Genomic DNA, 139,446 nt, shown 5'->3' on the forward strand with positions numbered 1-139,446 from the left:
TAATCGAATATGGTTCGAATATCTGATTATACTGAAAATATTCATCTCCGTAGTTTAGCTTATCAACTGAACCGTAGCCATGCACTCTCTATTGCTGTGTATGTGTTATCATTCACACAAAATATAAAATTGAAGTCAACTTCTTCAGAAGTGAATTCGCGATGTAAATGCAAAAGTTGCTGGACCCGTGAAAGATATAGAGCTCGTCATAGTTGAAACATTTCTAGAACATACAAAGGATAATTTCAGTCATGGATACTCTTAAAACAATTCGTTCATAAAAGGGGCATATTTACCTTAAGTGTTGTTCGAGTTAAAATTTTTCTTAAAGTACTTCGCTGTCCTGGTGACCAACTCTTTTAGCTTGTCACTTAATTGGAAAATTTTAACCGTTCGCCGTATATGAACTACACCAGCTTCTAATATACATCAGGTTGTCAATGTACATAACAACATGCAACTGCTGAAGCCGTAAGATGTAAAAAATATTCTCCCTTGCTGGATATTTTTCGCTCTGCTCGCGAACCTGCTTGCCTGTGTTTTCCTTTTCTCAATTAAGAAGCGCGGAGGCTTTCTCGAACTTTCTCTTCTGCGCTCGTTCGCGCATTTTACAGATTTGAATAGGCGTTTGAAAGCGTCTTTGAGGCGCAACTGCCAGGAGAAAGGGATATTTTTTTGAACGAGCAAAATGGAATTGGTCACCATTAAATCAGCATTTTTCGCATTCACCAAAAACTTAAGTGTATTCATAGCCGGAAATTGAAACGTATGTCGTTATCTAAGTCTTTGTCTTTCCTTTTTTTCTGTGAAGAAGGAAGCCACAGTCCAATATGGCGGTTTAAAAAACTAGTATATTTTTGTTGCAACAAAAAAGTGATCGGTAGTAATCATTTTTGATGAGTAAAAACACAAGAACAATTTATGTGCTTTAAGATTATGAATTTGCAAATTTTCTTGGTATGATCTATGTTTTAAGCCTTAAATTCGCTGATAATTTTTTTCCAAGGTAGGCGTAGAAGCCACGCAACATTACCCATATGTTTTTGTCATTTTTGCAGTTCTGAATTAAAGCGTAGGAAAAGATAATATTTATGATTACAGCTGAACAGTCACTGTACAATCAGTCTAAGAAATCACAACATCGAAAATAAATTTTCCTGTCGAATGAATCAGGAGTTTGAGAGCTTCTAGCAGGGCTCGACCTTGATGTTTTTATTTAGAGTAAGCGCTACGGCAAAGATCTCCGTTTCCTCACGAGTAAATTTTTATCTCAATTAAATGTGAGCCTTAAAAATTTAGCTCGAGTGACACCGCGCTTAAACATTAATGAATGGTTAGTGCCGCATACAGCGATCAAAAAGCCGAAAGCTTGTTTTTGTTCAAGCCTCAAAATGAATGGAAAAGCGCCTATTACTAAGACAAAAAGGCGAATCCATCTAAATAGCAAAACGCCAAGAAAATCGAATGTCCAACTTACCCAAAAAAATAGATTGAAAACGCACAGCATAAACTTTAAACACTTCATGCCACAGTTTAGCTCCGCCATTTTTAGACGGATCTTTTTTGAACCTTGAAGACAAAAAAAATATGATATGAGATAGAGGTAATCTTTCTCTCCCCCAATCGTACTTCAGAAGGCAAATAATTTCTCATATTTTACCTCTCAACTAACTATAAATACCACAAACGCAACCTCTCTGTGTCACTGTTGAACCATACAGGCACCTCCCAGCTAAGATTAAGATTGCATTTAGTAAATGTTTTCTTTCTTTCGCCTCGAACTTGCATAAATTTTCTTCTCCTTATCAGAGTGGAAATCAACAGAAGGTTTGATTGACAATCGCTTGATTTTAATATCGGTTGATCTTTCCACCAATCAAAACACCTCGTGTCTTAAGGCTGTTGACAGTTCTCTCCGCTTACATTACTTTCCATTTGACAGATGGTCGGTTATTAGGCGGCTTGCACAGACAGGTGGTGGAAAAACGAATCCACAACACTCTGCGGGTTTGCTATATTATTCTTCAACAGTAATCTCCATTCAAATTTCTAAATTACACAAAAAAGGCAGGCTATTGAAAACTTTCCCGGCAATTCTCTACCATTTCCGGCTGTAGAAAAGGTTCAAAGAATATTTTCAACTAGCACAAAACTTTTAATTTTCAATGACTTCCAAAAAAAATCTTACGCTTCCAAAATTACATGATTGTCATTTCCATATTGAAAATGATCAGCTGGTCAGTGTTAAGTGAAATTCATGGTTTGAACAGTGGACGACGACCTCAGTCAAAATAAACATCACCTCGACAAGAGAGTTGCTGATTGAAATAAATCGTTCGTTATGGGTCTTAATAGCGTTTGCTCAGCGTGGACAGGGCCAACAAAGATCACGAAAGGACAATGGATTAATCAGTTGCTATTGACATAAACATCCGAGTACCTCGCAAAAACACACAATATTCACAGGGTAGAACATAAATAAAATCGCCTCTCAGATGAACCACGGCTTGATTGTCTTTTGTTTTCATATTCCTTGTTGCAAAGGTACTCCGAGAACCCATTCGAGTGCCTGAATTTCCCTTGTAGATACTTTCTTATAAGAAAGTTCCGTTCCGCAACGTTCTGAAACGCATTTTAGTAATGCACCACTTTGGGCGACGTAGAGTTCTGAAAACACATTTTACCGATGTCTCTGTTTCTTGGTGAATAAATCTGATGACTAGGGCGAAATTCTTGAATCACACTGCCACACACTTACAAAATGCTCCATTTATTAACAGATCCTTCGGTTCTGAGTACATTTAGTTTACAAGAATTCTCCTGAGCATTTTGCACTCATCATGATGAATGAACGTGGATGCGATATTTTATTCATAACTTAGCTTCATTATATTAAGTTAAATTAGATGTATTATTATCAACTTAATTCGCGCAGCTCCCTCACCTTGGCAATACTTACAATAAATAAATAGATATTTTAGTATTTGCTAAAATCCTTGTTATGCTGCTTAAACAATTATAATTGATATTGCTTAGTAATCCCCGGGTACTTAATCTTAGGCAAGAACTTCCACCTTAGAGTAGCTCCTTCCTACCCTCCCCCCTGACCCCCCCTCCCTTAAGCAGCAACTCGGACAGTCAAAGACACATTTTTCTTTGGTAAGTTTCTAAAATTATCAGCTTTGCTTTGCTTTTAAAGGCTTCTTTGGAGGTCCGCAGAACGAGCCAAGATTGCGCAAATGTTGCTTACTTGACAACTGACATTGAGAGAAACATAGTAAGTTCGTTTTCAAAGATTCAATTAATTCAAGAGATTATAACCTGTTTAAAATCTGTTGATTATTTGCAATAATTAAAATTAAGACACTTATTGGAGAGGTCATCACACCCTTCTGAGAAGAGGCTGGAAACACTCGCCATTTGCCTCCGTTAATGTCGTCCTTATCGGATTTTCAAATAAGAGTATTTTTTCCCATTGCGGTATTTAAAATCTGTAAATCCTTGTGAATGGGGGTGGTGTACCTCTCTCAAGGCGTCGAACACTCTAGCAAATAAAACTACCAGCAGATAAAATTACAAATGCTTTGCCAAATGAATTACAAACAACAGAGGTATGGGCAAGATGATAGTCTATCTATCATATTCTACATGCAGACGGTTCACAAATCTCTGGAGAATTTCCGCGAACTTTTTTGTCTTGAAAGTAATGTAAAGGGTTATCTTCGCTGGATTTCTTAGGTATTGAAGGCACTGGGTCGAAACTAGTGTCCAGGCTGTCCTTTGCAATGTTTGATACGCATGCACAACGATGTGACGTGGTTCTTCAGCCAGTGTTGTTTGAGTTACGCGATGCAGCCACATAGGAGAACAGACACAATACGGCGTAACAGATTTGATTACACTGGAACAAATTCAGACAATAGGTTTAGTATTTTTTAATAACCGAGGAATTACGTAAACTTACAGATCTATTAAACAAATGGATTAAATATTGCCGTCCATACCTGCGGCAACATGGAATATATTTGTGTAAAAAAGGAAAAAATATTTAACGAAGACGTCATCTATTTGTCTATCCTTAAATAGATCGTAAGTAAGAACCAGTCGAAATGTAGGCGTAATTCAGCCAAATATACATGGTAAATTAGAAAGAAAAGTAATAGTTAATTACGTACCACTGGGGAACCAAATCTGTGCTGAATTGTTCCTTGAGTTGCCGGCACTATAATACGCAAGGTTAATGTTTTTATTAGAGAAAGTATCTTTCATATACGGTATAACTCTGTATAACTGCCGCGGAGAAGGAAAAGTACTTCGAGATACAGGGGTTAGGGTGGGGTTTCGTGATAATTAACAGTGAACAACATGCAAATTGTTCCTCAAGGGAGACAATTTTGCGTTCGATTCAAGTCAAGGAGATTCTTCTTTACCATAATACATCGGTTTTATTTCTCTACATACTAAAGATCAGTGCAAATTACTGAATTTTACGATTGCGAAAGCAAAGATGTATCCTAAAAAACCTCATCCATCCGGTATATTACATTCTCTCAAACAAAGCTCTCTCTAATTATGTGGACAAACGTGACTTAGCGCATTACTCACCAAACTCCTCCAAAAGGAACACGCTTCTTTGCGTGGAACAATTCCTTATGTGGCACAGATCAATATGTACCTTAAAAAAATCAAGTAATAGAAAATACGCACCAATAAATAAGCAGAGGATCGAATGACAAAAGGAAAACGGAATTGAAGGTTATAAAAGATGCTTGAAACAAGCCAATGCTCAACTTACTCGTCGTTTGACAAATTTTAAACCAATTCCTTCCAACGTGACCTGCAGAAGACCGCTTTCGTTGGTATTAAGATCCTGTAAAATATAACAATGAATAAAACTGTAGTTACTGACTGCACTGGATTGTTGCTGGATCAGCACTCCATCCGTCATAGCTTGTAATGACGGAAGCCCTTGTAAAATATAACGCACGAAAAGTGCTGGTTTTAACCCTTTATACTCGCCTAACGTAAGTATGCATATTCTCCTCACCGTTCTCGGGCTATACATTTTCTATGGTACTGACAAATGAGGATTTGTTTGAAAGTCATTCACTACTTCAGTTGGCGATCATTTCCGTTACTCTCATAACGTTAATGTTTGATTTAAGAGTGATACTGTAAGGAGAAATTAGCTGCTGGTCATTCTGAAGGGTTAAAGGGTTAAGGGTCATTTACAAAACCACGTACCGTTACAGGGAACTCCCCTCCAAGTTGAACTCCTATAAGTTTAACAAAAAAGATAAACAAATTGCTCACGATTAGTCAGCCTCCTTAATTTGAACACAAAGTACACTCACAACAATTGTAAACAGTAACAAAATAGCCAACAAAAACAGTTTTAAACAACAACAAAATGGCAGTGCGATATGATGAGGTACTTGAACAAGGGTTTTACACAATATTGTTGTTAACAACTTGGACATCAGCTGCAGGCGATCACACAAGACAGGAAAAGACAACACGCAAAGACACAAAGTTGGAAGCTTCATGACGAAATCACACACAGAACACCTGTAAACAAACAACAACTAAAACAACGACAAGGGTTAATAAAATAAAACACACGAACGGCAAACAGATATTAACCCAAGCGATTGTACCAAAACACAGATCTGACTGATATTAATTTCAGTATCAATTTTACAGAACACTAGTTACATCTGATTTGCTAGACAAATTTCCTGAAGCAACTACCGAATGGAAAAGGCTTCATTTGTAAACCGTAAATATTGGAAACCACAGCTCAGGCAGGAAATAGTTGTTCACTCTTTAGCTCACTCTGGAAAGCGATACACACAGTACTTTTTAACCAAATCAACCGACCTGTACCCTTGTCACTGAGTCTGTCAGCCGCTCGTTGTAAACTTTCCTTGATACAGTAATACAAAGCTTTACACTGTTGAAAGAAAAGAAGACAAAAAGATGTCTCAAACTGTCATGTGTCACGCTATCTATCCATAAACTGTCATGTGCCACGCTATCTATCCAACTCTTGCTCAGTTACCTCGCCTTTCGTGAGCATCTTATTCAGTTTATTTGTTTTTGCTTTGCCATGAATTTAATTATCAAGTTACGGGCATTAAAAAAAGGGCTAAAGGTGGCGAGGAACCCCATGAGAAACCACTCGGCTTCCTCTGTATGTTAATCATGCTTTTGCGAAGCATTTGAAAGTCATACAAGGATAGTCACGCAAGGATAGTCGCGATACACCTCTTTGACAACAACAAAGCATACCCACCACACGTGACGAAAAAGCTTTACCTTCTTTGTACAAAACTTGTTTAGGATCGTCTCATCTTTTTGTCGACACCACAGGCAAAGCACTTTAGTCTTTGGGGCGTATGTGATGTTCACTAGCTTCTCGTACCACCATCTTTCCACTACAGCACCCGCGCCAGTTCTTAGAAGAATACAGTCGTCGCAAACCTAAATACAAAACAACTTGATTTGAATTCACAACAAGCAGTAACAGCCCTCTAACAAGAACCGACCGTACGCAAACCTTCCTCGTCTTTGTTCAGCCGTTTCTATCCGCGCTCGTCTTAACTAAATGTACACCTGGAAAAGGTTATGGCCACCTTGGCTAGCAGGACGCAGGAAGAACGAGTTTCACTTAAGACCCAGAATATCGCTACATCAGTAACTAAGCAGAAGAATATCTAAAAGGTACTGCAGAAGGTCACCTGTACCCTCCACTTCTGTAATGGAAAACTTCATCACTTTTCTTGTTTTACAACAGAATAATCTGGGCGGCGCATAAATGGCCACGCACAAGTTGTACGGGGAGGAAGAAAAAAGGTCCCTCTTTTCCAGGGTCTCTGCGCGAAGACTCACTCACCGCGCACCCATTGGACCAATCAGTGAAAAGAATGTTTGATTACATTTCTTCACAATTCAATCCAGTAAACAGATGGAAATATTCGATTCCTACCTCCATGAAGAATACATCACCATTCATCGAATCCCCTGAATGAACAACAAATGACTGTTTTAACATCTGACGACTGCCCGCTGGCTTGAGATCGATGTCATTACCGTTCTGATGAAAACAAAGAGAAGTGCAGAGAAAAAGTTGAATATTCATATCACTAGTTTTAATACATGGATGCCAGTTGACTGCTAAGGAGAAGAGGTGTATGACACGTAGGTAGTATACCATTGTTTATGGAAAAAAAGACGCGTGACGATAGATGCGTGTACCAAAAATACCCAGCCCTTCCCCTCCCCTCCTACCCCTGCTCAGAACTCCGCAGTTCACTCATCTGAGTTTCCATAAGCCAGTCAGTACAATTTCAAAAGGATACGTCCCTTTTCTAGACAGTCTCTAAAAATAATTGGAGTTTATTTAAGATCGGGGTTCGGTCGGAGAAAACACCTCTTCTCCTACATCACAAAACTGCAGCTTTTTTTAAGCAAAGTGATCTGACTAGGATTAATGCTATTGAAAAAAACAAAGAGAAACATGAAATAGCAAAAGATCCAAAGTGAAGAAACATGAAGTTGTAAGTCTGAGAAATAACACAATGAAACATAATTTGTTATCCTTAATTTACAAGGAGGATACAAACGTAACAAGATCGTTCCCTAATTAAAATGTGAAAACTTCCATTTTATGAGTTCTGTTGTACGGCGCTTGTGGAAAATGCTTTCATTTTGGCTAAAAAAAAAAGGAAACACTCTGCAAGTTTGGTCTATCCATAGTTGTATCTACAGAACATCTGAAATAAATTAGTTCACAATCTCTTAGCTTGAGCCATTGAACAAAAGACGAACATCGATCAATTCGGCATCGTTCAGGTCACAACAAGTACACCGGAAAGTGATTGAAAACAAGTTAAACATTACAACTCGCATACTACTGGATAAAAAACAGGAACAACTTGCACCCGGAAAAACGCAATGACTTAATATGAAGGCTATTAAACTTCTTTCATAGCCAAGCGAAATCAAGGAAGAGAGAAACAACACCGCTCACCTCAGAGCTGTGAAGAAGGTAAGAACCTCTGTTCAGAATCAAACTCAAACACGACCACATGACTAATCGGCTGAATCAACACCACTGGGTATTGACTTGATTATTTCTGGCCTCTTTGAAGTTAATTCAGACCAAAAACAGCTTACACACAAGATTGCTTATTCTTCACTTAACACTTTCGCTTTATCTGTATTGTCCGAATAACATTAAAAACAATAAGTCACAAACATGCTTCTGAAACAAATCCGTCTCCATAGAGATGTCATCGCTAACAACTACAACAAACGTAACACTTTCCTCAGGAAAAAAAAAGCATTTGGCAAATATTACTGGTAAATGGGTACTCGTTGAATTTCTGCCCAAAACAAATATATTTGTCAAGCTTTTAAATTTCGTGACCATGCTAAAATTGAAGAAGTACCAAAAATTCATACTGATTTAACTCGAATATTTTTTAAGGTTTTGCTGACAAAACCGTTGAACTTAATTGCTATGGCTCCTTCACGATAAGATTACTTTCCGCTTAAAAGCATTTATAGAAGTCTTGACAAAAGAATATATGAAAACTGACATGTCCCTACGAAGTTCAAAGTTCTAATCCTGTTTGGTCTAATTGAATGAGATGTGTTCACTACTTCGTCAAGTTTAGAGAATTATGTACAAAACTGAACATCTACAGAAACATTCCTGCAAGTTAACGCAAACGTTTCTTTCCTATCGTCTCGAAAACGCGATTGCTCAAGTTCTGTTTGCTTTCAGTCTCCAAGATTAAATCAGTGACACTTTTAAAAATTCACGATGTCAAGTGCCAAACACTACCTTACAGTTACTGACATAACGACAAAACTGACCAATCAGCTTCTACGAACCCGAATTTATAACAACTGATCTATTGACTCTGTTAATCACTTCCCCTCAGGTTGTCGTGAGGTCATCCAATGTCACCAGGTCAACGCCACTGATAGTTACTACTCTCAACTGGATAATCAGACTAAACGATAGACAAACTAATCTTGGCAGCATCAATAAGAAACCATCCAATAAAGAAAAAGCACCTAGCAGTTTTGATTGGCATGTCCCAACAACTACAAGACATGGACTAATAAGAGCTCAAAGAAAACTACGTGACTGGTACAAAGCGCAAAGAAAGGGTTGTAACCAAATCAAAGGTGAATTCGGTTTTATACGTTCCCTGAATTTCTTTCACCACTCACACAGTAAGATGAAACAAAACCGAGGCAAATTTTGATTACTTCGACATTCAACAGAGCAATTTTATCCATGAAAATCCAAGATGGCAACGCATTACTTCGCTCTATGATTGGTCCATAAAACTCGCGCCACTCTGTCAACCAATCAGATGCAAAATTTGAAAAAAAAACGAGACTTAGGCGCTCACGTTGTTAGGGATTTAAGTTGTTATTATTTTGAGTGCCCAGTTACTCCTTATGAGTATAATTATTTGGTTTTAAGAACTCCATCGAAATGCGCTTTCATAAAATAATCCAAGGCCAGGACTACTCAAGACTTTAACTTCCTAGTATCCTTGAATGGGCAAAATATTATCTGTACGTAGTTATAATATGATCTTACTAAGTTGTTGATGTTATCCAATAAATCATTGACTTGTTGACTTTGTAGCAACCCAATGTGTGACTTTCCTAACAGTCTACGGACTTTCTTCTTGATGGCATCCTTGTCAACATTCAACGCAATCATAAATGCCACCAAATTATACAACATGGTCGCTAGGAGTCTGTCTTCATCTGCTTCAAGACGTTTCTTCTCTGCAGGGCCTAATGAGTTGTACCTGGTATAGAAAAAGTAGGAGCAAAAAGTAAAACAATTAAATCGATTTAAAAAATCGTCATAACTCTCTCATGTCAGCGGTAGTGCGTTCGAAGTTTTACTGATTTACCTGTCAATCATCTCGACAGGCCCCTGGTCCATTCCAACAGCGTCTCTCTCAGCAGCGACAGCATCAAGAAAAATGTTTTCCCAGAAGTCCATGTTATCCCACAAAGCTGATCTCTCATTCAACAGACCTTCAAACAAGTAACGTCGCCCTGTCGTTTTCTTCCCGTCCTCACCCTCTACGGGAAAAATGTCTCCATTGTGGTAACGATAACCTGGAAACAAGAACAGGAAATATAAATAACAGACGATGTATTATCAAAAGTATGAACACGCGATGCTACTTTCAGTTAGGACTAATGGATTCCAGGAGAAATTTTTGATGAAGTGTCAAAAGTGATCCGGAACTGCAGTGGAATTGCTTCTCTGAGTTCTCTGATAGGTCAAGAAAAATTGTGCCAACCTTTTAATGGTTCACTTTAAAACATAAGCTGGTTTTCCCTTGAACGTCTCCTTTCTTTTAGAATTTTGCTGAAAACATTCGCTTGCAAGTCTGGCACTCTTCCCTAAACCTTCCACATAATGAAACTGTCACTGGTGACTCTATATCCCAGGTCCCTCCTCGTATCCTCTGCTTGGAGTAAACTTGCGATGCAAAAGGACACTAGTCTAGAACGATATCCGATGCTTGTGCCCCATTGTAAGGTCGCCCTACCACCTATGCAAGTTCGTCCCCTGAAAGGTCGCCCTCACCTTACCAGATCGCCCCACCTTTGTCAGTTTACCCCCGAAAGTTCCAACTCGTCTCCTTGCAGAAAAACACATTCCCTTCTAATAGAAAAACCTCAATTTTTTAGGTTTCCCCAAACAGAGTTACTGTACTTTCACAAATATATCAGATCACCGAATGTTTAAATGAGCATGATAACACGAAATGGACCAGGTGAACAAGGAATCATTTGTATCGCAACAGAAGTTACCTTTGTTTAAATTGCTTTTCCTCAGCAAGGGACTCGAGGGTATAGAAGACGAAACCTGACTTAGACGGTCAAAAGAATTGCGGCGTGCTAAACTGTTTTGTAACTTCATGTGAGCTAAAGCTGGGCTCTTGCATCTGTCAGCTTGTCTCAGTCTATCTTCTCTGTTAGCTCTTGCAATATCCTAACAAAATTTCAATGTTAACACAATAATTTAAGGTAACGATTTCTACCCCCCACCCATTCAGCATACTGGGACTATCAGCGTCCATGATAGCATTCAAACCCTTCGGTGTATCCACTCGAATTTTCAATTGTATCACAAGTGATCTGGGATTTAATTGGTTCGCTTTACTTCGCCGTGTGATTGGCCCAGAAAATTTAGCACCAATCTCTTAACCAATCGAGTGCAAAACTAAAAACCAACCTTGTCTGGGTCGCCCGCGTTTTCCCGCGCTTTAGACAGTTTACTTGTTTTTACTTGGAGTTCTCATTGGCTCTTAAGGGCCTTTTCCTTTCTTCGGATTGGCCGAGACTAAATCGAAAAGCGCTCTAGGGGTGTAAAACCTTAGGTACGCGATTTTTCAAATGAAAACCACTGAACAGTGATGTTATGCGTTGATGCTCATTTTCAACATTTCAGACCAAACCCAGGTGCATGATCTTTCATCAAGGCTGTCTTACTGTACCTGTATCTTACTGGGATCAATGGATCTGCTCCTCCAGGCTTTGTCCTTCAACTCCTTTCCTTGTCTATTTACCAGTGCAGCTACGTCACTGTTTGAGCGGATGAGCTCAGGAGGTTCCTTCGATTTTTCCCTGCTGTGTGAACCTGACGACATTATTGTTTCAATCTCGCTGTTTGCATCACTCATTTCACCGTGACCACTGTCTTTGTCGCTTTTGCCATTTAACATGGCATGCCTCTTGCCTACGAACATTGGAAATATCACATTTAAAGCTAACAAGTTGAACCCTGTCGTAAAAGCCGAGAATCTCTCAAAGAACTAGCCTTATAGAGATGTTTCGAGTCACGCAAAACGGCTTTCAACTTTAAGGAGGTTTTGAAATAGAAGTTCAGTAAGATTGGGAAATATGCTTGAGACAAAGCTTATTCACGAGGGTGAAATGATGACTGAAGATAGAAAAGACTAATTGAACAGGGATTATCTGTGACGAAGTGGGAAAATTTAGGCATCCACCGTGAGGTAACTCATTTGAGGGGCAAAGATTAATCATTGGGATAGAAACCCAGGTAGTTTGCTGGTTTTCACTTTGAGATTTGAATGGCTCCTTACTAACCTGTTTCAGCAACCCATGACTGTACAGCGGACATATCCTGTGAATGGTCTGACAGGTTCGAGATACTATCACAATTAGAGATGACTGACAGTTCATCATCATCACGAAGTCTCGCTAATTTCTCTGTTTGTTCCTTGATGTCTCGCCCAAAGTAATGAGTGTGCGCTACTTCAAGATACTGATAGGCAGACGCCAGGCCTCCTATCCCATGGTTCTCGACGCTTACTTCAAAGCCATGCACAGCAGCCCTAAGCACTTCTAACATCCCCTTGTAGACACTGCGAGAAATTCTCTAAAATAAAAGATACTAATTCAGTCAGAGGAATGAATACTTGCTTGCGGGGTTCCTTGCCCAAATAACTACAAGTTGAAGCATACAGAACAGAGCAAACATTCACAGAGATCCCTTCTAAAGGCTTTAGAAGTGAAATGACATGATGGCAAAGGAGCATGCACGATATTTAATGAAGTATTTTAACATCCCCGAGAGTCATTCGTGCTGCACAATATTCCACAGCTTAAATGAATGAGTAAAACTTATCAGTGTTGAATCAAACAAAAAAGTTTCAAATTAAAAGATAAAATATATGATATGTAGTAGAGTTCTTGAAGATCAAAGAATGGTATGACATAAATTCACTGAGAGGGGTTTTAAGGAATGTGGAAAGGATATTTAAGAATGGTTTAAGATTCTAAAAAAAACCTTTGTCTAACAATTTGCCAGCAGTAGATTTATTCAGAATAATGTATGATTCATTTCTTTTTTTACTAGCTTTAGTTTAGCAGTATTGCGATGGTTTTGTGGATTTCAAGAATCTTTAAACTTTAAGTTACCATGGTGACCGAGTAGGGAGAATGGTCACCTACCTTAGCTTCAGGGACTGGGGGCTGGGTCAAGTCAGCCCCAGTTCCCCAAGTGGAAGAAGAAGCAGAGGGTGCAGACCATCCGAAAGAGAGTGAGGACAAGGTATTCCACCAGAGAGGCTGAAGCATATGGTGAAGAGCCAGCTTAGTAAACAACATGCGTACACAGAACAAAGATGGCCACAGTACAGAAACACATGCAAAAGTTATAACTAAGGTGCAGAATGATGAATCTAAAATTTAGATTAATTGTTAGAAGTAAATCTTTTATTTGATGTGTCCACCATTCTACACCAAAAGATGGAAAAAATTGTTTACTTTTTCTGTTTGAATTTAATGTTGTCTTCTTTTTAAAGTAACTTTATGTTATCATCATGTGATGATAAACAACAATTACTTTTGGATTATCTTTCATGAAAATCAAACTTTTATTATATGAAATTTGTTTCCATTTGCTTTGACCAGTTTTTTAATTTGACACAAAACACACAATTTGTTGATATATACTTTAAACAGATACTAATGTACAGACCCCACAAAAATGATAAAACAAACAGAAAACAGCAAAGGCCAAGAAAGATGCCAAACCAAACAAGAGTAGAAAAAAGAACAACAAGGAAGAAGCAAACCAACATAAAAGAACATTGAGTTTCAAGCATTAGTAAAACATGGAAAGAATCCCAAAAGAATGATAACATCATTGCATGTATTAGACAAAAAAAAGATCATAGTTAAAAATTACACTAGTTACAGTTTTACTCTGATATTTTTTAGAGACACTGCAAACTTCCATTTTCATTCAACATCTTTGTCCCAAAAGTAAACAATGAATTATTGAATGCGACTGTGAAAACAAATGTTAGGGAGGTTTTTCCTCAAAGATGATCACAATGTTACTCTCTATAAAGAAAAGAATTAATGTCAAGTATGTGAAATCAGAAAAATGTGTTCAAAGTTGGTTGAATGATTTATTTAAGTCAATGAGCTTGGCGCACAAAGGAAATTGTCCATCAATGTCTGGATTTTAAAGCAACTAAACATGCTTTGGTGGAGAGACAGAGGTAATTAATTCCTTTTGTAAATTCTTCCCAAACATCCCTCTCAGATAAAGAAGCTAATCAAGTTTATGATAATTTCATGTTTCACTTTCAAATTCAGTCAGCCATTTGACCACTTATCAACAATAATGGAAGTTCACAGTATTCCATAAGTTACAGAATGCATTAACTTAATGATCTTAACAGGCATGTATTTAACTTTTTAAATTAAACAGATTTAACATGAGACTAAGCATTTAAGCAGAGAGAAGAGTGTTACTAACAACAGCATTAGCATCTTGTTTTGAGTCTAGATCCGTCTTAGAAGAAGTAAGCTCACTATGCCCCTGTGCATACTGCGTCAGGATTGAGGGAGGAATTATATTACTGATGAGCTGTTCAATGAGAAAATGTTACAGTCACACAGAAACAAGCAACATACATTTGTAACATTCAAAATAAAATTGCCATTTATTATAAAACAAACTGTGCAGTCAAAGTTAAAACAATGGACTGCAGCCCCACCAAATCAAAAATAATAATTACAATAAAAAAAAAAGAAAATTTGTTCTGTGAAACCCCTGCAAAGCGAAATTCTTACAGAAAGGAACACTCAGCCATTGTCTTTGTCAAACAGAAAAAATGACTAACAACAGTAAAGCAGCATGTCACTGAAAAAGCTGTCTAAAACCTTAACAAGGTTAGGATCTTATGTGATGGTTAATCCACTAAAAAAAGTTATCACTGGTCTTGCTAAGTCTTATGTGACTCAAGTACCAGAAAGTAAAAAATAATAAAATATTCACACACAAAACTTTAAAATGCTTTTGAAAATACTAACTGTCTGATTTTTATGACATTTTTCAAATTTTGATTTCTCTCTCTTTTTTTTTTTATCTTGAATCAGTGGTGCCTGGGAGTGTGCACCTAGAATGTCTGTTATTGATTTAAGAATTAAATATTGGAGAAAGTCGTTCCTTTTTATCCAATATTCTTTACCCTTAAGCCATGATTCACATCCAGCAACTGCCACTCAAAAGTATACTCCTGTGCTGGAAATAGAATCTTCAGAATAACTGTGCAAACTTACCATGTCATCCACTGCATCTGTAGTCTGGTCAGCAGATGGAGCACTGTAAAGTCGATTAGCAACAACAGTCCTGAGAGATTCATCCATCATCAGCCTGCGAAGTTTCTTGGATGCCAGCCAGCCGACACCATCACCTTTCACTACAACACGCACAACTTCCTTCAAGAACTGTTGATTTTCGCTAAAAGAAACATTTGAGGAAGATGTAGGTTGAGTACTTCCTAAAACTTCATAACAAACGTAAGGTTCACATGATTGTTTTATCTTTTTAAACACTCTCCTTCTCTTTCACTTTCTCAGTTGATCCTTAGTTCTAAGAAGAAGGTTTGCATGTTGATGATGATACATTTAAACATTGCATTCCCCATATTAATATGCGCCAAGGTGCTCAACAATACTTTGATGGGGACTTCGGCCACACTGCATTGAGTATAGTTTACAATTTTGAAAGTAAATTTCACAGGTACCACCAATTGTGGACATTTTGAATACAATGCCACACCAAGAACTACATGGGTTCTTTAATATTACCAGCTAACTAGCACAGAGAAGATGCAGGGGACAAGATCATCAGCTTAAAATCTTTATCCAAGAAGGCTAGAACATCTAACTATTTACAGATGTCATAGCAAAAGCAGCACATTCTCCAGAGTGATTTAAGACTCTGAGTGTTGATTTAGTTTGGGGCTGTAACCCCCAACCTCTTGCATGGCAGTCTGGTGTTCAGCAACCCAAGCTAATCAGGTGGCGGTTTTTGGAACAGCAGTCGATTGTGTATTGTGTGTATATTGTGATCATCAGTTTAGTGATGCTAGTAAAAGGGTTAGTCATTAGGAGAGTAGGTTTCACTCATGTTATCAATAAATTATTAACTCTGATGATGGCTTACACAGACATAAACCAATCACTGACTATCCTCCCCTCAATCAAACCACCCTATCACCTCCCTTCTGAACAAAATTAACACTTTTAATATTTTTCTGGAGAATGAAAATGAACAAAAGAATGATATAAATTCATTAAAACAACAAGGTCACCTCTGCAGTTGCTTTTCTGTAGAAGTTTGCTTTGTCAGATTGGGTCGTCCTTGTAATCTTTCACCAGGTATGGGTGGTTTTGACCTCATTCCTTGTTTGAATATACAATTTGAAATAATTAGCTCATAGACTTGAGGGAGATTGTCTACACAAGAGGTTTGTATAGGTTTGCAGCTTTTAATATCCATGCACTTTTGAGTCATCATCACATCCTATTTGCCCAAAACTTTTAAATCATGCACATTGACTAGACATACGTTGCTATTACCAATTTTCAATGGTTAAAGTTTGAGCTATTTCTCAGTTTCTAGAAGAGAAGGCTGAGCCAAACCACATTGATTTTTGTTTCTGTTTTGATTCTCAGGCCTCAGCTGAGCTTGCTGCAGGTCTACAGTTGTCAAGGAAACATCAATGACATTGAAAATTGTGAGCAATAATTGGTAACAACAGTTGGGAGTGGGAGAGGAAAAATTTCCACCAATTCTTCCCCTCAGGATTCTTGCCCTTGTATACAGCTATCTCCAAACCAATCGATTCAATGCTTTTGGTTCAGTTATGAACAGAAAATATATTCTCTGCAGCATACCTGTGTGTGGCTTATGTCAAAAGTGTAACAAGAACTAGCCCCTCCTTCACCCTATCAAAAATTTACAATTTTCTGCTTGCAATGGGTTGATAGAGTGTCCTAACCCTTCCAGCCCAAAGATCTCATTAGTAATTCTCCTTACTGTCTGCCATACAGCTGTCATGATTTTAGTTTGGAGAACTTGGTATTGAATCCTTTAATAATTCCATAATTTATATTTTTCTTTATTCCCATTGCTAATCTGCTTAATTTTTTTTAAGGATATGGTAAGGAAAAATTATTATGTCATGGTCACTCATGAGAGTTAAAGGCTTATAGAACTTGAAAGTAGTTTTAGTTTGGAGATGTAAAACCAAATTAAAATGAAGTACAGACAGCAATAAGTTAACTTTTCTTGTTAGGCTTTTGGTCATTTGTGCACTGATCACTGAATCAGATCTAAAAACATATATACATACACATATATTTCTAGAGCATCTATGCTGTAATTACAAATTGGAAGAGAGTGAGCAACATTAAATGTACTGGTAAATTCTCCTGATCATGTTTGGAAATTGGTATTAATCAAATATGATGCTAAATTTTTCTTTCCTAGTGATGTGCACAATTCTTTGTGGTTTTTATTTTCATTCTTATCATTTACCTGGGAAAGGAAAGAAAGGTTTTTCTTCTTGTGGAGAGAGCTTGTTGGGCAGCAAAGGATATGGAGGAACTCTCTTAGCAAAGCCATTTACTGCAGGTTTTTCTGAATTCTCCTGTTGAGTTGGTTTGGTCACATTGATTGTGGATTTTTTAAAACTGTTCCACAGACCTGAGAGATTTAAAGGAAAATGTACAGTGGAGGTTCAATAAATGCCTGATGAAATATCAAACATCCATTACAGTAATAACAGTTAATTGGTAATTGTTATTCAACTCTCTAAAGTCATTAGCATGTAACTTCTCCCTGTAGTATCCATACATCATCCAGCAAACAGGTCATGAGAATGCTAACTCTCATCAGCTAGAAGTTGTTATCTTGATCTAACACCAAATTCTTGTCACTAATTTACAAGGACATGCATAGCAGCTAGAGGGGAGAATATACAATCTGATCTTGCTTCACCCCTGAAGCAAACATTAGGGTCATGAGAATGAAGGAAATGTTTACCAACTGCTCTTGATTGATTGATGCTCTTGATTGTTCTACAAATATTCTCCTTTTGAATTTCATAGTAAATTGATAAAAGTATAGTAGTATAGAGAATATGCATGCTAATCCTAGAGTGTAAAGGGTTAAGTTAAATTAATTTATTTATATACATTTGTGTCTTACCCAGTACAGCTTCAGTACTGTTGGTGAACATACTCTGTTTCTCAGTGGGAGACATAGTATTTGTGGATGACCCAGATGGTGAAGACGCTCCAGATACAAAAGTGCTTTCACTTTCTGCATCTGAAGTCAACTTTTTCCTGGTTCCTTTTGGAGTGGGAGGGTTTGACACAGAATACATCAAGTCGTCACTGTCTTCATCTTGCACTGAACATGAATCACCACTGCTCATGGAACAAGCTGCAGAGTCTGTGGCGGTTGAGTCAGACCGATCAGCCTACAAAAGAAACAAAAAAATTTCCGTTGCATGTACACCCAGTTAATTTATAACCAAGGTTTGCCTTCTGGCACCTTGTGGTACAAGCAGGAGAGAATTCAACAAAAACAGTCAAACATCACCCCAAATTTTCTGAAGATGAGTGACAGTTTTCTCCTGGCCTGCAGGTAGCTGATGCTAGTCTAGGCTGGCCATTTGTCAATGAAATCAGTGGGAGGTGTAGATTTCTTTCTTTCTCTCACAATCATAGCAAATTGTTTGACAACATTTTTTTCAGGATATCTTTGCATTTATTTCCACTTAAGTATTTACCTTGTGCTATCCTCTGATACCTTCTTGTGCATAAGCATGGTCTCAACCATAGCTGGAGTGCCTGGCAAAGCAAAAGATGCTTGTAAGTCTGGCACTGGTGACGATGCCCTCATAGGGGCAAAAGGGGGAGCATGAGAACCAGTGGGTGTGGAACCATTAATTTCTCCACTAATCATCCTCTGCACGAGATCTCCGACAGAACTGTGGCAACTGCTGCTGTCATCATCCTCATCGTTGTTTGGTGTGGCTTCTTCTTCATCAAAAATCAAACTAGGTTCATAGTCAACATCAATCCATGGTTCCATGTAGATCTTTGAATCTGAGTCAAACACTTGATAAACAACAGGTTCTAGGTCTCTAGAGAACCATTTGGCTTTGTCTCCAATGATCTGGGGGTCATAGATGCCTGAAAAATGCAATTAAAGATTGGTCAATTGTAATAACATTTTTCTCAATCAGGGATGTATCATTACCTGAGTAGGTCAGTGGGTAAAAAAAAACATGTTTACCTTTTAGAATCTTCAAAAAGACTGTGTTTGATGGATAAACCAGCCACTCTCCATAATACTCTAGAGACTAAAACAAGAAACTATCTCAGATAAATACTTTTGGATACTAACTCAAAAGAATAAGCCAAAAAATTGTTATTATAACTTTTTTAAAGTCAAAATGAAAGCCAAGCAAAGAAATGGTTCTTTTAGATGCACTGCAGTTTAGGCAATTGCAGAATATAAGCATATAATAAAATTTAGGCTAAATACATGGAAACTTCATTTAGCCTGCAAAGAAAAATCAAACAAAGATGGTTCACATCCCATTGAATCACGGTAAATTCCTTGCTTGATTTTTATCTGCAGGTCAAACACTATTTCTTTCACTACAAATTTGTAAAATAGAAGGTATCAGAGAAAGACATTCTCTTACTACAACTTCAAAATTAAACCACAATTGTTTCTTTGAAATACCACTTCCCTCTACTAATCATTTCACCTGAGTTTCAGCAAGTCTTTCCACAAACTCTGACAGTTCTGGTCTTGATCTTAAGAAAGGTCCTCTCTGGAGTGCCACAACAGGTCGTGAAAACAGCCGTAGAGTCCTTGTGTGCTCTTTAATACCCCCAAGAATGTTTGGTGCTGTAAAGAAATTCACCATGGCAACTCTGACAGCAGTGTCTACAGCATCCACATCATTTCCATAGACAAATTGCACTGAGGTGGCTTTGATGCTATCTGGGGAAAGAGGTCCATGATCCTCCAGGTGAGCAGAATGGTTCAGATTTGTAACTGTCTGAGGAGGCATACTGAGGGCTTGAAGAGCCTGATGTAAAAAAGTTAGAATGTGGTAAATAGTGCTGCTAGAGGGGGTATTAAAAACAGGTATTTTAGATGTTTGAATTGAAGTTTATGATGATATTACTTTAACATAACATATATATAAAACATATCTACAAAATGCGCAACAAGGATGTGATTCGTAATAACTGAAAATAAAAGAATCATTAGTACAAATTGTGACACTGACCAACTTCAATCTCTTGATTAGCACTGTGCCTTCAGGTTGTGGCAATGGAGGAAGTTCATCAGCAGTCAAGGGAACTGTTATCTGTTGATACAAAAAATAAAAGTTACTACTCCTAGAACATGAAACTATGATACAATATCCTAACCCTCTGACCCCTAAGAGAGACCAACACCTAAACACCCTCAGTCACACGTTAAGGTCACAAGAATAAAAGAAGAGATTACCAACTAATGTAGCTCCTCACTGTAAAACAAATTCCCTTGCCAGCACCATAGGAAATGTATAGAGAACACTTATGGAGAATATGCGCATGGATTTCAAGGTGTAAAGGGTTAAATAAAGTGTTGAGTGTATCATAAAATATGTGACAACTGCTAGAAAGTAAGACTGTAATGACTGAAAATGTAATTAGCATTTGAAATATAATCACACAGATAAGAGAACGTTGAGAGAGTATTAGCAAGGAGATCCATATTTGTTCAAAATTTGTATGTTATCTATTTTTTCACAAATAATGATATTAGCTGAGTACATTTCCCCCTCCTTTCGAAGAAATTGGGAGGAGAAGACATCTACAAATCAAATTTGGTAAAGGAAACAAAAGTAAAAAAACCAAAGCCTGTCCCATACCTCTCCAGATATAAAAAAGAACCACCTCTTTATCTTAATTTTGCACTTGGAAAGGAGCTGCCATGAGTGACCACGACAGGATTCCTCTAACAATATCATACAATATCAAGGAGACAAGTGACAAGAAAATAGGAAAACATCAATTGGGAGATTACTAGTTGATTCAATATCAGATTCTCAGACCCAACATCATGATAACTTTATGGCTGACTGTAAGGAGAATTACTAATGAGGTATGAGGGAGTGAAAGGGTAAATTTAATGTGATTGTTTGATCAACCAGACAATTATCGATTGAGGTTAAAAATTTAAATAGTGCCTTCCAAAAGTCCATACAACAAAACAGTCTATATTCTCTGGAATTCATTTCACAAACCTTATTTGAATCCAAATCAACCACCCAGACATCACTTGGCATCTGAAATCCTTCTGACTTGTATCGAAAGAAACTTGCTGGTACACCAATCACAAAAGGTGTTGGGGCAAGTAGCAGTTGTTCTGCACTGTTCATGCATGTTGGCAGTAGAGGAATGATGGGGAACATGTACTCCAGTGGATAAAGGAGGGATGTCAGTGCTATGACACTCATGGTCAAAGCATTGTAATCTCTGGATTGGATCACAACCTGAAAATTAATTGAAAAATAAATTTGAAAAAATGCAGGAAAGAAAACAGTGGGTCAAGCTTAAATGCAAAAAGCCTGATCTAAGTTTATAATTAACCCTATGACCAAGACAGAATATCTCCTTACAATATCACTATAATACCAAGCAGACAATTGATGAGAATAAAGAAAAATATCAATTTGGGGATAACAAGTCAATCCAATACCAAATTCTCTGAACTAACATTTTATGAATTATAAAGTAGAAAGTGGAGAGAATAACTAATGAGATCTTGGAAATGAAAGGGTTAAAGAGAAGTGGGACAAGAAAACCTCAATCAAGCTGAATGCTTATGATCAAAATCTGTTAGTGTTTCAAAATTGACTTTTGCAGAAAATCTACTGTTATCAACTTTAATCAGGGAAGGGTAAAGCTTGCCTGTCACAGCATAATAATTTTCTTTAAATATAAACTACTAAGCCAAAATCAATTTTCATAACAAGAAGGACGTTGAAAAATTTCTGCCTCAAGAATAGGATATTAGTATTCAAAACTTTATCACAACTATATCACTAGGTTTTTAATAGTGGGACAGACTTATAATTAGAACTAGATTGAAAGAGACAATACTAGAGAAGAGAAACATCTTATTATAAGAAATCAATACAGTTCAGTGATCTAGTTCAAGGCTTAATATGAAGTAACTATACTGGAATCCAGGTTGTAAACAATATAAAACTACACAATGGATCTCAATGTGAGACATGTAAAATGAATAAATTTGCTTCATATGTTGATTTGATAATGATTTTTGCAGAATTTGAATTTAAATGTATAGGGCTTCTAGAACAGAGCTTTGTGAGCACTGATGTAGGCTGAACCACATAAATGTTGCAAGTCTTAATTTATAAATCAAACCAGATCAAAACAACTAAAAGGAGGAGTTGCGATATCACATACTTCCATTTCCGTGATTAATCATTCCTAATATCAGAAAAGAAAAATTAATTTGAACATCTAGGCAAAAATATATAGATAATTGACAAAAAAAGGGATATCGAAGGTTTCTTCCTTGCACAGACTAAATATAATTTACATTGTGCACCTGTAGTACTAACTAGTAATATTTCTCTGTAAACAGAGGTTTATGTCAAAATGTATTGCACCAAAAAATTTGTCAGGAATTTTTCCTCTGAATAATCAACCTAAAGATATTAATTGTGTAGTATTAATGCATCTTTGACTTAAAACAATTCTATAAAATCTCAAGTGTTATAAAAAATACGATACCACAGTTCAAAATTTTTGGTGCTGTCTGAATAAATGCAATTTCTCTGGAGAGCAGAGCACCCTTAACACATAAAATAATTAGTAAATCATCAAAATGGGCAGTGCAAAGGATTGCAAATTTTATCAATAACACTCTTAAATCCACTCTAGGCAAATTAGACTCTAAAAAAACACGTTTGGTAAAATAATCGCTAACGTGGGCATTTTTGCAGTCACTGAGGTTCTCCGTTTACTTTTTGAAAGCAAACAACGGAGTCACACAAGTCATTTAAGCCAGTAGGATCAATTTATTCAAAATGTAAACAAACACAGCTTATGAACGAGCTTTCACGTATAAAACAAAACTTTCACGAAAAGACAAGTAAAAGTCCTATTTCTGAATGGGAAAATTATCCAAATAATTTTTTTGCAGTAAGTAGTAGATATCGAAAAATAAAATCTCGTAGCGCTGCGATCAAAAGGTGTTAGAAATATTGATACGTGAACCAACGAAGAAAAACAAATTAATTACTGAGACTTACTGAGAGAAAAAGAAAACTGCTTCACAATTTTTCTTTTGAAAAATTTCCTTTGAGAACGAGAAAAATACTTCTAATTAACATTAAGTTGTTTTCTTTGGGTATATACTTCACTTCTATGAAACCATAGAAAGAGAATGAGGATTTTACGCTGGTAAACTTTTCGTTACACCTGCGTCTTAATCCTGATCGATCGACTACTGTTTGTTTTGACTTTGTTCAAGGTTTACGAACTTCAGGGACTTACCTTGTGTTCGAGTAAAATACACGTTAACACTTTCAAACATGTCTCCACTCCAAGAAGTTCCAGGGGAATGTGAATGGGGAAGTCTACGAGCGAAAATCGGTTCGATTCTGGCATTGCAAAGGTCAGAGGAGAATAAATCTCAGGCGAATGAAGTTGAACCTCAACACGAGTTTTCCCGGGAACGGGTGCTTGTGCAAGAAACAGGCGTTGAATCCACGTCTCCACTTCATCCATATCTCGAGCCAAATGACTTGCTTTTTGGTCCTCTGTACAAGTAAAAACAGGCCAGCTATTTAACCCTGGTATGATGTTGTCGTTCTTGTCACATTTGCCGTTAATTCCAGTTCTCGAGTCGATCATTTTTCGAAGGAAAAACAGGCACTCCCTGAATGTTGGGAAGAACGGATAATGTGAAACGATGCACAGAGATGTGAGACTCATGCAAAAATTCCGCCTGTGGTAGGTGCTTCGAGACCTTTTCCGAACTGTAAGCGTAGTCTCTTTGCAATCGCTTCGCTCCTTGTTGTCAAAATTCGAACAAGGACGAAAAACATTGACACAAATCCCATAGCGGACCTTGCCAGAGTCTTTCTCAGTCAATGTAAACGCAAACGAGTTCGCCTCGCGGAGAGAAAATTTCTTCGACACTGTACTGCAACCCTCCGGCTGGCAGAAGAAAACCACGTCTCCAGGTAAGGGAAAATCTTTATGGTCCTTTTGTGGAAAGCGACGTAAAAGTTCCGGCGTTTGTGTTGAGTCGATGGTCGGTTTGCGTACACCGACAACAACAAGATAATCTATCAGTCTTGTCTGCATGGCATGCGAACTTGAGCTCATCGTTGTTGGTTATTTAAGTCTCGAATAAGACTTCATCATGCACAATATCCTCATAATGGAAATTTCCACGGGCAGTTACATCCAAATTCATTCAGACGGATATTTTGAACGCATAAATATCGTGTGTCAAAGCAACCAGGCGTGATCGATAGTATCCTCGATTTGCTCACGCGTGATAACGCGATACTTCGCATGTTGTGACGTCATGATCATCAAGTGAATAAATATTTCATTTTTCATCCGCTTTTTCTTTGCGGATAACGCGCAACACCTTGAAATGACACGAATTTATGCTAGTTTTCTTGTATTCAGTAAAAAATTCTGAGACGCAATTCCCGACAAAATATAGAGGGGAAAGAAATTCAAGTGTGATATTATTCGAAAAAGTGAAATTTTCACTTTTCACCTAGCGATATTAAATAAATTAATGAATATTTTTAATTCAGCCAGGTTGCCGTTGACGCAGACAATTATGATTCATATGTGCTGCCAACAATGCAGATCTATCAATAATTTATTTCGGAGTTATTTCGACGATGTTTTTTGGGCACCAACGATAAGTAAATTGTTTTTCTTTAACCCACTAATTCTTAAGTTAGACTCATCATACCTTAGACTGACGCGAGTCAAAACTAATATATTTATTGGTTTCTACCTTTAATGAAGCCTGTACGAATCAGATAGAACACTTCTCGGAACTGGCTTTGTATCTCCACGATCCACTCTTTTTGACCGTGGGCGGTCTGGAAATGAGACAAACCAAGCCGAACCATGTAACAGCGTAGAGACGTTAAAGAGCAAGTGTTCATCAAAGAACTTTGTTGTTTGAATTTTCAATTGAGCATAAGCTTGAAATAATCCCAGTCCTTAAACGGATTTCTAAACTGTCGCATTCATGTCAGAGATGGGCTGCTTATAAGGCCGAGTCATTAGAGACGTGTAGGATCTGAAGCCAGCTTGTCGTAAGGCTACCCCAAGCATTTCCTCAGACTTCCCTGTCAATTCGCGGGCCGGTACCTATTTATACTCCTGAGTAGCGAGAGTCACTGTGAAAATTAAGTGTTTTGCCCAAAACACAACACACTGACTTAGCCTGGTCTCAAACCCAGACCTCCGGCGCACCGGCTAACATAAGGCCACCGCGCCTCTCACAGGGGGCGCAAAGAGGAATTATAAATTCCAGACCCTCATTGATAATTGATCCAATGAGAGGTTTAATTCGAATTGCTACTAAAGAAATTATCTGATGTATTATTACAATGCTTAAAAACGTCACACAGATAAGACTTAAAATTTGACTCCTATCCTAAGCTCATAGTTATTTAGAACCCACTGTTAGCTCCGCCCTAACACGGCCTATATGGCTACAGTTGTCTGTATTACGAAGTCACTAAGAAAGGGAGTGTTGCTATTTGATTTCTTCGGGGTGGAGTTGGAGTCCAGTTAAACGTTATTGTAGCATTATAACAAATGCTGGGCGTGCCGAGTATGAATATGTAGAACGAACATTAGAGCAGTTAACTATACTTAGGACCAAAAATACGGACCAAAATAAGGAATACTTAAAAACTTTCAGTCAGCTCTTCTCCTAGTCTATCTTCCTTCAAAAAAGTTTCTAGATTTTCTTCAATTATTAATCAAAACACACTAAGCAACCAGTCAGAATTTGTCATGCTCTCCTGTCTCGCCGTTTTATGATAATAACAATAATTCATTAGTAATTTATGAGTCGTCGAGGAGAACTCTGGATATAAACACTAGCCGAGGGTTTCTTGATGTCTCCTTACGACTGATTTTACAGTTGAAAACTATTCCTTGCAAAATTTAAAGTTATGAATTAGCTTGAACTTGAACTTGTATTATCGTATTAAAATCCTTATATGGGCGTTCATTCCTTAATGGGCATGACCGCCGAAGGACAAATTCCAGTTCGACCAGTTTTAAACTCGAAAAAACCTTTAAAAAAACCTAGGACTTCAAAGGAATTCAGACTTGGTCCTTAAGGACTCCTCCACGACTCGATGACTTATTCTTTTATCGCCCAAGGAGCAGGCGGCTAAGAGAAATATTACGGAGACCTATAAGACCTATCGTAAAAGAAACGACGCAGCTTCACCGCTTACCATATGAAAAGCTAGGGCAGTGATCATTAAAACAGAGACAGAAGATGTTGGAGAAGGAGGATCGACTGGCATTATTCCGTTCTATTTGGAGAAACCAGAAAGATCGATGCACAGAGTAAGTGCCGCCGACAATACGTCGCCCATTCACTGCTCGACAATTTTGCCGTCGAGTATAGCATTGTTTTTTAGCAGTTTAATTTAGTAGATTTACAACAGTAAGCTTGACTTAGAAAGCAAATCCAACTTCTCTCATTTATTTTTTTCTCTCTCTTTTTTTTTCAAGATAGATATGTTTCTAGTCAAGTAGTCCTTCGTAATTCAACATGGCCCAACCTAGATTATTTTGTTTTATCAACTGAGTTGGGGATATGGATTGGCCACCATAGAAATATTCTGAAGCTGACGTTACGAGCGTTAGCTCTACGTTTACCGAGTTTAACAGGCTCACCAGGATGGAGCAATTTTTGATTGTAAGGTCGTGAAAGAAAAACTAAACAAAACACAGTCACGAAAGCTAATCTTAAGAAACGTAAGCAACACAAGAAGCTAATTAGATTTCATAGTACACGTGACCGTCCTCAAGCGCGGAGAAATACAATTCAAGAGACCAGGTCGTGACCGGTTTAGTTGAGCGTTCGATTGACTTAGAGTAGGGAAGGGAGGGTGGAGTAGCTTTCCACCCGGATCAAAGACTGGATGACGTATAACCAAAGTACTCTTAGATCATTCATTCGACACTCAGTTGAGTCATACACGAAGTACGGGCTGGCCATAAAAGATTTCTCGTGTAGCATACTAAAGACAACACAGCGGTCAGACGTCTGTGTATGTACAAACGTTGTTGAAATATTGAAATATTTTATTGAAGAAAATCCAGTCGGAATAAGTTACAAACACACCTATAACGCCAAGGTGTTTTGCCAACCCACGACTTAAACTGCAATATAAAATTTGTACTTAAAAAAATTGTTTGAAATTACTTCTTGCTTTATAGTGACATAAGCAGTGTGCGAAGGTGTTAACCGATGAGAGACGAGAATCGGTCGAGTGTTTAAGATTAACAAGAAATTGCATGTTTCAAATAAGAATAAAAATTCTAAATAAGGTGACATAAACATGTCTTGAAAAATACAGTTGCTCAAAATAATGAACGGATCTAAGAAATTTATCATAAGGGAGCACTTTCATCTGATGTGGTCTCGTAATGCACAAAGGAAAGTGACATCTGATACAAATTATCGCAATCTAAAACTATTTCTGGGAACAGAAACCTGGTAAATCAAACCTTTGTTCGGTGTTTCAAGTATCATGCTTCCTGATGGAAACGAAAGTGCCCCCTTAAGTTAAGCCCCATATTACAGAAGTTATAAGAAATAATAAAATGACCGATATCAAGGCTCGAGACAACTTTGCTCCTAGGCTCTTTATCACTCCCCCCCCATACCCAGATAACCTTTTACATGGCAGAGAGGAGCCTAAGTACAAGGTTAAGCTTGGTCGTGATTCGCACACTGCATACCGCAGACCACTAAGAGGCGAACCTGCCGTCTCAGCTGTAATAAAACAACGTGTAAGTTATGAAATTCAATTAGCTGCCACTTTAAATCATTCCTCTACATTCCTTTCTTAGCTTTCTTATAAAAAAGCATACGTATTACGGTCAATTTTTCTGACCAATGCGAATGTGAGAAAGACTTCATGATCGTTTTTATTCCTCTAGCAAAGATACCTTTTTTATCATGCAACTGCAGAAGCCTGTTAATTTTTTTTCTATAACTAGGAAAGAGAGTAACTAAGTGAACTATAAACCAAAGACTGGCGTGTGTAACAAACGACAGTCTGAACAAGAGAGCGACTTATATCGCCACAAAAGATAGAGATTTTCATTTGCTCACATTACGCGAGCCTCTTACTTTCACATGGGAGTAGTTTCATACTGTGTTTGAAATACTATCCTGCAAGATCAAAGACTAGCTGATATTGACAACATCTTCCCACATAAATTCAGTTTAGCTTGTCTTTTTGTCACGCAAGTTTAGCCCACGCATCATTCAGTTGGCGACTCGTTTCCCTCAAGTCAGTTTTAGAGAAGGCCCTTTCTTTTTTTATCCAATGACACAAATAAGCCGCAGAGATTTCCTAGTAACCATCATAACTTCAGTATTATTCATACTGACATATTACAATGTTTTTACCCTTCTCGCCAATATCTGGATGACAAGCCAAGCTTATTCACTGACAATTGTCAACCAATCGTTTAAAAACGAAATTATTAACTAAAAAATTTACCAAAATCAGTTCGAGTTATTCTGTAGTGTTAAAAAATATATCCAAAAAAAAAATCTAAATTTGAATGTGTATTTCATGCTCAATGAGAAACTTTCTTTAAATTTTTATATTAAGTTACTCTACCAAATGCTATAGCTCATTATTGAGCAGCACAAGTATACAATTATGGGCTTTACACCTTTATCATATCGTGTTACTTGAAGCAATATTGCTAAGAAAGCAAAGTTGTAAGGGATTCAGTTGAAATTTACCCCTGAATAAAAGGGATATGTAGCTAAATAAAGATATCAATTGATAATTTAAATGGTACGAGGCTAAAATACCAAAAATTGTGTGCTAATAAAAACACCGATTTTGAAAACATCTCTATTTACTACCTGCTGCATTGGAGACTGTTAATGAGCACATATTGAGCTGCCGCTCTCTCTACAGGAATAAAAAATGTCGAATCATATATTCAAGTTTATAAAATGGGTTAAACAGGTCTTTTGAGACCTGGTTTGAATCGGTTTTATCTTTGATAATTGATCAAAGAAGGACTATTAGCTACGAGATGTTTCTCCTCACCACTTATTAATGTTCCTGAGAGAGGAAGATTGAATTTTCGTTATTTTTCTCAAATTTACCGTCCTCGTCCTTTACCGCCTTAGAACCTAGAATTCTAACTGACGTCTTGTTCCTCAGCTTCAAACTCAGCGTCCCCCGTTCTGTTGTGGGCACTCTTATTATTTCAGCTAATTTCCTTGTTTCCCAAGCATTAGATAGATGTTCATCGATAGATAGGTACACACTTTCACCAAGAATCTCAACTGGCCACATTTCCACTTCTATCAACTTCACCAAGAGTGTCTAAGAGGACTTGTTTCCCCATTAGACCCAGGTGCAGAACCCGAAGACAAACGTTGCTGCGTGTACCTCAAGATTTTAACATGCTAGATGCCTTCAACGAGAAGCTGGACAAAATCGTGTTGCTCTGTTTTTCGAGATTGTGTTCTCAGCACAGTGCTAGTGACTCCTTCGTGTAACGACCTTGCAGTTTCAAAAACTGGTTTTAAGTCCATCTCCACCGAGATCTAGAAAGTTTCTTCTTAGTTAATACCACAGTTTGCCACATTTAACCGGTGGGAACCAGAAGGGTGAATAATGCTAAAGGCATGTTATATCTACTTTACAGTGCACAACTGTAATCGTTTGAAGAATCCTCTAAAACTTGGAACAAATTTATGGATCGGGCCGTTGGTGATAAAAAGTCGAGAGGCTATTCCCAGGCGGCATAAAAGTTTGGGTGTATTTACTAACAGTAGGCGAGTGCTCAGAATGCTAGGTCCAAATTTCCTTTCTTGTGACTGAATTGGTATATTGCGGATACTACAGCCACTATTTGTGCGTTCATATTGTGTTTTCAAGCTTGATTAAGCGGACGACCAAATTTCCTCAGATTTTCCTCGACGCCTATGCCGTATAATCTACTCCCGGTCTACATTTATGCATAATATTGAACTAAGAGCATCGAATATTTGGCGTAATAGCTTTTCCTTATTTGGTTTCTGATTTGCTGTGAATACAGATAATCTTTCCCCTTAGTTTCCTTCCAATTCATATGTTCGACGCCAGCTGTTCCTAAAGGAAACAACCCCCTCTTCAATTTGAGGGATAAAGGTTGAAATCCACTCTTGCTTTGAGCAGTTTATCTTGCAGGTAATAGGATTAATATATCATTGAATAAAAGTCTTTCCATGTTCTCAAATGTGAAATTCAGCGTGACACATTGTGCATTACGTGACATGCATCACGTGATACAGTTCGTCACACAGTCTCAACTGACCTCCGTGTTGGATGAGTCTTATCGGTCGAATTTTCGTCTTTGTTGTTCACGCTACAAACCACTACATCTTTGGGTGACTTGGGAGTCTTACCATCCATGTTTTCGAGTTCCATGGATTGCTTTCTGCTGTTCAGACCGGACTTTTTAGCCTCTCCCTTTTCTCGAGCTTCTTCAGCCTTTTTGAGTTCCTCTTCCTTTCGTCGGTTCATCTCTTTGTTGTAAAAGTTCTCGAAGTTGGACACGATTACAGGTACAGGCAGGGCAATAGTTAGCACCCCTGAGAAGTAAGATAAAATGTAAGGTAAAGCTCTGATTTTTTTGGCTAAAACTGTTCACGTGGGAAATATCCACCACAACAAGCGTTGAATGTAAATCATCCATCAAGAGATTCACATATCATGATAAGGCGCTTTTCGATTGAGCGACGTCAAATCAATCTGAGGACAGGAAGATACATTGAAAAGCCAAATGGTAACTTAAAGTAAACTCACGGGAAAACCCGCAGAAAAACGCGGGCGACCATGTCGTAATTGATGGTAGTTTTGCATCTGTCTGGTTGAAAAGAGCAGCGCGAGTTTTCTGACCGATCACAGAGCGAAGTAAAGCAAAACTACAGCAATCAGGCGTTACTTTCGACACTCGGTTGAAAATTGCTCTATCGAAAAAAAAACACATCAGAAGCTGAACGTAAAATGTAATTCAAATAAGATCCTAAGCTGCAACTAGCGATTACTCATTCCTTACAGTTCCACAACTTTGGGGAACTTTTAGCTAGTTCCTCTTAATTGTGCTCGCAGTTGCAGAGTAGTTCCATTGACGGTCAAAAATATAAACAAAAAACTAATTACGGAAACCAATAAAAACATAGCCACAAGAAGCCAATGAGAACTAGAGTAAAAACAAGCACACTGTACACAGTGTAAGAAAACTCGGTTAAAAGCTCGAATCTGATTGGTTTAAGGGCAAAGCAAGTTATCTTCACCAATCACAGTGCGTAGTGAAGAAAAGCCATTGCATTCCTTGATTACTTTCGATTCTCAGATGTAATTGATTTAATTCCATCTTTATTGACAAGTTGCTGAGTGAAAATTATCAACGAAAGCGGGTGATATTCAAGTACAAAGTACATGGGTGGCCATTTATGTTACTGCATTTTGTGAAAACAAAGCCTTTGACGATAAAATACTGTTGTTTCACTAATCCTCGACTACTCCAGTCTTCAGCTTTTAAGTAAAAAATCAAATCTCACAGCTGCCCTCGCAACTGCTATATTTACAATATTTCTCTCTATTCCCAACAACATTTGCCTCGATAAGTAACTCCTGTGGCAATAAAAGTACCACTTGCATGTCTTTCCGGCTATAGAAGAACATGTACCATGAAAGGCAGACGATAGTTCTTCAAAGACAGTCTGAGTTTTCAAACTGTGAATATTAATTAGTGAGACGAGGAAACGAGAGGATTTCTTTGAAATTCTCGCCTGCAGTGCAAACGTGTACGGATTAAACTAACAGAACTGAGATCTGAAGCACTAAAAGACTGAAGGAACGAAATTTGGCAAAACAGATAAGATTTTAAGGGTTTAGAGTTTTCCTTATGGATAAGCTCTTTCAAATTGCGTATTCCACTAAATTTTCAATGAGTTTCTTTCCTTGTGGAAAATAAACGAAGGTACTCCTTCATCACGACAAAATTTTAATTAAGCTAAACGATAAACTGTAAGAACAACTTTCTTTGCAAATGTATGAAGCACAGAAGCCATAAAAGATTACATGATTTCAAAATGGCGGAGATATGACCGAAGTACAAGTATGAGAGAGAAGATCGGTAAAAGTTTTCAAAAACTACGAAAGAAAGTGGAAAATTACCAAAATTTAAAATACAGAATATTTTGTCCACGCGTTGGCGAAGAAACTATGTGAAATTACCGAACTTAATCCCAATAAATCGCTGAAATATACAGTGACATAACTTAAGCATTACAGAATTTCAACCGGGTAAACGGTGTTCCTGCTTTCATTTTAAAACGAGAATACCACGTTTAAGTATTATAAAGCAAGAAGAAGTGAATTTTTTTTTTACTCAAGCGAATTCAAGATGAACTGACTTTAGACTAAACGCATCTTCAAGAGATTTTAACAGGTTGGACATATCTATTTTTCTTGCTTATTGTAGCAAATTGCAGTTTCGATAGGGTTTGAAGCGCGGCAAGCGTTGTCTTCAATCTATTGAAAATAATTCGATTTTTCGAGAACTGAAAACAGAGCGAAACGAACTAACAGGTGCTTTGAATCCTCACGATACATCAGCTGATTAATAAAACAAACTTAACCTTTCTACTGAGCATTGACAGTAGTTTCGTTGATAGATTTATTTTTGACTAAAATTAAATCTTTTAGTTGCGTGGGAGGTTGTTAAAATTCCCCCGCTTTACCCTGTATTTTAACGAACTAAATTCATAAATTCATTTGCCTGTCTAAATGAGTTTTGCTTTGAATATGAATGCAGTAAACGTTTCCCTGAAAACGAATCTCATTTCAAGTTTTTATTGGTAATACCACGCGCTGTTTTTAGTTCTTCCTTTTCTATCAATAGCACATGCCGGGTGTGTTTTTAAGAAATATGTTTTCTTTAGGTCAATACCCTGCTGAGTTTCAACCTTTTCCAGCTCGTCGACAACATGAAATAAGATTTTTGACATTTGTGCGGTAACCACCGAATGTTTGTCGCTTTAATATACATTCTGTATGATAGCTGTACGCCTCCTGAACAAAATTACGTCGAATCAAGTTTTCCTTTTCACTTCTCGCACCTCGAGTGCGTGTGGCAAGTTTTGAATTTTTAAAACCCTCAGCGGCAGGTCCAACATGTTGTCGTTTGGTTTTTAACTCTATTACTTCGTATGACAATTGTTAATTTTAAGAGGTTCTTGAGTTCTAAGCAAGTCTGAATCCCGTAAATTTTACAGCGCACCCTTAATTCTTTTAAATGAATTTAAAGTATAACTGCCACATATAATCACACGCTTTATTCTCTCGCATCACCCAATAAAAGGATGAGGCATTATGAATACAACTATGTATTTTAGTTTACAATAACTAGAGTGACTTCAGTCCGACAACGATTTTACTCCAAAAATTTTTCGAACGAACTCGATTTTTATTAGGCCCAAAATTTTTCTTACATGCACTGGGTGAAAAAGCCGTAAAGCTCGGGCCTCTATAATTTACAATGCAAGCTTTTTATCTCATTCTCTTTTCGAACTTCAGGTACTTATAAATATTTCAAAGCTGACAAGCTTCTTGCAGCGTCAACTCACAACTCTAATCTAATTTATTTTACTCCGTTAGGAGCACTAGATTTTAAATTCAACTCATTTGCGCTGCTATCTCTGAATTATCGTGATTTCGTTAAGACTAACGTTTGGCATAAATTGAAAATTTGACTTTCACCGCTAAAAAATGAACGATGTGAAAGCAACACCTCTTTGATGTTATCAACTTCAGCGTTCCAAAGCCAATTAATATTTAACAAGAAATTTCAGTGTTCAATCATACATGACAAAACTCAACAAATTTTGAACTGAAGCGAGCTAGTTTGTCGATAAAAATTCCTGATTTTAATGAAAAGACCAAAATTCAGCAAAGTGCATTTGTTTGCTTTACAACATTTAATGGCCTTTCATTTCAAGCAAAAATAATTCCTCGCCAACATTTCAAAACAAAGTTATTGTATTTGGATCCCACATAATAAATTACTCATTCCCTCAAGTTGGGAATAATGGCAGAAGGTAATCAAGTGTTTTTCTCGCGAATCAGCACGTGAACAGGACCTGCGGGCCATGTCCACGCGAGAATCACGCGAGAGAATCGCAAATAATGTTTGTCATCATTTCTTATTTCGTGGAGGCAGTGCGTTTATCTTTTCTTGGCACAAGATATCACCCTCTTTCAACCACAAATTGTTTCACCTTAGGTATTCAACAGAAAGTCGATTGAGATAATAGAGCCTCGCTTATAAATCAATAGCTTCAGCGTTGTAGTTTTCAATCTAAGTGATAACGTCCTACTATAGTTATTCATTCAGCCATGTTCAACAGTTGATTTCATTATTGTTCTCGAATGGATCCATCAGATAAGCGCGTTAACCGAGATACCGCGATCTGAATTCTAAGGCAGTGTGATATGAACTAACTGAAAGCCGAAACACAAATGATAACGCTATCAATTCCATTCGCGCGATCTTTCACGAACACGCAAGCTGCACGCTTAACAAACATTTTCAACAAAGTAACAAAATATATGAAATTTGAAGGGCTTTGACATTCCATCAGTATGACTGACAGGTAAGCCATTTAAGAGCAAGAATGAATGTCAAGAAACGTTATTTAGAGACAGGTCAGTTATTGCATTATGTCGGCTTACCTGAGATAGCGCACAGGGCACCCACGATCTTGCCTGGTAAACTGACGGGGGACACATCTCCGTACCCCACAGTGGTCATAGTGACAACTGCCCACCAGAAAGCGTGTGGAATGCTCTGAAAACCATCACTTTCAGGCCCTCCTTCGGCGTAGTAGACGCAACTTGCAAATATCATAACGCCAATTGCTAAGAAGAACATTAACATAATCAGCTCATTCAAACTCGCTTTCAGCGTGTTTCCCAATATTTGAAGCCCGCGCGAGTGACGCGAGAGTTTAAACACTCGAAACACGCGCACCACACGCACTACGCGCAGCACGGAGATGGAAGAGTCATCTTCTTTAAGTCCGAGTTGTACATAGTAAGGCAAAATGGATAATAAATCAATGAGGTTCAAAGCACCCAGTAAAAATTTCAATTTTTGCGGGGAGCAAATGAAGCGAATAACATACTCTCCTGTGAACCATACGATGACAAACGTATTAAGTTGGAACCACACTGCATCATAAGGGTTTGGAGGTGGTTTCCATTCATTTGTAGCATTTGGCGGTCGATCTTGGTTTGGCACTTTAAAAGTTGGCAAAGTCTCGACGCAGAAAATTATTAAAGACAGAGTGATTACTAACACAGAAAAAATGGCTAAAAATTTGGCCACTTTCGATGAGTTTGGGTATTCCAACGCGTTCCAAATGATTCCCATGTAGTAATTACTTGGCATCGGTTGTTCTTCGGGCTCGTCTGCTATGCCTGCCTCAAGTTGAACAACTTGAACAGCTTCCTCTGGCAGATCATAAAAGACAACTTCGTTTATGAATACATGCGGGGGAACATGCTCTGGCCTTATAAGAGTTCCACCGGATTGATAATAATAAAGAATTGCGTCAAATGCCGAGCGATGTCTATCGAAAAAGTATTCCTGCCGTCTGCTGTTGTAAAATTTAGACCTCCGACTCTTGGAGCCGAGCAAAGTGTCGGGGAATCTTGCAAGCGTTTCTTCGTAAGTCTCGAAGCGTTTCCCTCCAACGTTTAAAACGATGGGATCGTCCATATTGGAAGGAATGTAATTCGTCAGGCCATCGTATTTTTCCATCAACACTTTATACCCTCGGTAGCTACTGCCCGGTGCTCCATTCGGGTCCGAACTGGTCGAGGCAGAAGTAGCGGCAGTCGTCAACATCAAAAATGTCACAACAACGAGAGTAACCGTCCGTCAGTAGGCCTACAGATTAATCTTGAATGTCGCGTTACTTCGGCCACCGTTACCGCAAACTTTGTACACATGCGTAATCAACACCGATGGATGCCAACAATTCTTTTCACTGGGCGCGGAAGTCCAACGATCCTCGCATCAAATCATGTAGATTTTGCCTTTTACGTTGAGCCGATGGCTTCTGTCCTTACTTGGCTCCACTGATTTAACAAATGCAAGCCTTGACACATGTTTACATCAATATATTTATGACCCTGTGTTCGCAGACCATTGAAAATTGTTACATTATTATTTTATGAAGATGTCTAGAATCGTAATTAACCATGAACGCACATCCAGCGAAGGAACTGCTTATTCACCTCACAAACGACCTTACTTTGGGTTTGCCTTACTAAAATCATTCGCTAAATATTAAATTGTCGCGTGAAAAAATTTAATTTGGATAGCGAACGGTGAAAAGAGCAGTAACGCAAAGTGAACTGCCTAGATTGAGAATTGTGAAAGTTTTAAACGTTGGAGGCGAGGACATTTGTATGCAGAGGAAGGAATGGGTTCAAACAAAGCCATAAGAGTCGTCCAACTGAGAGGAATGCAAATTTGCTATTTGCATATTTGTAAACTTTTAGCATTCAATTCATGTTTGAAAGTCGGCCAATTCCACTTGTTTCTCCAGTAAAAGTAGCAGAAAGAAAGTACTCGTCTTTTGCAATCGTGCGACGCTTCCTGAAGTATTTGTGAAATGTTTTCACAAGTAATCATTGTAGAGATAACGAACGTCAGTTTCACCTGTTCATAGCCGGCAAAGATATCAAAATTCAAACTTTTAACTCTTAAAATTACTACTCGTAAATTAAATCGAAAACATAGCGTTTGCGTGGCTTCGGGTTTTAAACAACCGTTGGCGCTGTTATCTGTCAAAGAAAACCGCTCTTATTTGCTCTCGAATTGACGGGAAAAATATGTAAAAATTTCACTGGAGGCAAACCGCGAACGTTCGACAAATAACCATCTCAAAATTTAGCTTCAGTTAACATACAACGTTTTTTATTTTATCAAAATCGGGAATTTTAAATCACCGTATATAATAACTGTGCGAGAGGTACTTAGGAAGATTTTTAAACAGAAGAACTGTTGAAACAATAATGTTTATTTGGAGAACCTTTCCCTTTCTTTTACTGGAAATATTTAGTAAAATTAAAAACAGTAATAGTGTTAAAGACAAGCGCTTAAAATTTCAAATTGAATTTTTTTCAAGTCCGGGTCAAAGCTTTTTTAATATTGATTTCTTTTTCAACTTATATTCAGTTGTTTTAAGCCCCACAATAATATCAAGTTTCAAAAAACAAAAGCGAAAACCTTTGTTAAGAAGAAATATCTAAACCGAATATAAAGCTTCAAATTCCTGTTTCTTTTAAATTTTTAATGGCTTGAATGTTTTGAAAAAAACTGCTTAAATATGCAGTAGCTCGGCTGATTGGGAAAATTCTTGCTGGTATCTAACGTTAAGTTATAAATCACGGAAATGTCTCCTGAAATTTTTGTCGCCATTGAAAGCGAGGTATCAAAGAGCAAAAAATACGATTTTTCAAAAGACGAAAAAAAAAAAAATAGAGCAACTTCTACATTACTACACTGACACAAAGAGCATTGTTTCTCCCTAATTTTGGTTCGCCCGTGGCGATAATGAAAGAGAGAGAAATGTGACTTTTAAAATGTTAAAAGAATATACTGTTTGCGCAAGTGAATTGAGACAAAAGAAAATAAGACTCAAAATGCAGATCAACAATAATTGCTAGTACCATATACAATAAAAACAAATTTTGCAATTTCACGGAGGTTTCTTTCTTAGGAAGCGCGAAGTTTTTCCGTCGAGGATACCAGCTGTTGTGAGCTTGTGCTTCCAACCCATTGTGTTTACTTTGTCCTCACTAGCCTAAAAGCGTGATATCCTGGAGTTTTAATCTTGCTCTCCCTTTATTCATAATTGACCACACTTCTAGCCAGTTTTTTCAACGCCAAAAAGGGAGATCTTCGACGTGGAAGTCTTTCAATTTTAGAAAGATTCGTTCGTGTTCTACTTTAGATAAATTTCAGGGTTTTTAAGGGTTTCTTGCGATAATCATTGCTCAAAAAATCGCTTCGGTACTGCTTTTTTCAGCGGTTTTCAAGGAATAGGCTCAAACGAAATTTGCTTGTGTACTTCCTCCACAAAGCGTTTCCAAGAACAAATTTGCTCCGAACTGCAGGTCGCCACAAGAAAAAGTTGATTGATGCATATTGGCTGGGAAACGTCTAAAAGTATAAGAATCTATTCAAAATGAATAACAAAATCCTTAACCTTTGCCTTACGTTCATTGAATCCCTGTAAAAATCCGACAAAAGTCATAAAATTTTACTTCGGGCAAGGTAAATACTTCTGATTAACTTTTTCTTGGCTTAAAAATAATCTTTTTCAGATATTTATCTAGCTCTGATTGACTTGAGTTAATATTTACAGGGGGTCGATCACCAAAAACAAAACAATCAAAAACAATTGTGAAACTGATGAGCTTTAACAAAAGTGAAGGAATTTTTTTCAGGAAAAAAAGGGGGAAGAAGGCTTGTTGAAGTAAAGGTTGATTTCCAAACCCTTAAACAGAAAAAATTCGAGCAAAACCAGCCGGTTGATTTTCCCTCAAAGCAAGTTTAGAGTTAAGTTCACGGAGCCCAAGCCATTGTGACGATATCCTGCCGATTTTTTAATGAAATGCTTCTGAAAAAAACTTTTTAGAAAATAATTAACGCTTTCCTGCTTCCCGATTTCCTAGGGAACGCGTAGAAATAATTTCTACAGCGCTAGTTCTAACTTCCTTCGCCAACAACAAGGTTTATGGTGGGAACTGAAGAAAACTCAGTATTTTGTTTGCATCATTGGGAAGATCAAAAAGGTTTTTCAAATCACAAAACTTAAAACATCGAGAATGCAAAATTATACAAATTAACTTTTCGCTCCTAGATTTCCACTCCAAAAAATGGCAAAAGGAAAAGAGAGTAATGAACTTACTAATTCGCAAAATTATTGAATAGAATGAATTATCGATTGTAAAATTCCTTTCAGTTGCCAGCCACAGAAACGCTCGTAGGAATCTTGAATGTTTTTAATTGAACAGGTGACATAATTGATTTTATTTCTTTAGCGAAAATTTGATAGAACCCGGCTGGCTGTGGAATAAGCTGCAATTCAGACCATTGTAATAACACAGCTGGAGAGATGTCAAGGCATTTTAAAGTTCTGTCTCGACTTTAATTTAATTTCGCCCAATTTTCAAATCCTTCGATGTTCCTTGGACGTCTCTAAAGTTTATCTTCGAGAATCTTCATATATTTCTGGTAAATCTTTATACAATAAACTTAAGACACAATTTTCATTTCTTCGATTTTATCTTTACGTACAGACAAAAAAATTATCCTCCTGAAAAGTTTAAAGGCACGAATAAATTGTCTCAGTAATTGCACGTTTTTTTTTAACATATGAAGAAATCTAAGGAATGTTTCTGATTACCCTGTATTGAGTAAATATTGTTTAAGTATTTCGTGGATCGAAAAATCGCCTTATCGAACGAGATGTCCCACAATCCAACACTGCAAAATTTAAAACGAATATTGTTAAACTGAATTTCCTCGTTTGAGTTGTGTCTTAAAAAGTAAATTAGCTAGGAAATATATTATTTTGCGATATAGATCTCAAGTTCTTTATCAGTTACACAAAGATAAACGAATAGTGATATCGATTATAACCGCATCATAACCATAAAGTGAGGGGATAGCATATTGTCAAAATCAGTTTTAACAAAAAAATTAAGAAAACAAGGAAAAAGTAGAGTGCGACAAAAATTCAAAAAAACCTCTTATTTTTGGAACGTTAACACTTTTTACTATTAAAGTGCAGCAAATATTGGCTAAGGTAAAATAATACAACGGGGGTTAAACTGAAGACTTTGACGATGAATATAATGTGAAGACAGCTGATAAATCAAGTTACCCTGGTAACCAACAAATAGCCTACAGCCATGCTTTAAATAGATGCCGACATTCGTGCAGCCCGCACTAACACTGCAGTTAAGAACAACAAAGGAAATGTAAGATATATCATGGATAACGATTTTTTCGGAAGCGTTTTAGCTCCACGCGTCGGACAAAAAGCCAATATTTGTCTTTCAAGAAGCAAGATAAAAATTTTTGTGTTTCAAGTAAACAAAACCTTAATCCCGCCACATTAGCTTTTCAAATGTGCCACACAGCATTGGCAGGTATTTACCAACAGGTGTAATAATATAAAGACATTCATGGATGAAGCGTTTCGCCGCGAACGATCCTCCTGTAAACCATTCATCAACGCTATATTATTTAACATAATATGGAATGGCAAAGTTTTCCTGTGCCATGTGCTCACATCGATGCCGAGGAAAGCGGATACCGAATTTCCATGGATCAACTTTTTTATAATCTAGATGGACTCCTCAAAAGAGACATGAACGATTGTTTGTCAAAACAACTCAACGGATTCTTCAACAAACACGCAAGAATATACCAATTTGGACCAAGTAATCAAAGAGATAGGGTTAATCTGAGAGCTGGACAAGGTTTTCGAAAGAAGGACGAATATAAAACACTTCAAGAAAGTTGTTTCGGCCCGTTTGCTCGTACAAGTCAAAGCGCATCGGTTCACAAGCCGTCAAATTTGCGTTTCAAATCAACACGCTTGCGTAATGGTATATCCTCCGCTCCGTCAAGAAACGGGTTTTCGTCAAATAGACTGATCAGACCGCCTAACATTCCTTCAAAACCTCCCAATAACACGTCAAACGAAAGAAAGCGACGCCAATTTAAATTGGAAGGACTTCCCTCATCTTCAGAAGCCAAAGCCCCAAGCGATCTGTTGCCAAGCAACGGCTGGTGGAGAACGAATGGAAAAGGCACGTGCGGCAGCGATTCCGAAACAGATTCGGAGGTCAGCAGTGAAGTTGAAAACAGTGAACGTTTCGATCTAGAAACAAAAAACGATGGGTCTATCCAACGATATTCTTTGGATGCGCAAGATAGTTCTAAAAGTCGTCAGTCGTCAATTAGTTCACTAGGATCGGAACTAAGTGACAACGAATCAAAACCTCAAGCAAAGGAGAGTTCCACTCCCTGTCTACCCTCAGAAATCCAAAAAGAGTCAATTAGAGAAATAAGTGGAGAATTGAAAACTTCGTCTTTCTTTCATTTAACGAGTGGGCCTGGCAACGAAAGTGAACCGAAAGATGAAAGATACCTGGAGTCCAGACCACCACATCCTACTCCGGATCTTGACGGAAAAAACTGCTCTGAAAGCAAATCTCTGTTGCCCTTAAATATATCTCCAAGCCTTTTTATAACGGCAGAAAAGTTTGACGATGACTTGAAATTAGATTCCAAAGAATTATTTAATAATAGGTTTTACAATTCAACAAGTCGGGTTAATTATAGTAATTTACCGACATTTATGCAAAATAGTGCGCGTCTTGATCAAGAACCAATAAGTAGAGAAGAGAATTTTCAGAGGAGCGTCGATAAATACCGAAAAGTATCATGTGCTTTTCCTAGAGTTAGGGAAAGCAAGAATGGCTCAAAGAACCACAGGGCTGTTCCGCTAAGTCTCCAAAAGCGAGCAGTCCAAAATCGCCCAAACACCGCTAAGTTACCTGCGAGATTAAGGCTCAAACACAGAGGAAGTCCCTTCACAAAGTTTACAAAAGCTACAGAAGAGACAGGACCAAACGAGCGGATTTTACCTACGACTTTACATAAGTCAGCGGAAACATCGTATTCCGTGATGTCCCCATATATGGCGAATGTAGTGTGGTCTGTGATGAGTGATGAAAAAGTAGTTTGATTTAAGAGAATTTGTAGAAATCGATGGAAATGTGACAACAAGCAAAAAATACAAACAAATAGGGAAACCGTCAAACATAGCAACATTATACACTGAAATCAATACGTAAATAAGTAAGCAGGTAAATGAATAAATAGATTCAATAAATTTTAAAAGAAAATCAAGATACTGGTGGCAGTCCTGTACTATACTGGATGTTAAAATGTCTGGAAAATACATATACCTTGATTGCAGTCGTATTCTGTAATAACTTGCGACTAAACTACCCTTAATACATCATATTACTTTCACGAGCGCAAAAACTAGCATGAAAACTGGCTGCAGTCGATAACTATCCAACGTAGGACTTTGTTTTCCGTTCCTAAAACGTCCGTTTGTGTGTGTGATCTTCAATAAAGAATCAGCACTAGCTCTCATTAAATAGATTTACTTACCTAGTATCATTCTGTGAATTCTATAACCTTTAATAGAGTCTGTCTGTAAGCCATGCACATTAGCTAACAATGTGGTTTAAAGTTGGTACAATTCTTGTCAATTACCATTCTGCCTGAAAAGCAATGAACTGGGAACGAATACCTTTTTGCATACCTTATAATTCTCTGTGTCGCTTTATGAAGCTTACACAACAAAGTAAATCGGTTTGTGAGTTGGGAAGAACGCGGGAATCTGCCCTATCTGATTTTCTCACCGAAAGTTATTATTATTTTTACTAAAGAACGTTTGCAAATTCTTTCTTGACTTACTTTCCTGTCAAGAAGTATTTTTTCTTCTAGTTTCTGGCCCAAATTGGACCTGAATCAGAAATATTGCCACAATTGCCCTGTTCTGACTAATATGTCACATTGGTCTTCGACATTTTGGGGGAGCACTGCGGGTTTACTCGGCGAGGACGATGAAGCAGAGGCTGGCGATGCCGAACAACAAGTACGTATATGTAAGCATAGGGGGTTAAAGTGTAATTGCTGTAATTTGGATGTTGCTATGCAAGTGGCCAGATCTCATGAGACGGGCGTGTTTAAACCTGTAAATTAGAAGAGGCGCGGGTTCGTAGGGGTGAGAGGGGTGGTGAGGGGTGAAGGGAGGGGGGGGGGGAAAGGAGGTCATAGAAAATATATCAATCTTGTCCTGATAAAAAAAAAACAATAAAAAAAATACCCTATCTTAACGACGTTCTTTAATTTTATTAATCGACTTAATTCTAGACACTTCTAACGTTTCTTGTAAGACCTTAGAAACTGCTCCTTACCTCTTTTTGATTCCATTAATCAGCTGGTGAAACTTAGAAATTATTTTGTTTTGATAGACATCCTGGGATAACAAAGACAGCCTTATATTGGTAATTGACTGCTCAAAGGAAATGCTTCTATATTCCAGAGATGAGATCCCTTTCCAGTTGTGCGTAAAGGTAACTACCTTGTAACATCATCATACAAAAATATAAATAAAGCTATTTGTTACCCAGAGAGCTTCTGAATTGATTCATTAAGATCATGATAAGATTTATCTCAAATGATTTTTAAGCCTCTCACTAATTTATTTTGCTTTATTTAGTGTGCCATTAGCATCCTTAAGCACAAGATCATTAGCAGTAACAAAGATCTGATAGGTGTAGTGTTCTATGCAACTGTAAGTACAAGGAAAAAACTTATTTTTTGTCTTTTGTTTAATAATCCACTTTTTCTCTGAATTGGTTGGCCTCAAAAAAATGATTTTATTCATTTTATTTTACCAGGAGAAAAGCAAAAATTCAAGTGATTTCAAGCATGTTTACATTTATCAGGTGACTGTTCTGACCCTAATTGTCAACATGCAAACATATCTCTTTGGATACTTAATTGCTGTTAAATGTACTTTTCATTAAAAATCGATGAAAGTTGTCAACTTAGGTATAGCTTTTTCTGTTATTACTACAGAACATGGTCTTAAATCATTATTTTACCTCCTTTTTGTAGCAGCTGGATCTCCCAGATGCTCAGTGTATTCTTGACCTTGAAAAATTTCTAGAAGGTTAGCAAATAAAGTTAACCCTTTTATCCATAAGAGTGACTAGCATCTAGTTTTCCTCACAATATCACCTCTCAGTTGAACATCAAGGTCATGAGAATAAAAGAAATGATTACCTACTAAAGTAGCTCTTGATTGTTAAACAAATTCCTCTTGTCAACACCATGTGAATTGTGTCAGTAAGAGTATGGAGAATATGCACACTGATATAAAAGTGTAGAGGGTTAATGAATCATATGTAGGAACGAGTAATGATGTGAAGTTCCCTAAAAAGAACTTATTGAGGATTGGTATATGATTTAATTCTGTAGTAGAGCTATGCATTTGTTGAAAGAAATTCCTGAGTTTTGAAGAATCTCTTCCCCATTCAGCATTTCTGTCACCTTTAACTTCTGATTTATCCATGGGTTTTTTCAGATGACAGTTGTAATGACTTTGGAAACACATTCGGACATAACAGTGGATTTTCTCTGAATGATGTTTTGTGGACTTGTTCCAATATGTTTTCAAATAGGTAAATAAAGGCATAATGCAAATGTTGACAGAAAAAGGATTTAAATAGTATTTTTATTGCAAATATTGTCAGATGATACCCAAGCAGTTACACTATCTGGCAAAGCAAGAAACTTTCTTTTCAGCTCAGTTGTTCCTTCAGACAAGTGCAGTGTTTATTTTTACTTGTCCCAACCACAATCCTACATGTCGGAAAAAACCCGATAGCAACTGGGTAAGAGGTGAAATTTGCCTAAAAATCAACGGCCACATTTCAAGTACCAAAATCAGACAGATGTAACTTACCCAAACTGATATTTAGTTTGCCATCTGTAAGCAATACTTATCTTTATGGACAGCAAAGATATGTAATACATTGAACAATGATTTATTATATTTCAGAAGTCAGGTAAAAAAAACATTTACTGCTCATTTCTGTGTAGTCCGTTTAGACAAATGAAATCATGATAATTTTTTTTGTCCGAATGGAAATATTTGCTGTCCCAGATGTTTGGATGGCCTTAGTTTCCTACCTGGCTATTATTGAGTAAGAATAGCCAATAAATCAGAAGTCAATATTGAATACTCTCACCCAGTTTATGTAATATCTCCTATTTAATTTTGGTAACAATCCATTGCATGTATTTTTCTTTTCAGTCGTCAAAAAAAAGGCCACAAACGAATCATGCTATTTACCAACAATGATAATCCCCATGCTGGGAATCTTGCTCTCCAAGTAAGATTTTTCTTTTTTTTCCTATTTTCATTTTTCCTGTTGTATATGATCATATATTCGTATCATCCGGGTGAAGGAAGTCCTGAATAGATGGTGCATGGCTATGGATGAAGTTTTAACACCCGCAGTGGAATTCATTATCACTTGACCCTCATGATGACTTACTGTCAGCTTGTCAAAATGTTGGTCACTGCTACCAACAACAATCTTTTTTAGGACAACCCTCATTTGGATACTCAGACTGCACAATCAATTGTAACTCCTGGGTTCAAACTATTTACTGAGGCTCTTTTGTTTTGCTCATGCAAATCTGTTTGATTTCATAGACATATACATACACCTTACATGTTGGTTTAGCATATAACATGCCAAGATATTTTTAGAGTTGAGTAATATTTTTCTGACCCTGGTCAGGGAGAGGAAATATACGAGCAATGAACAAAATGCCTGTTTGCATTATATCTAAACCATAGAATAAGGGATTTATTTCCACCATTGTTTCATTTTTTTAGTATATAATTTTTTATGGACTTTTAGTTAGGGAAATACATGCAATGGTCTAACTGAACTTAGTATCCATGAAACATGAAAACATTGCAACATTAATCAAAATCATGGGAGTGTTTTTGTGACTAACAAGAAAAACTGATGCCCTTAGAAGTGTGTTGCTTTAAAGATCAAGCCTAAAGAATAGAAGAGAACCAAAGTTTGGACCATTCAATGCAGCCATTTTGTTGCTCAGCCTTCCCTCCATATTTTCACTATGTTCTACAGTGTAATACTGTGGTATATTTTGCACATCCGGATGTCCTAATTTGGTAAAATGGCAAATTAGTGAAATATTGTAACCCTCATGACCCTTTACACAGCTTCTGAGTTTGAATGTCAAATTCTCTGTTATAGATGATGCATTAAAATATTTTTGTGGGGAGAAGTTGTTTGTTACTAAGTTATGGAATTGAAAGGATCAATGGTGATCGATTTAATAACATTGATCTCCTTTCCTCTAATTCTTTTTCAGAGACAAGCCAAGACAAAATCAAGAGTAAGATTTTTTTTTGATACAATCATGTATTTCTGCTCACTCTTTCATTTAAACCTTTCACTCCCAAGATCTCGTTAGTAATTTTTTTTTACTCTGCTGTACAATTTGTATAAGGTAAGTTCAGAGGATTGGTTTTGGATCAATTACATATAGCTGAATTGACATTTTTCTTTATTCTTATCTTCTTGATATTGTATCGATATTGTAAGGAGAAATTTTGTCTGATAGTCACTCATGAGAGTTAAAGGGTTAAGTGGTTGCATTGTAGTTCCAAAGATAATGGTAACTGATACTGAAATATAAAATGTAATGTAGATCAATTTATTTCAGGATTTGAATGAAATTGGTATTGCAATTGAACTGATGCACATTCAGCCTCCAGACCATGCTTTCGATTCAAGTCTTTTTTACCAGGTACATTGTGGTATTTGTACTATTAGTGTTTATTTTAAGATGCTATTTGCATAACTTGGATTCCCTTTCCTCTTCACCCAGTTAGTTGTCCTTAGTTTGAATTAAAGAGAGCCCAGCTTCTTCTTTTATTTTAAAGTTGCTGTCTTCTTGTTATCAAAATGGTGGGTTGTTGATAAATTCTTGATATGCCACTATATCACTGTGGGAGATGAGGTGGTCTAATGACAGTAGACTGGACTCTGGGTGGAGGGATTTGAGACCTGGCTGGGTCAATGTGCCATGTCTTTATGCAAACCTCTTTACTTTCACAGTGCATCTCTCCACCTAGGAGTATAAATGGGTACTGGCAAATTGTCAGGGAAGCCTGATGAAATGCTGAGGGGGTCACCTTGAGATTAAAAGGCATCCCATTCAGGGAGGAGTAGTTATACTTCTGGTCACTTCAGGCCATGGAAACTGGGATAAGCTTGTCACTTGGTTTGCATACTATTAACTGTGCTTTGAATTCAAAGGTCTGAGTTTTGATTACTCACAGAGGACTCAGAATTTTTTCTTTTTCCCACACTTGTGACAAGACAAAAACATCTTTCTCCATTGCTGAGTTATTCTGACTGCCTAGAATTGTTACACACAGCCAAAGTTTCAATTTTTTTCCTTTGTATCTTTACTTTGAATGATTTGGGAACTGCTCAGGATGTAATACAAATGGATGATGATGAGGGAGGGATTTTGCCAGATCCTGCTGAGAAGTTTGAGGAACTACTAACCAGGTGACTTGTAAAGAAAATTTCTGTTGAATTTGGTTTTCCTGACAAGTGTTTGACTTTGATATTAACCCATTGACTCCTAAAAGTGGCTAGCATCTAATTTCTCCTCATAATATCACCCCTGAATCAGGCATTAAGGTCATGAGAGTAAAGGAAGTGGTCATCAACTGAAGTAGCTCTTGATTGTTGTCTGGAGAAAATGATTTGAATTTTTTTTTTTTTTTTTTTTTTTTTCATTCCTTGTAACAGAGTGCAAAAGAAAGAGCATAAGAAAAGACCATTAGCAACTCTTCCATTTATGCTGGCTGATGGAATTGAGCTTGGAGTGTCTGTGTAAGTTCCTGGTTATGCTGTGGTTGAAGCTTACATCCTACTTGCCCTTGTTATCGAACCTCTTTTACAGAGACCATAAATATGATGAAGTTTAAATTGAATGTCAAGGAAGGATACATGTCTTGTTCATCTGGAATAAAAGGAAAAACGAGTCAAACTCATTGTTCAGGTCCTGTATACCAACCAACTGGTACCTTAGAAACTCTTATTAACTGAGGTTGAGGTCATTACTGTAAGTTGTGGACCACTTTTTTTTTTTCACCTTGGACTTACGGCACCTGCATTCCATAAACCCTAGCAAAAATTATTAAGGTTTTGTAACTTACAGTATGGACCGAGAAAACAAGGTTGGTAAGGTAGTAATCATATCTTAGGGTTCAAATGGAGGGAGAAGATTTCACTTCGGACAAACTTTTGAATTGGGCGGGCCTTACAGAACTGTGAAATACCACCAACTAAATTAACCAATCACAGCACACAATATACTTACTGAGAGATATAATTAGTAAGTTTATTTCAATTCATATAATTTGTGTTATTTTTACAGATACAATCTTTGCAGACCAGCAACAAAATCCAGCTATGTTAACCTAGACAGTCATAAGAATGAAGAAGTGAAAATACACACCAAATATATATGTGTGGTGGGCTTTTTTATGCACTTTGCGCTGAAATTCATGTAAAAATACTTATTTCTTGCAGTTAACATGAAATATGATATTTGTTTATGAACCTCATTATGGATTATATGTTAAATCAGTTGTCAACACTTATCTTCAATTGAAATTTATTTACAAATCTTCAGTTTGAATTAATCTTACCTTTCTTTAGGATACTGGCAGAGATCTAATGCCAACAGATATAAAGCTTTATCAGATGTTTGGAGGTGAAAAAGTATGTGAATTTTGTTTTTTGTTTTTTCGGTCTGTTTGTTTTTTTCTTGGTGGGGGGGGGGGGAGAGATGGGTTAATAATTGTTCAAAAAAAAGGGAATTTTGTTTATTACCTTAAGAAATTATTATCAACTAGACATTGCAATACACAGCATTGTTTTATCATTGTTATATTTGTGCAATGAGTTTTAGTCCAATTGCTGAATTTCAGGTTATCTTTGAGAAAGAGGAGGTGGCAGAAATGAAAAGCTTTGGCAGCCCAGGTAATTTCAGTTACAAATTTCCAACCTGCATTTACAAGAAACTTGTTTCCATTAACCAGATTGCTTTAAATACCTCTTACTAAGCAAAATCAAGTTTGAGGTCCCTACTATAAGTTATGGATCAAGTTTTTTCAGCTCTGATTTATGGCCTGCATGTTTTGTGCTTGGGCCATAAATCAAAGAAGGAAAAAGGAGGCTCCATCACTTACTATGTGGAATTAGAAAAGGAGGTTAACCCTTTAAATCTTAAGAGTGACAAGCATCCAATTTCTCCCTACAATATCACTCCTGAATCACACATTAAGGTCATGAGAATGAAGGAAATGGTCACTTGGAAGGAACCTTTTGATTGGCAAACAAATTCTCCTTGTCAGCACCTAGGAAATGTATAAAGAACAGTGTGACGAATAATATGTTCACTGATGTTAGGGTGTAAAGGGTTAATGAGATAATAATTATATTTGTGGGCTCAAACAGAGAGGGAAGATTCCAATTCAAATAAACTTTTGAATTTAGTAGGCCATACAGTGAAATATGGCCCGCTAAATTGACCAATAATAGTGCATGTACTAACTGAGGGTTATAATTGTGGCTTGTAATTTCTGATTCTTGCATCCTTTCTTTCTCCTTCACAAACTTTTTCAGGTCTTCTCTTAATGGGGTTCAAACCAAGGTCATCACTGAAGAACTATTTTCACCTCAGACCAGCACAGTTTCTTTATCCCAATGAAAAGGTAGTGAAATAACATTATTGTAAATTTGGCAGCAGAGATGTAGTAATGATAAACAATTATTTCTCTTGAAATATTAAAGCACAGAATGTTGACAAGAATGTTTTTTTTTCAACTCTATTTTCAGAATATTTCTGGGAGTACAACATTGTTCTCTGCACTTCTTAACAGAAGTCTTGCTAGAGATGTGATTCCAATATGCCGGTTGATTCCAAGGGCCAATACTGCTCCAAGATTTGTAGCTCTACTCCCACAGGTGAGAATTGCTCTGGCGATTAATTAACTATAATACATGTACCTCACAAAGAAGAAAATTATCTTTGGGTGGGACATTAATTTCTTTTTTGAACACCATCATCAATTGTTCACAATTTGAAATGATATAAATTTCATTTGACCTGAAAAAATTCACCCTTTTAACTTGCTTTTTGTCTGCAGGTCAAGTGACATTTATCCCATTTGAAATTATGATCAGATTCCTCTGAGGGAAAGAGGAACCCTTTAAAAAATTTTAACTTGCTCCCAACATGAGGCTTTGTAGCTCAGATTGTAATAGTACCAAATTAATATCTGGGAGGTATAGTTCCAATCCTGTTGAAGCCTTAAGTTTTCCGAGCTTCTAAACTGCATAGTTTAAATTGCAGCACAGCTGAGAGGATCATTGCATTTCTTGATTTTTTTGATTGTCATGTGTTTATGTTACAGGAAGAAGAACTGGATGAGCATAACAACCAAATTACCCCTCCTGGATTTCATCTAATTTTTCTTCCATTCACTGATGATCTTAGGAAATTGAAATATGAGGAAACTCCTAAAGGTATCAGGGTTTGTCAGAATTGAAACAAAGTCAAAAAAACCTACTAAGAAGATATTTTTTTATGGTAAAGGTTACAACCTACAAGCATCAGGGTGATTTTTACTTGAGATTTGAACCACACAGTATTGTTCTACAAGCCTCAAGGTTTCTTTTCCATGTCACCTTTTCACCTCTTATATTTACATTTGTTTCAATATTGTGTATCAATATAATAAATAAAATGGTAAAAGTGAAGAACAGTTCCCAAATATTTCTTGGCAATTAGTACTGTGATGAAAAAGTATTGTTTTATTAGAGATAGAGCACATTTTTCTAATCCATGATTATTACTGGTGATAAGTATTATTACAGTATAATAATCATGTAGCCTAAATTTAGCACTTTTGTTATTTCTTTAATTTCAGCCACTACAGAACAAGTGAATAAAGCCAAGGAAGTGATCAAGAAACTCACATTGGGATTTGATTGCTCAAATTTTGAGAATCCTAGTAAGCTTTCAAATTAGTGGTCTTCATGCAATTATAAAGTAAATAATAGGAATTTTGACTTTTAACATTTTGTCATCGGTATTCGTTCTTTTTTTGTATGAGGCAATGTAACGGAACTTTTGACCAATCAAATCTTTACAACATCGCATAATAATGTTATCGACAATGGATGGCCTCTTGCTTAGTGGGCACAGTTAGAGGTTCCTCTAAATTGTATGTTCTGCTTTTTTTGTTGCTGTTGTTGTTGTTGTGTTTTTTAATATAAATTAATATTATTTAACTCATTAACTCCCAAATGTGTATTCTCTGCTCTACCTGCTACACATGTCCTTGTAAATAAGGTACAAGAATTTGGTGTTAAATCAAAATCATAGCAACTTTTACCTGATAAGTTTGCATATTCTCATTACTTTTTTGCTGGATAATGTATGGATGCCATAGGGAGAAGTTACGTGTTAACCACCTCTGTGAGTTAAAGGGTTCACTTATTTACAGCCCTACAGAAACATTACAAGAACCTGGAGGCATTAGCTTTGGATAGAGATGAGCCTGAAGAGGTTATTGACTTAACAGGTGAATTATTACTCTCATATTGATTTATTCTCACAGTAGAAGACAAGTAAGTCATCAAGTAAATGATTTATTGTTTTAATTTGGATTGTTTAAAATTTTTAGTGTAAGAGTCAAACATTTTCTAAACCCATTACACTAAGAAAACTTATGTTTTTGATAACATACCAATTATAAATGTGAAACTACAAGGGATGCAATGGAATTAGGATTGAATTGCAAAAAATTAATACCAATTGCCCTGGACGAAGTTACTGTTTTTAAGTGCACTAGGAAGGTGGTGTGGAAAGTGCAGCCCTCAAATTGAGAGAGTAAGAAACACTTCTAAGCTTTCAATACTTCATTAACAGTTGAATTAAATGTTTCTCTGTAGAACCAAAGGTAGAATCCATTGATTGCCAAGCCAGGGAAGCCATAAAAGAGTTTAAAGATGTAGTTTTTCCTGATGATTATAATCCAGATGCCAAACCTGCACCAAAGAGAAAGGTATGAAACGATTTGAAAAATGTTCTACCCTCACAGATTCTCACTCACTCCAGCTGTAGAAAGGTGGTAAAAAGAAACAAACCTGAAAACAAACCAGGTTAAGTAACGAACTAAGAAGCAATTTTATAGAGAAACTGTGGTGTTGTGTCAGTGAGGGGTAAAAAGATTATTTGGTTTATCAACTGAGTTGATAAGGTAAATTGGCCATTATAAAGAGTTTTCAAAGCTGATATTTTAAGCAGTAGTCCTTTGTCAGAGCCCTTTGTTAGCCCTTCACTTTGAGAAAGAGCTAACACTAAAAATGTCAGTATTAGCAACTCTTTACTGTGCTAATATACGTCATCAACTCAGTTGATAGTACTAAATTATTGGGTTAATCAACCCTTTCACCCCCACAAGTGACCAAGACAGAATTTCTCCTTACAATATCAATACAATATCAAACAGACAAGTGATGAGAATAAAGGAAAATGTAAGTTAGGAGATTATAAGTTGATCCAATACCAAATTCGCCAAACTAACATCACTAGAACAGTATGGCAAACAGTTAGGAGAATTGCTAATGAGATCATTGGAGTTTAAGGGTTAATGATCAACACAGTTTTTTAGTGGACCACTACATTACCCTAACTATTTGCTTGGATTTAATTGTTTAGGCTGTGGATTCATCAGGAGGTGCTGCCAAAAGAACTAAAGCAGGAGATGGGGTTGAAGTTAACATGCGAGAAGAGGCACAGCAAGGCAGAGTGAGTGCCAGTAGTTGTAATAATGATAATGATAATAATGATTGATTTCTGTAATGCCATATGGATAAACCCATGGTTCTTTACAACACTTTCTTGGAGACTTTGTTTAGACTCCATTGAGCAGTTCACAGTTTTCTAAGGAAATTTTTGAAGGTGCCCCCAATTTCAAAATCAAGGCCAGACTTCAACACCAACAGCTTTGTTCCCTACTCTTTGTGAGAAGTGTGTGGGTTCTTTAATGTCCTCTGCTAACCAGCACTGAGAACATGCAGCAGACAAGGCCTACAATTTATCTTCCTTACCTGTGAAAACTAGAACATCAAAACATTTGTAGATGTCATAGGAAAGGCAGCATATTCTCTTCAGTTAATATAAGACCCTTAGTGTTTGTCCAGTCTGTAGCTTTAACCCTTGACCTTCCCATGGCAGTCTGACAGTTAATTCTTTAGATTGTTTTGTGCTTTGTTCTTGTGTTAGCAAAACTGAGGATTTCAAGACTGCAGAAACTTCAAAGTATTACAAATCCTAAAAATTTAATGTAACTCAAACTTGTGTTTCATGTTTTCAGCTTTCCAAGCTCACTGTCCCAGTGCTTAAAGACTTTGTTAAAGCAGCTGGCATCAAATGTGGCTCAAAAAAGGCTGATCTAATAGAAGCTATCAAAGAACATTTTGGAGTTTGATGTACAGGTTAATCTCCTTTTTTAGCATCAGAGTAATTACTTCACCCCTCAATTTTAACTAAACAAGAAACTTTTACAACTTGTAACAGTTGTAGTAAAATGTTAGATTTATTCCCAGATGATAAATACTGAATTGAAAAAAAGTAAGCTATAAATACAGATTTTGCCAATCTTTTTTTTCACTGATGTTATGTGTTTGTATGTTCAGCTATGATGAACCTAAAAGTGATTTTGACAAATACTTAGCTTGGAGGCCAACAATATAAATAACTTAATTCTTTGTAATATTGAGATGGATTGCAGAATTGAGGACAACCATTTTCTCTCCTATATTCTGTGCAGACATTTTTTAGTCACCACTCAGAATCCTTAAATAAACTAGAGTTGTACTTTGTGATAATGTGATGACTATTTTGCATGAAACTAATCTGTGAAGATTTTTATTCCCTTCTCCCAATGAAAAAATCAGGATCATTCTGAGATGCACAAAAATGTTAGTGTAAAGAACTAAACTGTGGCAACTGTTCCTCAGTTCCTTTCAGGCAAGGAGAACAACATTACCCAAACTATTAAGGACTATGGCTTTAGTGATCCTCACAAGATAATCATCTTGCTACTGCTCACAGAAGCATTTTCTTCACAGTTTACCAATGCTGTTAGTTTATCTTGTTCATCTGTGGGCTGTTAACAGCTTGAACTTTGGGTTGTCAAAATCCTTTATACAGCCATCCTTATTGAAGCTTACCTGTAGCTTTACCATTTCCTCCTCCCCTTCCCCCAAGGAGAAGCAGAAGGGAAGGAACCCTCTCTTTCATTTCTCCTAAGGGAGGAGGGTATGGCTACACTTAGGCTATCCTGATTGGAGAAAGAGTTACAAGATGTGGTTCATCATACTCTATGAGGGACATCGCTCAAGTGTACACACCATTGATCCAAATTGAATGATTTTAAAATTAACACTGGCCACTAAATTGTTTTCAATTGAAATCATTTTTAATTGTGGATGTTAGTTAGAAATTGACTGATCTGCTCTGATTAGTGATGGAATTGTCTCTCTGAATGGAGCAATCTGGCCTGCCAGTTGTGGATCTAATAAAGGAAGTGTTTTCCAGAGAGGGAGAGGTATCTGTCAATCGATGTTTGACGTTATTCCTTGTCTTCACTGTAACTACCATCGCCGTAATCAAATCCTCTTTAACTTTGTTCTGCCTTCTGCTGTCAATCAACACCTGTATGGAATCTTGGCGCTTATGAGCCGTTTATTCGTTCGTAAGCTATCCACTATCCAACGCCTCCATCGTATTGAGGCCTTCTAACCCGTAATCCATAATGCCATGGAGTTCCTTGTCTAGACAGAGAGTAAAGCGAACTCGATGGCATCGAGGGTATTTTCCTCGGAAATGGTGAACTGTAGGACGGATAAAACGCAACGCATTGATCCGGCGACAGTAAAGTTTCCATTCGTGGATATCTTTTGTATTTTGCTGGGGGTAAAATATTTCCCTCCCAGTCTAATGGCGGTGCACGACATTCGCTTTGTACTTGTAACGTCCTTGACTGTATTTCTTGCTTTCCCTTTTTCTGCCATCCTACTATTTTCTGTGTCGTGGGCGGCAATTTCACCTCTTGCAAGAATTTCCGGTAAGTATGGTCACCGATTCGCGATGGTTTAGGGACAGACAAGGGATAAATATCTGCAATCATATATATACCATCTGGGTACTGCAGTGAATTTCGTCCTCTTTCACGATTAGCACTGTCTTTTGGGCGAACAAATTTGAAATTCTTCCACATGTTGCTGTTGTATTTATCGTCAATTTGCTCCAACTGTGTGGTATCCAGTTGAGTGATGTCAAGCCATAATCTTTGTTGAGCAGTGTTCAGTGGTTTGTCTTTTTCATCGTGAGGAGCTTGACGAACGAAGCTGTTCAAGTCAAAAGTGAGTTCTGATGGAGACTCCTTTCTTGGTGGAAGCCCAAAAGTTGTTTTTGATCGAGAAGAAAACGCCATAACTTAAACTTCTTGAGATAATACAGTCTCCACCGAGAAAGCTAAATCTGGAAATCGAATCTATGGTTACCATGGAGATTGGGAGAGCTAGAAAATTCTAACGGGGAGGACTCGAAGATGTAAGGAGCACCGGAACAATAGGTGTTTCGTATATTTCGCGATGCAGCCATTTTCTGAGTTACAACCTGTCTGTTTCAAATTGACGCAGATTGAGGAACTTAGAAAAAGAGAATCGGTGAGGCTTGCAAATCCCAGTTTTAATAGGTTTTTTGCTTGGCTAACTTCAAGTGTCTCCTTTCAAATTTTACAGAACTTGTGGTATGAATTCTAGTAAATCATTTCCTTTACTCCCAGTGGGGAAGTAGCTTAGCAGGTGTTGGACTCAAACAGAACGTGTTAGTTAGGCTATAACTCAAAGTACTGCTAGAGAGGTAAAATTTCAGTCCACCTGTTATCACCTTTATGAATGAGAAGACTTCTGATATCCTTCCTAAAAAAAATAACACAATAATAAATAACTCTCAGGAGCCAAGTTGGTGCCCTCCCCCTTAGGCCCCCCCCAAAAAAAAAAAAAACAATTTATAAAATAATTCAACTCTCTGATGGTTTCAAGTGTTGAGGATCTCTCTTTTGTTTAGGCAGGTGAATTAAGGCCTTTTCGTGGCATACCCTTTTTAGAAGTAATTAGGTATTACAGTTATTCAAAAGTCCTTATTGTCTGTAAACAGATCACATTCAGGATCAACTAAACTTCCAAATAGTATGCGCGCTCTGATTGGCGAGATAAGCTGGAAACCACTCCGCTTCGCGTTGTGGTTTCCTACGCTTATCTCAAGTTCTCCCAACCTCCCGCGTGTTTACATCAGGCTATGTAAACACAGAAACCATTTTACATTTCTTCATTTGGATGCAGAATGCCTCTAATTTGATCTGCTCTCACAATTTCGCAACTAAAGAAGCTCTTGATTGTTAAACAAATTCTCCTTATTATCACCTGATAGGATACATAGAGAACAATATGGAGAATATAAAGGGTTAACAGTAAAGACCAAGGTACACAATTCGGAGAAACCAATCTTAAATTCAGTATCACTACGTACTTTTATTACTTTTGCAAACAACATCTGTGCTTTTCTTTCCTATTACAAAATGCAACAATCTTCTTTGTTAATTATGTATATTATTATCTACAACGCTTACAAAATGCACTGAAACATATGCGCAACCCAAAAAATAGTTCATACAATCCGACATTTTGTAGCAAATATCTTCTGATAAACAATTAACATTAACAAACCAATTTGAAAACAATGGTTTCAATAAATATTCTCAGAGTTAATTCAAGAGAAAAACTAATTCATGTCATAAACTCTGAACCACTTCAATAAATTTAATCAATCTATCAACAGAATTCTGTGCGGATTTGTTGCTGGCTGAGAGTTCACTTTTGGCCTGCATCTGTTCCTAAGTTCAAATAAAAACAAAAGGACAAATTCTTAAAAATTTAGTCCATCTAACTATGAACTTAAATTTTGTATTACAGACTGTAGTAGGTAGTGGTGACTGACCATTCAACAACTTGAGCAGAAAGGTTTGTATTTTTAAACAAGTAGTAAGATACTTATCAAAACTATTGCAAGCGTTCCAAAGAAGCAACATATAGCTGATTTTGTCAGTATTGCCCTGAAGACATCTCAACCCTCGATGCAGATCATTAATCTCCAACTAAAAACCAAAGATGTTTTTCTTTTTTCTTTTTTTTTTTTGCTATGGCTGTTTATTGAGATGAATCAAAACCTAGTTATAGTTGCAGCAAACACTTTAAATCAAATACATCAAGTGGCTAAGATTTCCAACTGAGAGACAAAATTCACACTTAAATAATTTGGAAAGGTGTGTTTTGCTCATGAACACAACAATACCCCTTTCCTTGGTCTTAAGCCATAATTTTTTGTAAGTGGATGCAAAAGACAAAATCAAATAATTGTCCAAAAGAATTGTCCCCCTCTCTACCAAAAAAAAAAAAAAAAAGTCCGCAGCAAAACAAAAGGAAAAAAATCATTTGCAAAGACAGTAACAGAGAAAAAGAAAGTTCATTTTTAAAGTCTTTCTATTCCTACTCCCAAAAGTTTAAGAAAATTGTTTGTCCCTTGGCTGCACTCCAAAGGCCTTAAAGTAACCTTACCATGATTGCATTACTGAGCTGCTTAGCTTTGGCCTCTAGTTCCACTCTCTCCGCTTTTAACTCTTCACTTCTTTTTAAGAGTTTATTCTTTTCTTCTTCTTTTGCTAAATAAGAGGAAAATGGTGATATACAAATTAATCATATATAAATAAAACTATATGTGAGTAGACTTTACTCCTTCCTGTTTGGCTGATAATTGAAATGGATGTGTGACTTACATTTGAGCAGGGTGTGAATGAAGTTTGGAAAACACAACTGACATTAAAAATCCTGCTAATTACATGAGAAGCTGGCTCCATTACCAGTGGCAACAGGTTTTCACAATCAATAGTCACTATTAAAAATGAGGAAAGGTGGTGGTGACAGCACCATTATTTTACAGTCAATACCCTGTCACCAAACTTTTTCCACAACTCATTTACCTAATAATTGTAGTGTAATAGTTAACTTCGTGGATGAATATTCTTTTTACCTGTTTTGTGAGCTAAGTATGAATGTACCACTGCTAAAGTACCAGGCCAAGGCATGGGTTCATCCTCTTTGACTCTTTCCTAAAATAAAAACAAAGGCACTGTTAACCCTTTAACTCCCAAGATCTGATTGTTACTTCTCCCCTTTGGCTGCTACAAATATCCTCGTAAATTAGTCATGAGAATTTGGTGTAAGATCAAGATAACAACTTCTACCTGATAAGTTTGAATATTCTCATGACCTGTTTGCTGGATAAAGTACAGATATTATAGGGAGAAGTTTCATGTTGATCACTTCAGGGAGTTAAAGGGTTAAGTCTGCAACGAAGTTGGATGTCTGCACTCAAAATTTTTCTCAGAGGAAGTTTAGTTGATCCCTGAATGTAAAGATGCTGTTTACAGACAATAAGGACTTTTGAATAACTGTAATACCTAATTACTTCTAAAAATGAGGGTATGCATATAGCTGGATCACGAAAAGGCCTTAGTTCAAACCAGCCAAATATAACAATTTTACAGAAATGTGATCCTCACCCGACACTTAGGACAAAGCCACATGCCAGGAGGAACAGAGGTTAGCGGAGGATCTAGACAGCTCATGTGATAAACTAAATTACAAGTGTCACAAAGCAGTAGTTCTCCACTCTCTTTACAGATGGCACATACTTCATCATGATTATCATCCTACAGATAAAAAGAAATGAGAATTTGTGGGGGCAAGTAAACATTTTTGGCCAAATCAATTGACTCTTTTATTATATGATTGATTGCAGGAAAAAGTGTATATGCTACAAACTTGAGCTATTCATTGTTAAACATATATACCCTTTGATAATGACCAAAAGAGTTTAAATAATGTTTAAATGTTCCTCAGATCCAATCTGGGCCAACACCTTTGGAATGTTTCATAACAAACAAGGAAATACACTTCTGATTGGAATTAATTATTTTCATAAGCAAACACCAAATATTTCAGTATTGACCTCACATGTAGGATCACTATCATTGAGAAAAAATGTACAAAATGACTGCAAGTCTTCAAAATTGGTTACATGCAAATGTTGAAACAAAAAGTGTTATTGCTGAGTGAATTTATCTTCCAAACATTTTTTAAAAGGGAAAACTGAAATACAAACTTTTGTGACCCTTGAATAGAATTCCATGTAATACAATAACTATAAAATGAAAAGTTTATTACCTCATCAACTGGAGAATCCATTGTAACAAAGCGCTTATATTTAAATTTTTTGAGCTTTCCATTTTCAGCAAAACCATTAGGGACAGGTGAAGTAGGTTTTGGTGAGTTTGGTGCACTGTTGAACTTGGGAGGTCGACCTCTGCCTCTTTTAACTGGTAACATTGTTATCTTCTTAATTCGTTTGGGCTAGGAGAGGAGAAAGAAATCATGCATTGGTATAAAGCAAAAGTATGCACATATATCAAAGTGGGAAACATGAAGATCTGAGATTCCACTCCTAATGAGGACTCCAAAATTCTTAATACAAATAATATCCTTCTAGTATATACATCCTACAACAGCTAACAGTTGAAAACAAAATTAACAATCTCATCCCATGTTTTGACACACTCTGTTATCCTTATTACTAACTCCAGATATAGCCACAGATATGACTCCTGGCTCTCATCTGTGTCTTGATCCTTGTTCATTTTTTTTAAAATTGGAGACATGCTCATTGTTAAGATTACACAACTCCAAAAGGGTAGCATAGCATAAGCTGATTATAAGAGTGAGCCACATTACCCCGGTAAGGATTTTAAACCACAACATGAATCAGTGTATTTTGAGGCATTTAGTAGCTTAAAAACAGTGTGTTATTTACAATACAGTTTAAACTGATCATTAGAATCACAATGAATCCATTAACTCACATAACTCACCTCTGGGTCTATATCTAGTGCATTCTGTGGAGATATACAAGTACTCCTTCTTTTCCGTTCTTGTCTCTTGAGCTGAATTTCTGCCAAAATATGACAACAAAACCAAATCATTGTAAAAATAGAGAGCCAAAAGCATGCGTGTATAGCTTTCCACAAAAGTAGTGATTTTTTTTTTGCAATCATACAAAACAAATTTAAATTTATTGACATAGAGACATCAATATTGCAATCCTAGCACCTTTGACTGCCAGTTTTATCTCTTGTCAGAGGCAGATTAACTGAAATCTACATCACAAATTCCTTGTGCCATTAGTATTATGATGTTGAAACATCTTTGAATTATAATGACTGAAGCAACAGCTTGTTATCACGCAAGCCTAACTCAAAACAGGAAAGAGGATAATGTTTCCAAATATAAAACATTCACTTTCTCCCTCTCTCTACAAAATACAGTGGCAAGGTTGTGTTATGAAACATAATAAGCTTCTATGATCACTCAGTGTTAACTGCCAACATCTTAGGATGGAACATGAATTCCTATTTTCACAAAAATGCAGTCGTTTCAACACAAAAGTAAAGCAATATTTAGTCTAATGATGACTACACTGCATTTTTGTGAATTAATGCATAGAGAAAGGTGAAAAAGCCAATGGAATGTTATTGAAAATAGGAAAAAACTGGCCAACCTTAATTTATCCGTAGAAATACAAAAGGAAAGGCAAACTACACCAATAATTTTCCACTAAAACTTTATCTGTCTTCAAACAAACTATTAGCTGTATTCATAACGCTTCACTTCCCATGAGCTATTTGAAGGATCCAAGCACCAATAGCCAAATACCTCTCAAAAGTGTTGAGACCACAAGGAATTTTGAGCCCTTAATTGGACACTAATACTGACAAATTACTATTTATATTCCATGGAAAAATATTGCCAATATTGCCTCTTGCAATGTACTGTATTGTAGATTTTGTTGATAATTGCATAAATAAGTTGAGCCATTATGTCCTTAACTCTTGCAAGCTGGATATTGCGCAAATTATTTCAAATTTGAAAACTTAGTTTTTCCTCCTAGAGAATAAAGAAATCTTCTGTTCATGAGTTGAAAATAAATTGGCCAACTGCATACCATTTTTACATGGAAAAAGAAGAGAAAGTGGCAACTAGCTAAGTACCACTAACAAAAGAAGAACTATAACAGTTTAACTAGAACTAAAAATACACAGAAGTATATGATATATTTTAAAAGCTTCTCATCTAATCCAGGGGGGTAAACACCTTCAAAATTCCCATTCACAGCTCTTACCAATCAACGTCTGTGGTGTAATAAGTCCAAGAGCAGCCATGAACTCCATTTTCTACATCAAAAAGAAAAAAAATGGAGTGATGTTGAAAGACAGTGCAGAATCATGTAAAAAATATGAATGATCAACAATTTGAAATCATATCTGATTTCCACCATGGGATAATATTATGAATATCTCCATGCAAGATAATTAAAAAAACAGCGTTTTGAGCATATTTGGGATTAAATATGTTAAATTATTTATCAAAAGAATCTCTTTGACCTAATATGATATCAAACACTTTTAACTCTTCAACCCCTACGAGTGATAAGCATCTAATTTCTTCCGACAGTATCATCCCTAAATCAAAAAATTATGTCACAAGAATAGAGGAAATTATCACAAACTCAAGATGCTTCTGATTGTTACACAAATTCTCCTTGGAAGAACCATGGGAAATCTATACGAAACAGTATGGAGAATATGCATACAGTTTGTGGGGTGTAAAGAGTCGACATGAATAGGACTCAGGTCAACATTAAGTTGAGAAAATGCTTCCAAATTAAGATGAAAACTGGAGAATTAATATTGAATAATGGTAGAGCTCCTATGATAAAAATCTTGTACCTTGGGTTCAATAGTCTTTATTGCTTGTTTTCCAGTATCCTGAATTGGTAAAGAATTGCTTTGAGGAGTGGGGCGTGGCAGTATTGGCTGAAGATGATGAGTAGGGAATGGTCTTCCACCATGTCTGAATGAACTCTGAGGAGCTCTGTTATTCTGTTGATAAGGTGTGGTAATGTTGACTGAACCTTTCATGGAAGACTGAGGATGAACGGGAGAAAACATTGGGCTCATCTGCACACCGGCAATAGTCTATAAAATTCATGAAATAAATTGAGTAAGCAACAATAATAAATTGAATAAAAGGGAACTGACCAAGATCTAGTGTGAAATTGATAACTAATGATGACAATTAAGACATTGTGAACCTGGAGCTTGACCTCACTGAGAAGAGAGGGTCCTCTGTGCCTTAAAAATATAACAGCCTGCCATTCTAAACTATAAAGGGGGGTAAGTTTCTAGAGAAACTGTCATGCTGCATCAGTGGGATAGTTTCAAAGCTGACATTTCAAGGATTAGCCCTTTGTCAGAGCAAACGGAAGAATTATAGGTTTTGTGTGTGTTCATGTGAAGAAAATGGAACTACACTATTGGTGGGAATATGGTGATGAGAAAACAAGAATAAATTAGTTTGATGAAAAGTGCTCATTGATACCATGGGAATTGAGAGTGCCGATTTGAAATAAATTTATCTTTCAATCCCTCCATTCCCTCTGATAAAGGGCTGTTCCTCAAAATGTCAGCTTTGAAACTCTTTACAGTGGCCAATTTAAATTCACTCAGTTGATAACACTGCAATTCTAAACTACCCAGTTGTACCATATTTTATTGAAACCAGAACAATATATCTTTTTTTTAATAAAGATGTAAATATCATCACCTGAGGGGTGACGAGAACCACAGGTGGTGGCTTTGGCTTTATTCTTGGGAGCTGGATCGGCAGTGGCTTCTGCTGAGAGGCGACCTTAAAGGGCTTAACATCCTGTGGTTCTGTTTTGATTGACATCTCCATTTTAATGGAAGGCTCTATTTTGACCAGAGGTTTACTCGATGCAAATACTGCTTCCTTGTTGTCCGGTGAGGTGATGTTGTTTGAATGGTTATCACTTAGTGGTGATTTTACATTGTTTTCCTACAATTAAGAAAAAAGTATTTAGTTATCTGTAGGAAATAAGAAAAAGCCTTGCAAATGACTTAAAGAATTTATTGTGAGAACTGTGAACCATGCATGGAATTCCATGAAGTTGAAAGTTATCGATCAGAGCTCAGAGTTCATCAAATAAACCCAGCCAAAACAAAAGGAAAAGTGCTCAAAGATGCTGGTATACATGGGTCTTCAAAAGGAAGGTGTGAAAGCAAGACAGCAAAAGACAACAACAAGATATAGAAGTTCTTTATGAAGAAAAACTGTGAAAATTATCTAGTAACATTGGCTTCAACTCACCTCTCCCCTAAATTCTGCTTTGTTCATTAATTCTTGCCTCAACTGCTTCACAACATGACTCTGCAAAACAGTTATTAATAGTATAATGAAAATGCATCAGAACAATATCAACTAGCTAGTTTCAAACAAGAAAAAAAATGTCAGAACCTTGAAAGTGAACCCTTTATTTTTTATTTCCTTCCTTCCCCTTATTCTTCTTTTCTTTTTGCAAGACAACACAAATTCCCCAAATTAATTCTTGTTCAAAGTATTGTTGTTATCATATAAGATCAAAATATTTTTGGAAGCTAGAAAGGGAAAGTCTAAATAAGTTTGTTATCTTTGAAACTATAACAGAGGTAGAGAAGAGTCAAAAGTGACAGAGGGTCCAAAATGGAACAAAACAAATTTTTAACAGATGCAAAAAACGTCTCACAAATTGACACTCCACAGATACGAAAGCATCAAAATGTATGATCTCACTTCCGGTTCATCAGAGCATTGATCAACAAAGATCATGAACGCCGTAAAATCGTAGCGAATCGAAAACATGAAACGCTATTAGTTAAATCTTGTAATTCGAGCGTTTTGCGACAACTGTAGTAAAAAGAGAGAAAACAACAACATTACTTGACTTCACGACAAAACATTTTTCCTTGGCTGTGTCCACACCTGTAGCAAGTCCCACGGGACTTTGTCGCTTTTTGATTGGCTCCTATGAGCATGAATGCCCTGCATTTTAATTTTTCACCACCCTCTATGTCTCAGAGCAAAATCTCCTTCCTACATTTGCATGTGATTTTTTAATGGCTCTCCTTGCCACTTTTTTGGCCCTAAATAAACTCTCCTCTACGCCATAAACCTACCTGTTGTTCGCTTAAACTTGTAATATGGGCTTGAAGACTCTGTAACTTTTTCTGAAGGTCGGGATTCTGTAAAACAGAGATATCCGTGTTTGAAAATATTTCTCAAAAACTGCGTCGACGGAAAACAATTGAAACCCAACACACTGAAACATTCTGATCAAAAGAAGCGAAAATATATTTTACCTGTGGATCTGTCTTTATTTGATGAATAAGAATCTACAAAAATTGAGAGAAAACATCAGTGAAATCACAGCCAAGAACGAAACTCGAACCGACCGCCGCAATTTATGCATTTACTAGAAGTTCAAGTGAACTAATGGGGAGGTATACACAGCAAAATTGATTAAATATGTACCGTGTCGCTCGTTCGAGTTCGAAGAAATTCGCGGATTCGTTTCGCCGACAGAATACCCATTCTAGACCAAGAATGCTGTAATACGAACTACCATAATATTCTCTGTTCGAACCTACGGCCTATAACAGCCTGACGTAAATGAGCATTCGGGTAGTTAGAAAATCGCAAAAACCTTTTGCCTACCTAATCTGCATGCAAAACACTTGTGGACATAGTTTGTCAATCGCACTTCCGAATGGAAAATAGCCTACCTGGTGTTGCTGAAGTTGGCTTTTCAACTGCGACTGCAATTTCTCCAACTCCATCAAGCAGCGAGGGCCGTTGTTTGCGGGGATTTCTCGTTATCTATGAAAGGTTGAACGGTTAAGGGGTACCGTCCACGGGTCTCTGAAGGGAACTGAAATGACCAAATACGTACAGAAGCGAGAGAGCGCACTTGCAAGATCCCGGATGAAGGGTGCTTCTTACTACGGCTGGAACGCGCATGTGTAGTGCACACCAAAATGGCGAAGAGAGGCGCGGACAAGGAGCTCACTCAAGATAACTGGGATCAGGAAGAAGACGAAGAAGAAGTATTTAGTCTATTTTACATTTTTATGTTTTTTTAACATTCCTCATAGCTATGTTTCTGTTAGGTTTGTTTTAGTGGCCCGAGGGCCGGTTACAAATGTACATTTGTTGCCGGCGTGGCGCGCAATTTCCTTAACCACTAAAGAACGTCAAATTACCAAAGTTCGCTCATGTTACTTAAACGTTGTTATTTGACAGGTTGGTCATTTCAAAGTTGCAACTTCTGAGGATCTAAGCAAGAGGAAGTGAGTAAAGAAAATAAAGTTAAAATAAGACTTGTGTTGTGCAGTAACTGCCCATTTTGTTGTTGAAAATCTGTTTTACTGAAGATTTTTGAGTTACCGGTAATGCACTTAGTAGACTAGGTAAAATTTCCTATTTTGTTAATTTTGTATTTAACAGAGCTTTTATCTTTTCAGTAAAGAAAACAGTTCAGGACTAACCTACAGTTTCCCTCTTCAATACACACTGTAGCAGTATCATTAGATAGTGTTATACCACTTATCATCTTGCCTCTTATCTTTAATCCTTTGACCCCTATGAGTGACTAGCATCTAATTTCTCCTTGCAATAACACCCCTGAAGCATACATTAAGGTCATGAGAATTTAGGAAATGATCACCAACTCAAGAAGCTCTTGATTCTTCAACAAATTCTCCTTGTCAGCACCATAGGAAATTTATGGAGAGCAGTATGGGAATATGCACACTGATCTTGGGGTATAAAGGGTTAAAGTCATGAAACAGGCTAGTGAAAAATATTTATACTCAAGCTTGCTGTCTGTCAAAAACTTTTAATTATGCATCAGTCCTTATTGTTGTTTTGTCATCAGAATAATCAAGGCTAAACGACGTGTGAACACTGCGGATAATCAGGTACTTTGTATTTTAGGAGTAGACCTGTCAGAGTGCTCTCTGGCAAACTCTTTGATGTTTTTATGTTTGTATGTTTTTGTTTTTTTGTGTGCAATATTTAGACAAGCTGGCCCAGTTCAGCTCAAAGCTGTTTAAATGGGGGCCAGTAGAAACAATAACAAAGTCAGACCAAAACACCAGGAGCTACGTTCCCTAATCTTTGTGAGAAGTGTGTGTGTTTTTCAATTTCTCCTAGTGGATAATCTGTACTTGGACTGTAAGTGGTCCACATAGATAAATTACAGTCAGTCCAACATAACTTATTATACCTCAACAGCAGGGTTATTAAAAAGATTTTGAGTAACAGAAATGTCATGCTGTCATGCTTCCATACTGAAAACTGAGCGGCAAGCTTTAGTGATAGCTGGCATGTTTTTCAGATTTGATCATGAAATGTACCATTTGCCAGCTTATTTTGTCAACCCTTTCTACAATGTTGTTGTTAGATTGATAGTTAGACATAATCTGCTGGAAATTAAGCTGGTACCTTATCCAGTTTAACAAATTTGTTTGCTGAACATGTTGTTAGAGTGATCAGCATCAAATTCCTGCTCACAATATCAGAGCAATTAAGGATCATGAGAATTAAGGAACTGGTCACCAAAAAAAATTTGCTAACCTTAAAACAATTTTCACAGTAACTGCCGTAAGAAAATGCATGGAAACCACAGAGCAAGAATTTATATCTTGACTATGGGGCTAAAGGGGTAAAATTAATTGTTCTTGTTTCAGCAGGGTAAAGGGGTTTTCCAAGGATTCTCTGGTTTTGGCAGTTTAAATAACAATGCGACAGATTTTGGAACTAGCACACCTGCCACCAAACCACTAACAGGTTTCTTTAGTCTGGCCTCAAGTTCAAAAAATATGTTCAGTGGTTTGAACAAGCCAACAACAGAAGCATCATCCAGCAATCAAAATGGCTGCAAATCTAACTCATCTGAGGAGTCAAAGACAACCAAAGCTCAGGGAAGTTCCTATGAGGATAATCTGAAGGCCCTCAATGAAAGCATTGTTGCCTGGATCCAAAAGCACCTTAACACAAATCCATTTGTTGATTTATCTCCAATTTTCGATGATTATAAGCAACACATGAAGAACATTGACTCAAAGTTTTCAAATTCAACAACAGCCGCAGCAAATTCATCATTAACAAAGTCAGTGACATTCAGCGCATCTTCGCAACCTGCAGAGAGCTCATTTTCACCATTCAGTGGTCCTCCTCCTCAAGCATCACAAGAAACACAAGGAAACAAATCAAATACTTTAAATACAGGTGAGAATAATTTATTTTGCATAATCTGTTTACAATGGATTTGCTCCTTAGGGGGTCACTGGGTATCAAGAACTGCTTATCTTACAAGTCACTATCCCATCTTTTGTGCAAAACAACTCAACACGAGTCCTTTAACTTTCTGCAGTGATATCTGGTTTTGGAATTTAAAAAAAAAAAGATATACACTGGTTATTGGTTCTACCCCCACCAAAGTGAAAATGGTATAGCATTACAAAGATTACAAGAGAATGATATGATTTATCAAGCATAGAGATTTACCATAATCTATTTCACTCTGAAGCCAACAGTGATCCTTTATCTTGCCCATCATTGACACAGATTGTATTTCAACAGAGTGTTAGTGCAGTAGTATAAATCAACAGTCTATAAACAAGATGAAGTCTTTGCTGCAATTGATTTAAAAGAAATCCAGTCAAATTTAACTCCTCTGCTCCCTGTGCCTTTGCCAGCGGGTTTGCATGAATATATCCTTTACCTTTTGGAGTGAATAGGGCTTCAATTTGCAAGTACTGTGGTTGGCTGAGTGCTGTCATACTCTTTTGATGAAGCTAGTTTCATTATACAACTAATTTTAGAGATTTTCTGTTGTTTAATTGTAGAAGCTCCAAGCTCAGAGATGAGTGCTGCAGAGAGTCAGCCTGGAACATCAGGGGAAGAGAATGCAGAGGAAGAAGTTCCTAAACCAAAAAGGTGATCAAGTCATGAATAGTAGAATATCTCAGAGTGGAGTAAACTCCTCTTTTTTTTTTGTTATGGAAAGGTTCTTCTTTTTAAGAGATATTTTTTTTTTGTCTGTTTGGTTACAGACTGTTGTCTCCTATGATACTGTGAAACCCTAGTGGGACTCCAAGGGAGTCATAAAGTGTGTGAATCAATATAGATTTGTATAAACTGTGGTGTTTAACAAGGAATTACAGCCCTTAGAATAGCCATAACTGGACATTTGTAAATTGACAATAGTTTTTACATGTGTTGGATATTGCCAATAAGCTGCCGTCGTGTCACTGGCCTCTCATGACACTCTCTCAGGTTGATGAAAAAAATGCATTCATCATTCTCATTCAACTGATGAAATAAACTTTTCTTGTAAGTGAAGGCCAGTGGTGTTTAGATAATCGTGTTTTAATCTATAATTATCTCACTCATTCCCTGCACTCATGCATGAGTTTTCTAGTTGAACATTCAAAGAGAAATTCCATGTCACACGTTTTATTCTCTATCATACCATATCTCTGTTTCATCTTTGTTTAAATGGTGGAGATTGTTGCTTTTTTGTTAAATGTTGTTTTTGTAAAATTGGACTTGACGATATAGACATTATCCCTGACTAATAATGTGTTATTTTTGCTCACATTTTATTCCAGTGTTGTGGTAGCTGAAGAAGGAGCTTTCCATTCCATCAGGTGCAAGCTATTTTTTAAGCGTGAATCATCTTGGGTTGAACTGGGAATTGGGATGCTGAACTTGAAGAAACTTGAAGGAAAAACTCAATTGCTGGTGCGGAATGATACAGCCCTTGGAAAAATAGTGTTGAACGTGTATCTGGCAGAAAACACTCCAATCAGTAGATCAGGGAAGAACAATGTAATGTTAATATCTGTTCCAAATCCGCCACTCTTCTCCAAAGATGCTGAAGGAGACAACAGCAAACCTGCAACATATTTAATTAGAGTGAAAACGAGTGAAGATGCAGATGAACTTTTCAAAAAAATGGAGACAAACAAAACTTAAACAAATTAACAATGCTTACTTTTTGATACAAAGTGGACAAAGTTTGCACAGTTTTAAAACCTTTTTTTTTTTTTAAATACACTTGGCATCACAAGATGATTGCCTTAGGAAAGAGCTTATTTTTAGTTGTAGAACAGGCCATGAATAAAATTGTTAATTTGAAAAGTCACTTTGGAGAGTTGGGCTGAATCTTCATGTCATTTTGAGTGTCACATTAACTTTCCAGTCAAAAGTTTTGTTTTTTTTTGTTTATCATGTGTAAAATTTTACTTTTTTCTGTGTATCAGTTCAAGTGCACTTAAAATTTCTCCAATTTTGTTTCCATGTAAGTGAACCTGATGATGTTGTGGAAAAGAATCCATTATAATTCAAGCATTTTTTCATTGATATTTTAATTTCATCCTCTCTGAAGTATTCTTTTAATTTAAAAATAAACTGAGCTTTTTGATTACTTTGTTTTTTTTTTTTCTAATGTATTTTGTAACTACCATTTGACATTGGCAAGTGCTCTGAGAACAGGCACCCTTGTATTTCTAGTGCCTAGTTGCTAAATTAAGTTATTAGTCACTAGAAAGGAGTGAGTTGGCTTGGTAGGAAGCAAAGTTAATTCTGATCCCTGGCAAGGCAAGTTAGCCAACACCTGATGTTAGCTTGCCAAAGCAAGCCAGGAAAAGAAAAATTCCAAAGAGTAAGAAAGTTCTCATTAACTCTCTTTATTCTTAGTCTACTTGTCTGGACAATTTTATTTTGAGTTTACAAATGTAATGGAAATAGTATTCAGGTCTAGCACTAGAGGTGAGTGTCCAAGAATGGTTTTGGCATACAATGTATTACAAATTTTCAGCCTTAGTTTGGTTGATATGTCACTGGTTTATCAAACATATTGACTGATGTTAATGCACTTTGTTGATGTAAACACATTGGCTTTTCGAAATTGTGGAGGTCTATGTACTTCCATTAACTTCTGGTGAATAATTAACCCTTCAAGTCCTATTAGTGACCTAGACAGAATTTCTCCTTACAGTACAACATCAAGTGGACAAGTAATGAGAATAAAGAAAAATATCAATAAGGGGATTATTGTTTGATCCAATTCCAAATTCTCCTAGCTAACACTTGAATTACATGGCAGACAGTAAGGAGAATTACTAATGAAATCTTGGGAGTTATATTACCCCTTTAACCCTTGGGAGTGAAATTAACTCCCAAGATCTGATTGGTAATTCTGCCCTCTAGCTGCTACACATTTCCTTGTAAATTAGTTATGAGAATTTGGTGCTAGATCAAGGTAACTTCTACCTGATTAGTTAAAACATTCTCATTAGCTGTTTGCTGGATAATGTAAGGATATTAAGAGAAGTTTCATATTGGTCACTTCTGGGAGTTAAAGGGTTAAGTATTCTCCAGACCATTGATGTAGTATAACAATCTGGAAATTCATGACTTAACCTTCAATATAGTAGTAATAATAATAGTACTTTGAATCCTTTGTCTTAACAACACCTACATGCCACACATTTCACTGCACATACAGTGAGAATCTACTGTTATGTCAAACAAAAATATCCTTTAGCCACTAGTAGCTTTTCTGTCTAAAGGCAATGTGATGAAAACAATATCATTAATCGTGTTAGCCTTATTGAGTGAACACACCAGGAGACCTGCAACCACTACCTGGGGTCTGGAGTCTAGTCCTGTGGTGTGCCCTACAACTGAGCTCTACTATTTGGGGGAATGAAGCAATCTGTCACTTCTCATTGAATTTAAAAGACAGGTTCCTTTGTAATAATCCATTCAATGCTGTAGCAGTCCTTAAGAACAAAGTATTCAGCATGCCAGCATGAGAGTCCTGACACCATGAGTTAAGGAGCATTTTTCCTCATTACTCACTAACTCCCAAGATTTTATTAGTAATTATCCTTGGCGTCTGTCATACAGTTCTTGTGATGCTAACTTGGAGAATTTGGTATTGGATCAATTTATAATCTCCTAATTGATATTTTTCTTTCTTCTCATCACCAAACTGGTTGATATTGTATTGATATTGTAAGGACCATCAGGGGAGTTAATAATGGTAATTGAACTAAGTGGAGTGCAATTTGGGCTGAAATCATACGCGTGATTTCAAAATTGAACGAGCGCGCAGTGCAAGTTCAATTTGAAATCACAAGTATGATTTCAGACCAAAATTGCACAACACAAGGTTCAATTACCACTTTATTACATCCATTTTGAAATTGCCCAAATACAGGACTTAAATTCATCCATTTTTTGGGAGGAAAAAATAAGAGTTTTGGAAACAAAAGTTGCAAAATTTGCCACATGATCCTTCATGTCTTTCATCTTCCTGAAATTTGATTGGTTACTTAAAACAAGCCTTGAAGTCTGATTGGTTGTTTTGTTTTTAGTGTAGCCTCCTCATTGGCTGGAAAAAAGATGCGATTTAAAGCAAAAAATGGTGCAATTCATGAATAAATCGCACCAATTAGAGCCAATCAGATTACAGGGACCACCAGTGATTTCAAAATGGATGTAATAAAAAGGTTAACCCTTTACACCCTAGGAGTGATTAGCATCTAACTTCTCCTTGCTGTATCACCTGTGAATCACACATTAAGGTCATGAGAATAGAGAAAATGATCACCAATGAAAGATGCTCTTGATTGTTAAACAAATTCTCCATGAGAGCACCTCAGGAAATGTATAGAGAACAGTATGGAGAATATGCATTCTGATGTTAGGGTGTAAAGGGTTGAGACACATGGCACCCTTGGCATTGTCATCCCTAACTGGGCATGGCAGCTTATTAAGTTAAAGACCGGTGTTTGGTAGAACTACTGCAAGAATATACTACTTTCACAATTTCCAATGATCAACCCTGTCACTCAAATATGTCTCCACTCCCAACATCAACTGTTTTTGTCCAATTCTACAGCTTGTCAAGAAATTCAATTATCCTTGCATTGAATTCCTCTGGTTTGTCAAGGTAGCATGCATGCTTTGCATTCTTCATCATAAAAACTTCACTATTAGGAATGTTCTTAATTAATGGAAAAAACGGTTTAAAATTTTTGTCCAACTCGCCATAAACTATCAGAGTTGGAAGATTCAGCTTCCTAAGGTCGTTCTCTTCATATTTAGCAACGGCTCCTGGTGCAACTGGAATAAATCCCCTTATCTTTATCCTGAGATCCTTTTCCATTAACGCCGGCAACACGTACGAACCACTCATCGAAGGTGCCACTAAAACTGGCCTGTCTACACCAAGATTCTCTATCAAACTAGACACAAAATTTACTTTCTCATCTTCATCTGAAGGAGCCTTTACAGATTCTGAGTGACCATGTCCTGGCAAGTCCACAGCGATGGCTTTGTAACTTTTGGCAGCCAACGCCTTCAAAGTTCCGATGTTATCCCAATTTTCGGACGTGAACAACTGTCCATGCAGCAGTATAACTGTAAATCGGGTGTTTTCTGATACCTGAGGTACGACTTCTTTGTAGTATATTTGATCCTTAGTACGATCCTTAGTATTCCACGTGAAATATTTACCAACAGCACTCTCTTCTGCTTGTTTTTTAGCTGCAGATTTAGGCCATGCCTTCCAAGGAGAAGAATAATACAGGAAAAATGCTACAGAGAAAATTATTAGCAGAGCGATTAAAACATTCCATCTCACATTCACATTAAGGGCCAAATTCGCCATTTTGACCGTCAAATTATAGTAAGCCTGGACACCAACGTTTATCAAAATCGTGTTTCCAAGGTTATTCACGATCTCCTTAAACTTCCATCAGTAGCCGAAGGGCTCCTACTTCAGAATATTTAAAGTGCTTGAAAGACAAACAACCTTTTTCCATAGAAGCATGAAAATAACCGCCATAGAAGGCCTAATTCCTCCAATGAGGCCCCCCCCTTCCCCTCCCTACCCATCTAGTAAAGAAAAAATATATATTTTTCTCCTTTAAACAGTTGAACATATTTAGACATGATAAACATTGTTTATATATATTTATTCTCATGAGATGATTTTCTTTTAGTCGTATTTGAATCATGAAAACGAACATGAATATTAATTCGAACAGATGTTCTTTTGTTTCTCCAAACATTGAAAACGCTGAATTCTCTGTATCAGATGAAAAAAAAATTAAACTTAAAACATCTCTTTAGCGAGATGAAACAAACAGCGGAACGGACCGATTTAAAATAGGTACGCTAGAAATGCTGAGAGATTAGGCGGGGGAGGGGGGGGGAAGTGGATACAACTGACTGTGTGGCGGAGGGTAGAGTCAAAAGCTGCAAATATCGAACGTCACACTTGAATGCGTACGTGATGTCTAGCGCACTTCTTGTCACTAAATACAGGAATGGCTCCGACCTGTGATTGGATGATAAAAATAGTAAGGGTGATAACTTATATCTTAACTCCTTGCTCGTGAGTATGGTTAACCGCGTGTCTCGAATGAAATATCAATGTGAGAACACCGATGAGTCAATCAAGAAATGGCTACTTAGATAATTAAGAGAAGGCAGAGTCTAGATTGTTCAGCGAGGTCGTTCAGCGATATTCCGGCGATGAAAAAGTCATCCGCTGACAAGCTCCGCTGACAAAACTCATTTAGTCAGTTTAGGCGGACGACCAGAGACTGGAGCCATTCATGTATTTCACCGCAGACAGGAATGGCTCCAACTCATGCGTATATTAATTTTTTTTTTCGTTCTGGCTAAATAATTCATACACTGAGATAAAAACTGAAAAATCGATTTATTAGATTCTTCTTATGTTGAAGTTTACAGTGTTTGCAAATGAAGTCCTCATTTATTACTACAGGGCCATGTAGTTCCTAAGTTTCAAAATAATGCAGCATCTGCATCTCACGTTTGGAAAATCACGCAATGTTGCGTGACGCTGCGCCCGATGTTTTTAATTTACAGTATGCTCTGCTGGAGAAATATGGCTTGGCCACAATCGAGGGAGTTTTTTTTCGTGGAAAACTGATTTTCTAGGTGAATGCTCACTAGTTTAGTTTTAAATTTTTTTTTCAAAAACTGTTTAAAAAATTATTAAAAAATCATTGAAAAAAAGTTATTAAACGTTTGAGTCGGAGCTATTCCTGTCAGCGGTGAAATACAGGAATGGCTCCAGTACTCTGGTTGTCCGCGTGAGCTGACTAAATGAATTTAGTCAGCGGAGCTAGTCAGCAGATGACTTTTTCATCGCCGGAATATCGCTGAACGACCTCGCTGAACAAGCTAGACTCTGCCTTCTCTTAATTATCTAAGTAGCCATTTCTTGATTGACTCATCAGTGTTCTCACATTGATATTTCATTTGAGACACGCGGTTAACCATACTCATCAGTGTTTTCACATTGATATTTCATCGTTCCGCTTCGAGACAAGCGGTTAACCATACTCACGAGCAAGGAGTTAAGATATAAGTTATTAACTTTTATCATTTTTATCATCCAATCACAGGTCGGAGCCATTCCTGTATTTAGTCGCTTGTCTTAATTATGTAAGTAGCCATTTCTTGATTGACTCATCAGTGTTCTCACATTGATATTTCATTTGAGACACGCGGTTAACCATACTCATCAGTGTTTTCACATTGATATTTCATTGTTCCGCTTCGAGACACGCGGTTAACCATAATCACGAGCAAGGAGTTAAGATATAAGTTATTAACTTTTACCATTTTTATCATCCAATCACAGGTCGGAGCCATTCCTGTATTTAGTCGCTTGTCTTCTTGTCCCGTTGGCTGCAAAACCAGCGGACCATATGAAACGGGGAAGACTTTCTTCCTTCAGGATCAATTGGAGAGTTACCATTGGAATTTTTTTAGCCTTCACGGTAGTTTCAGTGTACTATCTATCAACGCCGAGCGCAATGGCATTTCGTGGATATCTTGAATGGGAAGGAAACGACAATGGAATATTTTATCGCGAAGATGCACCCGCAAATGGCGGACGTTTCACCGTGTTATTTCTTCACGGACAAGCGTTTTCTTCGCAAACGTGGGACGATCTTGGTACGTTAAAGTTCTTATCCTCGCATGATTACAGAGTAGTGGCTGTTGATTTGCCTGGTTTTGTGAAATCTAAAGATGCTGAACAGCCAAGAACTTCTGAAGGACGAAGTGTGTTCCTAAAAAAGTTTATAGAGAAACTGAAAATCGATCGTCCTGTTCTGGTGTCACCCTCTATGAGCGGGTCATACGCTCTACCTTTTATTTTCCAAGGCGATCAAGGGAAACATTTACGAGGATATGTTCCCGTGGCCCCAGTTGGTACCGATAAATACGAAGAATCAGATTACAAAAGCCTTCAACTACCCACTCTTATTTTCTATGGCGAAAATGACTCGACTCTCGGAGTTTCGTCGCTGAGAAGGCTCCGAAATATTCCCGATAGTGCTATTCATATGATGAAAGATGCGGGACATGCTTGCTATATGGCAAACCCGGAAGAATTCCATGAAAAGTTGCTCAGTTTTCTTAACAAGTTGTGAGAATTGTTACTCATGACAGGCCAAGTAGTTAAAATAGAGCATCTTTCTACTCGGACTTCCCCCCAGTACTTAAATGAGCGGTTACATGGAATTTTGGCTGTTTGTGCAATTATTACCGGGTGAGCACCTACTATATTATGCGGGGTTTCCTTAACCAAATCCTTTTACTCCTAAGATCTGATTGTTGATTCTCCCCACAAGCTCCTGCACATTTCCTTGTGAACAAGTTACCAAAACTTGGTGTTAGATCAAGATAACAACATGTACCTAATAAGTTGAGTATTCTCATTACCTGTTTGCTGAATGATGTATTATTGACAAATCATTTAATGAAAAGCTTCCAACTTAACCCTTTAATCCTTAAGAGTGACCAGCATCTAATTTCTCCTTACAGTATCACCCCTGAATCAAACATTAAGGTTATGAGATAATGGAAATGATCAACAAATATAGGAGCTCTTGATTGTTAAGCGAAATCTCCTTGCTAACACCTTAGGAAATGTATAGAGGACAGTATAGAGAATGTGCATGCTGACCTTAGGGTGTAAAGGGTTAACCCCCTAAAACTGCAAGATCTGACTGTTAGTGTAAGTATTCCCTTCAAGCTGCTACTTATTTCCTTGAGATTACAATAGTCTAAAAATTTGAGATTAGATTAAGATAACAAACTCTACCTGTGATAAATTGGAGTGTTCTCATGACCTGTTTGCTGATTAATCTTCTCTGAGAGTCCAACCCTTAAACTCATAGATCAAATTTGTAATCCTCCTTACTGTCAACCAAACAATTTGTATAATGTTAGTTCAGAGAATTTAGTATTGGATCAACTAATTATTGCCAAATTGATATTTTTCTGTATAATTTCTCATCACTTATCTGGTTGATATTGTATAGACATTGAAAGGAGAAATTCTGTCTTGGTCACTCATGGGAGTTAAAGGGTTAAGGGTGGATGTGTGCTTGTGAAAGTAAGGCATTGCATCTTGACTTTTCATGCTTTTGATCCACTGATGAGATCAGATTCATAATGTAGATAGCTTTTTAACTTGTGCAACTATAGAGCAAACCCTAAGCTTATTAGAGGTAATGTACAATGAAAGGGGGGGGATGTTGTCCAAAGGACCTAAAAATCATATTTATTAGTCTCAACATTTTTTATCTAATAACCCTTTACACCCTAACATCAGTATGCATATTATCCACACTGCTCTCTATACATTGCTTAAGGTGCATGCCAGCAGAATTTATCTATCAATCAAGAATTCCTTAAGTTGGTGATCATTTCCTTTATTCTCTACACCTTCATCTTTGATTCAAGGGTGAAATTGTAAGGAGAAATTAGATGCTAGTAACTCTTAGGGGTGAAAGAGTCAAGATACAAATAACATTGTGTACAGGGAAAAAAATATGGATAGGCTAACTTCTCTTTACAGACCTCTTTTATTTGGTCACCTAGAGCTATGACCAAGAGTTCTGTATGTCTTGAGAAAATTGGAATATATTTTCTCTAACTCTTTTACTACCAAGATTTAAGAAATAATTATCTGTACCATCCTCATATGTTGCTTATGATTCTAGTCCTGAGAATTTGATGTTAAATCAATCAATGTCACCCTGTTGATATTTTATCCTTCTTGTCATTACATCCTGCTAGAAAATGTATGGATATTGTAAATAAAAATTCCTCTTCTTGGTCACTTCAGGGAGTCAAAGGGTTGGAAAATCTTCCTAATACTTTCTCCCTGACAAAGGTAATGGACTCTAAGTTTTGGCCCAGAGAGCAAATACATGTAAATTTGGAAATTTTGCATTTGTAAACCTTATCGCAATTCAGCTTTTGGCTGCAAGTTCTTAAGGTGAATAAACTATCTATCTATCTATCAATCTATCTATCTGACCTCTTAACCATGGACAGTGAGGTGATTAGGTGGTTATTTTCTCCATTCTGGACAACTCTCAATAACTTATCTTTCTTATTCTTCTAATTTTAATATTTATTTCTATCATGTCCCAGGGAGCAAATACATGTAAATTTGACCTCTTGACCATGGACTTTCTTCTTCTTCTAATTTTCATATTTATTTCTATTATGTTATCAGGTTAAATTAGTTTTATTTAGGTTCAGTCTTAACCCTTCAATCCCTAACATCATCAGGCATATTCTCCATACTGTTTTCCAGACATTTCCTATGGTATTGACAAGGAGAATTTGTTTAACAATCAAGCGCTTCTTTAGTTGGTGATCATTTGCTTTATTCTCATGGCCTTAATGACTGATTCAGGGGTGATATTGTTAGAAGAAATAAGATGCTCGTCAGTCTTAGAGGTTAATGGGTTAAGAGGAACAACAGAACATCCTGATAAGAATCCTGTGTAAAATGAACAGATACAGATAAGAATGAAGATCAATTCAATGTAATCCTGCTGAGTTCATCTGGTTTATTAAAAAGTTGAGGAAAATGGTTACTTGCCCTTCAGAAAAAAAATCACCTCCAATCTGTGAGCATGTAATGTCTGCTGAAACAATGATTGTTAATTTTATTTCTCATTATGTATCAGAGGGTCACAGAGCAAAGTTTATTGATACAAATGAGTTTGATAGTTATTAAAATCTGATTGTAACGTAATGGTACTTTGTGGCTTTGATAAGATAATTAGTGATCTGAGAAGTGACTTTTCAAATATGATGGAGGTTTTATTGTCTGAAAAATTTCAACTCTCTGTGTCAAAATATTTCCTAACCCTCTCACTCATGAAAACAGAAAGACTGCTAAACATAAGTATATTAGATTTGATCGCATGAAACGAATATTTCTCAATTGGACGCTTAAGCTTGAAATTTAACCTTTCTCAAACTCTTTTCTTCAGCTTTTGACATAGATGATACTTGTGAGAAGAAGGACGCTTTTCACAAAGAAACCGAGCACATAGCTATTCCTTCCGACCAGTTTGTGGAACATCTCAGTTCGAAGTCTAAAATGATGTTAAAATACTTACGGAGTCTCATTTTTGAGTAATTTTTCATAAGAAAAAAACTCTAAGTCAGTGAATAGAGTGGTATGTTACCTGCATCACTAAAGATCGCCTCATTAGAATATGTACATGTACCTCTCACCAATCAGATTGCTGCATTAGGGTTTTTTTTATCTCGGACCAATCATATCACAGTATTTGGATATCTTGTACCAATTACAGCGTTGTGGTATTGCTTTCTTGCTAATGATTTCATGTAAGAAGGGGGCCACGCACAAAGAATGACATCCACCAAACATTTTGGGTTCATTTGGTAAGTGTAATGGATTATGGCCTTCGCGAGAGCCTCGTCAATTAAGGTCGAGATTTATCGGGATAAGAAAGGTTAGCAGGTAATTTTTTGTATCATTTTTAAGTTGAAATGTGTTTTGTTTACTGCTCCTTTTCTAACCGAGGAATGACAGTAAGCGTAATCTCCTGCGCAACCTTTGTTTGGTCTCGTCACGCTACGTGCTCTCTCCTCAGTGGGGTAGGAAGGGCATTGTATGACCAGACCAAATAAGGGCTGCAAAGCAGACAACAGTAAGCGTGCCACCAAATGCTAATTATTTTTACTTTGATGTATTAAGAAAACAGAGATAATAGACCACAAAATTCTTTGTCTTAGGGTAAAGAAATGCGACATTTTTGTTGCTGTAAAGGTTGATACTATTTTACTTTCACAATAATGTAAAAAAAAATCCGGCTACACAAAGTATCTAACCTCAACCCACCCGTCCAAAAAATAACTTTTGCATGCGTATGCTTATGTTTGACATGGTTATAGTGTTTGATGATCGCGTTCGCGTGCCTCGGGAGAATTGAAAACCAGATCATGGTTCTATAAATCAAGGATTAATTTTGAGTTCTGACGAAACCTTGTCAACACTCTTACATTTCTGAACATTAAGATAACTTTTCGTGTCCAACTTATATTACTTCCCTTTTGATATACGTATTAGATTTAGCGGCTGAATTAAAGGTTTCATTGTCGTTCGCTTTCGATTCAGTCATGTTTACAATAGCACGCAAAAACGTACTTGACTTAAGAAAAAAGAGAAAATTGTCTACGAAAAGTAATGCCAATGTTCATTTTAAAACAATGTAGAGGAAGAAGAATCTTTTCTTCAGTCGTGACTCTGTTCCTTCTCTGCCTCGTTGTTGTCCTCCTTGAGTTCTTCATTCCTGAAAAAAAAAACAGAAAACATTATACATTTATTACTCTTTTTAACTTTAAAGCATGCAGAACTGATTTTCTATTAAATAAATTACTTTCTTCCTCATCGTCATAGGCCATGATTTTCCAATCTTTCTAAATGTTTGATGCGAAAGTAACCTTAAAATTATCATTTAGTCGTTATTGTTTTTTTTTACAAAATAAAGTTAACTTTTTTAGTGTTAGCTTAAGATTCTCAGATTACCTTCATTGTCAAAGTGTCTAGCATCGTATCGACCTTGAATAATTATTTCCGAATATCTTCCATACGAAAGAAATTCTAATTCCAGGCCAATTTTAGAGGGAAATTCTTCAAAATCTTTCGGTTCCGAGTACTAGATAAAATAATCTTCTTTTTCTTGATATTTTATGTATGAAAGACTAAGACAAAAACGAAAAAACAGTTTTAGTGTGCTAATCGGTTTATTATAGATAATTGCTTCTTATGGTCAGACTTACCCTTTTTTCGTAAAATCAAATGTCACGTTATCTCCCATAAGCACAAACGGAGCCCATTGGGAAGGTTTGGGAAAGCCGTTGCTTCTCAACCATTGAACGGCCTGGTGAAGAGATTCACTGGCACTTTCTCCACCAACAAGGTGTTCATAGAAATGTTCCATGAGCTTAGCCGTTGCTTCGTCTTCTATAGCCCACGATGCTACCAACACAGAACGTGCACCGGATGCTAAGAAAGCTCGAGCGATTCCAATAATTCCTTCCTTTTTTACCAATCCACGCCCACTGTGACAACAGCTGAGTACAACCAGTTTGGCTTGCACTTGAACTCCTTGAATCTCGGACAATGTCAGGAGGTAGTCTTCCTCTTGGGGAATACCGTTAGTGGTAGATTGAGGAGAGAGAGCAATCTCTCCTCTTTCGGCATTTCCATGAGCAGCAAGGTGTATCAGACTCACTGAAGGTATCGCTTGAAGTACCGCCTGCTTTGTCGCGCGACTTCCTGACAGAGGCTGAACGCCGAGCAGTCGACCAACCATCTCTGCTTCCTTATTTGCATGGAACAATGGTGTAATGTTAGTAAGACGTCCATTGTAATGCACTTTGCCAACCGTAGGATCACCCACAACCAGTGCGCCAGTTGGACTGTGATAGTCCGCGGGACATTCTTGGATGAGCCGCAGAGTCGTCAGGGAAGGGATGATGCGTATTCTGTACTTTTCCGATAAATACTTTCCGGCTGATTTATCACGCAAGGCAGCAAATGGGACTCGGTACAAGAATCGATCGGGCACAATGATGATTTCAGGCTCAGTAAGTAAATCTGCCACAGGTGCGACGATCCATTTGTAGCACAATTGATGAGTTCTTTCGGTATCTTTAGTTTCGTCACCTCGCACATTTGCCCGGCTCTTTTCATGAAGAGATGTCGTCACGTTGTCATTCAATGATCGATCTTCGCAGTTTTCTTCGGGTAAAACGCCAAAGCCGGCGGCGCTCTTTTTGAAAACTCCTTCCACATCGCAGACTTGCTCAGCAATAAGAGTGTCTATATCCACTTCATCTATTGCTCGAAAGAAAATGTCTCCATTTCCTTTCAATACCCAGAGAAGAACTTGCCGCTCTCTATACGAAACATATAAAAAAACAGAGTTACTTTCCGTTTTCACGCTCTTTTCAATCCCAGACCATGATTGTGGATCAGTTGTGAAGTGGCTTTCCAGGGAGTACTTATCTGCCATGAATCCTGCAAGGACTCTTGCTCGTCCCAGCTCCTCAGCATAGAGAGCATCTCGAAATTTTCCAGTACAGCAGAGCAAGTTAGTGAGTAACTGGTAGGGAAAAGTTCCGCATATCTCTAACAGAGAAATTTCAAATTCACTGTTTCCTTTCAGCAAACTTCTGATTTGCTCATATTTTCTGATACATCGAAGAAGACATTCGTTTGCCTCTACAAGTTCTGACTGTGATACCTTTAACCGTGTAATACTTAGAAGGCTTTGAAACTCAGTCATTTTATCTCCAAGTTGGCTGCTTAAGGAACAAGCTTTCTCTAAGTAATCTTCAGCCTTGCCACTTTCACCAAGCAATCGGAATAGATTTCCAAGCCTTCGGTAAATGTTTGCTTCGAGCTCTCTAATGCCACATTCTCTGCAGATGGAAAGCGCTTTCTCATAATGTTCTTTTGCCTTCTGATAGTCATTCACAGAAGCAAAGACATCTGCCAAAGTTGTAGTAGCTTGGGCTTCTAGATTTCTGTCACCAATTGCTAAACTAACGCCGACTGCTTTGTCCAAATGTTCCTTAGCTTGCAGATTTTTTCCAAGCATAAAATAAACATATCCAAAACTCGAGTATGTCGAACCTTCTCCTTTTCTGTCACCAATTTCTATCGCGATGGCTAGTGCTTTCTTGTGATATTCTTTAGCCGTCTGGTATTCGCCGAGGGATTCAAACACAGCTCCGAGGTTCCCGTATCTCGTTCCTTCTCCTCGTTTGTCGCCAGTTTCTATCGCAATGGCAAGTGCTTTCTCGAGATATTCTTTAGCCTTCTGATATTCGCTAAGGGAATGAAACATAGTCCCGAGGTTCCCGTTCATTGTTCCTTCTCCTAGTCTGTCGCCAATTTCTATTGCGATGGCAAGTGCTTCCTCATAATATTCTTTAGCCTTCTGATATTCGCAACGGGAATCAAACAGAGCTCCGAGGTTTCCGTTAATATTTCCTTCTCCTCGTTTGTCACCAATTTCTATCGCGATGGCTAGTGCTTTTTCGTGATATTCTTTAGCCTTCTGATATTCGCTAAGGGAATGAAACATAGCCCCGAGGTTCCCGTTCATTGTTCCTTCTCCTAGTCTGTCGCCAATTTCTATTGCGATGGCAAGTGCTTCCTCATAATATTCTTTAGCCTTCTGATATTCGCAACGGGAATCAAACACACCTCCGAGTTTCCCTTTAATATTTCCTTCTCCTCGTCTGTCACCAATTTCTATCGCGATGGCTAGTGCTTTTTCGTGATATTCTTTAGCCTTTTGATATTTGCCAAGGGAATAAAACGCAGCTCCGAGGTTGCTGTTAATATCTCCTTCTTTTTGTTTGTCGCCAATTTCTATCGTGGTGGCAAGTGCTTTCTCGTGATATTCTTTAGCCTTCTCAGTGATATTCGCCGAGGGAATAAAACACAACCCCGAGGTTCCCGTTGCTTGTTCCTTCTCCTCGTTTGTGGCCAATTTCTATCGCGATGGCAAGTGCTTTCTCGTGATATTCTTTAGCCTTATGATATTCGCCACGGGAATGAAACATTACTCCGAGGTTCCCGTATGTCGTTCCTTCTCCTCGTTTGTCGCCAATTTCTATCGCGATGGCAAGTGCTTTCTCGTGATATTCTTTAGTCTTCTGATATTTGCCAAGGGAATGAAACACAACCCCGAGGTTCCCGTAGCTTGTTCCTTCTCCTCGTTTGTCGCCAATTTCTATCGCGATGGCAAGTGCTTTCTCGTGATATTCTTTAGCCTTCTGATATTCGCCGAGGGAGTTAAACACAACCCCGAGGTTCCCGTTGCTTCTTCCTTCTCCTGGTTTGTCGCCAATTTCTATCGCGATGGCAAGTGCTTTCCCGTGATATTCTTTAGCCTTCTTGTGTTCGCCACGGGAATGAAACATCACTCCGAGGTTCCCGTTGCTCGATTCCTCTCTCCGTCTGTCTCTAATTTCTATAGCGATGGCAAGTGCTTCCTCGTGATATTCTTTAGCCTTTTGATATTCGCCCCGGGAATAAAACAGAGCCCCGAGGTTCCCGTATATGGCTCCTTTTTCTCCTTTGTCGCCAGTTTCTATTGCGATGGCAAGTGCTTTCTCGTGATATTCTTTAGCCTTCTGATATTCGCCGAGGGAATTAAACACAACTCCGAGGTTCCCGTAGCTTCTTCCCTCTCCTCGTTTGTGGCCAATTTTTATCGCGATGGCAAGTGCTTTCTCGTGATATTCTTTAGCCTTCTGAAACTCGCCAAAGGAATCAAAAATATCTCCGAGGTTCCCGATAATATTTCCTTCTCCTTGTCTGTCACCAGTTTCTATTGCGATGGCAAGTGCTTTCTCGTGATATTCTTTAGCCTTCTGATAATCGCCGAGGGAATTAAACACAACCCCGAGGTTCCCGTAGCTTCTTCCCTCTCCTCGTTTGTGGCCAATTTCTATCGCGATGGCAAGTGCTTTCTCGTGATATTCTTTAGCCTTCTGAAACTTGCCAAAGGAATCGAAAATATCTCCGAGGTTCCCGTTAATATTTCCTTCTCCTTGTCTGTCACCAGTTTCTATTGCGATGGCAAGTGCTTTCTCGTTATATTCTTTAGCCTTCTGATATTCGCCGAGGGAATTAAACACAACCCCGAGGTTCCCGTTGCTTGTTCCTTCTCCTCGTCTGTCACCAATTTCTATCGCGATGGCAAGTGCTTTCTCGTGATATTCTTTAGCCCTCTGATATTCGCCATCGTAATGAAACAGAGCTCCAAGGTTCCCGTATCTTGATCCTTCTCCTTCTCTGTCACCAATTTCTATCGCGATGGCAAGTGCTTTCTCGTGATATTCTCTAGCCTTCTGATATTTGCCAAGGGAATCAAACACAGCTCCGAGGCTCCTGTTTATTGTTCCTTCTCCTCGTCTGTCGCCAATTTCTGTTGCGATAGGAAGTGCTTTCTCGTAATATTCTATAGCCTTCTGATATTCTCTAAGGGAATCAAACACAGCTCCGAGGTTCCCGTTAATTATTCCTTCTCCTCGTATGTCGCCAGTTTCTATCGCGATGGTAAGTGCTTTCTCGTGATATTCTTTAGCTTTCTGATGTTCGCCAAGGGAATGAAACACAACTCCGAGGCTCCTGTTAATTGTTCCTTCTCCTCGTCTGTCGCCAATTTCTGTTGCGATAGGAAGTGCTTTCTCGTAATATTCTATAGCCTTCTGATATTCGCCACGGGAATCAAACACAGCTCCGAGGTTCCCGATAATATTTCCTTCTCCTCGTCTGTCACCAATTTCTATTGCGATGGCAAGTGCTTTCTCGTGATATTCTATAGCCTTCTGATATTTGCCAAGGGAATAGAACACACCTCCGAGGTTTGCGTTATTTGTTCCTTCTCGTTGTCTGTCGCCAATTTCTATCGCGATGGTAAGTGCTTTCTCGAGATATTCTTTAGCCCTCTGATATTCGCCAAGAGAATGAAACACAGCTCCAAGGTTCCCGTATCTTGATCCTTCTCCTTCTCTGTCACCAATTTCTATCGCGATGGCAAGTGCTTTCTCGTGATATTCTCTAGCCTTCTGATATTTGCCAAGGGAATCAAACACAGCTCCGAGGTTTCCGGTACTTGTTTCTTGTAGTTGTCTGTCGCCAATTTCTATCGCGATGGCGAGTGCTTTCTGGTAGTATTTTTCTGCGTTCTGCATTTCACTTCGGAAATAACATACCTTTCCAAGTCTTCCATGAGCCAAACCTTCTAATTGTTTGTTACCAATCGTTTTCCAGATGGCGAGAGCGCTTTCAAAAAGTTGCTTTGCCTCTACAAACCGGCTTTGTGCTTCATATTTCTCTCCCAGTTGTGTTGTTAGTATTCCGACGTTGAGGAGCGTTTCAAGAAGTTTGCGGTTAGCAAAGATGGTGTAGTAAGTGTGGAATATTACATCGGAGACATCAAGCTGAATACCAGTGTCAAGGTTTTGAAGTAGAGTTGTACTTTCATTACATAACTCAGTCGCTTGTAGGCCACGATCAGTGTTGAGAAGAAATATGCAGACATCTAAACCTATCTGGACTGACTTTAGGATTTCTGCAGCGTTATTCATTATGACTCTCTCCTGTTTGTTATCGTGGGAAAGAATCAACAAAAAAAGGAAACTTAGAAAAAGTAAAACTGATAAATCTTGAAGTACTTTTGCTGTTTTTAGGGAAGTTGTAGTTTGCTCCTTTTCATAAATGTCTGAGCGCAACATTCCTTTTCAATCTTTTATCCAAACCAATCTCAAGTGCATCAGCTGAGTTGAATTCAAACAATTGTGGAGCAGATTCAGATATAGCTATCAAAAAAAATCACCAATAGAGCAACGGTTAATTTACTAATTGTGTTACCATTGTCGTCTTCAGCTTATTACATGCTACCCAATTAGCCATTTCTGAATCTGCTCGCAATTTACTGCTTGAAAATGACTTCCCTGGGGGTGTTACAATAAGCGGTAAATGTTGGCAAAAACATTTGACTTCAACTCAAAGCATGCATATTTAATTCCTGTATATTGAACAAACGATAGGTAACATGTTGAACTGCTATTGGTCATACGACGATAGGACGGTTAAGATGATATGATTTTAGCTGGCGCCTTCCGCGCGTCGCGAGCATATCTCGCGTGTGTTCCCCACATTTACGCCTCCGAAACTCGCTTAGCTGCCTTACAGTTGAAACAGCAGATAATTTTTTCTTTATAACACCTTTAGTTAAGGCAGTAAGTTTTGTCGCACCTTTTGCTTTATATAGTGGCATTTATGTTATTCGTACGTGTCACTTTTGGAGGAAATATTTTGACCTTTCTCGAAAAAAAATCATTCCTGTCATTTCAATCAGGAGATATGATGCAAGCATAAGTGGTCCCTTAGTTTATAAAGGAGGTTTTTCTTCCCTCCTCATCTAGTACACACGCCTGTCAATCATGCGCGCCCTTGTCACTCGCTTCAGCTCAGTGAGCAGCTGAAATCCGAAAGTTCTTTTCGGATTTATAGATTTTCAGCTTAACATTGGAGTTCGCCCCTTCGAGTTCGCCCCTACTTTATGCCGTGTTCGCCCCCACACTTTTCGAGTTCGACCCCATCAAGTCGAGTTCGCCCCTTGATTGAGTGATATCCATATGAGTTGATTTATGACGAAGGCACTAGCAGAATGTGCCAAATGTCACGTCAGCGACGATCATTTTGAATTTCGGCAATTGTGTGGAACCTGCTTGGGAACTGGGTTGACGGAATCAACTAAATACTCTGCGTGGGATCTGGGGTTACCAGAAATAACTGTATACACTGAATTTGTGATAAAGAGAACCACACGGTTTATCTAACGAACACGAAATGTGTTGATCGTAACAACCAGACTTGAGAAGATGCAAACCACGCTTTCATCGCGACAGCATTGCTTAAGTTGTTAGACTTGTACCCGTTTAGCTTTATTTATGAAATTAAGACTGAAGAATTTACTCATCAACTTACGAATCAACTCATCTGGATATCACTCAATCAAGGGGCGAACTCGACTTGATGGGGTCGAACTCGAAAAGTGTGGGGGCGAACACGGCATAAGGTAGGGGCGAACCCGAAGGGGCGAACTCGATATGGGGCGAAAGCGGCGGATACCCCTTCAACAACTGAAATATTAAAATAGATGAGATGTTTCCTTTTTTTTTGGTATTCTTCCCTCATATTTGTTCAAATAAAAATTATATCAAGATAAGAAAAAGCATATTCTGTTTTACCCATTTTCATGTTTGTTATCACAGTTAGAAGGGTCAACTTGGGGCGAGTAGGTTTTCTTGTTTGAACTGTTTTGGTGATGAACTTTGAACTCTTGCAGTCACGCAGAACTTTTAATCATATTTAATATTTCTGTATTTCATTGCAGTATCGTACGAAAGCTGTCAAACTGACTTTGAAAAAGAGGGTGCTAAGGGGTTTACACTTGAAGCGTGATTAAGGCCAAAATAAGTATGTGAGGCGTGAATTTTACAGAAAGACGAACGTGATTCGTAAATCCATGATCCAGTGTAAGGCGTGACTGGCCTCCTGAGATATACGTGACCCGTGAATTTCATCTTTCATTTCGTGGAGACCTCAAGTTTTTCCAGAAACCTTGTACACAAGAAGAGAGATTTGAAGTTTTTCCTTTATATACGTGAAGCGTGAATTTTTCAAAAAAATTCGTGTATGAAACAGGATCAGGACCCCCTCCGTTTGCTACCATCCAACAACCAGGCTCTTACTCAACCTGCAGAGCAGGCGTAATTTTAGCGAGCGAGTGCTCAGTATTTTCTTAACAAAAATTATGGCCGCCATCTTTGATTTTAATGGCAGTGGAAAGCTAGGGAGAGAAGGAAATTTGTACCATGGGGGCAGTCGACGATCAAAAATAGGGAGAGGGGTGGGGTGGGGCAAATATTAACTCGTATTTGCGTCAGCAGAGAACGTTTTGGTGAAGCCATTTATTTCGTTGATAAAAAATAACAGCCTCTCCGTTTCACCAGAGTATTCTGGTTTGCATCAAACAAATTATGACGGGTAAACCCTCGAGTGCAGTTGTTTGTTGCTTCAAAGTATCGTTTACGGTTAAATGGAAGAAAACTTGTCATATAGGTCAACGGCAATTATACTCAAGGATTGTCGTTTGGAAAATAATAAAGTGCAGTAAATATCAGCTCATATTTGTGACCGCGGAGGGGGTTTTATCGAAGCCATTTCTTTCCTGACTGAAAAAAAAAATAACTGCCCATCGTTTTACTCATCGGCTTTTTGTCGGAAGATAGTGCGGTTTTTAATTTGACTTATTTTGATTGGTTACTTGCTCCTTTCCGGGAATAAAGCGATGCGCAACCAATCAGAGGGTTTTTTACTTTTCAACAGCCTCTTCCCGCAAGCGTTTTCTCGCCCATCCTCTGCCCCCAACCCTTACCGTCCACTCTAACTTTAAATCAAACATGGCCGGTCGGATGAATGATCGCGAGCTTATAACGTTAGCTCGCACTTATAACGCCTACACTGCAGGCTAGGTTTTACTCTGCTCTGATTTTTATTGTTGTTTGATTCAGAATCCCAGCAAATTAAATCTACACGACGTAGATTTTGCTTTGTTGCGTTGCGGACAAATTTGAAGGACATAAAGCCAACGGAAAAAAATTACATTCTAAAACCAAACGAATTAAGAAACCATTCACCTGTGTCCAGAGGAATAGATTTGTGTCGGTATTTTTAATTGTGTGTCCATAAAGATAAAGCCTGTTTGTCAGTTTTAGAAACTCGTTTTATTAATTCGAGATGTATGAAATTAAAACATATAAAATGTTGTCAGTGATTACTCCACAGTTGTTTTCAAAAATGAAAAGATTTCAATGCAGCATAACATTGGAGCAAAGATTCTACCCAGTGTTTAAACCGCGCACCCGTTATCAAAACACTTTGCTTTTCACACGAAGGAAAATCTTTCCATTTCATTCGATTACGTTCGCGTTGCTTCAGTTATTCATGTACAAACTTTTTCAAATGTTTTGTTTGGTTTAATAATAATGCGAATTTAATTCATAGGAAATGAAACTAAGGAAGCAATGAAAATAAAGGAATTAAAAACAACAAAAACAACGACAAAAGCTCACCTTTGAAAACAGAATATGCCTTCTTTTGTTAGATCCTGATTGTGTGAGTTATAGGAACAAAGAAAGAAAATGAAATAAGACTTTCCCAGTCAAACAAATGTAAATGCCAATAGCTGTTGTTAGAACGTTTTACTTACACGGTAGGTAATACGAAATCATCAAAAAAAAGAAAAAAACATCTAAGATGGAAGAAAAAGAATTTCTCAGGTTGTTCATAAGATTCATTACTTGACATACGGGATCCTCTTATTTTACATCATCACAGAAGTGATGAACATGTAGCTTCTCCTTACAATGTCAATATACCGTACAGCAATCAAGTGGTGAGAGTGAACAGACCCATCATTTAGAGTGCGTTTTCTCTATCATTAGCAAGTTTCAATCCTTAACATTTCATTTCAATAATATTCCTGAAATAAATATTTAGCCGCTTCCTTTGAAAACGAAAAGATTTGCGTATAGTAAAGAGACCTCATTTAAGAAAGCGATTTCATGTTTTCTTGCAAAGCAACGAAGAATGCAAAGTGCTAGTTTAGATGGAATATAGAAATTATCGCTAAAAATAATCATCGTAAAAACAGAGAAGGATGGAATTTATATTACAGCTTAACCTTAAGACATCTCTATAAATGTTGGAGCTCGCACATCATTGATAAGACTTTGGTGGTTTAAATCGCGCTTTGTCCGATTTTTCAAAACCTTACAGAAGTGAGAGACATATTGCTTGTCTTTCCAATAGCAACATATTATTCAGTGAACTAGCGACGAGAAGACATATCAGCTAAGGGCGTTCTTTTAACACAACACCAAATTCTCCCTACAGAATAACAAGGTAAAGTGAGGGAGCTAGAAGGAAGAATTGCTGAATTGCAGACCTTAAACACTCTCCAATCAAGTAAAAAAACTATTCGAATTTGGTAGGTCTTCACAAATATTATGACATTGTTTGGAATTATGAATTTCCTCAAATTTTAACCCGGAATATATATATATTTTTTAAGCGGGAAAAGAATGATTATCATTAAATTTAGGTTTTTAGCTGTTAACCTTTTTAAAAAATAAGCACGTTTTGTTCAGTTGTTGACTTATGAGACCGTAAGCCGCAAGAAACAAAGATAAATGCAAGCAGCTCGTGTGAGGACAGAGTGCTAAGTTCGATTAGTTGAAACATTCCCTTTTAAAGTCTGAGACAAGAGGTGAAATATAGCAGTTAATAATCTTTTGGTCAAAGATGTATCGGTACGACTTTCCGTTTCGCTCACAATGCTCATTGATAAACATTGTGGCTCGTTCTTTATACATCAGAATTTAATGTTCTTGAATTTGATTTCTGTTGCGCCTGATTTGAGGACTCTAAAAAAAATGGTAAAAGGAATGCAAGCTAATTTCTTCTTTATTTTTGTTACTTACCCTTGAACAAGGAAGCGTGCCTTGTTTAGTATTCTGATCGTATGACTGAGGAAGACGAGAGTAAGAAACTCAAATTACGCTCAACCTGCAAAACAGAGATGAAGGTTAATAAACAGTGTGAAAAAAAAAAAGTCATTTAGAAAACAGAACTAGATTCCATTAAATTTCCTCCATAATTTAAATTAAAAACACTGCATCTTTTTTTCTTTTGCATCGGAATTTCCTTTTCATACATCGTGTGGGTGCTTTTACTCTTTTAGTCTCAGACTCTGACAATACCAAATTGTTTCGCGGACAACTTCTCCCTAAAGTGTCCATATATCATTCAGCCGACAGTTTTGGAGAATAAAGAAACTTATCACTGATATGGACGTTGTTGAATTGGCGCAACACTTCATTATCTCAAAGTATTTATAGTGACATTTATAACATTTAGAATGGATACTTAGTAAGATCATGGAAGTTAAAGACCTAGAGTTGAGTTAATTTTTTTACTTTCGAAGACTACGATAAGTTTAAGTCAAGTTTTTAGCAACAAATCTTTGCCAAAATCTAAGATTATTTGGAGCTTTAAATCCTCTTCCGTTGAATGTTCAAACCCAAAACATTTCAGTTTTGTAAGCCGGGAAAAAATGTTTCTAAATTTATTTTTTTACTACTAACCTTTTGAAAAAGAAGCGTGACTTCCTCAATATTCTGGTGGTATGATTAATGAAACCAAAAGTAAGAAACTGAAATATAACGTTCCCTGCAAAACAAAGATAAATGCAAACAGCCACTGTGAGAAAGACGTCAAAACTTAATAGGTAAAAAAAAAGATTTTTTAAACCAAAGAGAGAATAACGGGTTTAAGTTCGATTCTCAAAGAACAAAAAAAGCCACTTATGAACCTGAAAATCAATCGCTCTCCATCTTCCTCGTGAATTAATCGCACAAAGTAAACTAATCACACGAAATATATTTGCCCGCCTTGAATTAATTTGAAATGAAGTATTACTGTGAATATACTCTGCATTATCACCGACCCTGAAAAACCTTTAGCTATTTAGGGCGGCCAAGGCAACAATATTAGACGTGTCTAATGTGTAGAAGAATCTCTGCTTATTTGATGAAAATTCAAAATATTTCAATTTCCAATTGCCATATTTTACCCATCTTTTACCTTGGGAACACCAACAACGGTTACCATCCTTATGCGTCGGAACCTTTTTTTCGCCGAAGATAACTGGCCCCGCTCGTGAAATAAACATTTAAAAAACTCTTCAAAACGTTTTTGTACACAAGTTAGGCATGTGTATTGGATTAAGTTCGTACAAGCATTTCGATTGTTATCCAAACGCTGAATAGGTATAAATGAAACCAGTCGAATGACAACAGTTAATATTCTCTTAATGAACCAGTTTGACTCAACACGGCAGAAATAACGATTTTAATGCGCAAATGATTGTTTTCCTTAGGATATGAAAAGCATTTTAAAACATAAAGAGAATTTAATCAAAACGACGTTTTCAATATAGCAATGGTCTACGTAAGAGCAGCTTTGATTATAAAGGCGTGAAAATATGTATTGTAAAATTGATGAGATGTCACACTAACACATCAGCAAATTAACAGTAATCAAATATTGTACTCACCACGACTCGAACTTTCAACCCTTTGTTGCTTTGTAAAGTGAAGCAGCCAAACTTTACATCTAAATTATCAGTAATTGTCTATTTTTAAGTTGATAGGCTTGTGGCGAGTCTCAGCCCACCCCTTAGGCGCTGTGATAGAGGGCTCTCCCTTCTAACAACATGGTCTGAATACTGGGGGGAAGGGGGGAGGGGGGGAGGGGGGGCAACTCGACTTTCAATTTTGTTGGGATGTGCGATGAACTTCTTGAAGCCTTCAGATTATTTACAGCGGTCTTACAACGCCTCCAAAGAGGGAGTTTACCATTGACACATCATCAACTCGTTTACGTAGACAGCCACAAAGTTGCGTTCCATAATGTTCTCTTTACATTTCCTAAGGTGCGACAAGGAGAATTTCTGTAACAATCAAGTATTCCTTAAGTTGGTGATCATTTCCTTTATTCTCGACACCCCCATGTTTGATTCAAGGGTGAAATTGTAAGGAGAAATTAGATGCTAGTAACTCTTAGGGGTGAAAGAGTCAAGATGTAAATAACATTGTGTACAGGAAAAATATTATGGATAGGCTAACTTCTCTTTACAGACCTCTTTTATTTGGTCACCTAGAGCTATGACCAAAAGTTCTGTATGTCTTGAGAAAATTGTAATATATTTTCTCTAACTCTTTTCCTACCAAGATTTAAGAAATAATTATCTGTACCATCCCCATATGTTGCTTATGATTCTTGTCCTGAGAATTTGATGTTAAATCAATCAATGTCACCCTGTTGATATTTTATCCTTCTGGTCGTTACATCCTGCTAGAAAATGTATGGATATTGTAAATAAAAATTTCTCTTCTTGGTCACTCCAGGGAGTCAATGGGTTGAAAAATCTTCCTAATACTCTCTCCCTGACAAAGGTAATGGACTCTAAGTTTTGGTTCTGAGAGCAAATACATGTAAATTTGACCTCTTAACCATGGACAGTGAGGTGATTAGGCGGTTATTTGCTCCATTCTGGACAACTCTCAATAAATTTATCTTTCTTCTTCATCTAATTTTTATATTTATTTCTATCATGTTATCAGGTTAAACTAGTTTTATTTAGGTTTAGTCTTAACCCTTCAATCCCTAACATCATCAGGCATATTCTCCATACTGTTTTCCAGACATTTCCTATGGTATTGACAAGGAGAATTTGTCTAACGATCAAGAGCTTCTTTAGTTGGTGATCATTTGCTTTATTCTCGTGACCTTACTGACTGATTCAGGGGTGATATTGTAAGGAGAAATTAGATGCTCGTCACTCTTAGAGGTTAAAGGGTTAAGAGGAACAACAGAACAACCTGATAAGAATCCTGTGTAAAATGAACAGATACAAATAAGAATGAAGATCAATTTAATGTAATCCTGCTGAGTTCATCTGGTTTACTAAAAAGTAGAGGAAAATGGTTACTTGGCCTTTGGAAAAAAAATCACCTTCAACCTGTGAGAATGTAATGTCTGCTGAAACAATGATTGTTAATTTATTTCTCATTATGTATACAAATGAGTTTGATAATTTTTAAAATCTGATTGTAACGTAATAGTACTTTGTGGCTTTGGTAAGATAATTAGTGATCTGAGAAGTGACTTTTCAAATATGATGGAGGGTTTTTTGTCTGAAAAATTTCAACTCTCTGTCTCAAAGTATTTCCTAACCCTCTCACCCATGAAAACAGAGAGACTCTGCTAAACACAAGTATGTTAGATTTTATCGTATGAAACGAATATTTCTCAATGGGACGCTTAAGCTTGAAATTTAACCGTTCTCAAACTCTTTTCTTCAGCTTTTGACATAGATGATACTTGTGAGAAGAAGGACGCTTTTCACAAAGAAACCGAGCACATAGCTATTCCTTCCGACCAGTTTGTGGAACATCTCAGTTCGAAATCTAAAATGATTTTAAAATAATTACGGAGTCTCATTTTTCAGTTATTTTTTATAAGAAAAAAACTCTTAAGTCAGTGTATCGAGTGGTATGTTGCCTGCTTCACTAAAGATCGCCACACTAGGATATGTACATGTATCTCTCACCAATCAGATTGCTGCATTAGGGTTTTTAATCTGGGACACCTCATATCACAGCATTTGGATATCTTGTACCAATTACAGGGTTGGAGTATTGCTTTCTTGCTAATGATTTCGTGTAAGAAGGGGGCCATGCACAAAGAATGACATCCACTAAACATTTTGGGTTCATTTTTAAGTGTAATGGTTTATGGCCTTCGCGAGAGCCTCGTCGATTAAGGTCGAGATTTATCGGGATAAGAAAGGTTAGCAGGTAATTTTTTGTATCGTTTTTTGAGTTGAAACGTGTTTTGTTTACCGCTCTTTTTCTAACGGAGGAATGGCAGCAACCTTTATTTGGTCTCGTCACGCTACGTGCTCTCTCAGTGGGGTAGGAAGGGCATTGTATGACCTGACCAAATAAGGGCTGCAAAGCAGACAACAGTAAGCGAGAATTGAAAACCAGATCACGGTTCTTTAAATCAAGGATTAACTTTGAGTTCTGACGAAACCTTGCCAACACTCTTACATTTTTGAACATTAAGATAACTTTTCGTGTCCCAACTTATATTAGTTCCCTTTTGATATACGTAATAGATCTAACGGCTGAATTAAAGGTTTCGTTGTCGTTCGCTTTCGATTCAGTCATGTTTACAAAGCATGCAAAAACGTACTTGACTTAAGAAAAAAGTGAAAATTGTCTACGAAAAGTAATACCAGTGTTCATTTTAAAACAATGTACAGGAAGAAGAATCTTTTCTTCAGTCGTGACTCTGTTCCTTCTCTGCCTCGTTGTTGTCCTCCTTGAGTTCTTCATTCCTGAAAAAAAACACAAAAAAACATACATTTACTACTCTTTTTAACTTTAAAGCATGCAGAACTGATTTCCTATAGAATAAATTACTTTCTTCCTCATCGTCATAGGCCATGATTTTCCAATCTTTCTAAATGTTTGATGCGAAAGTACCCTTAAAATTATCATTTAGTCGTTATTGTTTTTTTTTTTACAAAATAAAGTTAACTTTTTTAGTGTTAGCTTAAGATTCTCAGATTACCTTCATTGTCAAAGTGTCTAGCATCGTATCGGCCTTGAACAATTATTTCCAAATATCTTCCATTCGAAAGAAACTCTAATTCCAGGCAAATTCTAGAAAGCAATTCATCAAATTCTTCCGGCTCCTAGCATTAGATAAAATAGTCTTCTTTTTCTTGATATTTTATGAATGAAAGACTAAGACAAAAACGAATTAACAAAAAAGTTGGTCAACTGAACAATTTTAGTGTGCTAATCGGTTTATTATAGATAATTGCACATTACGCTCAGACTTACCTTTTTTTCATAAAATCGAATGTCACGTTATCCCCCATAAGCACAAACGGAGCCCATTGGGAAGATTTGGGAAAGCCGTTGCTTCTCAACCATTGAACGGCCTGGTGAAGAGATTCGCTGGCACTTTCTCCACGAACAAGGTGTTCATAGAAATGTTCCATGAGCTTAGCCGTTGCTTCGTCTTCTATAGCCCACGATGCTACCAACACTGAACGTGCACCGGATGCTAAGAAAGCTCGAGCGATTCCAATAATTCCTTCCTTTTTTACCAATCCACGCCCACTATGACAACAGCTGAGTACCACCAGTTTGGCTCGCACCTGAACTACCTGAATGTCGGACATTGTCAGGAGGTAGTCTTCCTCTTGGGGAATACCGTTAGTGGTAGATTGAGGAGAGAGAGCAATCTCTCCTCTTTCGGCATTTCCATGAGCAGCAAGATGTATCAGACTCACTGAAGGTATCGCTTGAAGTACCGCCTGCTTTGTCGCGCGACTTCCTGACAAAGGCTGAACGCCGAGCAGTCGACCAACCATCTCTGCTTCCTTATTTGCATGAAACAATGGTGTAATGTCAGTAAGACGTCCATTGTAATGCACTTTACCAACCGTAGGATCACCCACAACCAGTGCGCCAGTAAGACTGTGATATTCCGCAGGACATTCTTGGATGAGCCGCAGAGTCGTTAGAGAAGGGACGATGCGTATTCTGTACTTCTCCGATAAATACTTTCCGACTGGTTCATCACACAAGGCAGCAAATGGGACTCGATACAAGAATCGATCGGGCACAATGATGATTTCAGGCTCAGTAAGTAAATCTGCCACAGGTGCGACGATCCATTTGTAGCACAATTGATGAGTTCTTTCGGTATCTTTAGTTTCGTCACCTCGCAAATTTGCCCGGCTCTCTTCATGAAGAGATGTCGTCACGTCGTCATTCAATGATCGATCTTCGCAGTTTGCTGCGGGTAAAACTCCAAAGCCGGCGGCGCTCTTTTTGAAAACTCCTTCCACGTCGCAAACTTTCTCAGCAATTAGGGTGTCAACTTCCGCTTCATCTGTTGCTCGGAAGAAAATGTCTCCATTTGCTTTCAATACCCAGAGAAGAACATGCCGTTCTCTATATGAAAGGAACAAACAAACACAGTTTCTTTCTCTCTTCATGATGTTTTCAATCCCGAACCATGATTGTGGATCAGCTGTGAAGTGGCTTTCCAGGGAGTACTTATCTGCCATGAATTCAGCGAGGACTCTTGCTCGTACCAGCTCCTCAGCATAAAGAGCATCTCGAAATTTTCCAATACGGCATAGCAAGTTAGTGAGTAACTGGTAGGGAGAAGTACCATGTTCTTCTAACAGAGACATTTTAAATTCACTGTTTTCTTTCAGAAAAGTCCTGATTTGTTCATATTTGCCGATACATTGAAGAAGACATTGGTTTGCCTCCACAACCTCCGACTGTGATATCTTTAACTGTGTAATACCAAGAAGGCTTTGAAAATGAGTCATCTTATATCCAAACTGGCTGCTTATGGAACGAGCTTTCTCTAAGTAGTCTTCTGCCTTGCCACTTTCACCAAGCGAAAGGTATAGATTTCCAAGCTTTAGGTAAATTTCTGCTTCGAACTTTCTATTGCCACATTCTCTGCTGATGGTAAGCGCCTTCTCACAATGTTCTTTTGTCTTCTGATAGTCATTAACAGAAGCAAAGACAGCTGCCAAACCTGCAGTAGCGTAGGCTTCTAGTTTTCTGTCACCAATTGCTAAACTGACGTCAACTGCTTTGTCCAAATATTCTTTAGCTTGCCGATTTTTTCGAAGCTTAAAATACACACCTCCAAGTTTCGAGTATATCGAGCCTTCTCCTATTCTGTTACCAATTTCTATCGCGATGGCAAGTGCTTTCTTGTAATATTCTTTAGCCTTCTTATATTCACCGAGGGATTGATACACAGCTCCGAGGTTCCCGTTAATGTTTCCTTCTTCTCGTTTGTTCCCAATTTCTATCGAGATGGCAAGAGCTTTCTCAAGATATTCTTTAGCCTTCTGATATTCGTTAATGGAACCAAACACAGCTCCAAGGCTCCCGTTAACTGTTCCTTCTCCTCGTGTGTCGCCAATTTCTGTTGCGATGGCAAGTGCTTTCTCGTAATATTCTATTGCCTTCTGATATTCGCCCCGGGAATCAAACACAGCTCCGAGGTTCCCGTATCTTGCTCCTTCTCCTGATTTGTCACCAATTTCTATCGCGATGGCAAGTGCTTTCTCGTGATATTCTTTAGCCAGATGATATTCGCTAAGGGAATCAAACACAGCTCCAAGGTTCCCGTGAATTGTTTCTTCGCCTGCTCTGTCGCCAATTTCTATCGCGATGGCAAGTGCTTTCTCGTAATATTCTTTAGCCTTCTGATAGTCGCCAAGGGAATGAAACACAGCTCCGAGATTCCCATTCCTTGTTCCTTCTCCTCGTTTGTCGCCAATTTCTATCGCGATGGTAAGTGCTTTCTCGTAATATTCTTTAGCCTTTTGATATTCGCCAAGAGATTGAAAAACAGATCCAAGGTCCCCGTTGCTTCTTCCTTCACCTTGTCTGTCACCAATTTCTATCGCGATGGCAAGTGCCTTCTCGTGATATTCTTTAGCCTTCTGATATTCGCCAAGCCAATCAAACACATTTCCGAGGCTCCCGTTACTACTTCCTTCTCCTCGTTTGTCGCCAACTTCTATAGCGATGGCAACTGCTTTCTCGTGATATTCTTTAGCCTTCTGATATTTGCCAAGGGAAATAAACACATTTCCGAGATGCAAGTTACTTGTTCCTTCTCCTCGTCTGTCGCCAATTTCTATTGCGATGGTAAGTGCTTTCTCGTAATTTTCTTTAGCCTTCTGATAGTCGCCAAGGGAATGAAACACACCTCCGAGATTCTCATTCCTTGTTCCTTCTCCTTGTTTGTCGCCAATTTCTATCGCGATGGTAAGTGCTTTCTCGTGATATTCTTTAGCCTTTTGATATTCGCCAAGAGATTGAAAAACAGATCCAAGGTCCCCGTTACTTCTTCCTTCATCTTGTCTGTCACCAATTTCTATCGCGATGGCAAGTGCCTTCTCGTTATATTCTTTAGCCTTGTGATATTCGCCAAGGGAAATAAGCACAGCTCCGAGGCTCCCGTTAATTCTTCCTTCACCTTGTCTGTCGCCAATTTCTGTTGCGATGGCAAGTGCTATCTGGTAGTGTTTTTTTGCCTTCTGCATTTCACATAGGTAGTAACCTACATTTCCAAGTCTTACATGAACCTCAGCTTCTCCCTTTTTTCTACCAGTCGTTTTCCAGATGGCGAATGCGCTTTTAAAAAGTTGTTTTCCCTCTACAAACCGGTTTTGTGCTTCATATTTGTCTCCCAGTCGTGTTGTTAGTATTCCAACGTTGAGGAGCGTTTCAAGAAGTTTATTAGTGTATCTTTCTGCATTTGCGTAACCAGAGATGGCGAAGTAAGCATTGAATATTACATGGGAGATATCAAGCTGAATACCAGTGCCAAGGTTTTGAAGTAGAGTTGTACATTCATTACATAACTCAGTCGCTTGTAGGCCACGATCAGTGTTGAGAAGAAATATGCAGATATCTAAACCTATCTGGACTGACTTTAGGATTTCTGCTTCGTGATTCATCATGGCTTTCTCCTGTTTGTTGTCACGGGAAAGAATCAACAGAAATAGGAAACTTAGAAAAAGTAAAACTGATAAATCTTGAAGTACCTAGCTGTTTCTAGGGAGGTTGTCGTTTGTTTCTTTAACAAATGTCTGAGCGCAACATTCCTTTTCAATCTTTTATCCAAACCAATCCAAATTGCATCAGCCGGGTTGAATTCAAATAGTCGTTCAGCAGAATTGAATATAGCTATCAAAAATGTCTCACCAATAGAGCAGCGCTTAATTTACCAATTGTGTTATCATTGTTGTCTTCAACTTATTGCATGCTACCCAATTAGTCATATCTGAATCTGCTCACAACTTATTGCTTGAAAATGACTTCCCCTGAGAGTGTTGCAATAAGCGGTAAACTAGGCAAACATTTGACTTCAACTCAAAGCATGTATATTTAAATCTTATTTATTGAATAAACGATAGGCAACATTTTGAATTTCTATTGATCATGCAATGATAGGATAGGATTGTTAGGATGAGACGATTAACGTTGGCGCCTTTCACGCGTCGCGAACGTCTCGCGCGTGTGTTCGCCACATTCACGCCTCTGCAACTCACTTAGCTGCCTCGCTGCTGAAACAGGAGAGAATTTTTTTTAATAACACCTTTAGTTAAGGCAGTAAGTTTTCTCGGACTTTTACTTAAAATAATGGCATCTATGTTATTCGTACGTTTCAATTTTGAAGAAATATTTTGACCTTTCTCGAAAAAAATTATTCCTATCATCTCAATCAGGAGATATGATGCAAGCACAAGCCGTCCGTCATTGCGAATAGCCAATGGCGGAACAATTTTAGTCTGTTTATAAAGCAGGTTTTTCTTCCCTACTCATCTTGTACACACGCCTGTCACTCATGCACCAGCTTGTCACTCACTTCAGCTCAGTGAGCAGCTGAAATCCCAAAGTTCTTTTCTAAATCAAATTTTCAGCCTGGCATTGATAGATTTTCAGTGAATACAGTGCATTTCAACCTTCAACAACTGAAATATTAAAGTAGATGTTTCCTTTCTTAGGTATTCTTTCATCATATTTGTCCAAATGAAAATCAGTATAAAGATTAGAAAAAAAGTAAGTATTATATAGTGGTTTTACCCACGTTTATGTTTGTTAACTTGGTCAACTTGGAGCAAGTAGGTTTTATTGTTTAAATTGTTTCGGTAATGAACTTTGAATTTAATATTTCTGTACTTCATCGCAGTATCGTGCGAAAGCTGTCAAACTGACTTCCAAAGGGAGGGCGCCAAAGGTTTTTACACATGAAGCGTGATTAAGGCCAAAATTAAGATATGAGGCGTGAATTTTACAGAAAGGCGAACGTGATTTGTGAATCTATGATCTAGTGTAAGGCGTGATTTGCCTCCTGAAATATAATTAACCCTGTTTTCTTCTCTCATTTCGTAAAAATCTCGATATTTCCCAGAAACCTTGTACAAAAGCAGAGAGATTTGAAGTTTTTCCTTTAAAAACGTTACGCGTGAATTTTTCTAAAATTTGTGCGTGAAACAGGATCAGGATCCCCTCCATTTGCTACCGTCCAAAAACCAGGGTCTTCCTTAGCCTGCAAAGCAGGCTAATTTTGGGGAGTGAGGGTTCGGTTTTTTTTTTTAACGAAAATTATGGCCGCCATCTTTGATTGTGATGGCAGCGGAAGGCGGAGGAAAGAAAGAAATAATTTGTACTAAGGGGGCGGTCGACGGTCGAAAATAAGGAGAGGGGTGGGGTGGGGAGTGAAGATTACGCCTGCGCCTGCCCGAAGTCATCGTTATGATAAAAGTAAGAGGGTGGCAAAGGGGCGGTTCCAATCACACATCACCCACATACTTTACAAGTATCGAACACAGTAAAAACAAATTAAACAATCAGGATATTTAACACAAGAGTTAAGCTAATTAAAGTTGCTTCGTTGCGTATCATCTTCATCCAACGGCTTGTTGTTTGCCTCACCTTCGAAGTTCTGTTCACGAAGATTTTTGATTTTTTTAATTCAACATCTGAGGTGTTCGTCTGGACATCATAGTCATCATAGTTTGTTGTTTAATAAGTTAGTAGTCGTAGTAATGACACTGTTTTCCTAGTTTGTACCTACATATGGCTCATAAGTTATCTCGCGTGAACTAGTATGAACTTTGCTAATTTGGCTATCTTTCAATTTTCAATTCAACTTTCAATTCCTACAGTCTTGCGTACGAATTGAGTAGACGTCTACGCCACCTTTACTATTCTTTGATACACGAGCAATATTTATGTCAAAGCTTTACCCAGTCCTCTTTTGTGCGGCACTGTCTTTATGTCAGTAAAGGATATAACGTGGCTTTTGAATTCGTTTAGGTCTTCATGACGACCTTGGAAAAATTTTGTGTACCACTAACTGGTACACAAAATTTTTCCTTGTGTACTGGCTCATTGCTTGCTTTACTATCTTCTCGGACGGCATAAAATGACACCAAAACTCTAACGAATTTTACCGTTTCAGCTATTTGGGTCGTTTGGGTTGATATTCTTTCAGATCTTTCATTCGATGGATTCGGACACTTTCTGGTCTTTCTGGATACGAGCTGACGCACTACCACGACCAGGCGGTCGACAGAAATAACACTGAAGGTCATAGACCTTGCCACTCTCAAATAAGATGGTGCGGTCAAGCTCCGGCTGTCAATCACAAGCCAAAGGTGTCATTTGAGCGTCATTCTGACATTTTCCTCTTACGGGAGAAAGAGAATGATGGTGAACTCTACTTATGAAGTTATAGTTTCGATTTCGCTCTCGAGGAAGCACTTAAGTGTCTTTCGGAATTTAAAATTTCTCGCGCATTAACAATCGGAACACAAAGAAGCAATTTCTACACTGATTTCTGGAAATAATTTACAGGCCGTGTTGCCAGCTGGCGTTTGGAAGAGCCTGATATTTAAGGTGTTGGTTCTTATTAAAGAAATTATGACGGGAAACTTGAGCGTAGTTGTCGTTTGTCCGCTTCAACGTAATGTTTATGATTGATTGGAATAAGCATCTTCATCGGATTAACGGTAGCTACCTAAATACGCCCACGGATTGTCATTTGAAGGATATAGAGTGCGACAAATATTAACTCGTATTTGTGTCAGCAGTGAATGTTTTGGTGAAGCCATTTATTTCGTTGATAAAAAACAGCCAGTCCGTTTCACCAGAGCATTCCGGTTTGCATCAAACAAAATATGGCGGGTAAACCTTCGAGTGCAGTTGTTTGTTTCTTCAAAATATCTTTTACAACCAAATGGAAGAAAAATTGTCAAATAGATTAACAGCAGCTCTGCTCAAGGATTGTAGTTTGGAAAATATAGAGTGTAGTAAATATCAGCTCATATTTGTGAATGCAGAGTAGGTTTTCTCGAGGTCATTTCTTTTCTGGCTGAAAACAACAACAACAACAAAAACTGCCCACCGTTTTACTCATCGGCTCTACGTGTGTTTGTTTTTGTCGAAAGACAGTGCTTCCGGTTGACTCATTTTGATTGGTTACCTGCTCATTTCAGGAAATGCAGTGACGTGCAGGGTGTTTTACCTCCTAACAGCCTCTTCGGGCAGGCGTCTTCTCGCCCTTCCCCCGCCCCCTACCCCCACCATCAACTCTAACTCCAAATAAAACATAGCCGGTAGGATAAACGATCGCGAGCTTATAACGTGATCGCACTAATGAGACGCCTGCACTGCAGGCTAGGTCTTACTCTGCTCTGATTTTCATTGTTGTTTGATTCAGAATCCACGCAAATGAAATCTGCGTGATGTAGGTTTTCTTATGTTACATTGCGGACAAATTTGATGGACATAAACCCAACGGAAAAAAATACATTCTACAATTAAACGAATTATGAAACCATTCAACTGTGCCCAGATGTTTGGTAAAATGTTTTGTTTGGTAAAACAATAATGTGGATTTAATTCATAGAAAATGAAACTAGGGAAGCAATGAAAATATAGAAATTAAAAAAAACAACAACAGCAACAGCTCACCTAGGAAAACAGAATATGCCTTCTTTTGTCATCAGAATTTGCTGTTCTTGAATTTGATTCCTGTTGCGCCTGATTTGAGGTGGCGAAGACATTAAGAGAAAAAATAGGAAAAGGAAAGCAAGCTAATTTCTTCTTTATTTTTGTTACTTACCCTTGAACAAGGAAGTGTGCCTTGTTTATTTTGATCGTATGACTGAGGAAGACGAGAGTAAGAAACTGAAATTACGCTTTCCCTGCAAAAGAGAGATGAAGGTTAATAAAAAGTGTAAAAAAAAGTAGCAGCTTAATCAGTAAAACAATAGATTTGCCCGCCTTGAATTAATTTGAAATGTAGCAATACTGTGAATATACTCTGCGTTACCACCGGCACCGAAAAAAACGGCCAAGGCAACAATATTAAAGGTGTCTAAACGGAGATTTTTTTGAGGAGAAGAATCTCTGCTCATTTGATGAACCTTTTTTATAAAAAAAAATTCGATTTCGAACTGTCATATTTTACCCATCTTTTACCTTGGGTACACCAACATCGGTTACTATCTTTCTGAATCGGAACATTTTTTTTGCCGAGGATAACTGGCCCTGCTTGTACAATAAATATTTACAAAACTTTTCAAAACGTTTTTGTTCGCAACTTAGGCATGTCTATTTGATTAAGTTTATACAAGCATTTCGATTGTTATCCAAACGCTGAATAGGCATGAATGAAACCAGGAGAATACCAACAGGTATAATATTCTCTTGATCATAACGAATTTGACTAAACACGGCATAAATACCGATTTAATGCGCAAGAGGTTGTTTTCCTTAGGATATGAAAAGCATTTTTAAAACATAAAGGGAATTTAATTAGAACGACGTTTTCAATGTAGTACATCTACCAATGGTCTACGTAAGAGCAGCTTTGATTATAAAGGCGTGAAAATATGTATTGTAAAATTGATGAGATATCACACTAACACATCAGCAAATTAACAATAATCAAATATTGTACTCACCACGACTCGAACTTTGAACCCTTTGTTGCTTTGTAAAGTGAAGCAGCCAAATTTTATGTCAAAACTGGCAGTAATTGTCTATTTTTAAGGTTATAGCCTTGTGACGAGTCTCAGCCCACCCCTGAGGCGCTGAGATAGAGGGCTCCCCCTTCTAACCTGACATGGTCTGAATACTGGGGGAGGAAGGGTGAGGAGCTCGACCTTGAATTTAGTTGGGAGTTGGGATATGCGATGAACTTCTCGGAGCCGTCAGATTATTGACAGAGGTCTTACAACGCCTCCAAAAAGGGACTTCACCATTGATACATCATCACAAAGTTGTGTTACTTAGGCGAGTGTGTCACGCCAGTAGAGCGCCTTTTCTTTCGTTTTTTTTTTGTGTTTTGTTTTGTTTTTTTTTATGAGGAAGAGAATCTTTTGAAGAAGATGTTATTCGCTTTAGAAAGCAGACGAACACTTCGAGGTTAGAATAAACTAAACAGAAAAATTGATGGGCTTAACTTGGAGGGTTTCGGTTTGCATTCCGCAATTCATTTACGTGAAATGATATCCTAGAGCAACTACGTGTAAAGGAACATTTTTTATTTTCTCTCAGACAGAGAAACAGGAGTAAGCAAAGTCCCCTAGCAGCAAATTTTGGTCTCGTCGCGCAACATGCTCTCTCTCTCTCCAAGGGGCCATCTTGCGTGACAAGATCAGACAATACGCGTGGCACCAATGCAGGCTATTTTTGCTTACAATTACTTAGACAACAGAGGAGATAGACACAATAGAACACAAAATACCTGTGAGTGAATTTATTTCAGACAAATTATACGGTTTTTTCTCTCTCTTAGGCTAAAATATTGCGATTTTTCGTTCCTTTAAAGGTTAATGCTCTTCAGTGTTTAACACATATGAAAACATCATTTACGCAGTGTCCCACTTCAACCCTCTCAGTCGAAAATATAACTCTTACATGCTTAGCATGCCTATAATTATTACAATGTCGGAAACTCATGGTAGATGTCTTCCAACAACTCTCTTTCTGAAATGCGCCATAACTTAGCAACATGATCATGTGACTTGCGTGATAGCAAGAATTTGTAAAGCTCGTAGTTTCAGAGAGAAAATCGGTTTCCAAGTGACAACACTTTCAGATAGATCATATTGTTAAGTTTTTTTGTTTGTTTTGTTTTTGTTATTGTTACTTCCGATTTCTAGTTTAGAATGAAAGAAGAAGGAATGCTCAATTAATAGGCCCTAGAAAAAGCAAAAAAGCATAAGGATTTATTACAAAGACTTAGGTTCGAGTTACTTGATACGCTGAAAACAGTGTTTAATTAAAAAAACAAATAAGGCGCCGAAGGAGGAAACAATTCAATTTTGAATTGTGTTTTAGAATTCACATTTGGTTGAGATCATGAAATTAAAAACGGGACATTCGAACTTTTGTTTGTACTTGAAAGAAAAGAGGAGAACATTTATGTAGAAACGAGAGACGAAAATTATGCAAGGAGAATGTAGAAGCGATCCATAAGCTAAACGAAAGTAGTTTATTTGCTTGCTTCCTTTGAAACTGAGCTGGGATTAATTTAGGAATCCGACAACTGTTTACATTTCTTACTGAAGACGTCCGATTTCTTGACTTTGGGAAAAGTATCTAAAAGAAAAATTTCACAACTGGTTATGTGGCAAGCAAACAGAAACAAAGTTTTACTCTTCGACTGATCTGCTTCTTCATATGGCTCCAGTTTTCCGCCGACGCCGAAATAGGGTAAGATGTTTAATACTTAAAATCAACATTGATTTGCGATCCCTATCGAAAAAATCTGAGTCACTCAAAAACTAAAATTTTTCTCGGTCAAAGCAGGCTACCTATGGATCACATAACATCTTCGTTGCTTTTTTTAATATATATATATTGTGGCAACACAGGTAATATTACACTACTTACAATGCTACTAAAAGTACCAACCGGCACCAGTTATCTTGATTAAAATTACAAACCGCTCATTGTTTAGACAAATTATTGAGCCATTGTAGCAAATGGCTTTAAAATTCAGAAATCAACTGGGAACCAAGCGAGAGCCCAGTTATCAGTTTACTTCTTGGTTGGGATTGTTTTGAGATGAGCAATATTGAGCATCATAGTCCGGGTCTGTTATCCAACCTCAGTTGATAAAAGAAGGGTACGGTAACCTGCCCCATTTACACCAGCAAAATATGTTTGGTTAAACCAGGTTTAAATGAGTAAAAATCAATCATAGAAAACTAAAATACTAGATTTTCCATAGGGCTCAAGTAATCACGAACTTTTACTGATTTTCGTTGTGCTAAATTTGAAGTCAACAAAGATCAATTAAAACCTCACAGAAGAAAACCATTTCAAACCGTGTTTTACAAAACAGCTTAAATTAAAACTTGTTTTAGCTTGGGTGTTAGTAAATGATTTACAGGTGTTCGGGTAGATCTTTCTCTCGCCAAGAGTTCTTTTAATAGCCAAGTTTTGTTTTAATTTGTTATTAAGTACAGATAATAAGGATGACACTCAGAGGTATCTTAATACTTGGCGTTCTTTGCCGACTTACAAATGTTGCCGCAGGTAAGTGAAGCTTAATGTTAAACGTATTAATCAGTTCTAAAAAAAGGTTCCACAATGATACGTATAGAAACCCGGTGTGGCATTATGCACAGTTCAATTTAGTTTTATCAACTGAGTTGATAATGTGAATTTGCCACCCGCGTAAAATGATTCTAAAGCTGATGTTTGGAACGTTATTAGTCACTTGCTCTAAAGAAGGCTGATAACGCTCGTAACATCAGTTTTCAACATCTTAACGACGGTCAATTTACATTATCAACTCAGTTGGTAAAAACGAAATTATCTTGTATTACAGCCAACGACGCTGCATTACAGTTTCTTTAGAACCGAACTTACTCACTTTGTTCATTATGCACAGTGTCTGATTGGCTCAGTCCAGAAGAGGGCAAGTTAGTCTTATTAACTGAGTTCAGTTGATGACATTAATTGGCCACGGTAAAGAATTTTAAAACCGACGGTTTGAGCGTTAGCCCCTCGTCAGAGCAATTAGTCTAAAAGTCTCGAAGAAACGAATATAAGAGATCCTTGCACCTATAAACACTACTGAACTAGTAGTTGAAATAAGACCTGAAAAAAATTCCGGCCCGTACGGGATTTGAACCCACGACCTCTGCGATACCGGTGCATGGTCATGGGTTCAAATTCCGTACGGGCCTGAATTTTTTTCAGGTCTTATTCCAACTACTAGTTCAGTAGTGTTTATAGCTGCAATGATCTCTTATATTCGTTTCTTCACCGCAGTACACATATACGATTTTCATATATCTACAATTATTAAGTCTCGAAGACTTGCACTGCCCTCTCAACCAATGAGAAGTAAACTAAAAAACTGCAAAACTAAACTTCGTCGTACTCAGTCACTCGCTGTTTCCTGCGCTTCAGGTACTTTTCTAGTTTATCAAGACTGGGTCCTTGTGAAATTGACCTTTGTCAAGTTTGTCCTGACTAACTAACACCGTTCTTTGTTAGATTGTGTTGCACATTTATCATTGTCAAATCACTGTTCATGTAATTTTGTAACGTCAGTCTTGCTTGTTCTTCACCAAGGTGCTGCATCGCCTCACGTCAGTTGCAACCGGACGTACAAGAAGCTTGGCTGCTTTAAAGCAAACTCCAAACCATTAGACACCCTATTGATAACTGACCGAGGCAAAGTGGATTGGGAAAACTGGGAAGCTTACGTTCACAGGTAAAATGATTAAATGTCACGCCTTCGACTTATAGTTCACACTCATTTGCTCTAAGGTTGGGTGTAAATTTTGCGAAATCTCTGTCTTGTAGAGGAATGTTTTCCTAGAACTAAGTACGTCGATTGAAATTGTGGGTTTTGAATTCATGCATTTGGTTGCATACGAAAATGCTATGCAGTGACTTGTCTTAGAGGTAGTAAAAATAGAAAGGGAGGTGGGTGGGTCAACATATATTTTTCGCTTCAACTCGTCCCCAAAAGTGTAGCAGCTATTAATCTTCGTTTTCTTTAATGTACTGTAGCCTGGCCTGCCGTTGTACTGAGGCAACACGAAAGAGAGGCTTTACACACTTTGGGCTGCAGAACTTTGGAGAATGTTGGAGTGGATCTGATGCAGATAAACGGTACAAGCGTGATGGCGAATCAGACCAATGTGTAATGATTTTTCAACAACCGTTTTCACTGTGTGATAACCTGGACGACCCTAGGGAGTGTGCGGGATACCCGAATGTAAACTATGTCTATCGAATTGGTGAGTAAGATTCTCTTTGCTTTTCTTCTATATGGAACCTTCACGCTGACGGGAACTCCCAGGGATTGAGTGCCCCTAGGAAAACCAATCACACTACGAATCTCACTAAAGATATTAAAAAAAAAAATGGCTCCGCGACCTAAACAACTGAAGTTTGAGTTCCAGAAAAGAAGTATTCCTTTGATAAAGGTCTCTCGCAAGTGAGTGACATTTGTCTTTCAGTAAATACATAAACTGACTTTCATTAGGTTTTCGAGCAGTTTCAAGTTTAGTATTGAAAATTATCCGGAATCGAATTAGTTTTGCTTTACTCTGTTTTTGTGTCAGTAATTGGTCCAAAAAAGCTCGTGCCACTCTCTCAACCAATCAGATGCAAAACTAAAACTAATCGCAACTTGGTCACCCGCGTTTCCCGCGCTTTAGGCAGTTTGCTTGGTTTGACTTTGACTTCTCCTTGGCTCTTAAGGGTATTTTCCTTTCTTCTGATTGGTTGTGGTGATAACTTTGGCTTTGGTTTTACGAGACTCAATCGAAAAACGCTTTGTGCTCAGTTCTTCGATCAATACATGTTCCACATTGTTGCAAGCCTTGTACAAGCCAAACACTGTTTCCCCTCACAATATTTTCTTAAAATTTCAAAACGGAATTACTTGTCTAAGTTGTAAAATTGCTGACATATTTTAAGGAAAAAATGGTCTCTTTCTTTACATTTGATTCTTTATCAAATTTACTTTCTTTATTTTGTATGTGTACACTCAGAAAACGACGATGAATGTTCGAAGAGTCCGTGCAAAAACGGTGCAACTTGTGTCAACACACCGAAAGGTTTCGACTGTAAATGCCCGCAAGGATTTAAGGGAGCTCTGTGCGATGAAGGTAGCAATAATCTGACAGTTATTAATCCTTGAAAATTCCGTGAAAATATATCTGTTTGGACAAAGTAGATTCTATTTTATCAATTTTTATCAGATATTCATGTTATTTATAATTAGTTAGACCATATTTCTGTAAGATTATATTGGTCAATATATTTTTCTCTTCCTTACCGTTCCAGATAAAACATGTTGTTTGGTTGTGTAATCTGGTCGTTCGGGTGAGAGTAGTAATGCAAAATGTTTGTGCCAAATTTTGTGATATTTAAATAAAACTTTGACCTGAAAAATTTAAGGGGAACATCCGAAAAAGCACAAAAAATGCACATCTTCAGAAAATGCAATTTAAAATATTCGATATCATGAAAATGTCTTCAAACCAGTTTTTCACACCGAAGTCACTATTTTGACAAAATATGCAGAAATGCATGTTTAAAATCTTCTTTTGCTCTTCTTCCGCCTTTTTTATTCCCCACGGGTACACTTTTCCCACGCGTACGCTGAAAGGTTCCATTCGTAAAAATCGTCAACTTCCTATGTGGCAGGTGACTTTCTTGGTCAGTATTTTCCAGATTTTCAGAATGGTGGCAAGTGTCACAGACATCCTTGATGCCTTCACTCTAACATTTGTTTGGTCTTTTCAGTCTCTATTATCGCTCAAGGGAGCTCAATACTAAAAAAATGCTCTCAATTCCGAGAGTACTCTTGAATTCTCTATTTCCAGCTTGAAATGAAGAAATGCACACTCCAAACATGGCTCACTAACTCTGTTTGATTTTATCGGTGTAGATATAGATGAGTGTTCAAACAGCCCGTGTAAAAACCAAGGCACGTGCGTGAACACGATTGGTGGATTCCGTTGTACGTGTCCACAAGGATTCAAAGGCGATCTCTGTGATGAAGGTACCTTATAGATACTACATGTATAAGACAAATGACTCGGATGTAAGGGTGCAACGGTGTTGGATTGAACAACCGATGCTCGAAAGTTAAAGGGCTCGTAAGTAAAATCTACGAAAGTTTCTTTCGGCTATGGTTTGATATATCGTGATCACGATTATCAGTAATTTATCTCTGGGACCACATGTTTACCTTAAATTTGTTCGGGACCCTCTTATTTTACTCTTCCCCAGTCCCTTACGGGGGAGGTGCACCTCAGGGGGCTTTACATGTAACTGTGCGCAAGGATTCGAAGGGAAACTATGCGAACGAGGTATCCTTTATCTTCTTTTAACTGTTTTTTTTTTTTAACTCTCCTAAATTTGTACGATTATTGGCTTGTTGTGACGAAAGGTAATTAACAAACTGAGGTACGTTTTTGAACAGACGTTACACTCGTCTCGTACCAGACCTCGCACGCCCGAGAGTAGTTACCGGCATTCCGAACGTAGAGGCAGAGTCTACGGAGCAATGTAGTATGTCAAATGCTGCTGCTAATGGTGTTTCATTTTCTGTGTAGATGTGGATGAGTGTTTGAATAACCCGTGTAAAAACGAAGGGGCATGTGTCAATACTATTGGAGGATTCAGTTGTAAATGCCGCCAAGGATCTAAATGGGCTCTCTGCGATGAAGTCACGTTTGTTGTTAAACCGCACCTTGAACTTTTGTTGACAAATACGTGATTAATGGCTGTTTGAAGATGTCTGCAAGTTCCTTATTTTTTGCTTTTCCATCGCGCTTAATCACCTGAGAAAAACGCTTCTGTTAGATTTAACTCAACTTATTAAAACTGAAAAAAAATACATAAATTGATCTGGGCGCGACTCAATTACCTTTCATCGTTGTCTTTCCGCATTTCCCAGAGGTTGTTCATGCAGAATGGGTTTCTAAGCCACCTGCCGTCTGCACATTTTTCTTGACATCCGGTTTTTTCTCCCTCAGCTGTTCTATGACTTCCGATTTTCCTTTTTCATTTCATATTCTATGAAGAGTTACTGTTTGTACCTAACTGAAGTAGAAACTGCTTGGCAATATATTAGTGATTTTTAGCGTCGTAGAAAGGCCCTTCATTAGAATAAACATTTACAATCGTTTAACAAGGACGGCAAACACCACAGAGATGTAAAAAAAACATCAACAACAACAGACAAAAAACTAAGTTTGGAGTTAAAGATGAAGAGACTAGACGCCGACTGCAAATGGAAAACTTGAAAAAAATTCAGACTATGTATCTTGAGTCAGACAATCCATACCTTACACCCTTTGACAACTGAGCTTATCAAGTGGAATTGTTCTATATTTCTGTTCTCTAATGAAACTTTTAGCGTTGATTGAAATTATCTTATTGAGCAATCATCTATGTTGTATAAGGTCTGGTAAGCCCTCACGTTATGAGCCTCGTGTGGAGTAATCTCGATACCAAATCTGTGCAAAACAGTTAGAAACACGTTTCTCCTTTTAGACATAGACGAATGTGCCAATTCTCCTTGTAAAAATGGCGGAAGTTGTAAGAACAACCCCGGGAGCTTTACTTGTACATGTCAACAGGGATTTGAAGGCAAACTTTGTGATCAAGGTATGATTTCCTTTTTCTTTATAATTTAAATTTATAAAAAAATACTTTTTCATTTTAAAATTAACTCGCGAATGAGGTATAGTAAGAGAAAATCGTGGAGCTTGTCATGACGGTGTGTACTTATTTCTACTGAGAATAATTCATTAATCTTATTGCATAATTGTTTCAGATGTGGACGAGTGCTCGAACAACCCGTGCAAGAACGGGGGGACTTGTATCAACTCGCTTGGAGGATTTAGCTGTAAATGTCAACAAGGATTTAAAGGGGCTCTGTGTGATGAAGGTATCAGATCAAAGTCAGTATTTCAGCAACTGCGCACTTATCCATCCTTTAACCCAACGAAAGTCAACTGATAGCAAGGTAGGGTTAATGTTGGGTAAGGGGAGGGGTAGGTGCGCAGTTGTTCAGATCGTAGAATTGATCCAAGATATCCAATTAACCCTAATATCAAGCAAAACATGTTTTCTCATCTCCTAGCTTCAGAACCTCCCTAACATACCCGCCCTCTTTGATTTTAATCGAAAGACTAATGAAGAATTAGCGTTTACCTAAATGTGCCAAACCACGTCGACCCAGAATAAATGAATGCTTTCTGTCATATGATCTTTAACTCGCAGCCGTCCAAATTCGGTGTGCAAACCAGCCGCCATATTTGAACAGTTTATTCATTTCTAGTTTCGCAACTCGTACTATTGTCATTCAAAATTGCTCTTGGTCATAATCTTTTTTTTCATTCAGACGTAGACGAATAAGCCAGTTCTCTGGCGGAAAATGTACACACACTACAGGGGGTTTTACGTGTTTTACAATTTATGCTATTACGGTTGTCGGTTGATTTTTGATCTTACCCACCCTGTTTAAGGTGTTTAGTTAATGAAACGAAGCGCGGTAGTAAACATCGCGATTGTTTAGCAGCGGTGTAAAAGAAAAAAAGGGGGCTTGAGTCGCACGCTAAATCCCGACCCAAGCCCCCCTCGGTTTCGCTCTGCTGCTTCTATCGCGCCGTTAACAACTTCGCTCTGTTTTGCCAATTGATGGCCTGGAACAGGCTACATCTTACCTTAAACTAACTTTCACGTTCTTTTCTATCACAGATATAAACGAGTGTGCACTTAGTCAACCCTGTAAGAACGGAGGAACGTGCATAAATATCGTGGGTAGCTTTGAATGTAAATGCAAAAAGGGTTACACAGGGACAAATTGCGAGGAAGGTAATTTTAGCTTATAAATCACCACTAAATTTTGCACCTAACTTTTCAATGTATCTCACCGAAAAGTGCCAGACAAATCGTTTGCTTAGTTCTAGATCCATGTCAGAGCAGCCCATGCCAACATGGAGGAAGCTGCGTAAGGAGAGGGCGTGGTTTTAAATGTAAATGTGTCGCAGGGTTCCTTGGTAAACTCTGTGAGAGAGGTAAGGACGTCTAAACAAGTTACTTATAATGATTATAAAAATGTTTGTCTTTAGTAAGCTGTAATTTCCTCATAAAATGCACACTTAGCATATTACTTAGGGGATTGGAGGAAACACAAATACAGCTGTCACTACCATGCCAAAGCTTGCTAATATTAGACGGTGGTTTTAAACACTCCATTGGCGACTGTTCTATGTTTTTCCTGCAGATGAAGATGAATGTAGAAAGAACCCTTGTCGTAAAGGTTCCACGTGCGTTAATAACATAGGGAGCTTTCAGTGCTTGTGTCCCCCCGGAATGCAAGGGAAACTGTGTGAACAAGGTAACCGTGGTAACCATGTTCTACATCCTAATTGTACGCAGTACAGTATTAATTCTGATCTCTTTTTTTTTAATCTAAGGTTGAACTGCACTTGCGACTATAGCCTGGCCCTCATTATTGGCGCTGTAGGACGCGGCGAGATTTGAGACGAGTCAGGGAGACTTTTGCCAGGGGGTCTGGCAATAGTGCTAGACTCTTCACAGTACCCTCTCACCGGCTCGCGTAACTCATGACCTTACCTTATTCTTTCCCGGGAGCAAAAGAAACACCCATGCCAAAGCGCTAATAATGATGGGCCTACTTGTAGGCTACTTCGATTAAAAACCTTAGGTCTCATTTCAAAGAAATATTACGTTTTTACAGACGTGAACGAGTGCCGGCAGCAGCTGTGTTTAAATGGAGCTACATGTGTTAATTCAATTGGTGGCTTTCACTGCAAATGTAAGAGTGGATTCAGTGGAAAGTTTTGTGAGAATGGTAGGTTAACATATAAATATAGAATTTGCAACTTTAGACCATTTGAGTTGATTTTAAGGAATATTGACTCTAGGAAATAAGACTTCGCTCCTTAATTTCTTGCGGACTGGTAAGATTTCGGGTATTTCCCCGTTCTCGATCGGTTGTATCTGCATTCATTGAGCGTGTGTTTAACTGTCACTTCACATAAAAATAAGGAGGTTTCTTTTTCCAACAGATGTGAACGAGTGCAAACTTGGCTTCGACCCCTGTAAAAATGGAGGGACCTGTGTCAACAAACACGATGGATTTCAGTGTCTGTGCCCACCTGGCATTACAGGAATGCTGTGTGATGTTGGTATGACAATCATTGTGTTTCTACCATGTACCTAAATTCGATCTCTAAGATCTTGCAAAGATTTTCCTTGATTTTTTTATGATATTGCGAAGATTTATGTTTTTGATTTTTTAAAATGAAGTATAACCACCAAGAAGCATCGTTGGTGAAGATACAGCTTGTCAGCAGGCCGTCATTATTAGTGAAAAACTCTGGGTAAACGTCTCCCCGACTCGTCTCAAATCTTCCCGCGGGCGGAGAAACGCGCGTCGTGCAGCACTAATAATGAGAGCTTAGTCACTGGCTAACCATTGGGGACTGTGCAAGTACCTAGTACTTCCGAGCCCACAAAAGAAACGTTTAGCTGTATTCGAGCCAAGAAAATTAGCTAAAGCAGTATCATTGGGAAAAACCTGCGTAACAAATACAGAATGATTGCAAGGGTGCCCCGAACGTTTCCTCTCCCACCAGCGCGCAGCTCTCCCAAAAAGATTCAAAAGCCTGGAAAAGTCAAAAATAGGATATTCAACTGGTCATATTAGAGATTTCCACCGAGAGGTAACCTACTATAGCGATTAAAATCTCGAGCTCTTTTTTCTACTTAAACACAACCCTTCCTTACAGATGTAAACGAGTGCAAGCAACTTCTATGTAGAAACGGCGCTGCATGTAAGAACACGCTTGGGAGTTTCGAATGCAGATGTAAGAGTGGGTACAGTGGAAAGTTTTGCGAGAAAGGTTTGTTAATTTGAAATAGTTTGTTAACCTGATACGATCGAATTTGATCGCGCGACAAGAGTGTCGCCGTTAAGCGGAAGTTAGTGAAACGCGAGAGGCTTGGGTCGAATCGCGTTCCCAAGCATCTCTTGTTCTTTCCCTCTTCCGCAGTTTAATATCGCGCTCCGTTTTACCAACTAAACGCCTGAAACAGGCGAAGGCCATGTAGGTTATCGAGAAAATTTATATTACTTCACACTGTAATTGGTCTCAGCAAATCACATGCAAAATTTAAACCAATAGTTAGTCATCAGCGTTTTCTCGCGCTCGCTTTACTTTGAGTTCTCATTGGCTCTTAATGATGTGTTTTATCTTTCCTCTGATTGGCCGGTCTGAATTCTTAAGTCTTAACCGAAAGACACTCAATGGCAATGCTTTAAAAGCATATTGTATTCTTTTCTGCTGACCAGGAACCTGCTCCAATCAGGGTCAGTATGACCTGGGTCTGATCATCGACGGCGGTAGAAGCGTTGGTAACTATGGTTTCGTTCAAACTAAGTGGTTTCTCCTACAACTAATTTCCCGGTTCTCTGTGAACTTACGCAAAACACACTTTGGAGTAATACTATACAATAACAAGCCCCGGTTAATCTGCGGATTTACAGATGCGACTTCTTACAACCCAGTCCTCCTCAAACTGAAGATCTTGGCTATGGAGTTCCCGAATGGAGATGTAAGAACTGACAAGGCACTGAAAATGGCGGGAGAAGAGTTGTTCAAAGCAGGGAAAGACAGACAAAACGTCCCTGATGTGCTACTCGTGATTGTCGAAGGGAAAACTGAACAAAACAGCGAGCCATATAAGGATGTTCTAACACCTCTTAAGGTTTGTGTAGTGTAAACAGACCAACCAAACAGCCGTAAGTCTTCCACATTTTTTCTTTCGATAGGCATTTTCATTTGCACGTTCATTAGTTTTGTTACACCACATGAGCACTCTCTAGGAATTTTCAACCGACTATTGATATTAATCCGGGACTGCGTTGTTTTCTCTCACTTCGCCGGTGATTGGTCCATTCAACTTACTCCACTCTCACCCAATCAAATACAAAACTACCGCAACCGCGATTTAGGCACTCCTGTTTTCCCGCGCTTTCAGAAATTTTGTTGTTCTTATAAAAGAGTCTCCACGAGCTATATTCACTGCCTCCCTGTGATGTTCCTTCGTTTTGATTGGTTGATGCAATTACATTGGTTTTACGCAACCCAATCGATATACGCTCTTGACTAACAGCTAAATGACTGTGTTCTTATGTCAGGATCGTGGTGTGAATATCATAGCTGTTGGAATTGGAGATCAAATTAGCGTGGATGAGTTGAAAGAGATCGCCTTGGGAAAAAGTGACAACGTCGTACACGTTCAAACAATCGGTGACCTTAAAGCTCAGGAACTCAAGGAGAAGATCCTGAAGATATGTTAGACAGAATATATCGCTACAACGAAAAGCAACTGACAATATATAAGAAACATTCTGTTTACAACGGGGAACATAGCATCTTTCTATATGAAGAGATTTCACTTGTTTGATCCGTTTCTTCTTACGATAAACATAAACTACTTCTGTGATGGTTATAAACATAAAATCAATAAAACGAACGGGAGGTAGCTTTTTAGTTTGCGTCATCGAACTCATAAAGCCTTGTAAGAATAAACTAGAAAACGAAACATTCAAAGGGTCCACAGTCCATAGCTACATACAAAATTTTATAGGAGGAAAAGATAAAAATAGTTTAACATCAAACCTTCCTCCACAGATAGCACACAGTTCGTGAATTGAAAAAGGGTTTTAAAACAATCCTTACCAAATGAAGTGGGAAAACTTTGCTGAACCAAAATATTCGTGTTAGGTGATAAGTGATTTAAAGTTCCAACTCTGAAGCATTTAAGGATAAAAATGACTTCTTTCATTTGTCCATCCAAGAGGGATTTACTGAGATGTTGCTTAGTCTATCCAATATGTTCCACACGATTTCACAGCTGGTTCTCTAAAAAGTCATTTATTGAATCTCCAGAACTAAAACGCCCTTCTGACTGAATACATGCTTGTCACATTTGCACAAGGTCTCATTAAGGGGATAGGTCGGTTGTGTCACGTGGCATATTATTGACTAATCATAAGTCAAGGACCACATACGATGGACAAGACATCAACTACAGATTTCTTACCCACTGTATTACTTGCCCGCCGACGCAATTCAAAAGTCTCTACAAAGACTAATAATCTGGAACAAGACACGATGTTTTGCATCAGCAGAAAGAAAGCAGCACTCACATGGAAATAACTTAATCACGCTATTCAGATCAACCCGTACAATATTTAATTCCCAACCAACAAAAAACAAACCAGGGCACCGTAAAGCTGGGATGAGCATAGGATCGAGGCAGCTACCGACTCTGCTTGTGTGTATGTCTATGACCTAAAACCATTCTCTGCTAAACAAACAGTTTCTTGTTACGAGGTAACACGACCAATCACGCAATTTTACACGATTCCAAGCATGACATCAATGTAAAAAAATTAAAATTCATCTGCAGGAAAGGATAACGCGAATTTTTTTGTTAATCTTCCTATTTACAACAGTACCATTTTTACATAATAAATATCTTCTTGAAATATACAATTTTTTAAAATTAATCTCACACTTCATTCAAACAGTATTCATGGTACAAAACGGTTTGTATGTTGCTTGACAACCGTCAATCAATCATCAATGGCGGCTGGACATTCGATGAACAGACATCTGTCTTGTGGGTGACGGTGGAACACGCGACGGAGGCGGCGGAGAGACTGGGGCAGGCAGGGCAAGGATTGTGTTGTCAAATGTTACCTAAAATAGACAACGACACAATAAAGTTAAAGTGTATTACAAGCTGACGATTGCTCTTACTGACAAGAAAGCAGTTGCTCAAAGAGATGTGAAGTAAGTATACTGCCTGGCTCACCGAAAAGTTCATTGTAGCTAATTGGTCGAGCATCTGACTATGAAATCAGAAGGTCTGGGTCTAGACTTTTGCTCGTCCCCACATTTGTGACAAACATCGTTCTTTAGTAGCAAAGTAATATTAAACGGTAGGAGAACATATCCAGGGGTGTAGAAAGGTGTAACAGTTCTCCCCATACATATCCAATAAATTTTACGCACAATTAGTGCCTCAGCAAGAGTAGTTTATGGATTATTTCACTCGCCCACCAACGCTGCACAACATATTCTTTAACAACTAATAACCCCTTTCATTTCTGAAGACTTACGCTGTTCCTTGTCACCGGTCCCTCGCCAGGTATCACCGTACCACCGGACTGTCTGTTCAAACGAGACCAAGTGGCTTTCAGTTCTTGACGATGCTGACGATCTGAGAAGATAAAAGAGCCGGGTAATTAAGCGGTTTTAAGACCAGTGAAAGAAAACTTCTGTTGGTAATGAAGGGATGAATTTAGTGGTAGGTTTGAAAACACTGTTACGACTGAAACATGCGAGTCTCACCTCTGGCGCGAAGAAATCCTTCACCACAGCTCACACAAACATACTGATCTCTTTCTATTTCGTCGAAATTCGTTATCTGAAATCACAGAAAAAATTTACCGGTAACCAGATGTGTTACAAAGCTAAGCTTCGTGGGAAGGGCCCAGTTGTCTTCACGAAACTCGCGGCGAGGATGCGCGAGAAAGAGAGAGAGAGAGAAGAGAAGCCAGTATATGAAGGCGTAAAAGTTTTTTTTAAACTGCATGTGGTTAAGTGATATGAAGAGGATCATCTTTTCCTCAGAGCAAGCAAGTAGTCGCTTATGGTAAGTGTAAAAACAAAGAATACTCAAGAAAACCAATGCTGATTTTCTCACCTCGTCGCCATCCTGTGTAAAAAGTCTTCTAGCAGCGCTACTCAAATTCAGGCGAGCGGTACTTGCATCTAACAACTGAGCAATTATCACAAATAATTGCAAGAGTTAAAAAGGGATTAACATACCGGTGTTTTAATAAAGCTATACTAGAGCTCCTTCAACTTAAAGACTTAAAACTCTACCTACATTATCTTAAACTTGCTTCGCCCTTATTTTGTTTCCGGCAGAATGTCTTTCTAATGGGGACACTGTCTATACCTCAAGTTTCTGCTTATCAACACTTTTTACTGGTGTTCCCAAAATTTCGCCAATCAAATCAAAGATAGCCTCACAGGTGGAGAAGTCATGGTAGTCACATGATAACATATAAACCTATCAAAATTAAGATTAAAGTGAATAAAGTCATAATGGTAGTGGGGCGGCATATCATTCGAGGTCGGTTCGTTGAATTCCTAAACAAGCATAAGAAAAGAGAAAAAGTCAAGTCTTTGCAGTAAAAATTTTAAAAGGAAAAAGACAAACCTCTTGCATGGTGGCCCCAAAAGCAACCACACTTCGTTGCTTTCCTTCACCATTTGGGAACACGTTAACTCTCACCTGCACAAAATAAAAATTCAAACATCGCATAAATTCAAAACTAAACTAAATTATATTTTGAAAACAAAAACGATATAGACAGAGAAAAAAGAAACAAAAACACAAATGATAAATTAGGAGAGTAAGTGACTTATTCGGAAGGGTCAAAGAACAGAAAAACCAAAACGGACAATGCAAGAAATAAACGTAATTCAAACATTTCCGATGCAGGTTGAATGATTTAATCGCTTTTCGTTTCCTTCAAAGCGGCGCCTGACCAGACTAGCGATTAACAAGAATCCCTCAATTCTTAACAAAGAACACTAACTTAGGCACACAAATCAATATAAGTAGGTCAATCTCCCGTGACAGTATGTACAGTACCGTTTTTGGTTTAGAGTAAAGCCTCCGTGTGGATTCCTTTGCACTTTTGCTCAACACAACTTCACTTTGACTTTGTCGCGATTTCACTCCGTGTAAATGATTCTTAGGATAAAAAAAATTGAAAATTGGTGATAGGACTGAGTGGAGCTCAATTCAGTCTGTAGTTTTACGTGTGATAAACAAAATCGGTCGACCGCGGAGCGGGAGTCCGATTTCTTATTACAAGTATTAATACAGGTAGAATACGTTTTCATACAAAAAAAAACAACAGTTAACTCGGTGAAATACACTACAACAGCCTGCGTGCATGACGCGTACAGTCTAACTACACAGGCATAACGCACGTATTGCCCTGCAAGCACAACGAATGGAAATAGATTGGGGTGCAACTCCAGGGTGTAATAAGATGGAAATGAAGGGATGAGTAGGTAGGCATCAAACCTTGAGCTCATTGATGGCCTCTTCCTTTTTTTCCTCGGCCCTGGTGGGTTCGTGCCATGCAACTGTCAGTCCATTTCCCCTAGGAGAGGATGGAGGACTCATTCCATTGATTCGTCGTCCTGAAGACAACAAATAAACAGGAAAATCTCAATCGCCATGGCGTACAAGTATTTCGTATTCTAGTCAAAGTCAACCGCCAAATCTTTCAGGGACTTAAGTCTGTTAATCCGATTAACTGCTTAGAGACCCTTTGTTGATACAATCACAACGACAAAATCTGCTGGACTTCTCAAACGTTGCAAAGCACCACAGCTTTGAAGGCATACAAAAATAAACCATTGCGAGGGAAAAGCTTTGAGTAATTCTGTAAGTAAACTTACTGCGGTGAGAAAATATGCCACAGAAACAGGACCACAAAACAACAAAAAAGGACCAAAAAAACCTATGATAAAGAACTCATTCAACAAAATCTGCGGAATCAGGCGAAACGTAACGCCTTACAGTAGTTAAAGACAAAAAAACCGCCTTTCTTAACCAATAGCAGTGTTCTATTTTGCAACATATGTGATCCACCATATTTTCAAACAGGCCATAAATTTCAGTCCACTTACCCTGCATGTGTCGCAATACGTGTTTCTCCTGGTCAAGGTACGCTTGTACCCAGGTTCTCTCCTCTCTATGTTTCATCGAAAGTAGATACTGCTTATCAGCCTCTGAAAGAAGTCAAAATAATTGAATTTACTCAAAGTGTGCATTGATTGGAACCTTTAGGGAGTACTACTGCCTAAAGGTTCCACGAGTTAGGCACGTTAGGACTCGAAAGATAAGTGACTCATCTTTCGAGTCCGAACGCGCCTGACTCGTTCCAAGCGAACAAACTATCTCAATAATAGTTTTAGTTACATTGGTGCAGCCCTCTGGATCAGTCTAACTTGTAACCGTAGAGAGACAGAATCGCCAAGTCAATTTAATCGCTTACTACATCTCAAATTTATAAATTAGACACACGGCGTTCATGAAAAACAAGCTTTTAGTTGGTGAATAGTTGGCTAACATATAAACTGTAGTAAGCAATTTGTAATTTTCAGCATAGATATAAATGTGTTCGTTGTTTGTCGTAGCCTAATGAATTTTTTAGCGTGTATAAAGAAAAAGATAAAAATATTAACGCTTATCTCGGTCAGCAAAGACGGGTGAAATGGCGAGCGAACAACGCTTGGCGGTTGCGATGGGAAACAAGAGCGGTATGCGATACTTCTGCCATCCTCGCGCACGCGCTTTTATACTTGTGTCCATTGAGTGAGAACATGGCACAAACCTTCCAAAGGCATAAACGGTTCACCACAGGATACCCAGACATCAATAGGCCACCGAGCGTCCCATCTGGGAAAGTCTTGTTGATCTTTACCGTTTATGATCGGCACGGGACCAGTGCGGCCTTCACTGACTCGGAATGTCACATTCCCTGAGGACTGGTCATCTTCGTGTTCATCGTCCGAGATGTTCAACTTGTCAAAAGCTTCTGTCTCTAGCAGTTCTTTCTCTCTTTCTTCGGCAGCAGTTAATCTTGACCCCTTGGTTTTGGAAAATGGGCGGTTTTCTGCTTCCACAACGTCTACTGCATGACCATTATGAAGCAATCGTTCTTCAGGGATCTGCAAATTACAAACGACCACCAAAAAACAATCGATATCCTGCTAAAAATTCTTCAAGAATTGATTATTCATTTGACTCCTAGGAGTGAGTAGCATCTGATTTCTCCTCACAAAGTAACCTCTAAATCGGATTTATGACCCGCGTGCTTCACACTTTGGCCATAAATCCGAGCAGAGAAAACTCGGTCTGTAACTTACTGAACGGACCTCAAACCCGATTAGTAAGAGGTATTTAAAAGGGATAATATGTCGCCATTTCCATTCTTTAAAAGAAGATTGGAATTGATCTGTGAGAAACCCTTTACTGTATTTACCAGTTGCACAAACATAGATGACTTTGACTTACTACACTCTTACTTGACGATCCAATTTCTGTTTGCATATCGCATCAATTTTAGCTGTCCAGTATTTAGAGAACAGAACCAACCTTGTTAGCTTTGCTGTCGAAGCTGGCAATCTGTTGTTGTGTTTCTGTTTCGTTGTCCTGCTCATTCCTCATAGCATATGGTCTAATAAGCTGCTGTACATCAGTGATCAGCTCCCCACAACACGTGTACAGGCGGCGGGCAGCTGACGCCAATCCAAGTCTAACTGTGCACTGATCAAGTAGCTACATCAACAAAGGCAGGAAAAATTAGGTTCGTGCTATTTCTAGAAAAAACGGGTTTTTTACTCGCGCGAAAACCGGTAGACAGGTGGTCGAAAATAGCCCGCGTCGTGCTGTTGGTCGCGCTCGAAGATAAACACCTCACGCAGATAACAAACCTGGAACTGTGCGTTGAGGGAGGCAGTTGGGGAAAGGAGAAAATGTTCACTACAAGAAGACTGCCATAGGATTTCAGTAATTAGGGATGCACTCTTACTTGAAATGCAGAATTTAACTTGACTTCTTACACTTAACCCTTTCACTCTTAAGATCTTATTAGTAATTCTCCTTACTGTCTGCCGTAAAAATTCATATGATGTTAGCTCTGAGAATTTGGTATTAGATCAAGTAATAATCCCCTCATTTATATTCTTTGAATTCTCATCACTTGTCTGCTTGACATTGTATTGACATTGTAGGGAGAAATTCTGTCTTGACCACCATAGGAGTTAAGGGGTTGAGCCGCAAATTTGTAGGTTGCGCATGTACAATATGTTTTCTCAAAATTAAAGAGATAATTTGACTGAGAGAAGTAAAATATAAACACAAAGAAATGGAAAATACCAACTTGAGCTAAATCCCCTTGAGCAACGAGGGCAAAATGTTTTTGAGAAGGTAATTTAAGTGGTTGAAACGATGGCACCCTTAAAAACGTACCGCGTGAATACTAGAGCCAATAATAATCTCCCCATGCCCCCTGCTTCCTTCGCCGTTCTTGAAGGCCCTTATTCTGACAGCAGGGACACTCTGAGCCATGTGCAGCTCACGAGTAATGGTCCGCACACTGCCTTCATTTCTGAGTCTCCCAAGTTGATGCTCCCACAAGTCCAATGTGGCTTCTGCTTCAAGAGTTGATAGGTCAACCTGTTAACGACAAAAAACATAAGGTAACGGAACGAACATCGCTGAAGGCGAACACAAGGTGGGCCATATCTCGTTACAGAAACACGATCCTCTGGCGTCCAATAAAGTTAAAAAAGGTAGAGGAAATTTGACACACATTTGTTATCGCTCAATACAAAGAACCGATGTCCACTAAATTTTATTTAAAGCACAATGTTTTTCTGTTTTACCTTGCTGTTCAAGCACTTGAAAGAACTGCTCAGCCTCAACCCTTTCTCTTGTGCTGGAAGAAAGGAGAAAAACATTTTTAGAAAAATCCTTTACTTTTGGCTGGTAACCGAAAAGAGAAAAGGAAGCAGTAGAGAACGATAAGAACAGTTCTATCGCCACGTCGGTCGTTGATTGCAGTACCTGCGACTTCTGTAACAATGCCTGGTTTTCATATGTAGGGAAAATCCAAGACGGCCGGCAATTTCACTTTTTCCCAACAATGCCAGATTTTCCGTAAAATGAAAACTCGAAATCACAGATACCCGACTGTCCAGGATGGTCGGCGACAAATCGGAAAAATCGGGAACGTTTCTATTTTCCCGACGCGTCTCAGACTTCTGATATGATCTGCGATCATTCATTGTCGAGGAGGTTGACGATAGTTCAGCCCGCTGTCATGTCCTTCAGATGCTTAGTTCCAGTACCCCCGTGTCATAAATAAAATTCAATATCGGAAGAATCTGCGAGGACAGACGTCTTACGATCTCCCGATATAGTGGTAAAATCTGGAACGGTCGGAAAACAGTGAAATTGCCGATCGTCTAGGATTTTCTCCACATATGAAAATCAGGCTTAAATGACTTTAGAGAAATATGGTACTCAAGGAGAAACGAACGGAACAGAAACTGCTTGCGGCGAGTCCCCTGCGTTAACCACATCTTTCGCAATTCAAGGATAGGAAACATCATCAAAAACAATATATGTTGTTTTAAAACAAACCTGTTCCTAACGCACAAGCAAAGCCTATGTGATACTGATGAAGTCTCTGTAGCTTATATCTCCCTCTCGACACCTTCCCGCAAGCTTCACACAGGTAAGTTTCCTTAGATGTACCAAACATGTACACATAGCCCTGGGACATAAATTATGGTTCAATAACATTGCAGAGTCTGAATCCATACACTTTAAAGGCAACCTGAAGATATTTTTGTGTACCTATATACCAGGAAATTCTTATGGGTCAGTGATAGTACACTAGATGTTTTAGTAAGCCTGCAACCGGAATTGCTGAGTAACGTCAAACGAATTTATGATTTAACAACGTTTTGAGTTTCCAAAAATGATTGTGAGATTGAAGAGAGAGAGAAGAGTCTTCTCCTTGGATGTACTTACAGGCTGAGGAACTTGTTGAGGTCCCAGCACAGCGAATGTACACACGTTAGCCTTGTTAGCAGCAGAAATTTCTGAAACATAACATGAATAAAAAATATTACTTGTCTGCACCAACCGTTATCGCGTTGTCGAATCAAACTTTAAACTAGGGCAGTAATCATTTAAGTGTTCAAAGAGTCCAAAACTACCCCAGTTTGTCATATCATACTCCCTAACAACACAGCAGTAAGACAAGCGAAAGTTGTAGAGGCTGGCGTACTTTCAGGCTGACAAACCAAGTTTCCACACAAGCGAGTACGTCGCAGTGTTTGGAAACCGTATCTTTTTGGTAGGGCCCGAAATAAAATGGTAAATCAGCGTAAAATCCGCTTTGTGTACGAAAGTTTCCAGGTTTTCCTTTCCTCGACCTCTTGTTTCCGTTGACAGATTTTGACATGAAAAGAACAGTACTTTTTTCTCATATTTGGCGTGAAAACGGTTGTTTCTCATGTTTTCCTTTACAATTTTTCACGGGAAATTGGCGCGCGGCGGACTAGAATTGATTCCTTGGCGACTAACCTCGCCAAAATTAAAACTATCAACGAGTTGGTATCGTCCATCACGTTTCCTGCGCGACTCAAGCGTCGTGATACAGTTGGCTTCATTGAGATACAGCTGTTGTCCGTTTGATCAAATTAAATTAACTGTACCTCTGTTCGTAGTATCTGCAGAAAAAGCCTCTATAAATCCAGTTATAGGATCATATCTCCACAACTGACTAGCATTCCCATTGGCGCAGCCCTTACGATGTGCTACAATCACTGCTGCTCCTTCAAAACCTTGCTCTGGAGAGTAGTCTAGGGTGAAAGGATCGTTCGCTAGAGGAGGGGTGGTAACTGTTAACACAAGCTGCTGGTTGGAGCGCTGGTATATGGAACTGAAACAAACCACAAAAATGACTGAGCACATAATTTGATGTATCAAAAAAAAAACCAATTTCAAAATTAATAAAGTACTTAAGCTTACCCATCTTCAGCAACAACCCATCTCTGAGTAAAATCCTCCAACTTCTTTTTACAAAGAACAACTTCAGATTTTCCCTTCAAGATAACAAAAGGTACACAAATCAGTTACCTATTCAGAAACACTGCTAATGTATAGCTCTGCCTTTATCAGGCTGATATAGGAGAAATCATCGCTTCACAAGCCAAGCTACATGTATGTACTATATCGTATCGACATACAAGCGCTCTGTCACAAAAGCTGCAACCTGATTGGATACCGCTGCTCGCTATCTATTCTGAGCTAAACAGTGAGTACATTAAATAGCAAATGGCGTGAGCTGTTTAAACACGAACCTGTTTAGTTAAGTTTTGACACACTGGTAGATTTATACAAGAGCAGTTTTCAATGAGTGTCGAAAAACCAAAACCAAAACCAGAACCAGAACCAGAACCAGAACCAGAACCAGAACCAGAACCAGAACCAGAACCAGAACCAGAACCAGAACCAGAACCAGAACCAGAACCAGAACCAGAACCAGAACCAGAACCAGAACCAGAACCAAAACCAAAGTCATCCCAGCCACCAATCAGAACAAAGGTTTATATTCTCAGTAGCCAATAAGAAGTCAAAGTGAAAACAAGCAAACTGCTTGAAACGCGTCTGATTGGTTGAGAAAGTGGCGCGATTTTTCTGGACCAATCATAGAGCAAAGTTTAGTAAAACCGAAGCAATCCCGGATAGACACTTCAAATTTGCTCTGAAATGATTCGATCATCCGCTCTAAATTTCTACACATGATGGTTGATAAGGGCTTGACCTTATGCGAATGTTCTCATTGTGACTTAATAGTCTGTGGAAGCGATCTTTGCAGCCATAAACACAGCTTACATAGTAGTGAAAATAGGCCTCATTTTCACTACTACTGAAGAAGTGTTCATAACTGCGAGGATTGCTTCCATATTCGATTCTTAAACCGCGGTTCACATATGTGATTTTCATATATTTACAGTCATTTATTAATAGTCTGCGTTGTGACAAGACATGTTTCAACCCTTGAACTCCTAGAAGTGATATTCATGTAAATTCTCCCCATAATATCCATATCCAACAAACAGGTGATAAGAATACTCAAAATCAGGTAGAAATGTAATCTTGATCTACCACCAAATTCTCGTAACTAATTTACAAGGAAACATATTACAGCCAGAGAGGAGAATTAGTAATCTGGTCTTGAGAGTTAAAGGGTTAATCAACTGAGTATGTAATATAAAGCACAATTTCCTGAATAGGTGTTCTAGATGAGTACCTGTCTTGGACATATTGTTACTCTGTGGCGCATTAAAGAGAAGAAAGGATATTTTAACAACTTCCTCTGAAAGCTCTGAAAAGTACCTCATTAGAAGAATCAGTGAGTCCTAACACTAACGAGGTTCCCTTAAGGCTGATGAAGCCATCATTGTTTAAGGACCACCTCTGTCGCTGGCAGGGGTCTGCTGGCTTGGAATCGAGAGTCTTGAGAACCTGGCGTCTGAAATGTAAAAGAAGATTGATTGAAGGGGCTTGATCATGTCTATACCCGACAAATCTGTTTGAATGACTTACATGTAAACTGCAAATATAAAAAAGGCAGGAACACGTGCTAAACATGGACAACGTCTAGATTTATTAACCATCCTTCACAAATCGTGACACAATTTGAAATATCTGCGCTGACCCTTGTCAAGCTCTTTCGAATGAAATTACGTGTTTTTGGTTCTACGACACATTTGTTAAAAGCATAGGCCAATCCCTTCACGATGCACTGGGTCTGTGCCAGAAAAGTCTGATTTGCGTGACTCTTTTGTTTTTCCACGCTTGTGATTCAGTTAATGTTACTACGTTCTTATCAAGTTTCGCGTGGTTACTCACATGCCTCGGTTAAAAGTTTTAAGACAAAAGAAAAAAAAGTCTAATTTAAATTTAACTGTCAGCTTAAATGAACAATTAAACATCAACAGTCAAAACCGAAAGAAAGATCAAAAACGTGTGACGAGAATGATTTTTTTTTCCTACTAAATTATAATTTTATTTAACAGATACGAAAATACTGAGGAGAATGATAGAATACCTAAATTTTCTTTGTAGTTGTCGATCAGAGAACATCACTTCATCGACGAAGTCGTCATCATCCTTATCATCAACTGATGGGTCGTCTTTTAGGGTCTTTTCATTTTCCCAAGACCACCGTAAGGAATTAAGGCGCTGTTCAGCTCTGATGTGAGACCTTTCGTGAGCATTTAAAGCATGGCTGTAAATATCGTCACGACTAGAGGAGAAATGGCAGTGAAACGCAAATGCATTAGATATATTAGACACCTTTTGCTTCAAGACCAAACCTTGAACCTAAGTTTTTTTCAGTCTAGAATACCTTTCCTCTTCCATGGGTAATTCTTCGTCATTTTTGCCAGAAGCCAGTTTTTCTCGTTCATCAGAGCTCAGGGCACATTTCACGACACACACACGAGAACCAGTGGTAACAGCTCCGTCAACTTGAAGGACCAAGTCTGTCAAAAGCCAACAACCAGCAAATAACAGCAACATTTATATCAGATCTATTTATAGAGCTACTCGCGTGCATTCTGTACTATAATTGCACCATTTTCGGCGTAATATGTTGACAAAACAATGCAGTTGTTGTGATAACCACATTTATCTAATCAGGCTTACTAAATATTATTGAATAATACCTCTCTAACCTCAGACATTAACTCCTCAGGGTATGTGGGGTGGACATACACAAGCGAAGAGGGGGAGGGAAGGGTGGAGGCGGACGGCTGAAATTAGAAAAGATTTTCCCACCAAGCTACCAGGATGAGTGTCACCCACTTATTTTTTACTTAACGCAACCAGTGATATTCTCTGTGCTTAAATGGATTAGAACTCTTAAAATTACAACGACACTCCACTTTTAAAAATGTTAACAACGGACCAGGCGTATTTTTGGCACCCGAATTTAACAATACGCCTGCGTTTCAGGCTGAGTAAGAAAAGCAAGTATACCTGAAGGTTCCCTTAGGGCACAGTACTGTCTAATGCGAGAGATATCAGCAGCTAGGTTTGCAAGCACTGCTCTCCTCTGTTGCTCAGAGTAAGACAGCTGTGGATCACTCCAGGGTTCACCACACGTGACGTACACAAGTTGATTTCTCTTCAGCTCTGATAAACGAGCAACTTCTTTGCCGTCTACAGTGTAAAGTCTTCGAGCAGCAAACGGCAAACCAACTGCTTCAGTACATCTATCGAGAAACTGTTGAGTGGTTGTGGCTAAGAATTAGTATATGTGTTTTAGCTTGAGCGCAAAGTCCTTTATTGTTGTTTGTCATAAAATAACCAGCGTCTCAAAATGTAAGGGTTGTGAAGTGTGAAATAAAATTATTTGGCTAGCGTCACCCAAGAAATTGAAAACAATTTAAGGTGGCTTTGACCACCCACACGTCTTTTCCTTCAACTTTGGAAAAAATTTATATTAGTATGGTCCGACTGGCCATACTAGCAAAACACAATTGTCACCAAGATAATGGGAAATCAAGAAAGACACTATTGAAAATACACCACACTTTATCTTGTCTAAGATAAAAATCTTAGATCTTTATCCAATGCTTGTATCAGCTTGTTTGGTCTGACGACTGGGTTTGAGATTTTCATCAAGACTGGAACAACATTAAAGTTCTTTCTGATTAAAGAAATCTATAAGACATACAAGATCCAGTTCAAGTTGCTTGTGATCACGTGGATGACAGGAACCAGCTGAGTCTTCACCAGCATGTTCATGTTTGCTCAAAGTCGCTCGCCTGAAACACAGACACACATAGTGAAGGGATTTCTTGAAATAGCAATAGCTGTTTAACCTCTACACCCTAACGTATGCATATTCTCCAAACTGTTCCCTATACATTTCTTAAGGTGCTGACATGGAGAGTTTGTTCGACCATCAGGAGCTTCCTTAGCTTGTATTCATTCCTTCATTCTCCTGGCCTTCAAGTGTGATTCGGGGGCGATAGCGTAAGGAGAAATTAGATGCTAGTCACTCTTATGGGTCCCAGGTTTAATTTGCTGCAAACTCTAAAGGAGAGGTCAACAAGAGCAAAGTACAAATGAGGCATTTCTCTTTTTATATCCAACTGGGCAAAAACAACAAGTAACACATGGACATACTCTCAACATTTGTTATGACTCCAGGGTCATCAATTATATGTTACAGTTAAAGTTTCCTTTTAGTGTTGGGATTTTTAAACGGTATGTTCACTTACAAAGTTCATTCGTCTATTTAAGCACTGGAAAGCCCCATTGGGGAGTGGTCAAGTAATTTCATTATCATTACATTACAATTATTATTAATGGAGCAATATTTAGCTTAAACAAATTCACCTTTTGTGTTTTTTCAAAGGACTTTTTGGACTTGTGCCATTGACATCATGTAGCATCTGAAAAAAAAGGCCAACAGTAAATCTAACTAACACTAGTACTGCTAAGACTGATATGGGGGGTCAGAGGCAACAGGTAGATCAAAAATTGGAGGAAAACAGTATTTCCAAGCTAACAGAATTAAGGGGCTAGGGGCCAGAGGCAAGAGGTAGATCAAAAATTGGAGGAAAACAGTATTTCCAAGGTAACAGAATTAAGGGGCTAGGGGTCAGAGGCAACAGGTAGATCAAAAATTGGAGGAAAACAGTATTTCCAAGGTAACAGAATTAAGGGGCTAGGGGTCAGAGGCAACAGGTAGATCAAAAATTGGAGGAAAACAGTATTTCCAAGCTAACAGAATTAAGGGGCTAGGGGTCAGAGGCAACAGGTAGATAAAAAATTGGAGGAAACAGTATTTCCAAGGTAATAGAATTAAGGAGCTAGGGGCCAGAGGCAACAGGTAGATCAAAAATTGGAGGAAAACAGTATTTCCAAGGTAATAGAATTAAGAAGCTAGGGGCCAGAGGCAACAGGTAGATCAAAAATTGGAGGAAAACAGTATTTCCAAGGTAATAGAATTAAGGAGCTAGGGGCCAGAGGCAACAGGTAGATCAAAAATTGGAGGAAAACAGTATTTCAAATGTAATAGAATTAAGGGGCTAGGGGCCAGAGGCAACAGGTAGATAAAAAATTGGAGGAAAACAGTATTTCAAATGTAATAGAATTAAGGGGCTAGGGGCCAGAGGCAACAGGTAGATCAAAAATTGGAGGAAAACAGTATTTCCAAGGTAATAGAATTAAGGAGCTAGGGGCCAGAGGCAACAAGTAGATCAAAAATTGGAGGAAAACAGTATTTCAAATGTAATAGAATTAAGGGGCTAGGGGCCAGAGGCAACAGGTAGATCAAAAATTGGAGGAAAACAGTATTTCCAAGGTAATAGAATTAAGGAGCTAGGGGCCAGAGGCAACAGGTAGATCAAAAATTGGAGGAAAACAGTATTTCCAAGGTAACAGAATTAAGGAGCTAGGGGCCAGAGGCAACAGGTAGATCAAAAATTGGAGGAAAACAGTATTTCAAAGGTAACAGAATTAAGGGGCTAGGGGCCAGAGGCAACAGGTAGATCAAAAATTGGAGGAAAACAGTATTTCAAAGGTAACAGAATTAAGGAGAATTCAGATGAAGCAAAACTAGTTGAGTAAACTGAGGAATGGTCTCTCTTTACTCTGTTTCAAGTCAGGTGTTGTAGCACTTTGCCCACCTATTTAAACCCTAAAATCAGTATGCATATTCTCCATACTCCTCTCTATACATTTCCTAAGGTGCTGAGAAGGAGAATTTGTTTAACAATCAAGAGCTCCTTTAGTTAGTCATCATTTCTGTTATTCTCATGACCTTCATGTTTGATTCAGGGGTGATAATGCAAGGAGAAATTAGCTGCTGGTCACTCTTACAGGTTAATTATGAGTGATTAAGAAACTCACATTTGTCAAGTCAGGACCAACAACTGTAACAGCTCTGCTGTGATCTGATTCCCCATTTTTCAACACTCGTAATCTGGCTGGGGTCCCTGAAATAATAATAATAATAATAATAATAATAATAATAATAATAATACTACTAATAATAATAATATTAATAATTACAACAAATTAAAGGATCCACACAAAAGAAAATTAGAGGAATAGACTGAAACATAAAGAGAAGAGTCATCACAATCAAACCCTGCAAAATAAATACCCTGTTAAGAACACTGCTAGTTAATGAGTAAAAGTCCAATACTACAAACTATAAAATCAATTTCTATGGGCTTCTATTTCCTGCAACACAATTTTATTAACATTTGACAATAACTTCTAACAGAAAATCTGTCAAGCATTTGTTATAAATATGGGATGAGTCCTGAAAATTAAAAATTTTTAATGACTTGGTATTAAAGCAATTTATCAAAGACTTAGTTAAATACAAACATTTACATTGTATATCTCAACTGAGGCAGTTTTAAGTAATCTTCTAGACAGATACTGGAAAGAATTGTTAAGTACTTACGCATATCTGACAAGAATTTGCCTTATTTAACTGATGGAGCCAAACAATATACTGTTTTAAAACAACAGTTGGCAAAACATTCCCATAGGAACACCATAACGCATATTAAATCTTGTGTTTCTTTTTTTCTCATGTAGTAACCTCGGAAAACAATTTTTTTAAAAAACTAACATTCAATTTAGTTAAGAAAATTTCTTAATTTCACTTTGACAGGCTTGTAACATACAGATCAACATATATGCAAAAATCACCAAGCGATTAATAATTTACATCAGGCTTTAAATGTCAATATGTCATCAAAGGCACCTGCTAAACAGATGCTTGCAAATTGACTGAACATAATATATTTGGCTCTGTTATTAATATCTGTGCAGGTTAGTAACTCATTCATTTTTATTTAGAGTAACACAAACATTAATTCTTCTACCAAATTCTAAGGACAAATTTTGGCAAAACGTAGGATTAACTAAAGCTAAGGCAAAAATTCAAATTTTATTTAACCCTTTCCTGATCACAAGAAAATTAACACAAATTTGCTGAGGTTTGCTGGTAAATGAAGAAAATTGTATACAAATTTTTATCCAAAAGGGATTTTTAGAGTAAAATCAAAATTTGTTTCATCAATATAAATATACTAACAAGTTCTTAAATAAAAAAAAAAAAGGTAAAGAAGATCAGGAGAATTTAAAATCCATTTGTTAAATTCATTTTTAAAACTTTAACTCCCAGAAATAATTGACATATAACTTTTCCCATAATATTCATACATTATCCAGCAAAAAGCTAACAAGAATACTCAGATTTATCAGGTAGACGTTGTCATCTTGATTTAAGACCAAATTCTTTTAACTAATCCACAAGTAAATGTGTAGCAGCTAGAGGGGAAAATTAAGAATCAGATCTTGGGGGTTTAAGGGTTTAATATAATTATACAAACAAACTGCAGAGAGAAAGACATTTATTTCAAGATCCAAGTTACGCACATATATAAGCACTGATAATGAGTGATCATGTTAATTAATCCCAATACAAGTTTCCCTCAAGGACATTCTGTAACTATATGAATGACTTTTCATGGTTAACATGTTTGAAAAACATTAAGATGCTGATGTCTTACTGTACCTGCTGTAATAACCGTCTTTTGTGAGGCCTTTTTGACTGGTGGAGCAAAAGGTAACAGGAAACCTTCCATAGGCCAAGTGAAATCCTGTGGTAAAGCAACATTAACAAAAAGCAAATTAAGTCAAATTGTTGATCTCAAGTGAAACCTCTCTTTTATTTCCCATGAGTGACTAAGACAGAATTTCTCCTCACAATTTCAATACAACATCATGCAGACAAGTGGTGAGAATGAATAAAAATATCAATATTAAGGAAATTACTAGTTGATTCAATACCAAATTCTCTGAACTAGCATCACAAGAATTGTATGGCAGACAGTAAGAAGAATTACAAATGAGTTCTTGGGAGTGAAAGGGCTAAGACAAGAGACCCCAACTTTGATTTAAGTAAAGAAAATTATCCTATAAATGCAGTTTAACAGAGTTAACACCAAAGAGCATCAGCGTTCTTTAGTAGTCAGTGGTTTTTTGGCACATGCACGTGCGTTGGAATTCCATGTGCTCTTCATTTGAGGCCATCTTGCATGTGCTTTGAGCATAAACTTGCACCATTGTGAGGAGTGGTCTTGGCAGTTTTCCCCACCCCTTCCCTCCCTCTTTCCAGTATTTATTCACTGTGATGGGCGCTGTTTCCCTTTCCTGTGAGGGAGCTCATGGCTGGGTTGCCAGGATTTGCCAGCCATGGGAGAAGTCTCCATCTAAGAGCTGGCTGCCAAAAGTGGAAGCTCCTGGATGTTTCAGGCACCCAACTTCCACTAAGAAAAGCAGTTTTTAACCTTTGTTTATGTTACTCTTTCTAAAGGGACACCTTAATTCTGAGAATCCTTTTCAAAGTCCCATGTTCCCTGAATGAAAGTACCATTGCATCATTCAAACAATAAATTTCTTAAAAAACAAAACGATATCATGGTTCAATTACTAAACAGTGAAAAACTCTGCTATTAGCATTTTTTAATATGTATATCCTTTTTAACATACATTAGATGAAAGTCTGATCAATAGGGTGGTTGTATTGTGAAAATCTAACATGAAAACAAAGGGATAACATTATTGTTTACATACAGTGTTCCAGGTTCCATCCTCATTAACTGGCCAGGACAGTGCTCTCTTATTCCACTCAGGATTAGAAACAGTTGAATATTTCCACTGACCAATATTGGACAAATCTTCTTGTTTAATAGCCCATCTAAATCACGCGAAATGATAAAGAAAAAATAAAACAATAACTCAGCACCAAAAATACATCATTTAAAGTATTATGAATATCAGGCATTATTTAAGCCACATCTGATTTGACTCTATCTTATAGTGAAATTACAGTCCTTTTTCTTATCTTACCTTTGAGTACCATCGCCATGCTTTTTAGGCAAAAGCACAACTGAGTATTTTTGACCTAGAAACTCATCTTTAAGTTGTCCAAGCCCTGCCTCAGTCTTCTCCTCTGTCCCATCAGATGGAGATGGACTGAGCTCCATGTTAGCACCCTCTGTGATGGAAATCTGCTCCCCAAATCTAGCTTCATCCATGAAATTTAAATTTCTTAAGCCAGATGATGATTCTTGCTCTAGAAGGCTGGTATTTGAAGGCTTTTCATCTGAACTAATTTCTTTAACTTCATGATCTCCAATGTATGTCAACACATGACTTGGTTTTGAGAGAGAGTAGATCTGTCCTGAAGGGCTGAATCCCCATTGCTGACTAGCATCACTTGGATTCCTGGCGTTTTTGTTTACAAAAAAGGAGTAAATTTGAAGACAAAGAAAAACTATAGGATAAGCTTGCTTGGTAAAACAACAAATTGACCTGCTGAAAAAAATCAAGTAAAGCTACAATCATTGCAGGTGTGCTGGAGTTTAACCAATTGCAGAAAATAAGCCAGAAATAAAATTAAGGTTTCTATAGGATTCGAATCTCAGAAACTAGTTGGGCAGTACTACCATTTAGCTTTGAGCTACACATTGTGAGTGAGACAAGTTTCAAGTAAAGCAATGAATAAATGTTTTCACTCATACTCACCTTTTTGAAACTACCACAGGGTCACCTTCTACAACCTTATCTCCATATGTCACAGTAATGGCATGTTCTGACCTGGACAACACTAGCTGTGGCATGGCCTTACTGTGAATCAAACCACTCTGAAAAACAATTGTAGACCACAAGTGAAAATATAAAAACCAAGATATATCTAGCACGTCACACAACAAGCAAAAACTAACATTGATTCATCATAAAAATATAATAAAGAAAATCAAGAAAAAAAGGGAATTTAGCAGTGGACACTCCATATATGAGGAGGCTCTTCTTGTCTACTGTTTCCAGAGAATGTTGGTTTTTGTGGAGGGAAGAAAACTGGAGGACTATACCCAGTGACCAGAGACAGGCCAGAAAAAGCTGTACAGCCCAATGAAACTAAAATTCAACAAGGAAGAAGACAATGAATGGGCAGTGGTCATGTGATAAACTGCACAGTGACTAAGTCAAGATGGTCCTTGAGGGAAAATAGGGGGCCTTAGACAATCAGGATGGCAACACTGAGGAAGACATTAATAAAAAATTGGATTATTTTTTAGTTAGAATTTTGAAAATGGCTAGACCCATTTACCATCTCTCATGGTGCCACACCTCAACTTCAGCATAACATGTGGGCTGCATTGAGTTCCAAAAGAACAAAAATTCTTTCAAGATCATGCAAATGTTGGTGATTTCACATTGTTGTTTTGGAGAGAATGACTAAGAGATGTACAAAGTTTTAGAACACACTTGCTGAGCTATTGTTCTGCCACATCCTCATTGGTTTGCTTATGGTCCCGAATATTTAGCACTTGGACATGATGTACAGACCAACGGCAACATTAATTAAGTTACTTTAAATCACCAGTTAGCCCCATCTAACTCAGTCAATAGGTACATAGCATTAATAAATTATCTCAAGAGTGTGTTTCAGAAGAAAAGAATAAGACCTATTCTACACACATGATAAATACCACAGATACTTTTGATAAATATAGGACTATACCTGTGTTACAACCCATCCTTGTGGATCAGGAAGCCATGACACTCTATCTCCTTTCTTCTTCTTTTCTGTCACAGAAAGTTCTGGATAAAGCACCAGGTTCTCGTTCTTTTTATACTGCAGGAAACAGCCATTCTCATCCACACGCATCATCTGATGGACAGTTATATATATAAAAAATAAAACATAAAAATCATTTTATAACTTAACAGCACAGTTTTATTACTGGATTGAGAATCCAAAATTAGAATCAAAATAAAGTTGTCCTGATTCTAATTTCCCCTTACACTATCAGCCTAAATCAAATGCAAAGGTCTTCAGAATAAAGCAAATGATCACAAATTCAAGAAGCTCCTAATCGTCAAAGTGTTCCTTAGGACATGTGATTTACACCATTCAGGGGTATCTAAGAAGAACTATCCAATTAGGAAAGTTGGCAATTTACTTGTTTCAAAAAATTTGCTAAATACACAATAGCCTCTATTCAGCACAAAAATATGCACTGATATTTGTCTGCTGACATTATCAGTTCCGAGATGCAATCAGGAAAACTGTGAGCTTTGAGGATTTTCAGATATTCTCAAGTTTTTAGGTAGGCATATTCAGTCACATGATGCATTTAGACCAATAACACACAAGAAAAAATATTTGATGGATTATGATGACTGGTATTTTGCACCCACCTGCAGATTTTGAGCTTGTGAGAGTTCACTACCAGGATTAAGCAGATTGACAAGATGACGTTTGCTACCTGAAGGAAAACCATTCACTGCTTTCCACAGTGAAGCTTTCTCCTTGCCTTTGCCTTCATCATCAAAACTCTCTCTTTGAACCATCTCCTTCTCTCCCCACAGTGATAAGCATGTAGCTTTGTCTAAGCACAGTTGAAGAACAAAGACTGCAAAACAATCATGAACATGCAAAGAAATTATATATCAGATACAAAAAGCAATTCCTCATGTGAAACCCTTGGTTTATATAAATTGGTAAGCTAGTTACAAGAAATTGTTAACCTTTTAACCCTTTTAGTGTCTGACTTCTGATTTCTCCCACTAAATCAAATTCCAAGGTCTTCACAATAAAGCTAATGATCACAAATTCAAGAAGCTCCTAATTGTCAAACAAATTCTACTTTTCAGTACCATAAGAAATGTAAACAAAACAGTGTTGAGGTATGAATGCTTAGTGGGTGGAAATGGTTAAAGAAAAATTATTTGGGGTGTTACGCATTTTGGTTGTTTAATTCAAATTAAGTCAACAAATGCTACTGACTCTCCATCTTATATCAGTAGCACTTTGCTCTGGTAATGGGCTATGGCTTGTAACATAGTGGTTAATTAATAATCAAGAATGTGACACTGACAACAGTGTTAGTATTGAATGTAACACTGACAATAAATGGTTTGAACCTGGGTAACATGAGATAGTGTAGTCTGATCACCCTAGTGAGTGTAGTCCTCGGTAGGACTGTTGTTGATGGTGGTGACTGATGTTTCAACAACCTGAGCGGAAGTCATCATCAGAGTTAAACCAGAGCCAGAGTCTCTTGACTCTGATGATGAGTTCCCCTCAGATTTTCAAAACATCAGTCACCACCACTGACAACAGTCCTTCTCAGGACTACACTCACCTGAATGATCATACTACACTATCAGAGTTAGTATTCTACAACTCCAGTTGTTTTACTTGCAAGACATGAGTTTCTTTGAAAATGAATCTTTCTTAAAATATACCATGAGGTGGCTTAAAGTCCTCTCCATATGACAGCCATATCTGTTGATCATACACCAAGTCATACACATCAGTGATCTCCTCTCCTTCCCTGGTGTACACCCTTTTAGCAATCCTCCTGCCAGCTGGCCCACCGCTGCTGTCTGACACCTTCTGACTGCTGGTACAAGTGTCAAGAAAGCGATGCATTAACTGTGCCTTATCTCCCTGGATTCCTTTCTCTGCCTCATGTAAATTGAAGTAAACTATCACTCCACCATCTGCAGAACCATTTTCATACACCTAATCATGAGAAAAAAAGAATCATCAACAAAAACCAAAAGATGAAATACAAATATAATCATTTCTTTAAGTAAATAGAAAAATAACAAAAATCAGCATGGTTATGGTTTTAAGCCCAAGTGTTCAAAGGGCAGATAATGCTATCCAAAAGATAAATTATGTGTTAAACTAAATAAAAAGTACTGTAAAATCCACCAAATTAATAAAAATCCAGTGGATAGCATTATCCACCCTTTGAACAAATTGGGCTTGTCAGCTATATTGTGCTACAAATGATGTTATGTGACTTCAATTAACAAAAGCAAGGGATTGCTAATGAACTAAATTGCTTGGTATTAATTCTGATATCAACATCAAATGAAATAATTATGATAATGATTATGGAGATAAAAAAGATACTAAATTGGTAACAACAATGAGTAATTATAATAACTAATAGTACATTTGTTATTAAATTTATCCAACCAGTAGTTCACCTTTAGTTTTAGACCCTGTTTTCCCAACAATCTGCTCTCAGGGGCAATTTGTGACAAGTGCTGATATCTGTAGTTTTCCAATCCTGCTGACACCTCTTCATGTGATGCTGCTTCCACCAAACCCAGATGCGATTGTAGTGTTGGTATCACACTTGACAAGTCTGTAATGTGCTGGTCAACCTTTAAGGGAGATATCATATAATGAGACTCA

The 139,446-nt window shown here is 37.9% G+C and overlaps 16 protein-coding genes and 1 long non-coding RNA gene across 21 annotated transcripts in view; 5 read left to right on the forward strand and 12 right to left on the reverse strand.

Annotated features, from left to right (window-relative positions):
- The window catches only part of LOC131791245 (CD151 antigen-like), a 7,710-nt gene extending 5,913 nt beyond the window's left edge, over positions 1–1,797 (reverse strand). Inside the window, exons 1-2 of the mRNA XM_059108586.2 lie at positions 1,661–1,797; positions 1,478–1,569 (exon numbers count right to left, since the gene is read on the reverse strand). Coding sequence (XP_058964569.2) covers positions 1,478–1,546 — 69 coding nt within the window. The 5' untranslated portion in view covers positions 1,547–1,569; positions 1,661–1,797. The remainder of the gene's footprint in view (positions 1–1,477; positions 1,570–1,660) is intronic.
- A 966-nt stretch (positions 1,798–2,763) lies between these two features.
- Positions 2,764–24,481, reverse strand: LOC131791268 (MAP kinase-activating death domain protein). The gene is made up of 24 exons (XM_066170520.1): positions 23,491–24,481; positions 21,207–21,455; positions 20,202–20,282; positions 19,671–19,997; positions 19,190–19,256; positions 18,679–19,086; positions 18,095–18,367; positions 17,423–17,590; positions 16,194–16,284; positions 15,157–15,337; positions 13,033–13,149; positions 12,166–12,457; positions 11,553–11,794; positions 10,867–11,047; positions 9,951–10,161; positions 9,626–9,842; positions 6,989–7,096; positions 6,319–6,483; positions 5,881–5,953; positions 5,245–5,276; positions 4,796–4,870; positions 4,606–4,675; positions 4,176–4,222; positions 2,764–3,901 (listed from the first exon to the last, which is right to left on the reverse strand). The coding sequence occupies exons 1-24, from the start codon at positions 24,325–24,327 to the stop codon at positions 3,824–3,826; spliced, it is 4,590 nt and encodes a 1,529-aa protein (XP_066026617.1). The 5' UTR covers positions 24,328–24,481; the 3' UTR covers positions 2,764–3,823.
- Positions 24,482–27,332: 2,851 nt separating this feature from the next.
- Positions 27,333–37,299, reverse strand: LOC131791261 (potassium voltage-gated channel subfamily A member 7-like). The gene is made up of 2 exons (XM_059108608.2): positions 34,989–37,299; positions 27,333–30,841 (listed from the first exon to the last, which is right to left on the reverse strand). The coding sequence occupies exons 1-2, from the start codon at positions 36,163–36,165 to the stop codon at positions 30,546–30,548; spliced, it is 1,473 nt and encodes a 490-aa protein (XP_058964591.1). The 5' UTR covers positions 36,166–37,299; the 3' UTR covers positions 27,333–30,545.
- A 2,987-nt stretch (positions 37,300–40,286) lies between these two features.
- Positions 40,287–42,522, forward strand: LOC131791259 (uncharacterized). The gene has a single exon (XM_059108607.2). It carries the CDS (start codon positions 40,595–40,597, stop codon positions 42,092–42,094), a length of 1,500 nt encoding a protein of 499 aa, XP_058964590.2. The 5' UTR covers positions 40,287–40,594; the 3' UTR covers positions 42,095–42,522.
- A 220-nt stretch (positions 42,523–42,742) lies between these two features.
- On the forward strand, positions 42,743–53,954 carry LOC131791264 (X-ray repair cross-complementing protein 6-like). Its single transcript, XM_059108612.2, has 22 exons — positions 42,743–43,018; positions 43,398–43,499; positions 43,646–43,720; positions 43,827–43,874; positions 44,047–44,101; positions 44,516–44,612; positions 45,248–45,326; positions 46,348–46,371; positions 46,702–46,785; positions 47,479–47,555; positions 47,802–47,885; positions 48,433–48,529; positions 48,717–48,779; positions 48,989–49,040; positions 49,686–49,774; positions 49,899–50,027; positions 50,477–50,588; positions 50,993–51,076; positions 51,572–51,649; positions 52,020–52,132; positions 52,789–52,878; positions 53,447–53,954. Exons 1-22 carry the CDS (start codon positions 42,929–42,931, stop codon positions 53,558–53,560), a joined length of 1,836 nt encoding a protein of 611 aa, XP_058964595.2. The 5' UTR covers positions 42,743–42,928; the 3' UTR covers positions 53,561–53,954.
- A 17-nt stretch (positions 53,955–53,971) lies between these two features.
- On the reverse strand, positions 53,972–55,643 carry LOC131791265 (testis-expressed protein 52-like). The gene has a single exon (XM_059108613.2). The coding sequence runs from the start codon at positions 55,568–55,570 to the stop codon at positions 54,842–54,844; it is 729 nt and encodes a 242-aa protein (XP_058964596.2). The 5' UTR covers positions 55,571–55,643; the 3' UTR covers positions 53,972–54,841.
- A 1,004-nt stretch (positions 55,644–56,647) lies between these two features.
- LOC131791253 (PHD finger protein 21A) lies at positions 56,648–65,102 on the reverse strand. The gene is made up of 13 exons (XM_059108599.2): positions 64,931–65,102; positions 64,508–64,540; positions 64,325–64,390; positions 63,480–63,539; positions 62,916–63,167; positions 62,039–62,287; positions 61,432–61,483; positions 60,125–60,204; positions 59,424–59,609; positions 58,760–58,909; positions 58,228–58,306; positions 57,756–57,859; positions 56,648–57,034 (listed from the first exon to the last, which is right to left on the reverse strand). The coding sequence occupies exons 1-13, from the start codon at positions 64,982–64,984 to the stop codon at positions 56,933–56,935; spliced, it is 1,467 nt and encodes a 488-aa protein (XP_058964582.1). The 5' UTR covers positions 64,985–65,102; the 3' UTR covers positions 56,648–56,932.
- A 75-nt stretch (positions 65,103–65,177) lies between these two features.
- LOC131791249 (nuclear pore complex protein Nup50-like) lies at positions 65,178–69,357 on the forward strand. Of its 2 annotated transcripts, none has more exons than XM_059108595.2 (6): positions 65,178–65,251; positions 65,448–65,494; positions 66,082–66,124; positions 66,896–67,436; positions 68,057–68,147; positions 68,822–69,357. In XM_059108595.2, the coding sequence occupies exons 1-6, from the start codon at positions 65,183–65,185 to the stop codon at positions 69,186–69,188; spliced, it is 1,158 nt and encodes a 385-aa protein (XP_058964578.2). In that variant the 5' UTR covers positions 65,178–65,182; the 3' UTR covers positions 69,189–69,357. The 2 variants fall into 2 exon arrangements, with proteins under 2 accessions (XP_058964578.2, XP_058964579.2); XM_059108596.2 differs by having other exon boundaries at positions 66,899–67,436.
- A 243-nt stretch (positions 69,358–69,600) lies between these two features.
- Positions 69,601–73,078, reverse strand: LOC131791251 (putative protein-lysine deacylase ABHD14B). The gene has a single exon (XM_059108597.2). The coding sequence runs from the start codon at positions 72,892–72,894 to the stop codon at positions 72,118–72,120; it is 777 nt and encodes a 258-aa protein (XP_058964580.1). The 5' UTR covers positions 72,895–73,078; the 3' UTR covers positions 69,601–72,117.
- Positions 73,079–74,304: 1,226 nt separating this feature from the next.
- LOC131791248 (putative protein-lysine deacylase ABHD14B) lies at positions 74,305–78,254 on the forward strand. Of its 3 annotated transcripts, none has more exons than XM_066171422.1 (3): positions 74,305–74,470; positions 74,666–74,705; positions 74,905–78,254. In XM_066171422.1, coding segments are annotated over exons 2-3 (798 nt in total). In that variant the 5' UTR covers positions 74,305–74,470; positions 74,666–74,703; the 3' UTR covers positions 75,701–78,254. The 3 variants fall into 3 exon arrangements, with proteins under 3 accessions (XP_066027519.1, XP_058964576.2, XP_066027518.1); XM_059108593.2 differs by having other exon boundaries at positions 74,305–74,466; XM_066171421.1 differs by having other exon boundaries at positions 74,305–74,705.
- Positions 78,255–79,839: 1,585 nt separating this feature from the next.
- LOC131791252 (tetratricopeptide repeat protein 28-like) lies at positions 79,840–81,913 on the reverse strand. The gene is made up of 2 exons (XM_059108598.2): positions 80,388–81,913; positions 79,840–79,897 (listed from the first exon to the last, which is right to left on the reverse strand). Exons 1-2 carry the CDS (start codon positions 81,896–81,898, stop codon positions 79,840–79,842), a joined length of 1,569 nt encoding a protein of 522 aa, XP_058964581.2. The 5' UTR covers positions 81,899–81,913.
- A 23-nt stretch (positions 81,914–81,936) lies between these two features.
- LOC136283018 (tetratricopeptide repeat protein 28-like) lies at positions 81,937–85,325 on the reverse strand. Its single transcript, XM_066171183.1, has 3 exons — positions 83,190–85,325; positions 82,147–83,116; positions 81,937–82,034 (listed from the first exon to the last, which is right to left on the reverse strand). Exons 1-3 carry the CDS (start codon positions 85,323–85,325, stop codon positions 81,937–81,939), a joined length of 3,204 nt encoding a protein of 1,067 aa, XP_066027280.1.
- A 312-nt stretch (positions 85,326–85,637) lies between these two features.
- Positions 85,638–91,406, reverse strand: LOC136282754 (uncharacterized). The gene is made up of 4 exons (XR_010718416.1): positions 91,350–91,406; positions 90,687–90,771; positions 89,277–89,311; positions 85,638–85,733 (listed from the first exon to the last, which is right to left on the reverse strand). It is a non-coding gene; the product is annotated as an uncharacterized lncRNA (long non-coding RNA).
- Positions 91,407–94,917: 3,511 nt separating this feature from the next.
- On the reverse strand, positions 94,918–96,919 carry LOC131792574 (tetratricopeptide repeat protein 28-like). Its single transcript, XM_059109989.2, has 2 exons — positions 95,682–96,919; positions 94,918–95,170 (listed from the first exon to the last, which is right to left on the reverse strand). Exons 1-2 carry the CDS (start codon positions 96,917–96,919, stop codon positions 95,113–95,115), a joined length of 1,296 nt encoding a protein of 431 aa, XP_058965972.2. The 3' UTR covers positions 94,918–95,112.
- A 79-nt stretch (positions 96,920–96,998) lies between these two features.
- LOC136283019 (tetratricopeptide repeat protein 28-like) lies at positions 96,999–99,352 on the reverse strand. Its single transcript, XM_066171184.1, has 2 exons — positions 97,105–99,352; positions 96,999–97,009 (listed from the first exon to the last, which is right to left on the reverse strand). The coding sequence occupies exons 1-2, from the start codon at positions 99,350–99,352 to the stop codon at positions 96,999–97,001; spliced, it is 2,259 nt and encodes a 752-aa protein (XP_066027281.1).
- Positions 99,353–105,993: 6,641 nt separating this feature from the next.
- Positions 105,994–116,964, forward strand: LOC131792567 (fibropellin-1). Of its 2 annotated transcripts, none has more exons than XM_066171098.1 (17): positions 105,994–106,127; positions 106,881–106,955; positions 108,003–108,144; positions 108,447–108,676; positions 109,436–109,552; positions 110,338–110,451; positions 111,008–111,119; positions 111,949–112,064; positions 112,234–112,347; positions 113,160–113,276; positions 113,366–113,479; positions 113,689–113,802; positions 114,166–114,279; positions 114,497–114,616; positions 115,220–115,333; positions 115,783–116,198; positions 116,632–116,964. In XM_066171098.1, the coding sequence occupies exons 2-17, from the start codon at positions 106,895–106,897 to the stop codon at positions 116,791–116,793; spliced, it is 2,277 nt and encodes a 758-aa protein (XP_066027195.1). In that variant the 5' UTR covers positions 105,994–106,127; positions 106,881–106,894; the 3' UTR covers positions 116,794–116,964. The 2 variants fall into 2 exon arrangements, with proteins under 2 accessions (XP_066027195.1, XP_066027194.1); XM_066171097.1 differs by having other exon boundaries at positions 106,001–106,127; positions 106,886–106,955.
- Positions 116,965–117,360: 396 nt separating this feature from the next.
- The window catches only part of LOC131792572 (doublecortin domain-containing protein 1), a 27,828-nt gene continuing 5,742 nt past the window's right edge, over positions 117,361–139,446 (reverse strand). The window contains exons 10-40 of the mRNA XM_059109987.2: positions 139,236–139,415; positions 138,480–138,759; positions 137,430–137,644; positions 136,750–136,899; positions 135,750–135,868; positions 135,072–135,449; positions 134,796–134,919; positions 133,735–133,819; positions 132,048–132,133; positions 130,530–130,585; positions 129,862–129,952; positions 129,162–129,408; positions 128,530–128,665; positions 128,230–128,427; positions 127,515–127,650; positions 126,144–126,217; positions 125,828–126,054; positions 125,139–125,209; positions 124,746–124,878; positions 123,986–124,038; positions 123,570–123,776; positions 122,694–122,876; positions 121,930–122,266; positions 121,223–121,324; positions 120,612–120,730; positions 120,171–120,272; positions 119,733–119,807; positions 119,211–119,285; positions 118,856–118,931; positions 118,624–118,724; positions 117,361–118,201 (exon numbers count right to left, since the gene is read on the reverse strand). Coding sequence (XP_058965970.2) covers positions 118,082–118,201; positions 118,624–118,724; positions 118,856–118,931; positions 119,211–119,285; positions 119,733–119,807; positions 120,171–120,272; positions 120,612–120,730; positions 121,223–121,324; positions 121,930–122,266; positions 122,694–122,876; positions 123,570–123,776; positions 123,986–124,038; positions 124,746–124,878; positions 125,139–125,209; positions 125,828–126,054; positions 126,144–126,217; positions 127,515–127,650; positions 128,230–128,427; positions 128,530–128,665; positions 129,162–129,408; positions 129,862–129,952; positions 130,530–130,585; positions 132,048–132,133; positions 133,735–133,819; positions 134,796–134,919; positions 135,072–135,449; positions 135,750–135,868; positions 136,750–136,899; positions 137,430–137,644; positions 138,480–138,759; positions 139,236–139,415 — 4,536 coding nt within the window. The 3' untranslated portion in view covers positions 117,361–118,081. The remainder of the gene's footprint in view (positions 118,202–118,623; positions 118,725–118,855; positions 118,932–119,210; positions 119,286–119,732; positions 119,808–120,170; positions 120,273–120,611; positions 120,731–121,222; positions 121,325–121,929; positions 122,267–122,693; positions 122,877–123,569; positions 123,777–123,985; positions 124,039–124,745; positions 124,879–125,138; positions 125,210–125,827; positions 126,055–126,143; positions 126,218–127,514; positions 127,651–128,229; positions 128,428–128,529; positions 128,666–129,161; positions 129,409–129,861; positions 129,953–130,529; positions 130,586–132,047; positions 132,134–133,734; positions 133,820–134,795; positions 134,920–135,071; positions 135,450–135,749; positions 135,869–136,749; positions 136,900–137,429; positions 137,645–138,479; positions 138,760–139,235; positions 139,416–139,446) is intronic.

This window comes from Pocillopora verrucosa, chromosome 8, assembly GCF_036669915.1.
Source record: "Pocillopora verrucosa isolate sample1 chromosome 8, ASM3666991v2, whole genome shotgun sequence".
In the NCBI taxonomy this organism is placed as follows: domain Eukaryota; kingdom Metazoa; phylum Cnidaria; class Anthozoa; order Scleractinia; family Pocilloporidae; genus Pocillopora; species Pocillopora verrucosa.

Coding starts and splice junctions, on each gene's coding strand:
- LOC131791265 (XM_059108613.2), bottom strand. CDS start 55,570: ATGGCGTTTTCTTCTCGATCAAAAACAACTTTTGGGCTTCCACCAAGA.
- LOC131791259 (XM_059108607.2), top strand. CDS start 40,595: ATGGAATGGCAAAGTTTTCCTGTGCCATGTGCTCACATCGATGCCGAG.
- LOC131792567 (XM_066171097.1), top strand. CDS start 106,095: ATGGCTCCAGTTTTCCGCCGACGCCGAAATAGG. Junction 108,145..108,446: donor TGGGAAGCTTACGTTCACAG/GTAAAATGATTA, acceptor AATGTACTGTAG/CCTGGCCTGCCGTTGTACTG. Junction 112,348..113,159: donor AGGGGCTCTGTGTGATGAAG/GTATCAGATCAA, acceptor TTTCTATCACAG/ATATAAACGAGTGTGCACTT.
- LOC131791264 (XM_059108612.2), top strand. CDS start 42,929: ATGTCACATTGGTCTTCGACATTTTGGGGGAGCACTGCGGGTTTACTC. Junction 48,780..48,988: donor AGATGTTTGGAGGTGAAAAA/GTATGTGAATTT, acceptor GCTGAATTTCAG/GTTATCTTTGAGAAAGAGGA. Junction 49,775..49,898: donor TTCTTTATCCCAATGAAAAG/GTAGTGAAATAA, acceptor CTCTATTTTCAG/AATATTTCTGGGAGTACAAC.
- LOC136283019 (XM_066171184.1), bottom strand. CDS start 99,352: ATGAATCACGAAGCAGAAATCCTAAAGTCAGTCCAGATAGGTTTAGAT.
- LOC131791252 (XM_059108598.2), bottom strand. CDS start 81,898: ATGACTGAGTTTCAAAGCCTTCTAAGTATTACACGGTTAAAGGTATCA. Junction 79,898..80,387: donor TTTGATTTTACGAAAAAAGG/GTAAGTCTGACC, acceptor TTTTTTTTTCAG/GAATGAAGAACTCAAGGAGG.
- LOC136283018 (XM_066171183.1), bottom strand. CDS start 85,325: ATGCAGAACGCAGAAAAATACTACCAGAAAGCACTCGCCATCGCGATA. Junction 83,117..83,189: donor CGACATACGGGAACCTCGGA/GTAATGTTTCAT, acceptor CCATCGCGATAG/AAATTGGCCACAAACGAGGA. Junction 82,035..82,146: donor CGGCGTTAGTTTAGCAATTG/GTGACAGAAATC, acceptor TTCCATCTGCAG/AGAATGTGGCATTAGAGAGC.
- LOC131791253 (XM_059108599.2), bottom strand. CDS start 64,984: ATGGAGTTGGAGAAATTGCAGTCGCAGTTGAAAAGCCAACTTCAGCAA. Junction 64,391..64,507: donor AAATAAAGACAGATCCACAG/GTAAAATATATT, acceptor TCTGTTTTACAG/AATCCCGACCTTCAGAAAAA. Junction 58,910..59,423: donor TGGATTCTCCAGTTGATGAG/GTAATAAACTTT, acceptor TTTTATCTGTAG/GATGATAATCATGATGAAGT.
- LOC131791261 (XM_059108608.2), bottom strand. CDS start 36,165: ATGTTGACGACTGCCGCTACTTCTGCCTCGACCAGTTCGGACCCGAAT. Junction 30,842..34,988: donor TGCCCTGTGCGCTATCTCAG/GTAAGCCGACAT, acceptor CTTACTTCTCAG/GGGTGCTAACTATTGCCCTG.
- LOC131791268 (XM_066170520.1), bottom strand. CDS start 24,327: ATGAGCTCAAGTTCGCATGCCATGCAGACAAGACTGATAGATTATCTT. Junction 21,456..23,490: donor GTATTTTACTCGAACACAAG/GTAAGTCCCTGA, acceptor ATTAATTTTCAG/GTTGTGATCCAATCCAGAGA. Junction 6,484..6,988: donor GTGATGTATTCTTCATGGAG/GTAGGAATCGAA, acceptor TTTTGTATTTAG/GTTTGCGACGACTGTATTCT.
- LOC131792574 (XM_059109989.2), bottom strand. CDS start 96,919: ATGGCAGATAAGTACTCCCTGGAAAGCCACTTCACAGCTGATCCACAA. Junction 95,171..95,681: donor TTCGATTTTATGAAAAAAAG/GTAAGTCTGAGC, acceptor GTTTTTTTTCAG/GAATGAAGAACTCAAGGAGG.
- LOC131791251 (XM_059108597.2), bottom strand. CDS start 72,894: ATGGCGAATTTGGCCCTTAATGTGAATGTGAGATGGAATGTTTTAATC.
- LOC131791249 (XM_059108595.2), top strand. CDS start 65,183: ATGGCGAAGAGAGGCGCGGACAAGGAGCTCACTCAAGATAACTGGGAT. Junction 67,437..68,056: donor ATCAAATACTTTAAATACAG/GTGAGAATAATT, acceptor GTTTAATTGTAG/AAGCTCCAAGCTCAGAGATG. Junction 68,148..68,821: donor GAAGTTCCTAAACCAAAAAG/GTGATCAAGTCA, acceptor ATTTTATTCCAG/TGTTGTGGTAGCTGAAGAAG.